This window comes from Nomascus leucogenys, chromosome 25 (genome assembly GCF_006542625.1).
Source record: "Nomascus leucogenys isolate Asia chromosome 25, Asia_NLE_v1, whole genome shotgun sequence".
Classification (NCBI taxonomy): domain Eukaryota; kingdom Metazoa; phylum Chordata; class Mammalia; order Primates; family Hylobatidae; genus Nomascus; species Nomascus leucogenys.
In genome coordinates this window covers 11,904,782-12,048,960 of record NC_044405.1, presented here as the reverse complement: position 1 = coordinate 12,048,960, position 144,179 = coordinate 11,904,782, and the positions used below count along the sequence as shown (strand labels likewise).

The 144,179-nt window shown below is 37.4% G+C and overlaps 1 protein-coding gene and 1 long non-coding RNA gene across 2 annotated transcripts; one reads left to right on the top strand and one right to left on the bottom strand.

Annotated features, from left to right (window-relative positions):
• Positions 1 to 30,897: 30,897 nt before the first annotated feature.
• CYYR1 (cysteine and tyrosine rich 1) lies at positions 30,898 to 131,725 on the top strand. The gene is given in 5 exon segments (XM_030806294.1): positions 30,898 to 31,034; positions 31,036 to 31,310; positions 37,782 to 37,884; positions 118,673 to 118,830; positions 129,296 to 131,725. Coding segments are annotated over 5 exon segments (807 nt in total). The 3' UTR covers positions 129,430 to 131,725.
• LOC105738714 lies at positions 35,000 to 95,364 on the bottom strand. The gene is made up of 3 exons (XR_001114552.2): positions 95,242 to 95,364; positions 52,155 to 53,962; positions 35,000 to 36,193 (listed from the first exon to the last, which is right to left on the bottom strand). It is a non-coding gene; the product is annotated as an uncharacterized LOC105738714 (long non-coding RNA).
• Positions 131,726 to 144,179: the final 12,454 nt, after the last annotated feature.

The window sequence follows — 144,179 nt, the reverse complement described above, 5'->3', positions numbered from 1 at the left end:
ATAAATGGGGCTGGGAAAACTGAATACCTATATACAGAAGAAAGAAAATAGATCTCTATCTCTCACCATATACAAAAATCAAATCAGAATGAAGACTTAAATTTAAGACCTTAAACTATGAAACTACTAAGATAAAACATTGGAGACACTCCAGGACATTGGTCTGGGCAAAGATTTCTTGAATGACACCCCAGAAGCACAGACAACCAAAGCAAAAATTGACAAATGGGATCATATCAAGTTAAAAAGCTTCTGTACAGCAAAGAAAACAATCAACAAAATGAAGAGACAACTCACAGAATGGGAGAAAATACTTGTACACTGTCCATCTGACAAGGGATTAATAACCAGAATATATACAAAGTTAAAAATCTAATAAACCAATTTAAAAATTGTCAAAGGATCTGGATAGACATTTCTCAAAAGAAGACATAGAACTGGCAAACAAATATATGAAAAAAGTGTTCAACATCATTGATTATCAGAGAAATGTAAATCAAAACTACTATAAGATATCATCTCACCCCAGTTAAAATGGCTTTTATCCCAAAGACGGGCAATAACAAATGCTGGCAAAGATGTGGGGAAAAGGGAACCCTCATACACTGTTGATGGGAAAGTAAATTAGTACAATCACTATGGAGGACAATTTGGAGGTTCCTCAGAAAACTAAAAATAGAGTTACTATATGATCCAGCAATCACACTGCTGGTATATACCCAAAATAAATGAGTATATTGAAGAGATATCTGCATTCCATGTTTACTGCAGCATTATTTACAATAGCCAAGGTTTGGGAGCAAGTGTCCATCAACAGATAAATGGATCAAGAAAATGTGGTACATATATGCAATGGAGTACTATTCAGCCATATAAAAAATGAGATCCAATCATTTGCAACAATATAGATGGAACTGGAAGTCATTATGTTAAGGGAAATAAGCCAGGTACAGAAAGAGAAACTGCACATATTCTCACTTATTTGTGGGAGCTAAAAATTAAAACAACTGAATTCGTGGAGATAGAGAGTAGAATGATAGTTACCATAGGCTGGGAAGGATAGTCAGAGAGGGAAGGGATGGTGGAAGTGAGGATCGTTAATGGGTACAAAAACATAGATAGAATGAACAAAATCTAGTATTCGATAGCACAACAGGATGACTACAGTTAACAATAATTTATTGTAATTCTTAAAATAGCAAAAAAGTAATGTAATTGAATTGTTTGTATAACAAATAAAGAATGAACGCTTGAGCTGATGGATATTCCACTTACCCTGATGTGATTATTATGCATTGCATGCCTGTATCAAAATATCTCATGTACCCCATAAATATATACACCTACTAAATACCTACAAAAATTACAAATTAAAAATGTATTTATTAGAAATTAACAAATAGGCCGGGAGTGGTGGCTCACACCTGTAATCCCAGCACTTTGGAAGGCTGAGGCAGGCGGATCAGAAAGTCAGAAGTTCAAGACCAGCCTGGCCAAGATGGTGAAATCCCATCTTTACTAAAAACACAAAAAAATTAGCCAGGTGTGGTGGCGGGCGCCTGTAATCCCAGCTACTCAGGAGGTTGAGGCATAGAATCACTTGAACCCGGGAGGTGGAGGTTGCAGTGAGCCAAGATCGTGCCACTGCACTCCAGCCTGAGCAATAGAGCAAGACTCTATCTCAAAAGAAAAAAGAAAAAAATAATAACAAATAGAAAAAAAGTCCTGAAAGCTATTAAACAGTAAAGGAGTTTTTCTTTTAATGTGGGAGTGGGAAGAAAAATTGTAGATGTTCATACTCAATGCTTTTTCTTTGATCTCACAATTTCACTTTCTTCCTGTACTCTTGTTAAAAAATTGATGTGTAATTTACGTTCTGTAAAATGTACGTACCTTCAACTGTACTGTTTAATGAATTTTGACAAACACATACACCTGTTAACAATACCCAACTTTCAAGCTACATAGAACATTTAACCCAGAAAGTTCATTTGCACCCTTGTCAGGCAGTTCCCCACAATTAACAGAGCTGATCAGTGTAATGATTTCTATCACCATTTTATGATTTATCCATCTTTCTCATGTATCAGTATCTCATTCATTTTATTGCCGAGTGATATCCTATTGTATGCATACATTATTGCCTGTTTATACATTCTATTGTTGAAGTACATTTGAGTTTTTCCATTTTTTTATTCTCCTGCTACTTTGTGTTTAATAATATATTAAGTGTTTTTACTTAAAACCACTTTGTTAATTTCACATCCATCAGACCAGCTCAAATTTAAGTCTAACAGTACTACATTTTAGGAAGATTATAAAGCAACTATAACTCTTATATTCTACTAGATGTAAGGTAAATTTTTATCACTTTAGAAAACGTGGCAATATCTAAGAAAGCTAGAGAGGCATTCTCCACTCTCTAGTAATTCTACCCCTAATTATGTGTTTTAAGAAACTCTCAGATACATGCATAACAACACATATGCAAAAATATTCATAAGTAGCATGTTTATGAAATAGTCAAAACAGCATAAATGTCTTGTAAACAGAAGAATGAATACATTGTGATATAACCTTAAAATGAACACGATATGGCAATGGAATAGCTAAATATGGGCTCCTTGTATCTACTTGGATAATTCTCACAAATATAATATTGAGCAAAGGAAAAAAGCAAATTTAAAAGAATGTTATACTATTTATTCAAACACTTAAAGTAATAAAAACAACAGCACAGGTGTAGACAATGTATCAAGAACGATATAAGAATGAAAATACCAAATAGAGGATAATAGTTACCTCTGCACAAATGGAAGGGGCCTAAGAGATGGGAATTTTCTATTAATTTTCTTTAAATTGGGCTGTGAATACATGAGAGGTTACTGTAACAGCCTTTGTGTCTTGTATTATGACTGAAATATTTTACAATAATCACAAATTTTCTTTTATGGTACTAACCCATTCAGAAGTGAACACATGATTCAACAAATTCCTAAGAGGACCCTTTAGAAAGTATAGTAAGTAAGAAGAGTTTAAGCTAGAATGCTTGGGAGACACAGAAGTAGCTTGTATTAATCAATTCTCATTCTGCTATAAAGAACTCTCCGAGACTGGGTAATTTATAAAAGAAAGAGGTTTAACTGACTCACAGTTCAGCATGCCTGGGGAAGCCTCGGGAAACTCACAATCATGGTGGAAGGTGAAGGGGAAGCAAGTCATCTTCTTCAAGAGGTGGCAGGAAGGAGAAGTACTGAGTGAAGCGGGCAAAGGCCCTTATAAAACCATCAAATCTTGCGAGAACACCCTCACTATCACGAGAACAGCATGGGGGAACCACCCTTGTGATTCAATTACCTCCACCTGGTCTCTCCCTTGACAGGTGGGGATTATGGAGATTATGGGGGTTACAATTCAAGATGAGATGTGCGTGGGGACACAAAGCCTAACCATATCATAGCTGAACTTCCGCATCCTTCATTATGTGAATCAGCATTACCAACAGCTAAATACAATGAGTAAGGGACTGGATAACTATTTACTATTTATACTGACTGGGTAACTATTTTTATGTACCGGGTATACTAAGAGCATGTGGTATGTTTTTAAGACTGGAGCAGTTGCTTTGAAAAGACATTTTGATTTTTTATTATCATTTATGCTATAACATAACACATTTAAATATATCAGAATGTATATTAATGTGTAGATAATTGGGAACAGTGGTATGCTGGTAAATGTTTAACAACCTGCTTGGGGGAGAGGAGGACAATTAAAGCCCTGATTGGTAGCGATGGAAAATTCCAATGGTGTAATTACTCCCGCCATGCTTGATCTATGTTACCAACTTCTCTTTGACAAACGCAAAGTTGGGTGGAGATAAGCACAGTCAGCTGGCATGAGCCAGCACTTCACTGCAGCAGAGCTCAGGTGTCACAGAAGACCTCCCCAAGAGAGTAGAGCTGTCTGGCACTGTGGAAGTCACCCACTGCCCAAGATGATACTGGGATATTCCCAATGCTCAAACGAATGCAAAATGACTCAAAAAATACAATGAAGAAAGTATAAAAGGGCAGAATCTTAATAGAAAAGTTTACTACTTCCCATGTTAACCTAACAGTACAGGTTTGTAACTTTTCTTGGATTTTGTAGGCTAAGCCTTTACGTTTTTGGAAAGCAGATCTATTCCCAGTGAGATGTTCCAAATGCCGTGAAAACTCTAAATTGGTGGTGGTGGTGGTGGTGGTGTATTGTTAGCACAATAAAATGGTAATGTTCTTGATGGAAAGAGGTCAACAAACACAGTTAAAATAGCTCAGCTGACAGCAAAAAATAGAGGAATGTATGGATTTAGTCACATAAGGAGAAGATTACACAGAGGTACAGTTTCTCAGTTCCCAGAAATATCATGGAAAGAGCTAGAGAAACACAGCTGTTCATGCTTCCATCTGTGAAGAGAGAGAATACAACCAGATGCGAGAAGTTTCCCATGCATTTATTTAGAGGTTTTAGGTCTCACACACACACACACACACACACACACACACACACACACCACCCCTTCTTCCCATCACTGAATTTTTGGAAAAATTCAGACTTTTGGAAAGAGTCTACAAGCCCACCTAGTGCATAAATCAAGTGTAAAGCAACCACCTAATGTTTCTCATGGTTCCTGGCAGGCAGGGGTCAATATTCTGGGCTCTTTCCTAAACCCATCCAAGTTTAAGGCCTGCTTGAGTTTTACTCCTGAAGACAGATTCACAAACACTTTGTGGTAAGATTAAAATTTTAAATAACATGGAAAATACTGTGATTAAACCAGAGTTTTTGTCTTGTGTCTCATTACCTTTAGCTCAGCACACCAGCAACCTATAGTCATTAAATGATGGTGTTTAATAGGCAAACTTTTTCTTTAACCTCAGCTGAGACCTAGAAAGAGGATCCCAACTTTCTTTTTTTTTTTTTTTTTTTTTAATGAAACAGGATAAAAGCCTGTACCATGTGGTCTTAGAAGATCCTTTTCCAACCCAATGCCTCAGCACTGAGGACATCCTTGGGAGAAGGAGTGAATGTTGGATTGAGAACTTCAGGGACCATATTCTTACCAAGAATATTACTATGTCAGCTTCTTTGTTAAAGAATTAATATCAGATAAGTTTCCAAAATTTTCACTGGGAGTGTTCTGTAGCTGGCTAATGGTAAATATTGTTACATATATGGCTTTTTGAAAAACTTCCATTATTGCCACAGTGCCATAAAAATAAATTTTGCTGTTCTCACTGTTTAATAATAGATTTTTAATTACTGCTTATTTTTTCCTTGGGATTTGGGGTTTGTTTCATTTTCTGCCTACGTTATGAAGAAATAATATACTTGTGAATTATTTTTTCAAGGATTTATAAACTCATTCAAGAATTTATTTCTTATGTTGGTTCTAGGATCTCCCCAGCTATCAAGGCTATAAGGCATGTTTAATGCAAATAGTAATTCAAAAGAGAGCTGTGTTAGTAATTTTTCTCATTTTTATGCCCTCAACTAAAATGCTTTTTAAAATGTATTGTTTCAAAAGTCTAAACTCTAATTCAAAATACTGTCTTAGGGACATCTGTTTAAGAATGGCAGATTGGACAGATACATTTTCCCATGCTGCCTTCAGAAATCTAACCACAATGACATCAAAGAAATTTTTAAAAAAAGTAAAAGTCAGAATCTCACATAGATAAAGAGAGCAGTAAAGAGACAAGTGCAGACAGGTCAACACAATTTTAGAAGCTGGAGAACAGACAGATGAGTAATAATGGATTTAGCTGGCCAAAGAAAGATGAAAGTTACCTGACTGCCCAGAAAGCAAACCTGCTGGCCCTGCTGAACTGCTAAAAAAGTTAAGGAATTGAACGTGATGGGCAGATTGAGCTCCAAACGTGAAGGATGCTTGAGATTCCCTATAAGAAGCAATTTAATAATCAATCTCTTCCCAACCCAATGCCCCAGTATTGAGCACATCCTTGAGAAGACGAGTAAATGTTGGATTGGGAATAGTGAGAACCATATTCTTACCATAATCTCTCCCACACCCAGACAAGGAGGGAGGGGGAGGAGGGAGAAAAATTTTACTTCCTTTTATACCACCCCATGGTGTAATAATGAAGCACTGAGGTCAGTACTTGGATTTAAACAGGCATCTCTCTCGGGAGGCTTTGGCACATAACTCAAATGAGCACATAATTAAAAAATCATTTTCTATTTAGCTTTGAACTGCATTATGAGGATTTCAGCTTTTTAATTTTTTACACATTTTCTTAATTATGTTTTGCCTTGCATAATATTAAAATTAGTTTTAATTTCCTGTTCACTTTCTGATGGAGAGAACGGGGAGACGCAGTCTAAAAGTGAAATGTGTGCTTACAAACATATCCACAAGGATGGACGTTGGCAAACACATACTTGCCTACAATGTCAATTAACTTAATTTTATACAGGGCCACTAAAATGAGCTAATAAAATCTCAGCCATCTTAAGACCCAATAACAGTCAGTTATGATGCTTGGAATCAAGATGATCATTAAGGGTAATGTTTATTCTAAGTGCATTTACTGAACAAAAGACACATAACTTGAATCCAGAGCAAAATAGTCACAGAAAAACGTAAATGCAAGGAATGACTCATCTAAGCCAGCTTTGTTTCCTAGAATGGTGGCAGAAAGCACGAATATAGTCAGCAATGTATGCAAAATGTGTTATCCCCCATCCTATTATTTGACAGATTAAAATATGCATATCCCTACACATTAATTTTGCACCATTGGTTTGATGTGAATATTTCTTATTAAAAAAAAAATGCAGGTCACAGACTTTTACTGAATTTGCAGTAACAATCACTTGCCCCAGGTGGATTTTCAGCATGTTTTTGTGAATCGCCAGAGTGATTGGTTGTCTGAATTTTCCATGAGCTATTCTCATATTCTCTTTGCTGATTTATAAAACGTACCCTTTCACAAAATGCTTTATCCCAAACCAGCTTATGCCCAGAGAAAAACCACCTCTCTCTTTCTCCCTGCCTCACTTGATTTTATTTATTTATTTATTTTTTTAATTTGAGGGAGTGGTTGGTTACTTCCATTGGTGAGATGTCAACTACCATGAAAATAATTAAAACTACCATGGAAATAGATTGAGTTCCCCATCACACAGAGTTGCAGTGATATTTGACTTCTGTCAAATATCTTCCTTTCAAAGCTAATTCTTTATGTTTAATGTAAATTAATGGAGGAATAGAGTGTTTATAGAGAAAGATGTTATAAAGTTTATTCAGATAAAGTAAATATGCTTTTCTTGACATTTTGATGATCAGCCTATCAATGATTTAGAGATCATCTTTCTTGTTATACTCACAGGTGTTATGACTTTCAGTTAGGGTCGCTATTTACTTATTTGATGACTGTATTTATGTCAGAAACTCTAATGAAGGGATTACTGATAAACTAGGCCAGGTCATTTCATAAATCTCAAACTTGAATCTTACCACTGACCACATAGAAGAAAAAGAGACCCAAAAGACAACAGTGCCAGGGTTCCAGAGGGACGGCCAGTCCAGTCTCAGTGGAGAACAAACACGACTAATTTTACCAAAAGATCTCAAGGAGAAAAGAAAATCAGTTGAGCTGGATGAAGGAGCTCCTCCTCTAGGCATGAATTGATCGTAGTGCATCTCTTTTTGCCACTGGGGATAAGGCACAGAAGACAGAGCCACGACCATCTATGCACCCATTTGTGCACAAGGTCACCTGCCCACTAGCAGAAGTGCCCCTAAGTAAGGTCTCATATTAATAGTCCATCTTCCTTGAGTGAGGAAGAAGCTTCCTCTCCATCCCCACCACTTTCAACTCAAAAAAACCTCTTAACCTCACTCAGGGCTGGCACCCAGCAGAGAACTGTTTATGCCTTTGAGATGAACAGAAATTTGGTCTTCACTAAAAATCTTCTTCCTTTTGCCATTGAGGATACTGACGGTCAAAGAGACTAAGCAACATCCCCAAAGGTACAGCTCTTTTCTACTAGTATAATCTCGTATTAACACACAGGTAGTCATTTCTATGGTACTTTATATCACAACCTAAATATTCCTAAATTGTCCTCTCTTTATGTGGGTTCAAATAAAACCTTGGACTTTGATTATAATAAATGAATCAATGTTTTTAATATTTCATATTTTGATGTCATGAATTACACCTTTATAACAGAGAATCAATCACAGCCAACATGTTCACACCTGGATTGAAACTAAGTATTTTTTATGAATCAATAATTTTCTTTAATTATACCACACCCAGAAAGAAAATGAATGAATGGGCTAATTATTCTTTTTGGTTGCCATTAGCTGGCATTAGGTTTTTGATTTGTCACTATACATTATTAATATACTTTAGGTTTTGCTAATTTGTTCGGCCTTAGAAAATTGTCTTATGATGTTGTTGTGGACCAAATGGTGTCCCCTCCAAAATTTATGTGTTGAAGGCCTAAACCCTCAATGTGATTGTATTTGGAGATAGGGCCTTTAAAAAGTAGTTAAAATTAAAACAGGTCATAGCATGGGATCTGAAATCAATATGACTTGTGTCCTTATAAGAAGAGAAAGAGATGCTGGAGATGTGCACGTGGTGGAAAGGCCATGAGAGGACATAGTGAGAGGGCAGCCATCTGCAAGCCAAGGAGAGAGGCCTCAGGAGAGCCCAACCCAGCCAGCATCTAAATCGTGGACTTCCAGCATCCAGAACTGTGAAAGTAAACACATTTGTGTTATTTAAGCTGCCCAGTCTATGGCATTTGTTTCAGCAGCCCTAGCAGGCTAATACAGATGGCTATTTTCATATATTTGCGACTACCTTCCAAACAAAAATTCTTTGCTCTGAAATTTTACCTTTTGGCAGACAGATGATTCCATATACACTTTATTATAGTGTGGCTAAGAAAATCCAATAAAGGAATATGGAGCTGCAGCAATTGATGAGCTGAAAATGCTTTTTTCTATAGATGACAATGCTTATTATTATTTTGTCTAAATTCCCCAGGATAATAATATTGATTGCATAAAGTTTTAACTGTGGATTTTAAAAACCAAATGTACAATTGAAAATATTTTTATTCTGGTGTCTCAATATAATATGGAAAATGGCATATTAATTACTATTAATAGTTGTAAATATTTCTATATATGTCTAGCTTTCACAGAGTCAGGGAATCATGATTTAAAGGGATGTAAGAGGCCATTGAGTGGTAGAAATAATAACATAGGTGTGTATATCTTTTGCATATATCATTTAATTATTCTTACTATGATGCCAGCAGAGATGATATAAGTGTTGTCATTGCACTGTCAAAGAAATAAAAACTCAGAATGGTAAGATAATATGAGAATCCACTGTTAGTAAGCATTAATCAGGACTATAATCCTAACTTTCTGATGTCTACTCTACTGTTTCCCATTATTGTAACCTGACTATTTTTTTCCACTTTCATTCTAACCAAAACTTACCTAAAAATTGCTTCCTCAAATGTGGTCAAAAATCAACATCCAACTTACCACTTATAATTCCTGGGTTTATTTTTTAATTGATCGCTCTTTCCCTGCCATTCCTCTGGCAGTTTCATCATCCCTCAGAGGTTACAAAGAGTACAATGATTATTTTTTCACTGCATATTTTCAGGGTTAGAGGCAAGAGGTATTTTTTATTGTGAGGCAGGAGGGGAAATGAAGGACTATTGAAGATACTGTTGTGTTCTCTAATCTAAAAGGTAACGTGCCTGTGAATGCCATGACTCTGAGTCCATTTAATAATCTTCCAATTATATCTGTAAGTTTCCCAGGAGCCTTTTTCACATGTGCTGGCCTTCTCATGGAGTTGGTCACTGCTGCTCTGACATAAGATTTACACTCTGCCAGGCTCAGCCTACCTGGACTGGTGCCCATCAATGCTATCATCATCCTAGGCACATCTGCCTATATTTTCAGTCATAGAGCCAAGAAAAGACTGAATATTTTAAGGCCTTACTGGAGATTCAGTGAAATTACAACACAGAGATTAACTATCAACTTCTGCTGTATATAGATGATCTCAGAGTCCCCAGGTTCAGGCCCGTTCTCAAGGTCATACAATCTCTCTAGCCATATGGGATACATGGACTTATAGCCTCTTGATTATAAAATCCATGTCTCATATCATATATGTAAAGACTAGCCTATCTTCAGTAAGAAACATGACAATGCCAGGTCATACCTCAACAGAGTGCCCTGACTATATCATACCCTAGAGTTTAATCTTCACTGCCCCAAGACCTTAAATGGGAAAAAAAATGTCTTCCTTTCACTATACCATGAGCTTTGACTTCTTGTTACAGGATGTTCATTTTTCCTAGTTGATTAGCTGAAGAAATATCTTCTCCCTTAAGGAGGGACCTCACCTTCACAGAGATGTGGCTTTTCCTCTGGCCCCACCAGGACAATCATATCTGAACACAATCATTCTCAACAAAGTCATTTCCCAGCATCTAGGTCATTTCGTCTTAGACAATGCCACTGGTAAGAAATCAAGAATTCCCTAAAATGTTCATACACACATAAAAATGTCCTTCCTTTTATGAGTTCTTTTCAGCATCAATTTAAAACTGTGCCTATATCTCTTTATTAAAGCCCTCTTCATTTGAGATACTCATTCCAGAAAACAGCTGCTTAAGCAAGAATACATGCAATCTCAAAGAATAAATTACAGTATATAAGCAGACTACATTATAAGTATATTCATAAAACAGAAACATGTCTCTCAAAGAAGCAACAAAATCTGTGGAGATACAGCTTTGCCAAAAACTTATGCACGACAGTTAAAATTACCAAAGATACTACATAGCTTCTCAGTTTATAACATCTGCAATCATGTTTACATACTGAAGAAAAGAGCCAAAGAAGAAAAAAGAGTCTAAAATATGGAATAAGAGATACATATAGGGAAAAATATCTTAAGGGGATAATAATTAAGAGATAGAAGAGGTAGAAGTCAAAACACAAGTGTATGGACCAAGCTTGGATCAGAAGAAAAGCTGATCTTGGCTTGGGAGTAGAAACCTGGGAGAAGATTCTACACTAAAACTGAAATCTCTAGTAAGATGTGGGTAATAGGCAGGATAATACATTAATTTTTTTTAAGACAGAGTTTTGCTCTTGTTGCCCAGGCTGGAGTGCAATGGCATGATCTCAACTCACTGCAACCTGTGCCTCCCAGCTTCAAGCTGTTCTCCTGCCTCAGCTTCCCGCATAGCTGGAATTACAGGCACATGCCACCATGCCTAGATAATTTTTTTTATTTTTAGTGGTTATGGGGATTCACCACGTTGGTCAGGCTGGCCTCGAACTCCTGAACCCCGGTGATCCACCCTCCCTGGCCTCCCAAAGTGCTGGGATTATAGGTGTGAGCCACCGCACCCGGCCTAATATATTAAATTTATTTCAGTTTCACAATTAACTTCTAAGTGGTTAGTAAACAAGCCACTTTACATCTATAGATTTGAATTTACTTTATAAGAGAGAAGTATTGCATCCTTGCTTACTTCTCACTTTAGGATACAGAAATATAAAATGTGTGATCATAGATAAATAGAAAATGGCACTCACATTAAGTTACATAATATCTTATTCATAATCAAGATGAGATATATAAGAGAAGATTTATATGTTTACTTGATAAGTATGGAGCAGAGGCATTAATATCAGTGGATAGGAGATGAGTTCTTCCTTATCAGCTTGAACATCTTGTATTGAAGGTAGGTTGATCATTAGTCCTATGATATGAAACATCGATTGTATCAAATGTTATGAATGAGAGGCTATTCATCCACTAAAGCAGAATATCACCACATCTGGAACGTTCATTTGTAAAGGCTGCTGTATCTCAGAATTGGCACGATGGGTTGCACTGGAAAGAGAGTAAGTTTTGAAGTCCTCTGATCTTGCTTAACATTCTGCCTCTACTGTTTATTAGCTATAGGTAGACAAGTCTATAATCCCGTTTAGCAAGATAGTAATACAAGCAGCGCCTCACAAGTCTGCTGTCCTTTCTATCTCTTCTCTTTGTAAGGCAGCACTGGTATGAGTCATTGTAAAAGACATAAGCACAAGGACAATACCAGGTGTGTTAGACCATTTGTGCATTGCTAGAAAGGAATACCTGAGACTGGGTAAATTATAAAGAAAATAGGTTTAGTTGACTCACGGTTTTGCAGGCTGTATAAACATGGCACCAACATCTGCGCAGCTTCTGGGGTGGCCTCAGGGAGCTTTTACTTATGGCCGAAGGTAAAGGGGAAACCAGGGTTCTGGTGAGGGTGGGAGCAATAGAGAGAGTGGAGGTTGCAGGGAGATGCCACACACTTTTAAGCAACCAGATCTTATGAGAATTCACTGACTATGGCAAGGACAGCACCAACGCAATAGTGCTAAGCCATTCATTATTTATGATCATGAAATTCTTCTTGAAACTCTCAGTATCTTCCTGCCATATTTGGAATGAATTTTGAGCTTCTCATCATGGTCTACCAGGACTAACAAGGCTTTAGTGCAATACCACCATCTCATACCACAACTCCCCCTGCTTACATTAGTGCAGTCATGCTTCCAGTCACTGATTCCAGAAAGTCTCTGGTTCAAATTATCCAGAGTCTAAACATGAGGTACTCATGGTGGTCAGGGAGAATTAGGAGTGGAGAAGGAGGGAGAGGAAAAGGGAAGCAACGCAAGTGGCATTTCATGGCAGAGGAGATCTGGAATCTACCCACTTTTATATACCCATTTTAAATCGGTCCTTCTCTTCTCAGCCCCAATTCTTATTGCTGCCTTCCATTTTACCTGGTACCTCCAAGCTCTGAGCATTGCAATTGAAATACCTTTCACAAGTACTCAGGTTAAATTGTCCATTCTTTTTTCTAGGTCAGGTACTATACCTTGACCGACTTTCTAGCTTCCAAAATTCACAGCAATCTCTTGTCAATAGTTTTCTTTTTCTCTGCTATTTCTTTGACCTTATGAATGGATACGTTTTTAATTCTTCATTCTTCTTCAGTGAAGTTCGGGAGAGTAGATATATGTATATGGTCGATCAGCCCAGTTAATAGGAAGTATCCTGTCTTAGATCATTCATGCTGTGATAACAAAATACCTAAGACTATGTAATTTATAAAGAGCAGACATTTATTTTTCGCAGTTCTCAAGGCTGAGAAATCTGACATCAATTTGCCAGGAGGTTCCGTGTCTGGCCAGGGCACTCTGTCTCTTCTTCTAAGATGGCATTTTATTGCTGCATCCCCTGGATAAGACAAACATTGTGTCTTCACGTGGTGGAAGGAATGAAAGAGCAAATAAGCCTAGCTAGCTCTAACTCTTTTTTTTTTTTTTTTTTTTTCGACAGGGTCTCACTGTGTCACCTAGACTAGAGTACAGTGGCAGGATCATGGCTCACTGCAATCTCAAACTCCTGGTCTCAAGTGATACTTACCTCTCAGCTTCCCAAGTAGTTAGGATTATAGGTGCATGCCATCACTAATTTTTTAGCTCGGCTATTTTTTTATTTTTTGCAGAGACAAGGTCTCACTGTGTTGCCCAGGTTGACCTCAAATTCCTGGCCTCAAGCAATCATCCTGCCTTAGCCTCCCAAAGTGCTGGGATTACAGGTGTAAACCACCGTGCTTGGCCTGCCCTAGCTCTCTTAAAAGGCACTAATCCATCCCTGAGAGCAGAGCCCTTATGTCCTAATCAACTTCCAAAGGCCCCACCTCTTAATATTGTTGCCCTCAGGATGCAGTTTTAACATGAATTTTAGAAGGGACCCAAACATTCAACCCATAGCAGATCCCTAGGATTAACTTGATTTCTCCCAACTGTTCTATTATAAATGGAACTTGAGGGCAAATCCTATATGAAATCCTACATCTGATACTATATCATCTGCTTAAGAACAATGATAGTTTAGTCAGTTTAGACAGCATGACACTTTAAAACAGGGTTTCTCAACCTCGGCGCTATTGATGTTTGGGACTGCAAAACTCTTTATTGTGGCGAGCTTTGCTGTGCATTGTAGAATACTCAGCAGCATCCTTGGTCCCTACCTCCTCTTCCCTGCCCAAGTTGTAACAACCAAAACATCCTCAGAGATAGTCAAAAGTGTCCTGGGGAGAAAGTGCCCCTGGTTGAGAACCAATGATCTAGAACTTGAGAGTATCATTACCAGAGTGAGGAGGGGGGCAGGTGGCAAACACAAGAAACGTCTCTATTTTATCTGATCAACAAAAATATAATTTGCAAAACCTTGCAGCAAGACACAGCCTAATACTTTTGACCCTGAATTACTATGTAATCCCAGGAAAAAGATATCATACTCCCAGGACAAGTGGAAAATGGAGTCAGCCAAGGTGGTGCTAAGGAACTCGGTAGTAGAATTCTGCGATCTTCACACAATCTTCATTTCCATTTCCATAACTGTTTACAGCCTCACCAGCTTTGCAGCTCGTGGTATTTTTTTTTCAGTCTACCAATTTTCTGTTTCCTATGTCATCTGCAAATTTGTATTTATTACATATTCTTTTAACAGATATTTCCCACTGAAAGTACATCAGGCACCACTGGAGACACTGCACATAGAGTGCTGTATGTGAGATATACTCTCCTAATTTCATGCTGTTTATATTCATGTGGGAGCAATTGACAGTAAATCATAAACCAATCAGTACAAAAGTTAACTCAGATAGTGATCAGTGCTATATAGACAATGAGAATATATTGTGTTAGAAATGAAGGATGAGGCCAGGTGCAGTGGCTGATGCCTATAATCCCAGCACTTTGGGAGGCCAAGGTGGGTGGGAGTTTGAGACCAGCCTGGCCAACATGGTAAAACCCCGGCGCTACTAAATGTACAAAAATTAGCTCTGCATTGTTGCGGGTGTCTGTAGTCCCAGATACATGGGAGGCTAAGGCGGGAGAATTGCTTGAATCCAGGAGGCGGAGGTTGCAGTGAGCCGAGATCACACCACTGCACTCCAGCCAAAGAAATAAAGGATGGAGGGGAAGAGGCACAGAAGGCAAGATTAGACTAGGAAGTTAGGGAAGACTCACTAAAAAGGAGGCATCTGACTCAAAACCCAAAACACAAGTAGAAGATGTAATTAAAGGTTTCCCATATGAAAATTTAGAAATACAACTCCAGGAAAATGGAACATTCAGTGCTGTGTGTGTGTATACATATATGTGTGTGCCTGTGTATGGATACATATATACATTTAAATTGACCTTTATCTCTACTTCCTTGTTTCTGTTTACCCATCACCGCTCCTCCCTCATTAATTTAGGCCAAAAATGGCTCGGTACAGCTGCATGCTCTCCCCTCTCTCACATGCTGCATTTTCAGCACCCACTGTCACCTGCCTCATTATTTTGTTGTTTCCTAATTTTAATTCTCAACTATTCTAATATGATGGGCCAAGCTTGTCGTTTTGTTCCAAGTAATGCTGTAAACTGCTTGCTAGTCTAAGGATTGACTACTCTGGGATCAGATGCCCTTTCCTAATCTAATTAACAAGGCTACAAGAGAAAAAGGTCATTTGGTACCAAAACATCTGCCTGCAGTTTCCCTTCGGTATGACTGCAGTCAAGTCAATTTTCCTTTAAAGAGCGAGGGTAAGCAAGCTTCCTGATTGACATATCTTGTGAAATCACCAGCTGAATCATCCTTTGCTATGTACTCAAGGTCATCCTGCCCTTCAGCTCCGCTATCATTCATGTTTCATTTTTAATTTATGGTCCAGAGAAATCCCTGGAAGATATCAGAAAAATAGTCTTGGCAGTAGCAGAGGCTAAAAGCAAATAGATAAGTATATGTCTTCTCCACAACAGTGTAGGATTGAAACTAATTTTCTCCAGACACTGAAACGAACAAATGTTTTATATTACTTAGTTCACTTTCCCTGGTGTAAATCATACATTCATTTATTAAAGCAAAAATCACTGCACATTCATAGAAGCCAAACCATGTTTAAAGCTCTCGATAAAACAGCCATGAACAGAATGGATCCAGTCCCTGCCTTTGAAGGCTTACAAAATAGTAGGCACATACAGTGGATATAGGAAATATGTCTCTGAGTAGCCAGCACTTTTTGAGTTTTTGTTTCCTGTGTTTTGCAAATTTTCCATGTCAGGAGGACTGCCACCCTTGTGAAGATTCCAGAAGCTCCACATCTCAGAGTTCCAACTAGAGCTCAGGCATGATTTTGGCTCTTCCTATCCAATGCATTGCTACAATATTAAGTGCAAATGAAAGGGCCATGAAGATGAAAGCACAAAGAGTCTACTTTTTGTAAGCATGGACTGGCATGGCGAAAAGTCATCCAGGCCGAAGAGGGAGCAGCAATAGGCATTCCCATAATGATCTTTGGTACCTAAGATATGGAGTCCTCACTTGAGCAGCCTCATGGCATAATTTAAGTATTACCTAGATTTGTACTGTCCAATATGGTCACTACTAGCCACATGCATCTTAAAATATGGCTTAAATCGGCCAGGCGCGGTGGCTCATGCTTGTAATCCCAGCACTTTGGGAGGCCGAGGTGGGTGGATCACGAGGTCAGGAGATCGAGACCACGGTGAAACCCCGTCTCTACTAAAAATACAAAAAATCAGCCGGGCGTGGTGGCGGGCGCCTGTAGTCCCAGCTACTCGGCGAGGCTGAGGCAGGAGAATGGCGTGAACCCGGGAGGCGGAGCTTGCAGTGAGCTGAGATCGCGCCACTGCACTCCAGCCTGGGTGAAAGAGCAAGACTCCGTCTCAAAAAAAAAAAAAAAAAGGCTTAAATCATGGCTATTTAAAATATGAATAGTGCAACTAATAAACTAAATTTTTCATTTTATTTCATTTTAATTAATTTAAATTTTAATTTAAAAATACTTCAGTTACTGGAAAACTGAAGTAGAATTGAAGCAATTTTGATATGTGAATCTACTTCTTCAACTGTACATTTTTTGAAATGTAAATATAGGTCAGGTATCTTTGATAAACATTTATTGCCCAAGTTGAGATGGGTTGTAAGTGTAAAAAGCACACAGGAGGGCTGGGAGTGGTGGCTCACGCCTGTAATCCCAGCACTTTGGGAGGCTGAGGTGGGCAGATCACGAAGTCAGGAGATTGAGACCATCCTGACTAACATGGTGAAATTCCGTCTCTGCTAAAACTACAAAAAATTAGCTGGGTGTGGTGGCGGGCACCTGTAGTCCCAGCTACTTGGGAGGCTGAGGCAGGAGAATGACGTCAACCCAAGAGGTGGAGCTTGCTGTGAGCCAAGATTGCGCCACTGCACTCCAGCCTGGGCGGCAGAGCGAGACCCCATCTCAATAAAAAACAAAACAACAACAAAAAAACAAACAAAAAACGAACAACAACAACAAAAAAACCCCCACAGGATTTTGAAGACTTTGTGTTAAAAAGCATGTACTATATTTCATCAATAATCATTTATATTAATTATACGTTGAAACTTGTTCCTCATTGGATCAGTAAAAAAAGAAAGAAAAAAATTACATGTTGAAATATTTCAGATTAATCAAGGTAAATACAAGACATTGTTAAATTAACTTCACTTCTTTTATTTTACCCTTCTAACGTGGCTACGAAAAATTTTAAATTACCTATGTGGCTCACATATTTTTATTAGACAGCAATTTTCTAGACTAGTGGTTCTCAAATTCTCATCAGAATTACTTAGAAGGCATGTTAAACCAATATAATGTTTTGATTGAGAATGAGAGAGCATGAGCCAGGAAGTGATCTCTGACAAAAAGTGATAATTAAGGTGAAATCTAAAGGTGAAGATTTGTGGGAGGATTGCTACAGAGAAATGAAATAGCATGTGGCAAGGAAATGATCAGTACTTCTGAAAGGCTGTTGTGGTCAGATTTAGGGGGAAAAGAACTCAGAAAGGCAGAAGGGAACCAAATCATGTGTGACTATTTGGGCCTTGGTAAAAAGTTTGAATTTTATTCAAAGTCTAATGAGAATGTCTGAAAAAGTTTCAGTCAGTGGAGGATTGGAATACATTTTCATTTTTAAGAGATTACACAAGTAATGTCTGGAAAACTATTTGGATATGAGCAAGAATGGAAATTGAGAGATAAGTAAGAAGGCTATTCCAACAGTGAAGGGAGAGCTAAGTAAAATATGCTAAAACAACCTGGTGGAATACTAAGCAGCTATGGCAAATAGCAACTATGGAGTCTTCACAGATATGGGAAATGCTTAGGATACAATATTAACTTTAAAAAGAAGATAAAATTATACAAATATTATGTAAGCTTCAATTATGTGAAGTTATGTATGCATATAAAGTCTAAATAAGAAAGTAACCTACCTCCCTCAAAAAAGAAAAGAAAAATAGTGGTAAGATGGATGATACTTTTCCTTTTGCAAAATTCAAATTAATATAGTATTATTTTACAAACACATAGAGTGGGAGACTTGCTTTAATTAAACAAAGAATGTTTCCCGTTTTTTTCCTCTTTGTATGGTGAAACATTTGTATGATCCAAGAGGACAAAATTGTCATAATATGAATGACATTTATATTTGTTTATTACTACAGAATAAATTTCCATTTTTTAAACAAACAGGGATTCCATTAGTTTTTCCATATCATTCTCTGCACTGCAAGCATAAATAAGATATCATCCACTTGAAGAATTTCCAGTTGTATTAAAATCCATGCATCAGACCTTCAACTGGAAAACAATGATAGTCATCAGGTTTCAAATCTCCACATAGAACCACTCACCAACAAAAGAAACATATTTTTACCTAGTTATAATTCATCTATTTATACGGTATTTATTGTTACGTGCTAATGTATATCCTGCTACCCTACTGAATTATGCATCTAACAACACAGAGATCTAAATGCATAATATGAAACTGCATAAGTATTATTATTGAGGGTAAGTTCCTCTACAATCTGTGAGTAGAAAAAGGCTTTCTGCCCAAAACTTCAAAACCCAGACACCACAAAAAGAAAATTATTACATTTGACCTCTTTAAAATTAAATCTTTTGTATGGCATGAACACCATAAGCAAAAGAAATTGCACCATATACCACTTTAAAAAATCCAACATCCCTAATATACAAAGAAATTTTAAAAATTGAGGGAAAAACACCAAAATCCTAAAGAAAAATGAGCAAAGATTTGAATAAGTAACTCACAAAAAGATTATAACAGTCCTGTGATGTTCAATTTCACTCATAAGAGAAATGCAAGAAAAATCAACTCTTCCATCAAATTGGCAATAAAGAAAAAAACCAAAAGCTCAGCAATACATTATGTAGGCAAAGTTGTAAGGAATACATTATTGCTGGGAATGCAGAATGTCACAGTCCCTCTAGAGCAGGATTTGGCAACATTAAGCAAAATGCATTACCACTTCTGCAAATTTACCCTGAGATATAGCTCCAACAACAAGAAAATACATATTTTCAAGGTTATTAAGGTTATTCATTGCAGCATTATTTGCTATTGCAAATACTGATAAGTAAATATTCAAACATATGAGAAAACAATGGTACACATTTCATGTAATACTATGGAGCAATAATAGATGAATAAGGACAATCTCTGGGAACTGATATGGAATCATCTCCTGGATATATCATTCAGTACACACAAAAAACAAAAATAGTGAAAAAGAACATATACAGTATGCTATCTTCTGTGTAAGAAGGAAAGGGAAATAATGAAATCTATACCAATAACTCTAATTTCAATCCATCACCATGAGGTTCTTCCTTGCTGTTACCCATTCCACAGTCCTATAATACATCTGAAATGATTTCAGAATTGCTTTGCGTATATCACCACAAAAAGCTACTAAAAAATCTACTTATCTTTATTAAAAAAGAAACACATGAGAAAGAAACTAGAAAATCATGACCACCGGTTATGTTAGAGGAATGGGGAGACTGGAATGGAGGCATATGGGAAGGATTAACACTTCCCTGAATATAGCCTTTGGTATTTTTTTTTTTAACTTTTAGAAGCTCTCTAATGTTATACATATTCAAAAAACAAATCAACAATGATGGGAAAAGAAAACAAAGCAAACAATAGCAGCACCAATAGCAGCAACCTAAGTAAAACCAAAAGCAAATGGAAATAAATGAGCCCAAATGCATTTCAAGTGAATTAAAGCTGGCAGGGGTAGGGGAGCACTAACTCAAGTAAGTGGTGAACACAGTAATTGACTATATGCCCTCAGTCTTGGGCAGAGTTGGGGGGGGGTAATTAATTGCAAGCACAACCTAAATTCTTTTTAGTGTTTTTTTTTCTGTATTGTTATTTTATGTTGTGGTATGGACAGAGCAATTCAATTCTGACACTGTTTTAGAGGGATTACAGGAGTGAGTGAAGAAATAGCAAGTGTAAAAAGAGTTACAAATATGAAGTGAGAGAAGTCAAGGAACAGCCCTATGGTGATGATATATATATATAACATAATCTACATATATACATATATATGGTGAGATATATATATATATATCTGAGTGCCCGTGTGTGTGTGTGTGTGTGTGTAAAAACATGCATATATTTCCTAGCTCTTATACTGAAAGAGACAAGATACAAAGGCACTCCAGCAGTAACACGCACTTTGATTTCTTTCTTTTCCCCATTTTTTTATTATTATTATACTTTAAGTTCTAGGGTACTTTGATTTCTAAGACCATTATCCACTAAAAGGAGCCAGAACTCCTCAGAGAAATGACTGATTTCAGGGCTGGAGCAGAGAAGATTCAAAATGAACCTGGGATATCTTTTATGTCAAAAAGTTAAGAAATTACCAAAACACTTGTGGGGTTGTGTCACAAGGACACAATAGCTAGCTTGAAGATGCTCCACTGGCCCAAAATGGGACATTTTAAGATTAATGAATTATAAACTCTTGAAAAAGTAGGAATTCTTAAGTCCATACTCATAATCAATTAATCAATGAGGGAGAGGCATTCTTATTTTGAATGATGAGCAACAATTGGTGAATACAGAGAGGGAAAGCTGGAGTTCAAAACATGATAATTTGCATCCATAACAGTAAAGACTGCTTCAAGCAAAAATTACTAATGTGTGTTAAACCTAAAGGAGGAAAATTTGCTGAAGAGCAGGAGATTTGCATGGCTTAATGTCTCCCTGTAGATTGCATATTGGTAGGAAAGGAAAAATGGGCAAATATAAGTTGGAAGTTTCCAACAGATTAACACACACACTGAAATATTTAGGGGGAAAGAGCTACAGTGTGTGCAACTTACTCCTGAATGATTCAGAAAAGCAGTAATATGTGCACAGATAGAGAAAAAGATCAAATGGCAAAAGAGACAAAATGCTAATAGGTGAAACGGAGTAAAAAATATGTGAGTGCTTTATACCACTCTTTCAAATTTTGTATTTGAGATTTCCAAATAAAAAGTAATAAACAAAATAAAAAAACAGGCTTACACAAATGCCATTGTTTCATTGCCCTCGGAATGAATGCAAATGTCACAACTAATAGGATACATAGAAAAACATTCTAACAGTGAAGCTTCCATCTTGTCCTTTTTCTTTGAATTAGGGACAGATTTTGGAGTGTTTTCCCAGAAGCAAACAAACAAAAAATGATGAAGTAGCTGATTAAAATAATTAAATAAAATAGGACACATCACATACTTAGTAGTAATTGTAGTATATTTCCTGAAAAAATATGAAGTTCTTAAGCTAAAATCTTTAAGAGCATTTATGCCACCAAGATTGATAATGAAAACAAAATTATTTCCCTATAGATAGAGTTTTTCAACAAAACTAATATATCAAAGCACATGGTTTGAATATGAACTGTCTCCCAAATTTCCTTTGAAAAGCTAATATGGCCATATTTAAAAGAAAAAATAGCCACAAACTCAAAGCCATCTTTTATTTTAAGATCATCATCATAAATCCTTGTTAGGCTGAGGACACTGAGAGGATAATTTTAAGAACAATTTTGAGGCCTTAAGAGCAAAACCTTGGTGAAAAGGCAAAGGTGAGAAATAGGGGTATACTAAAGTGGACATGAGATCTAAATAAATAAATAAGTAAAACCTGGATTGAAAAGTTGCTTTTTCCTCTTAGCAGTAGCTAGAGACAAGGGATAATATTCCAAAAGCCAGAATTTTCTAAATCAGTGGTTCTCATTATAGTACTTGGCCAGCAGCATCTGCATCAACTGATAACTTATTAGAAATGCAAATATTTGGTGCCAGCTGAATCAGGGACAGGGTCTGGTCATCTCTATTTTAACACACCCTGCAGGTGATTCTGATGCACACTAAACTTTCAGAATGATACTTCCGACCATAGTGTAACAACAATGGTAATATAGCACATTTTAGGATTGTTAGAATGATTAAGTATATTAACATGTGAAGATGATTTTTCTAAACTGTATTTAAAAAATCATTGTTAATGGTAGATGATTGTTGTGTGACATAGAGTTGTGGGAGAAAAAATGCTAAATCAATAGTTACTTTGTGATTTTATCAAAACCATCTTCAAAGAAACTTTAAAGAAGGTTATTTCAAACGAAAAAAGAGACAGTACATACCAAAATCTCCTGGATGCAGCAAAAGCAGCATTGAGGAACATTTATAGCACTAAATACCTACCTCAAAAAGTCAGAGCGATCTCAAATTAACAATCTAACATCACACCTAGAGGAACTAGAAAAGCAAGAACGAACCAACCCAAAGCTAGCAGAAGAAAAAGAAATAACTAAAATCAGATCAGGACTAAATGAAATTGAGACCCAAAAATCCATACAAAGAATCAATGAAACCAAAAGTTGATTTTTTGAAAGGATAAATAAGATCAATAGACCACTAGCTAAGTTAAAGAAAAGGAGAAGATCCAAATAAGCACAATCAGAAATGACAAAGGTAGCATTCCAACTGATCTCACAGAAATACAAAAGATTCTCGGAGACTATTATGAACAAAAATGGATAAACTTCTGGAAACACACAACCACCCAAGATTGAATTAGGAAGAAATCGAAACCCTGAACAAATCTATATCAAGTTCTGAAATTGAATCAGTAATAAAAAATTTGCCAAACAAACAAACAAAAAACCCCTGGTGTATTAGTCTGTTCTCACACTGCTAATAAAGACATACCCAAGACTGGGTAACTTATAAAAGAAAGAGGTTTAATGGACTCACCCTTCCACCTGGCTGGTGGGGGCGGGAGGGGGGGTGGTCTCACAATCATGGTGGAAGGCAAAGGAGAAGTGGAAGCATGTCTTATGTGGTGGCTGGCAAGAGAGCTTGTGCAGGGGAATCTCCCATTTCTAAAACCATCAGATCTCATGAGACTTACTCACTACCACGAGAATGGTATGAAGAAAACTGCCCCCATGATTCAATTATCTCCACTAGGCCCCACCCACCCTTGACACGTGGGGATTATTACAATTCAAAGTGAGATTTGAGTGGGGAAACAGCCAAACCATATCACCTGGACCAGACGAATTCACAGCCAAATTCTACCAGATGTGGGAAGAAGAGCTGGTACCAATTGTACTGAAACAATTCCAAAAAATCCAGGAGGAGGGACTGCTCCCTAATACATTCTATGAAGCCAACATCACCCTGATACTAAAACCAGGCAAAGACACAATGAAAAAAGAAAACTATAGATCACACTATCTCTGATGAACATAGACACAAGAATCCACAACAAAATACTAGCAAACCACATGGAGCAGCATATCAAAAAGTTAATTCACCACAATCAAGTAGGCTTCATTCCTGGGAAGCAAGGATGGGTCTATGTATGCAAATCAATAAATATGATTCACTGCATAAACAGAATTAAAAACAAAAACCATATGATCAGCTCAACAGGGGTGAAAAAAGCCTTCAATGAAATCCAACATCCCTTTGTGATAAAAACCCTCAACAAACTAGGGATCAAGGGAATATATCTCAAAATAAGAGCCATCTATAACAAACCCATGGCCAATATCACTGAATCGGCAAAAGTTGGAAGCATACCCCTTGAGAACTGGAACAAGGCAAGGATGCCCATTCTCACCATTCTTATCCAACACAGTACTGGAAGTCCTTGCCAGAGCAATCAAGCAAGAGAAAGAAATAAAAGGCATCCAAAGAGAAAAAGAAGTCAAATTATCTCTCTTCACTGATGATATGATTCTATACTTTAAAAAGCCTAAAGACTCCACCAAAAGATTCCTAGAACTAACTGATAAATGACTTCAATAAAGTTTCAAGATACAAAATCAATGTACAAAAATCAGTAGCATTTCTGTACACCAATTAAGTTCAAACTGAGAGCCAAATCAAGAACATAATCCAAATTACCACAGTGACAAAAGGAATAAAATGCCTAGGAATACATCTAACCAAGAAGGTGAAGAATCTCTACAAGGAGAACTGCAAAACATTGCTGAAAGAAATCATAGATGACATGAGCAAATGGGAACACATTCTCTGTTCATGGATTGGAAGACTCAATACCGTTAAAATGACCATTCTGCCCAAAACAGTCTGCAGATTCAATACTATTTCTATCAAACTACCAATGTCATTTTTCACAGAATTAGAAAGAAACTATTGTCAAATTCATATGGAACCAAAAAAGAACCCAAACAGCCAAAATAATTCTAAGCAAAAAGAACAAAGCCAGAGGCCTCACATTACCGAACTTCAAACTATACTATAAGGCTACCAGTAGCCAAAACAGCATGGTACTGGTACAAAGACAGACACATAGACCAATGAAACAGAATAGAGAACCCAGAAATAAAGCTGCATAGCTACAGCCATCTGATCATTGACAAAGTCAACACAAATAGGCAATGGGGAAATGACTCCCTAGTCAATATATAGGGCTGGGATAACTGGCTAGCCATATGCAGAAGACATGAACAGACACTTCTCAAAAGATGACATACAAGCAGCAAACAAGCATATAAAAAATGCTCAACGTCACTAACCATCACAGGAATGCAAGTCAACACCATAATGAGATATCATCTTACACGAGTCAGAAGGGCTATTACTGAAAAATCAAAAAACGACAGATGCTGATGAGACTGCAGAGAAAAAGGAACACTTATACACTGTTGATGGGAATGAAATTAGTTCAGTCCCTGTGGAAAGCAATTTAGAGATTTCTCAAAGGACTTAAAAAATAAGCCAGGTGCGATGGCTCACGCCTGTAATCCCAGCACTTTGGGAGGCCGAGGTGGGCAGATCAACTGAGGTCGGCCTGGCCAACATGGTGAAACCTCATCTCTACTAAAAATACAAAAATTAGCCAGGTGTGGTGATGGGCATCTGTAGTCCCAGCTACTCTGGAGGCTGAGGCAGGAGAATCGCATGAACCTGGGAGGCAGAGGTTGCAGTGAGCCAAGATTGTGCCACCGCACTCCAGCCTGGGCGACAAGAGCAAGACTCCATCTCAAAACAAAACAAAACAAAACAAAAAGACTTAAAACATAACTACCATTGACCCAGCAGTCCCATTACTGGGAATATATCCAAGCCAAAAGAAAATAAATCATTTTACCAAAAGACATATGCATTCATATGTTCATGGCAGCATTATTCACCATAGCAAAGACATGAAATAAATGTAGGTGCCCTTCAGTGGAGGAGTGGGAAAAGAAAATGTGGGACTTATACACCACGGAATACTACACAGCCATAAAAAATTAAAAAACAACAAAATCACGTCCTTTGCAGCAACATGGATGTCTCTGGAGGCCACAATTAAAAGTGAATTAATGCAGGAATAGAAAACCAAACAGCACAGTCTCACTTATAAGTGGGAGCTAAATACTGGGTACTCATGAACATAACGATGGCAACAATGGACTCTGGGGACTTCTAGAAGTGGAGGCAAGGGATGAAAAATATGGGTACTATGTTCACTACTACCTGGGTGATGGGATCACTCATATCCCAAACCTCAGCACCATACAATATACCGATTTAACAAACCTGCAGATGTACCCACTGAATCTAAAATAAAAGTTGAGATCATTTTTTAAAAAGAAAGTTATTTCCTCAAACCATCCCACACTTGATGCTAGGTCTTGCACAGAGGAGGTGCCTCAGTAAAGCATTATTGATGCTAATAAAAACATTGCTGGTGAGAAAGATCATAGGGACGTATTATCTTCTGTTTTTTACATAGTCAAAACCAAGCAAAGCTATTTTGAAACACAGTTTACATTTGATGGGTACGGGTAGAAGCTCTGCTCTGGAAACACATTCTCATGGCACTTAGATGTGTGACCTTGGGCAGAGTTACTTAATCACTCTCAGTCTCAATACTTTTATTCATTCAGATAGAGGTGATAATAATAGTATATATACCTCACTGAGATTTTGAGAGTGTTCATGAATTAACTTAAAGAACTTAGAAATGGACTTGGTACATAATAAGCATTTGATATTCCTTCCACACCTTAAATGCGACACTTAAATCATTTCCCCTTTTCTTCATGGTTTTTCTTCTTGTTTTCTTCTGGGGTTTTTGCATGTTCCTGTATAAGTTCTTTTTTTCCTTGGAATTCACACGTCATCAAATGAAGATGAAGAACAGACACAAGTAGAGCCCTTGCGTGTACATAAAATGCTTTTGTTGTATTTATTAAAAGGTAATTAATTGTAAGACATTATACTAATCTGTTTGATTCTACAGTGAAATAAATTATTGGAAGAGAGAAATGTGGGTCAGGGAACTCAAAAGGGGATTATCATCAAACTTGAACACACTCTGTCACATCATGGCAAAATCTGATATGTGGCCTCTTGCCATGGGATCTAGCCTGCCTCTAACTGACTTGGTAATTTGGCCTTAGTCTTCTTATGTAAGAAACTGGGAAACTGACCTAGACAATCTGTGCAGTCCTGTCCTATTCTAACTTTTTGGTCCTAAATAAAACTATAAGTTAAAACTACTTACTTGTCGTATTTCACCTACAGCTTTTTAATCATCTTCAAGCATTAAAAATTTCAGCATATACATCATTCAGAGGTACTTTTTTTTAAAAAAAGAGATACCCAGAAAGAAAGTGGGGAAAAAGAAAGTTCAATAGAAGATGAAAACATTATCTGCACTTTTCCGCTGTTATCATTTTGTATTCCATTTCTTATTTAACTATACATCTTAAAGATCTTTTCAATAATTTTAAACATAATGTGCATACACCCTAATTTACTTAACTGTTTTACCTCTGTAGTACATGTAAACTATTTTTTAAAATTGTAATAAACATTGTTCTAGATGTCATAGTGGACAGAAATATTAATAAAATCTGATTTAGAAGAGGAATCTTGGATTGCATTCTTTATCTTTCAGTAGGTTAAAAATAGTTTCACTCTCTTCAATTCCAGGGTTGCAAATGAGAAGTCTGACGCCTGTCAGATTCTCTTTTTCAAGCAAACATAAAAATTATATGTGAAAATGTATATGATTTTAAATTTATACTTGTTGAAATTGGTCTCTAAGATATGTACATATTTGTGCTTCTTTTCAAAAAAAATTTCTCAGAAGTAACTCACCATTTTAAATCTGAAAATTCAAATTTTATTACAGCTCAGAATTTTAAAACATTATTTCTTTGATGTTTGCTTTTTCACTTTTTGTTTCTCTGGAAAATATTAGCCTGCACATTATTCCCATTCTTTAGGTTTTTATATTTTTATTCATGGTTTCTATTTCTTTGTGTTTTTTTTTCTCTGTTATATGAAAAATACTCCTTATTTGATCCAGCAATTTTTTTTTCTTTTTTTGAGACAGAGTCTCAGTCTGGAGTGCAGTGGCATGATCTCAGCTCACTGTAACCTCTGCCTCCTGATTCTCCTGCCTCAGCTTCCCGAATAGCTGAGAGCTGAGATTACTGGCGCACACCACCACGTCCAGTTAATTTTTTATATTTTTAGTACAGACGAAGTTTCACCATGTTGGCTAGGCTGCTCTTGAACTCTTAGCCTCAAGTGATACCCACCTCGGCCTCCCAAAGTGCTGGGATTACAGGTGTGATCCACCGCTCCTGGCATGATCTAACAATCTAAGTTGTTTTTTTTTTATGTGACTATTTTATAATTTTTTTCTGTAAATTTTAAAACTTCAAATCACATTTATTTTAATTTCCAGAAACTCTTTTAATTCCTCTGATGTTGTATTCTTAAGGTTTCTCATTCCATACATATTTGTATATACATCTTTTTTTCCTTCAAATCCTTTCTTTTAACTACCACAATTTCTTAAATGGCTTGCCATCTTTCTTTGCCTTTCCATGTCAATTGAGTTTGGTTTCCTGAGCATCAGCATACTTCAAGGTAGCAGCTCTGGAAGGTACACTTGCAGGCAAGCTTGCTTGACCAATCTGTTGAACTGTATGAGAAGTCTTTCTGTTCTCAAAAGTAAGCTGAAAGAGACTACCCTGACCAACACTGCAACTTCCTACGGGCCTCAATGGCAACAGCCAGCCTCTTCCGGATCTGTGTCAACAAGTGCGCGGGAGAAGCCCCTTCTATCACAGCTACCAGCCTCCCATCAAGAATCTGTATTCAGTCTCATCTGCAAAGACAATCATTTTTCTATTCCAAGCAGGCTGGATACCATTCTTCAGCTCTGCAAACACTGACTTCCATCTGTATCTTCTTCCTTCAAGATTCAAAGGGCTTGTATGCCTGGGATTTTCTCTAGGTTCCGACCATTGTCCCAGTTATTTAGAAATTGTGCTTCCCAGTGGAATGTTTTGATCAGGCTACAAGAATGACAAGACCTAGTGAACAAGTTCTTGAACACCCTGGATTAAATGTTTGAATTTTAACCTAAGGGCAACAGCATGCTACTGAGTGAGTGAACATGATTAAATCTGTAGTTTAAGAAGAAATATTCCAGCTTCAGTCTGGCAAACGTCTCTGAAGGCAGGGAGGCTGAATATAATCAAGACTATAAAAGTCTAGATTAGGACAGAAATAGAGGATAACTTAAAATGCATTTGAGTGGTGTTTAGGTGGACAGATTAGGTGAACTTGGTGATAGATTGGCCAGCGAGGATGAGAAAAAAGGCGGAACTGATCAGGATTCTTTAGAACGTGGTGGACGGTTGGGCCTTCACCAACGTGTAAAACACAGTAAAGAGCTTAGCTTATGTTTATTTTGGGGGTGATGTTTCCTCCCACTCTCTTATGCCCTTGCAGCACTGCATTTATAGGAAAAATTCCTGGAAGAGAACTGACTAAATTAAGTACATGTGTATTTGAATTTTCGAACATATAACCACATTGTTTCCCTTAAGAGTTCATTTGGTTTTGTGTTTGGTTGGTTTGATACATGAAAAGTGATGTCTCACTGTCAATTTGATTTCTATATTTATATTTATATTTATTTGTTTTGTATGAAGTGTCTATTAATATCCTCCCTCAGTTATCTCTTGGTTGTTTTTCCTATTGATTTTTTTAAGCTCAGTATAATAATGAGATTAGGACTTTGCATTGCAAATATTTTTGCCAGTTAAATGTTTGCCAACTGGAAGTATTAATTCTTATTTAGTCAAGTTGGTCCACATTTTCTTTTACGGTTTCTGAGTTTTTTATAATGCTTAGAAAAGGCTTCCCTATTCCACAATTATTTGAATGTTATCCTCTTATTCTTTAATCTAATATTTTCATAGTTGTATCTTAAATATGTAATTCATATGGAACTGATTTTGATGTAAAAAGATAAGGCTCCACAGATGGCTATTCATGGCCTCAACACTTCACTGAGTAACTCATCATTTTCCCCTACTACTTTACATTGATACTTTTTTAAACCATAAATTAAATTGCTGTACATACTCATGTCTACTTTTGGGTTACCTTTTCTCTTTCATAGAGCCTATCTATTCCAATGTTAATCTAAACTGTTTTAATTATTGTGATATTATATGTAATATCCCATTCATTATTCCCATTCATTACTCTTGTTTTAAATAGATATTCTTACATATTTATTTTCCACATAAACTTTAGAATCAGATTGGTTTGAAAAAAATCATGTTATTTTTAAAATTGAGATCAATTTTATTTCCAAATGTATATAATAATTTGGGGAATCTTGTTGTCTTTATCCTACTAAATTTTCTTAGTGAAAAAAAGTATCTCTACTTATTCGCATCTTTTTTTTTCCTTCATGCATAACATTGAGAACTTTCTGATTTTTGTTTGCAGGAAAGAAAACTGTTGGTTTTCTAAACAAGAGCTTTATAGTTGATTAACTTTGATTTTCCACGTATACACGTATTTCATTTGCTAATGACAATTTAGCTTTCATTTTTTATAAATCTTTTTCTTTCTCTTGTTTAATTACATAGGCCAGTAACTCCAAAACATTGTCAAAATCATAACGACAGTGTGCACTGTTGTGTTTTTTTTTTCTGAATTTACAGGAAAAAATAATAAACATTTTATCAGCTTTCAGCAGAGATGCCATACACTTTCTGTACTTCCCAATCCTGAGTTTTCTTCACTGTCACTCTTTGTCCAATACCTTCAACCCTGAAAATTCCTTCCCTTTGTTTAAAGATAAAAAGCAAAGTTGTTCATCCATTGCTTAGAAAGGAAAAATTGTAGTGGAGGGCAAGGCTATAAAGGAGCAGGCTGAACTCCATAGCAATCGCCAAAGCAAGGGGTTAGGAAAAGTTTCTTGGTCCCCTAGTCACTCTTTAGAAGGAAGAACCCGGGCTTGGGGAGGAGTCGGGGCCACCCCCCGCCCCCTGCCCGCAGTCGTTGCCACCCGCGGAGATGAATTGTGAGCCTGGGTGGCCAAGGACGCCGGAGTGGCCGCCTTCCCCGCGCCTGAGCGCAGTGGGGCGAGACAAAGAGACCTGGGCCCCCAGCGCAGCCCGTCTCGGGCCACGGACGCCCCAGCTCCGCGGAGTCGCACTCGCTGGCCGGGGACGCGCCCGGCCCGGGCTCCCTTGGAAGGCTCCCTAGGCAATGGCCGGGTCTCTGCTCCACCCCGCTCTCAGGAGCGCTGCTCTGTCCATCTGACCGCCCTCCATCCTCCCCATTCCCTCCGGTTCCGGGCTCTCCCTTCGCTCCAAGCCTCTCTCTGGCGCGCAACCTCAGGCCACCGGCTTGGATGGACGCTCCGAGGCTGCCCGTGCGTCCAGGGGTCTTGCTTCCGAAGTTGGTCCTGCTCTTTGTCTACGCAGGTCAGTGACAGAGGGCGGCGGAGAGGGTCAGAGGCTCGGGGCTGCTCTTGGGTCACGGTCCGGGCTAACGTGGGTTGAGCTGGACGTACCGGGACCTTTGCAGACGCTTCTGCCTTTTCCGCGAGGCGACGGCAGAAACCCGCGCACTTCCACCCGCACGCGGTTTTGTTTTGTTCCTTTTCCTTTAACTTTTACTTTTTGCATTTCTTTTCTTTCCCTTTCCACCTTGGAAATAGCAGTCTCGTGTTTAGGGGATTTGACTCTCTGGATACAGTAAACTATATCCAAATAAACTTATCTGGATAGGCTAGGCAGTGGCCTCTCCATCTTCTGCTTTCCAAATAGTCCTGGTTTTCCCTCTTACGAATAAAAAAACTTAGAGCTTTGTTTTTGTTCTTTGGGAGATTCACAAGTGTGGTAGACTGAGCTATTGGATTGAAGTCAAACACAAGGTTTTTGAGAAGCATGAATTCACCCAGGGTCTAATCTGTGTTCGTTGATTTAGAGAGACACTTGTTTATGAGAGAAGGGCATCTCATTTCCCTTCTAATTATTCGTAGTAAGAACTGCTAATAATTAACGAAGCAAAGTGGGTTTTCTTGTTCTGTGATTAACATGGAGCCCCAAATGGCCTTTCATTGGTTATTCAGGTATAAAGTGTCTTACACATGTGGTCTTTGCATCAGTTCATATTCATAAAACAATGCAAGCTAAAAGCAAAGTTCTTTGTAAAATGTTTTTGTGTCTCTAACGTCCTCTGACAAAAATCGCAGGCTCACCCATGAGCCTCCAATACTAAATGTATATATAGCACTGAAATTTACCTTTGATACTCAAAAAGGTGTTGCAACTGAAACGATGTTCTTCAGTGTTGCACCTGAGTATTAAAAGAATTGATTTTCTCATTCAACCTTGCTAGAAAAGAGTCACCATAACTTCTGTAGACATTTTTAGTCTGCTTATTGAAATGCAAATTAGTGGCTGTCTAGGAGTTACCATTTTAAAAATGTTTTATGGCAGGAAAAATGCTGACTTTCTAATATAAAAATTCATAAAAGTAGGATAAATTCTTCCTATTTAATGAAGAGCATTTTCATTTAATCTGTTTACATTTATTTCTTTTATTAAATTTATGTAAGGTTTTCAGAATTTGAGGGATTAACAGAGTCAATTGCATTAATATTCGTTTTCTGTTGAAAAAATCTCTTTATTAGTTCTTTCGAAGTAATTATGCTTTTCACTTCCTCCGCTCGACAATGTTTAATACTTTCACTCACACTCAACCACTCCATTGAACCACAGTTTTGTTTGTTTGTTTGTTTATTATATTCCCTGCGGTAAACTGAAAGCTTCTGCTTTACACATCTGCCCCCTCCTCCTGTGTCCGCAGTGCTAGGTGCCCAGCTCCTCAGGGCTCAGGAAATCTGCGAAGCTGGCCAGCAGCAAAGGTAGTTAGTTTAGAAAGTTTTCAGTCCATTCATTTCTCTTCTTTGGAATCCCTCTCTCATAAGCTACAAAGTAGTTGTAAGCCAGTGCTAAGTTGACTTATTATCTTTGCTAAGAAGTGTTTAGCTAATAAGCTCTTTGGTGTCAATTCCTGGACTTCTTATTCAGAGGCCTTTTTATGCTTTTCATATTCATTCAACTATTACTTACTGAGTGAGATATGTTGAGCCGTAAGAGGTCCATGTTCTTATCAGTCTTCTCTGGGATCTACGGTATGATCATAAATTACTTTAAGGTATAAAAGCTTGTGTCATAGGAGAGGTAAAATCATGTGCTATAGATGTTCAAAGAAGAAAATCTTCTTGCTGGCTTAAAAGAGTAAGCTTCATGAGGACAATGTCTATTTTGTTCAGCAAAAAGATCAATCAATATTTGCTCAGGAAAACTGAATTAAAGAAGACCTGAAGGAACTAGACCTTTGAAAAACAGAGACGCCCTGAACCCAATGAGACGGAGTGGGATATAGTAGGATATCGTGTGATCAAAGGCAAAAATCAAGATCTGTACGTGCAACAAAGGATATTTCAGTTTGGTTGGAACTAAGAGGTATGGCTGGAAGTAAGGGTTGAGGTTAAGTGCTGGAACACCACAGAAGTCAAAATAGTTCATACTATTAAATGAGTTGCCAGCTTTATGGGACAAAAATCTAAGTAGATGCACTGCTCATAATCTAAATTATTTTCCCCGAAGCAAATGCATTAGATTCACATTTCATTTGGCTAAACAAATAAGAACAAGGTTTCTATACCTGAAGCATCATGTTGTACTATAGAGTTAATTTTGGGAGGAGACCCAGTGAAGTGTTGATGTTATTGTCTGACTCCCACTGCAGGCTACAAAGACAGGATTCTGTCAAGGTTTTACCTTCCGGGCCTCAGCCAGTAACTTCTGTCCCCTCCCTTTCCTTCCTCTCTTATCTTAGCTATAGCTTGCAAGGGCCATTTCTAAGCAAGTGCTTCAAGCCAGATACTGCTTTTCCTGTTCTGCACATTCCTTAAGGTGGGAGGCAGGGTGAGTTGGGAGGCAGGAGTGAGTTGGGGAACCTTCTTCCAGACCACACCTTTCAGCAAAAAGTCATTGAAGAAAGTTTAAGTTGGCTGATTTTCAGGGATACTAACTTGGACATTAGAAGTAATATTATTTATCTTCTGAAGACAAATTGGAATGATCTGTTCTTTCTCCAGTAAGAAAAATCTCCTGTATGGCACAAACACTGATCTTTGTCAAATTATTCTCAAATATCCCAGAGAAAGCAATCAACATAAAAAGGGCTTTGAAGTATGGTTGAAATTTCATTTTGGAGAGGCTGTGATTGTAAATGTATTTGCCATTCTGTTAAATCTCCCCTTTTGGGTAGTTTAATTCTGGGAAATAGACAAGAGCACTGGAAAATGCCATAAAAACAATGACCAGTGTGTAACATGATCCAGATGTTTGCTGCAGGTATAAACCAGCTTCTTGGCTACAAGATTTTGGGCTTGGTTTCCTGTAATGTTGGCTCAAAATATTTTGATAACACCATGTCTTTATAAGAGTAGTCACCGGAATGCAATGGTAGCAATTGAATCTTTGATATTGATGGAGAGTTTCATAAGATGTCACTGTCCTGGACATGGTTCAAAAGGCACCCATGAAGTTACTTACACATTGGTTGTCCTACTCTGGCAGAATAGTGGGGACATTAGCTCTCTCACAATCAGAATGGCTTTTATTTATTTATTTTTTAAATAATTTCAACTTCTTTAATTTTAGACTCAGGGAGTACATGTGCAGATTTGTTACCTGAGTATATTTTGTGATGCTGAGGTTTGAGGTACAATTGATCCCATCACCCAGGTATTGAATATAGTACCCAATAGTTAGTTTTTCAGCCCCTCCCCACTCCCTTTGCTCCCTGCTCTAGAAGTCCCCAGTGTCTATTGTCGCCATCTTTATGTCTGTGAGTACCCAGTGTTTAGCTCCCACTTGTGAGAACATGCGGTATTTGGTTTTCTGTTACTGAATTAATTTGCATAGGACGATGGCCTCCAGCTTCATCCATGTTGCTGCAAAAGGCATGATTTTATTCTTTTTTTCTGGCTGCATAGTATTCCATGGTGTATATGTACCACATTTTCTTTACTGAGTCCACTATTAATGAACACTTAGGATAAATCAGTATCTTTACTATTTTGAATAGTGCTGTGATGAATGTACAAATGCATCTGTCTTTTTGATAGAATGATTTATTTCCCTTTGGATATATACCCCAGTAATGGGATCCCTGAGTCAAATGGTAGTTTTGATTTAAGTTCTTTGAGAAATCTCCAAACTGCTTTCTCCAGTGGTTGAACTAATTTACATTTACATTTCCAATAACAGTGTATAAGTATTCCCTTTTCTCCCCAGGCTCACCAGCATCTGTTGTTTTTTTGACTTTTCAATAATAGCCCTCTATTTTGATTTGCGTTTCTCTGATGATTGGTGACTTATTGAACATTTTTTTGTTGTGTTTGTTGGCTGCTTGTATGTCTTCTTTTGAGAAGTGTCTGGTTCGTGTCCTTTGCCCATTTTTTAATGAGATTATTTGGTTTTTGCTTGTTCAATTATTTAAGTTCCTTATAGATTCTGGATATTAGGCTTTTGTCAGATGCATAGCTTACACATATTTTCTCCCATTCTGTAGATTGTTTACTCAGTTGATAGTTTATTTTGCTGTGCAGAAGCTCTTTAGTTTAATTAAATCTCGCTTGTCAATTGCTTTTGTTGCAATTGCTATTGAGGACTTAGTTATAAATTCCTTCCCAAGGCTAATGTCAGGAATGGTGTTTCCTAGCTTTTCTTCTAGGAGTCTTATAGTTTGAGGTCTTTCATTTAAATCTTTAATCCATTTTCAGTTAATTTTTGTATGTGGTAAAAGATAGGAGTCCAGTTTCATTCTTTTGTGTATGGCTAACTGGTTATCCAGCACCATTTATTGAATAGGGAGTCCTTTCCCCATTGCTTATTTTTGCTGACTTTGTCAAAGATCAGATGGCTGTAGGTGTACATTGAATCGCTTTTAAGAACATGAAGCAAAACATCCACTAAGCCATTCGGATAACTGACCAGTCTAAATATTTGAATAAATTAAACAGCACTAAAAATTAGAGCTATGGAAATTCACCAAGAAAACTATAAAATAAATAGCCTTTAAAAGTCTGCTGTACTCTGCACAAAGCATTTATTGTCAATATATTAGCTTCTCCCTCGTATCTAAATCATTAGATTTTGTTTCTGTTTTCAAATTTTAAAAGTGGACTTAAGTACTTACTGAATCTCACAAAGGTAATTATTTTTCGCTTTCATTCCTTCGTACCACCATCCAGAGGTAAGCCTCAAGGGTCATGTTTGACAATCTATAATGTAAAAATAAAATTGAGGAGAAGAAAATATGAACTTTTCCATTTGTTCCACAAAAGCGATGCATAATTGTTAATGGTGACTGAACTTTGCCACCTTTTAATCACATCTCTTTGTAAAGTATCATCTTAGCAGGGAAGTGATTTAAAAGCAATGTAAAATTTCCTTTCTGGATAAATCAATTACATGGACATGCAGACATAAATATAATATTTTGTACTTTTAATGTTACAGCTTTGGTAGGGAAATAAAAGTTTTATATAATTTATATAATAATTAATATTACCTTCAGGAATTGAGCTGGATATGGATTATTTTGTGACTCTTAAATGTACAACTTAAATTATCAGACTGTACTTAATGTTTTCCTAATCATGTATCTGAAACTTATATATCATCATTACTTATATGACTAACTCAGTGACAACCTTTGCTTGTTAAACATAAATCATTTAGGTGGAATAAAGAATACTTAAAAGCTAGAGTAATTTTTATCCAACATTTTTAGTATAATTTTTCTTGCTGCAAAATATATGGAAAAAATAGTAATTTCTGATCCTTTATTCAGAAAATAACTCTTCCCCCTTCACATAGTACTGTTTTATATCTTACTGATTCTCAATCTGACATTAAGTAAAGTCTTTAATTATTTACAAAATAATTGTCTATGGGGATTTCTTCCTATAACCAATAATCTTTTAATCCAGATGAATTTACAGGATGCAGACTCATTGTGTTACCACACGTATGCAAACAGGTAAAAAAAAGTCACAAAAGGAAAAGCATACAATGCACTATCATGGAAAATATACATCATTTTGGAATTATTCCTTTTTGGTATTATCCATGCCACTAAACCTTCTATTGATTGAGCTCAGTTGAGAATACAAGACTGTAAAGTAAGAAGACTCTTTTTTTTTTTTTTTTTTTTTTTTTTTTTTTTTGAGACAGAGCCTCACTGTGTCACCCAGGCTGGAGTGCAGTGGCATGATCTCGGCTCATTGCAGCCTCTATCTCCTGGGTTCAAGCAATTCTCCTGCCTCAGCCTCCTGAGTAGCTGAGATTACAGGTGTGCACCACCACATCCAGCTACTTTTTGTATTTTTAGTAGACACGGGTTTTTATCATGTTGGCCAGGCTGGTCTCGGACTCCTGACCTCAAGTGATCCACCCGCCTCAGCCTCCCAAAGTGCTGGGATTACATGCATGAGCCATTTTGCTGGCCAAGAAGACTTTATCATTTAAAAATTATTATAAAAACTCTATGGACAAATCCAATGACTGAGTAGTTTAATCGTTCTTTCATTCCTTCCTTCATTATCTCATTCAACTAACCCTGACTAGCAATTATGGTGCTTGGTGTAGAAGATTCAAGAATTGTCTTTGTCTTTACAGCTTAGAGTCTAATGGAGAAGAGAAGCTAATTTAGATCCTTACAAATGTTTTTGAATTCTGAGGGTGAAAATAAAGATTTAAAACCACTAAAGCATGGTCATTGGCTGATTAAGATGTGAAATAGAATAATTTCTCCTGAAACTTTGATTTTGCAACTATAACTGCTCACAAGTGGTTTTTGTTTTGTAGATGATTGCCTTGCTCAGTGTGGCAAAGATTGCAAATCTTACTGCTGTGATGGAACCACGCCCTACTGTTGCTCCTACTACGCTTATATTGGGAATATTCTCTCGTGAGTATTAGTCAAATTTGGCAATATTGATGCTCTTCCTCTTGTCCAGTTGTCCAGTTATGTCTTTTAAAAGTACTAAGTGATAGTTGTGGGCAAGAGATTTCAAGATTGGTTATTGACATGAAATCTTTACTGGAGATATTAACACATCACTATCTAATGGACTATATTGTTTGACAAAATATGCAAAATAATATACAAAATAAATTGCCTTCATTATAAAGGAACTAAAAAGAGTTATTCTTTTATTGTTTTACTTTGTGTACTATAATAATGTTTTAAGTAGACATTTTATTGATAATTTTATAACATCATCAGTGATACGGTTTCATCTGTTTTGTGCAAGTTAAGATTTGTTATTTAATTATAGCCAGTTTATTTTGTCACCATGTATTAATTTAATACATCCAGTAGATGTCAGGAAAAAGAGAGGTTATGAATAAAAAACAGTTGAGACATGAAATGTCAGTTCTCACATAATACACATACAGCAACTTCAGGAAACAAGTTTAGAGCCTAAGACAAGCTAGGTGTGAGTAATGCAAAGTGATAAACAACAAGGCACAAAAACACACATGAAATATATAGATGTAGACTCTGTGAAGCATTTCCTTGGAACAAATTAGAAATTTATTTTAGAGCCGACTCTGGACAAAGGGAAATATAGAAGCTGGACCTGCCTCCAGGGCTGTATGGCTGGAAAAGTGTGCCCTTGTCAGTTCCTCAAGAGAGGAACCCACAACTGAGAAATAAGGGTTGAGAATTGGGAACACAAGAATTTCTTGAGTCAAAATCCCCATGGCTTTCAGAGAGCAGCAACGGTTGTGCCTCTGTCTTCTGTTCTTGTTTTTCAAGTCGGTATCATGATGATTTGGGAAATGTTCTGTTTAACTCATGCCCTACAAAGGCTCAAGTGGAAACGGGAAACATTAGGTGCTAAGTCATACGTGCCCGGCTGTTTTAGGGACATGTCCATTGAGACGGCTTGTTACACATCCTCCATTTCCCGAGAATAGAAAACCTGGCACCACATAAACATTCTAGAGTCAGTATTGAGGCTATTACAGATCATGACTCTGAGAATACAAAATAAAAAATCATACTTTGGGATACTCTTGAACACTATAATAGATGTGAAAGAAATGTCAAGCTATAATAAAAAGCCATGTATGGAATTTAAGCCTTCTTTAAAATGCAAATAAGCTCCAATAAAATGTTTGAATTTTTCTTCATGGATGGTTTGGTAGAAAAGAGATTAAGCCCACTTTTTACATTAGAAAACTGTCAGGATGATTTTTTACAGTAACTTATCAGCTCAAATATAAATATATAATGATGTTTACAGTGGCGTATTACTTCGCAGTATTTAAAGTAACAAAATATATTATTAATAAATTTAAATTTTTTTTTTCTCAAACGGTCTCCACATGCAAGATGCTGCTGTCCCAGGTAGAGGTGTGAGTGTAGATTTGGAGAATGTGAAGTCAAACTGATTCTGTGATCCTTTGGTCATGTGTCTCCTAGCTTGTTTCTTGATTCACTAACTGTATCATGGAGTGTGCTGTGCCCTCTTTCTCACTCCATAGCTACCTCCACCCTGGTAAATACGTATAACTCATAACTACTTATTAATCAGAATATTTTTAAATATTTGAATTTATGGATGTACTTGATATGATTTACATTTGCAATGAAGTTCACATTTTTATGGTACATGTTCTATATCTTTAATTTCACCGCTGGTTAAGTGAAGAATTGGTTGAGTTGATACATGTATCTAGGTTATTAGGACCAGGTACTTGTTATGTTTGGAGGAAAAAATCGTGTTTCAGAAGGGAAAATAAACACAGATGGCATTAAATTTCAGGCAGTTATAACTGAACTTTCTGTTCAAAATAGAAACCACTGAATAAATATCATGCTAAACAATTCTTAGCAAAAGAAAGGTGGCAGTGGTGGGGGGAGACTTTAAAGCGTTTTCCCACTTGATAAAAGAGAATACATTTTCAGGATTTCCAGTTATTGTTTAACATTTGAAAAGAGTTCTTAACTCCACCCAAAGTGGTTTTGTTTTTTTTTAATTGGTGGTCGGGGATGCAGGAGGTAGGAAAAAAATTAATTCCAGAATGCTTACAAGGGTTCCTTCATATACAGGTTGTCACATATTTCTGTTTTGAAATTCATAAATGATGTTTCCTCTTTTTCAAGCATCCAGGCACATTCTTAGTGAAATCATTTTAATTGTTGTAACAGAAAGTTAAACCCTTGTGGTTATTAGAAAAGTAATAAGGAACAAAGCAGTAACACAACGAAATATTAGGTAACTTAAATGAATATTTTTATAATTTGGTTTCTATTTTTGTTTTTAAAATAAAAATGTTTGCTCAGTTTAAAATGAGCTAAAAAGAGAGCAAAATATAATTTGGGCATTTTAGAGTGTTTGTAAATTGGTTGGGTTAGGGCCACTTGACTGTCCTTGCTGGGGTCTTCCCCTAGTAACCCACAGAAATAATCAGTTGCTGTTTAGCCCTTAATTATGCTAACTTCAATTGCCCTTGCTGTTTTGCAAACTAACCATTAAGATTTGTTTATAAAGCAGTCACAGGAGCTAATTTAGTTGAAAAGTCTTATTTTATTCGGTTTGCGCTCCTTTTTTATTTATTTTATTTATTTATTTATTTTTGAGACAGAGTCTCATTCTGTCACCCAGGCTGGAGTGCTGTGGCACAATCTCAGCTCACTGCAGCCTCCGCCTCCTGAGTTTAAGCGATTCTCATGCCCCAACCTCCCAAGTAGCTGAGATTACAGGCAGGCACCACCATGCTTGGCTAATTTTTGTATTTTTAGTAGAGAGTGGTTTTCACCATGTTGTCCAGGCTGGGTTGGACTCCTGGCCTCAAGTGATCTGCCCACCTTGGCTTCCCAAAGTGCTGACAGGCAAGAGCCACTGTGCCCTGCCCTCTCATTTTCTTTTTTTTAGATTCTTTCTGTTCTAAATATAAGTGAATTTTGGCAAATAAATTCAGGTGCCCTGTTTCTTTCTTGCTTCTGTTAGGAATTTTAAGATTTACTTCTGTCTTATGAAAAACTTTAAAATTGAACTTAAAAGATAGCCTGTCTACTTCTGGTCATTATAGTCACAGATACTGGCTTCAGTATAGGAGAATCAGTATTATCCAGAATTTAATAATAATTTTTACAGTATTCAGCAAGTTTAACTCAAATCGATTATTTATAAATGCACATTGAGTGCCTGCTACCATGGCAGTGGTGGCCTAGGTCCTAGGATCCAAAGATGAAAAAATGATGCACTCTGACTTCCAAGACCTCAAAATCTGATAAGAAAAGAGAGCATAGACAAATAATTCTAATTCAAAGAGCTAATCTATGAAGTATTATTGGAGGACTGGAAAGCTAAGTCTGTCCGTGTGTGTGTGTGTGTCCGTGTGTGTGTGTCTGTGTGTGTGTGTGCGTGTGTGTGTGTGTGTCTCTGTGTGTGTGTGTCTGTGTGTCTGTGTGTGTGTGTCTGTGTGTGTGTCTGTGTGTGTGTGTCAGTGTGTGTGTCTGTGTGTGTGTGTGTCTGTGTGTGTGTGTGTCCGTGTGTGTGTGTCTGTGTGTGTGTGTGTCTGTGTGTGTGTCTGTGTGTGTGTGTCCGTGTGTGTGTCCGTGTGTGTGTGTCTGTGTGTGTCTGTGTGTGTGTGTCTGTGTGTGTGTGTGCGTGTGTGTGTGTGTCTAGGAGGAGATGTTTAGGGAACACATCATCAACATGGAATCTGATCAGAGTTTTGAAGGAAAGTAGATATTTACATAAATAGTGAAGAAAGGGACATGCTTTTTAGACAGACTCTTGCATACAAAGTCAAAGATAGAAGAAAGGAAATGATCCAGTCGAGAAAGTCCTTATTGTTCAGTGTGGCTAGAGGGGAACGGGTAACCTTTGAATATAATGTAGGAATAAGTAGGTCAGACAAAAGATAGATCCTTTAATGATGTGCTTGTGTTGGTCATGCCTAGCAAAACTGAAACAAAATAATTCAGTACTTTTCTGGAAATCAGATATCTGATTTTATATAGAACAGACACATTCTTAGGCATCATTGAGACAACAGACAAAGATAAGAAGCCTCCAAATGAAGTTTCTTTTTATTTCTTCCATAAATGAAATATTTGGAATGCAAACTTTGAGATGTTACACTGTTTGAAACCATTTATGACAAACTATGTGACCTTATAATTATTTCTCCATTTAAGAGATTTTTGACCATGAGGGCGACTACCCGAAGATAGAAGCCTCAGAATATTTAAAAATGAGAATTGGGCCAATTCGAGAAATAAACAATTTCCCACCAGATTGATTCTCAAACATTTGATTCAGCAACTCTGCTTCATGGAAGATAGATCTGTGATGAATATGGAAAGGGATGTTTAACTTTTTGCTGCTAATGAAATTTAATTGGCATTCCCCAGAAAGTAGATCCAGTGTAAAAATGTGGTTTACAGAGTCCTCTTTGGAGCTGGTAGAATTTAAGGGAATAGAGGGTGCAATTGAGTGGCTAATTACTGTTATCCAGCAGAACAAGCTAAACACAGAACTGAAGTAAAGTTGAGGAAAATGAAGGTATTCTCTTCTGTAAGAGAATAATTGTACAATACTGAATATGAACAAAATATTGACTAGTTTGGACACAGTGAGCTAGATGACAATATATCGCATTTAACTTCCTAACTCAAAACTAGATTTTGCTTTTCCACTTTGCCATTGTAAAGCACTCATCGGTCTGTGGATTCTTCAGAGCCCCATCTGGCCAACATAAAATCCCCACAGGAAAAAAAACCAAGAGGGGGAACTGATAATGGAGATCCTGGTGAGATTAAATTTCTTTTCTTCTCAGTGAAATGTGAAAGATGTATTACCCGCAGTTTGGCAAAGACAGCTAATAAATATCACAACTGTGATTTGAGAGCCATGCTATGCATGAAAGCAAAACTGAGTTAAAAGATAAAGGTTTCATATTTTCAAATGGCATTTGAGGTCCTATGATCATTAAGTATCTTAGTGTTCTGGATTAATCAGGTAAGGCTATTCAAACACTGACAAAGGTAATGCATTTAAAAAGGCCTTTGGCATTAGTAAAAAAAGCCACTTAAATTAATTAAGTTAAAATAATCTTAGTAATTAGATATGAAAAGACCTCTAGGCAGTACAAACTGAACAAATCAAAGTTTGTGGGAGTCTTATTTTTGTTTTAATAATGACACAGATAAGTAACTAATATGATGTTAAAATAAATATGAACTTGATTTAGAATGTAGCGACAACTTATGTTTGTTACAAGAAGGAAGTCAGTGATTTTCAAATGTATATTTGCATTCTATGAGTTATTGTATTAAAAGAAAATATAAATGTGCGGATAACTAAAACTTTTCTCAGTCCAATTTCTATGCTGTTATAATTGCCTTTGTAAATTAAGCCTAATTGTCAGAAACAGAATTGGTTTTGAGGAAGGAAAAATAAAGTTTCTAGAACATGTTTTCCACAATTTATCTTACAGCTATGTACAGTTTTTAGTGATCTACATCAGGTGCCGGAGGATATAGCCATGAATCAAACACCAGGTTCCTGCCCTTGAGTTGCCTAGAAGCTACTGAGGAGCACAGACACATCAGCAGATGAACTTGCCGCTGGAAGCACAAAATGCAGTGGGATCAGAGACGAGGAGCTTTTATTCCAACTTTAGATTGCTGGAAAGGCCTCTTAAAGCAGGGTAATTCTAAGATCAGTTTTAAAAGGAAAAGCAGTTAAAGTCATCACTCAGAGTTAAAACGCTTAGCAAACTAGGGATAGAGAAGAAAAATGTTTAACCTAATAAATATGTATTTTAAAAACCACCACCCTATCTCAGGCACCATAATCAATGGTATGTTGTTATAATCCTTGCCTTTAAAGGCAAAAATATGACAAACTAGTGCCTTCTACCACTTCTAGTCAGCATTGTACTGGAAGTCCTGGCCAGTGCAATCAGCAAGACACATTTTAAAAAAGGTAATAAAAATTGGAAAGGAAGAAAGTAAATTGCTCTCATTTACAAATGAGATGATTGTCAGTATTTCTCAGACTATAAAAAATAATGGAATTGACCAAAACTGCAGGATATAAGATCAGTGTCCAAAGTGGTTTATTCCTACATACCATCAACAATCAATAAGAAAATGTAATAGATATGTGCATAAATAAATCTAAAATACAATATTTAAAACTATAATGTATCCAATAAGAAATCCAGTAATAATATATGCATTTAGTGAGTATTATAACCATGTAAAAATTACAAGGGATAAAGAGAGACCTAATGAAATTAAGAGACATATCAAATTGTAGATGCAAGTATTGTAAAGATGTCAATATTTGAATATGGCAGTTCTTCCTGAACTATCTGTAAATTCAGTGCAATTCCAATCAAAATCCACAAGAACATTTTATATTGAATTTGAAAGAATGGGCCTAAAATTTATGTGGGACAGTAAAGATCGTGGGAAGAGAGTTATGAAAAAGAATAAGGTCAGAAGATATGCCTTACAGACGTCAAGATTTATTATAAAGTCATAAAAAAAATTGTGTGATATTGGTTCATGGATAAACCAAAAGAATACGGAGCTTAGAAACTGACTGATGTATATATGGAAACTTGATGGATAACAGAAATGGCATTACAAACTAGTGGAGGTGGATAGATTATGTAACAAATGTTGCTAAAATAACTAGCTATCCATATGCATCAACATTAAATGAGATCAATTCATCACTCCACAATAAAAAATCCACTCTTATCAGACTAAATACATAAAAACAAAAAGCGAACAATTACATTTTTTTAATGGGAGGAGAATAGCATTTATGGTATCAGGATAGAAAAAAATGTCTAAAATAAAAGATTAAAAAACACAAAAGAAAAGATTACTAAAAAACACTGAACTGTACACTTTAAAATGGTGTTTTATGGGATGTGAACTATATCTTGATTTTTAAAATTTTTAATATAGAGAGCAACAGAATTCCTAGATAAAAATGTAAGGCAAACCCTCACTTGGAGAAGATATTTGCAAGTCATATGATTCACAGAGGATTAGTATCCACAATGCCTGAATAGGATAATGGGCAATGTGTGTGCACAAAAAAAGGCATAGAGCAGAAAACTGGATGGTCCATAAACAAGTGAAAGATGATCCACCTGGCTAACTAAAGCAGGACAAACCAACTAAAACATTGAAATACCGTCTCATACCCATTGGGCTCGAATACTCCATAAGTCTGATAGTGCCAAGCAATGTGGGCAAAGATAAAAGGGCTCTCACATTGTTGATGGGAGAACAAGAACTGTTCACATAGAGAGCAATCAGACCCCATGTAGTAAAGCTGAAGATAGACATACTTTAGGATTTAGCAGTAACACCTCTTCAAGATACATTCCCTAGGAAATTTCCAAATATGCCCAAGGAGACATTTATACTGTTGGTTGACGTATTATTTAAAAAATGACAAATCATTGGAAGCAACCCACAGCTCCATCAGAAGACCAAGTGGATGGAGTATATTCGTGCAAAGGATACAGCAATTAAAATAACTCAATTCATGTTAACATAACATTAGAGTAAATCTCAAAACGAATAATGCTGTGTGAAGAGCTAACTGAAGAGCAATGTGTGCTACGTGATGCTATTTGCATAAACACATAAAATAATTCCGTGTATTATTTATGAAAACAAACACATGTCGTGAATGTGTAAATATCTGAGGGAGAGAAGAGTACCAGTGAATTTCAGGATTGCCCGGGACTGAGAAGTTTCCAGGGATTCAAGACTTTCAGTGCAGCAATCTGGATGGTCCCTGGCAAACTGAGACACATTGGTCACCCTAGGGAGGAGTGTTGGGAAGTGGCCTTCAGCTCTGACATTTCATTGCTTAATCATGGTGGAGTGCATCTGCAATCACAGCTACACGGGAGGCTGAGGTGGGAGGACTGCCTGAGCCAAGGAATTTGAGACCAGCCTGGACAACATAGCAAGACCCTGTCTCCAAAAATTGTTTTAAATTAAATATCTCAAGAAAGTATAATTATTAACATGTAATAAATCCAGGTAGTGGCATATGGGTGTTTTATATTATCTATGATTCTTATGTGTTTGAAAATTCTTATAATTAAAAAAAGGCAATGGAAACGTTTGATCATAGTTGTAATGGAGTCACTCAGACACCTTTTTAACATGCCGATTCGGATTCGGTAGGTCTGGATGGGGCCTGAAATTCTGCACTTGTAACCAACTCCCAGGCATTACTGCCACTATCTATCTTCCCAGTACACCTGGAAAGTGAAGATTGGTGCTATTTGACAGTGTCTTGTGCTACAGGATGAGGACTGATGGGATATGGATCTAAGGATTGGGGTTAAATGAGAGGAACATGTCTGAATTCATTCTGAAGTTTCTGCTTTGGATAAGAGGCTGGATGGTGTGCTGGGAACTAATGGGGAATATTCAGGAAGGTTCAGAAACGGGAATGAATTCTACTTTTAGTACATTAAACAAGGAAAAGCCTATAGGGTATGAACCAAACTCAGTGAGCTTCAGATGGTGGAATGTTCCATTCTGAAGCCCAGTGGAGAGCATGAAGCATCACATATAGGTCTGGGAGTAAAAAGCCTGGAGATGCTGGGGTTGAAAGGTGTGTGGGAATGAATGAGATATTCTGAAGAGAGGTATAAGAAATAGAACAGCAAGCCAACAACGGAGCCTTAGGGAAATTCAGGAATACACTGAGATTTCTCCCCTCTTTACATTCGGATGCTATTTTAGCCCTCTTAACCTCTATCAAAACTGATCTGTCCTTCACTAATCAACCTGAATACACTCCTTGTGGTGGTGGGGACAATGAATGCCTTTATTTTCTTCTATTTGCTTGTTGCGTTTTATGTTCTATAAAATGTAGGATTTGTGATTTTTCAGTTCATTCTGAATTGAATATGTTACCATAACAAAACACTCTATGTGAGTGTCCATTTTTATTGACTTGGATTGTGCCCAAATCAGATTACCTCATATCTGTTCATATAATCTAGGTTTAGGAGCTGCCTTAATTAGATAGACATCACAGTTGGATATTATAAAAGAAAGCGTGTTTGGTGGCAGCAGGAATTGTTGGAAGAAAGAGAACTACCATTTATTTAATGCGTTCTCTGTCACCGATGTTTAAAACATATAAGTTAATTAACCTTCAGAATAGTCCTTGTGACCTATGTATTATTCCTGTCTGTTCAGATGAGGAGGATGAGGCTCAGAATAAGTCATTTCATATAGCTGCTATATAAAGGGCTGGCATTTAAAATGAGACATACTTGGCCTGTTTCTGCTACTCCTCACTGGCTCTTGAAGATCTGAAGAAGGTTTCAAGATGCCATGAGTGAAAACGATTCATTACTATCCTTATGAAGACCTAAACGCTATATTTTGGAGGGAACGTCTTCTTACCCACTATACCTGGATTTGATTCCCCCCTGTATGCTGCCGTAGCATTACCCCTTCTCTATTTGATAGGTTTGGATTTGTGTCTCTACCCAAATTTCATGTCGAATTGTAATCCTCAGTGTTGTAGGAGGGGTCTGGTGGAAGGTGAATGGATCATGGGCCTGGATTTCTCCCTTGCTGTTCTTGTGATAGTGAGTGAGTCCTCACGAGATCTGGTTGTTTAAAAGTGTGTAGCCCTTCCCCCTTCACTCTCTTTCCTGCTCCGGCCATGTGAGGATGTGCCTGATTCCCCTTCACCATCTGCCATGATTGAAAGTTTTCTGAGGTCTCCCCAGTCATGCTACCTGTACAGCCTATGGAACCACGAGTCAATTAAGCCTCTTTTCTTTAGAAATTACCCAGTCTCAGGTATTTCTTCCTAGCAGTGTGAAGACAGACTAATACACTATCCTGTTACTATTTATCAGTTTATTTATGTTCCTTGATTATCTGTCTGCCCTTCCACATTCCAGACCTAAGAGGATGAGAAGCGAGTCTGCCAACTCACTATCAAAGCCACAGGGCCTAATAGATTGAAGGATCCAGAATAGATTATTTAAACACAGATCAATTCTTCATTTAAACATGAAAAATCTGACATTTTGTGGGTTCTAAACTAATATGCATCATCTGGAAAAATATTTGCTTAGCAAAATCAAACCATCATTTGAATGTGTTATTGGTTTCAAATAATACCTTTTCATGGAATACAGATTAGGTGTCGTTACAGAGTAAAAGGAATGATAGAATCAATTGTCACTTTCTAATCACACTGTTTATGATAAATTATAATCAGATGATAGAGACTAGAATTGACAAGCCGATTTGATTATAATAATTTAATCTCCTGTCATGTTTCTGGGTTGAATGTGCTCTATCAATGAGGCAATATGATCTGCCAGCCTATGACTGTTAAGACAACAGGCTCCTGTGCAACTCACCTTCATAATTTTTGGAGATAAAATGTTTTGTTGATAAAATTGAGGAGGGAAGAATTACACACACCCAGTGATTTTTATTCCATTATATTGGAAGAATTCTGATGGGCAGCTGCAACCCAGAACACAGTGTCTCCCAGCTGTCTCCCAAGTGCAAAATGTTAGGATGTACACACCCATAACTAATGAAAATTCAGAGGGTGATGATAACCTTATAAGGTGTAATAGGAGTCCATCTGAAAGTGCTATGGGTGAAGCCTCAGCTATTTAGCCGATAGTAACTCTGTGACTCAGAAACAAAGAGAATTTTTCATTTCAATATTCATGGTTACAGAAAGAAGAGGAAGAAAAAGACCCTATAGTAATAAAAAAAATTTATGCCTTTGCACAAATCTGGCAAAAATAGAGAAAAACATGACAAATTACTTTAAACATATTTCCGTATAAATTCACACTGTCAAAAACATAAGCAAAACTATATCTATGCTGCATTTTGCAAAAAATAAGAGTTACCTGTGTGGATACATTTTTTTTTTTAACAAACATCAGGCATAATGTAGGATCAGCCTCTGAAGTATTACACATAGAAATATATTAGAATTTAAGTTTATCAAATAAATGCTGAAAACTCTACTTTGAGGTTGCAGTCTCAAGTAATATTCATCCTTATATTAAGTAAATAGACCCTCTTGGCCTTTGCCAAGTAGAATTAAACAGGAAACAATGCTTTGTAATTCTATTCTTGATTAACAGTAGTTTTAGTGATAGGAAGTTGTAGGAGAAAGACCACAAATGTTTGGATTCAGAAAAATCAGGCTTGGGTTCCTGATGCTGTGTGAACTTAGATCTCCTAATATCACCGAGCCTCAGTTTGTTCATGTGTAAACAGGGAATAGTAACTTGCCCCCCTGACATATATATTTATACAAAGAAGCACTTAGAAGGGCTTTACAAATTTTTCCTGTCATTAATGAAAACATTGGGCTTTGAAAACATCTAGGTTTTAAGCTGGGCATGGAAATGCATGCCTGTCATCTCAGCTACTTGGAAGGTTGAGGTGGGAAGATTGCTTGAGTCCAGGAGTTCGAGTCCAGCCTGAGCAACAGAGTGATCAAAAAGAATCATAATAATAATTTTAAAAATAAAATAAATAAAACATGATGGGGAGAAAAATGACTTCTGCAAGGTCATTTGGAAAGTCTGTGACTGAGCTGCAAAGTGTCACTTCTGGTGACAGGCCCTCTCTCTGGCTCTCTGGACTTCATCAACAGGAGAATACCACCTGCCTCTCCCCAGGAGAGCACTCTCGGCCTTGATTGAAATAAATGGTGCCCTTAATCAAATGTGATTGCAGTCTGATAACTGCAAAAGCAGCTAATTAAGTACGGTGTCCTGCTGCCCAGTGGTTGCTGAAGGCATAATACTGCCTGAAAAGTCATGTACATTAGGTACACAAGTCTGCCATGTTACCCTAGGCTGGCTTGTGAATTAGAGGGAGAAACCCACTCAGAAACTAGGAAATCAAATCTCAATAAAAATATATAAACCTGATTTATAGAAAAAATTACATATATAATATCAAAAATCAGTGGGTAATGATTTGCTTTAAAAATGATTCATTAAAGAATTCCAATGGCTCATCTCCACTGATAATATGCCAATAATTAATGCACACAATGGTGTTCTAACTGCCGGCTCTTTTGGCAGAGTGATGCCAGTGCTGTATAGATTGAGTGTTCCTTTGTATGTAACAGTTGAGAATTTTCCTGATCAAGCTCTTTAAAAAATTGTGTTAATCAGCAGTTCTCTCCATTTAAGTCAAGACTTATAAGACTTAAAAGAACAAAAAGCGCAACAACTTGCCTCTGATGATATTGTGCATAACCTACATTTGGAACAATCTCCAGACAGAATGTATTTTCAGTGGAAGCAAATAAATGCCAGATGGCATGCCAAATAAAAAGTCATTGGTCATAGTGAGGATCAGCTGAGGTCTATCAATTCTAAAATGAGTTTCTTTGTATTCAGCCTGTTGGCTTTACACCACCAGCTTAATATACATGTTATATATTTTGTTTAGTGTTTGTGGTAAAATAGCTTTTGTCTCATTATATTTAGTTGAGAGGGTTGGTTCCAGTTCTGAGTAAGATGAAGAAAACAAGCTCCACGCTCTGCCTCCCACTGAGCATAACTATGGAGCGTGGACAGAATGCATGAAGCAGCCACTTCAGGGCTGTGGAAAGTAAATACTAGCAGGTGGATTGGGGAATCAGACAAAATTTGAAATACTGCCCAACTAGCCATAAATTTACCAGTTGTTTCCCTCTGTTACTCGACTCTGGACTAAACACAGCCCAAAACATAGAAATAGGCTTCAGGACATGGACAGAGAGCTGCAGGAGAAGCCCTCTTGTTCTGTCTAAGTAAGCAAGCATAGTGTGGACAGGGTTTAGCATCTGTGCCATCAGAATCCCAGAAGAAAGGAGAAAGAGTATGGGGCTAAAAAATCCCAAGTTTGGTGAAAGAAATAAATTACAGATCTAACAAGCTGAGGAAATTCCAAACTGGATAAACCCAATTAAATTCACACCCAGATACATCATAATCAAATTGGTTAAAAGCTAAAGAAAAAAAATTTGGAAGCAGCCAGAGAAAAATAAAACATTACCTATAGGGGAGCTATGATTTGAATGACTTCATTTTCTCATCAGAAACCTTAGAGGCCAGGGAAGTGGCATATTTTTTAAGTGCCAAAAGAATAGAATTGTCAACCTCTATATCAAGTAAAAAATATTCTCCAAGAATAGAGATAAAATAAAGACATTCTTAAATTAAGAAAAATTAAGAAAATATTAATCCAGCAGACCTGATGTAAAAGTTCTTCAGAAAGAAAGCAAATGATACCAGAGAAAACTTGGAATATCATAAAGGAAAAAGAAGAGTAAAAAATCAAAGTCCTGCCCAACTAGCAGTATTAGTTGGTAAATATGGTAGGCTGTTTTTTGACTCGTGAGTTTGTTAAAATGCAATCGACTATTTAATGTGAAAACATATGATATGTATGATAGCACATTCAAAGGTTTAGATGTAATATTTAACATGACTAGCATAGGAGGGGAAAGGTTAATGGATCAATAAGATTATAAGGTTTCTATATTCCAACTAAAATGATACAAAATTGATTCTAGGTGATGATGAAGAGTTAAGTATATATCCTGTAATCCCTAGAGCATCCACTAAAAAGAACAATAAAAAACTACAGAGTAATATAGTCAAAATCATAGTAGATAAATTAAAATGGATACTAATAAATGTTCTTATAACTGAAAAGAAGGCAGAAAAGAGGAGTCAAAGGAATGAAAAACAGAGGGAACAAACAGAAAGCAAATCATAAAATGATATACCTAAATTCAGACATATCAATAATTACATTAATGGTCTAAACATACCAGTGAAAACAGCAAATGGATTTTGTTTTGAACTTACTCAAATATATATTATTCATTTCAACTCTACTGAAATAGGTAACTTAAGTAAAAGGATGGAAAAAGATATGCCATGCAAATATTAACCAAAAGAAAGGTGGAGTGGCTGACAAAGTACAGTTATACCTTGCAGACATTGTAGGTCCCATTCTGGACTACCAAAATAAGGCACATATGGCAACAAAGCGAGTCACATGAATTTTTTGGTTTCTTGGTACATATAAAAGTTGTTTATACTGTAGTCTATTAAGGGTGCAGTAGTGTTACATCCCAAAAACAATGTACATACCTTAATTTTAAAATAGTTTGTTGCTAAAAATCATCCGAGCCTTCAGCAGGTTGTTGTAATTTTTTGCTGGGAAGAGGGTCTTGCTTTGATGCTAATGGCTGCTGACTGATCAAGGTGGTGGTTGCTGAAAATTGGGGTGGCTGTGGAAATTTTTAAAAATAAGACAACAGTGAAGTCTGCTACATCAGTTGACTCCTCCTTTCATGAAAGATTTCTCTATAGCATGCAACGCTCTTTGGTAGCATTGGACCCACTGTAGAACTTCTTTCAAAATTGGAGTCAATCCTTCTAAACCCGACTGCTGCTTTATCAACTAAGTTTATGTAATATTCTAAATCCTTTGCTGCCATTTCCACAGTGTTCACAGCATTTTCACCAGGAATAGATTCCATCTCACAAAACCACTTTTTTGCAAATCCATAAGAATTAACTCCTGATCTGTTCAAGTTTTATCATGAGACTGAAGCAATTCAGTCACATCTTCAGGCTCCACTTTTAGTTCTAGTTCCCTTGATATTATCACTATACCTGCAGTTACTTCCTCTACCAAAGTCTTGAACCCATCGAAGTCATCCATGAGGGCTGGAATAAATTTCTTTCAAACTTCTATTAATGTTGATAATTTAACCTCCTCCCATTATTCACAAATGTTCTTAATGACATCTAGAATGGTGAATCTTTTCTAGGTTTTCAATTTACTTTGCCCGGCTCCATCACAGGAATAACTATGTGTGGCAGCTATAGCCTTACAAAATTTATTTATCAAATAATAAGACTTGAAAGTCAAAATTATTCTGTGATCCATGGAGTACAGAACGGATGTTGTGTTAGCAGACATGAACACAGCGTTAATCTCCTTGCACACCTCCATCAGAGCTCTTGGGTGACCAGGTCCATTGTCAAAGAGCAGTAATATTTTGAAAAGTATCTTTTTTCCTGAGCAGTAGTTCTCAATAGTAGGCTTCAAATATTCAGTAAATGATATTGTAAACAGACATGCTGCCATAAGGGCTTTGTTGCACATAGGCAGAGTAGATTTAGCACAGTTCTTAAGGCTCCTTAAGTTTTCAGAATGTGCAGTGAGCACTGGCTTCAACTTCAAGTCAGCAGCTGTATTAGTGTCTGACAAGAGAGTCACCCTGTTCTTTGAAGCTTTGAAGCCAGACATTGACTTTTCCCTGTAGCTATGAAAGTCCTAGATGGTGTCTTCTTCCAATAGAACTCTGTTCCATCCACACTGAAAATAGGTTGTTTAATGTAGCCACGTTTATCAATGATCTAAGCTAGCTCTTCTGGAAAACTTGCCACAGCTTCTACATCAGCATTTGCTGCTTCACATTGTATGTTTATTTGTGGAGATGGCTTTTTCCTTAAACCTCATGAACCGACTCTTCTGGCATTTAACTTTCCTTCTGCACTTTCCTTACCTCTCTCAGCCTTCACAAACTTGAAGAGAGTTGAAGCCTTGCTCTGGGTTAGGCTTTGGCTTAAGGGCATGTTGTGGCTGGTTTGATCTTCTATCCAGATCACTTTTGCTTTCTTATCATTCGTGTGTTCACTGGAGCAGCACTTTCAATTTCCTTCAACAACTTTTCCTTTGCTTGCACAACTTGGCCCCCTGGTGCAGGAGTCAGCTTTTGGCTGTCTCAGCTTTCAACTTGCCATCCTCATGAAGCTTAATCATTTCTAGCTTGCGATTTCAAGTGAGAAACATTTTACACTTCCTTTCATTTTAACTCTTAGAGGCCACTGTAGAGTTATTAATTGGCCTAATTTCAATATTTTTGTGTTTCAGGGAAGAGGGAGGCCTGAGGGGAGAGAGAAAGATTGAGAACAGCTGGTCAGTGGAGCAGTGAGAACACACACAACATTTATCAATGAAGTTCACCATTTCTACAGGTGCAGTTTGTGGTGGCCGAAATAGTTAACAATAGTAACATCATCAAAGATCACTGATCACAATTACCATAACAGATATAATGAAAAAGATATAGTGAAAAACAGATATAATGAAAAAGTTTGAAATATTGTGAAAATTACCAAAATGTGACACAGAAACACAAAGTGAGCATATGCTGTTGGAAAAATTGTGCCAATAGACTTGCTTAATGAAGGGCTGCCACAGATCTTCAGTTTATAAATAACATAATATCTGTGAGACTCAATAAAGAAAATACAATAAAATGAGGTACGCCTGTAGTTTCTTGAAACTCACCTGACAAGGGAAAATGAACAATCTGTTTATATACTTACATAGAGGGTAAAATGAAGTTATTTGCATTTTTTCTTATTCTTTTTAAATTTTATTTATGAGGTGTGTCAGTGGATTACAGATAATACCGTGGAAGCTTAGATTTACTTTACTATAATTCTAAATCATTTAAAAGCTTGACAATCCCTGGCATTTCGTACATGTATAAACACCTCAATTCGGATTTGAGATCTTTGAGGATCTGGCCCACACTCTACACTTTTCTGTAGCGCATCAAATACCCATTGCAGCCTTGGTAGAGATATTAATTTAACATACAGCATACAGAATGTGCCCTGTAGGTGACATGACATGAAAGCAAAGACACAGAAATAGAAAATTAAGAAGGTTGATCATTAAATTTTGTGGTGAAAATGACTAAAATAATTCATTTTAAATTAGGTTTATTAAGAGAAATGTACAGTCCGATGAGGTGTGGGAAAGAATCTGGGAAGGAAAAAGAGTGTAATATTAAAATGAACACTCTTTAATCACTGGCAGGCTTCCCAACCATGTTCATACATTTTTAAAAATTCATTAAACTTTTTAAAAGAATGACCCTGTCTCTTTTCTTCTAGTCTAAATATTTATGAGATGGGAGTGCTCACATAGAACTGCAGAACCCCAAAATGTATTGTATTCTGGGTACACGAAAAAAGTAGCACGTGAAAGAAAAGAGCTTATCCTGGAACGATTTATCCTAAGCCAGTAAAACCTGCTCTATTTTTCAGATTATGCCTCTAGGAAGACTAACCCCTATGTGTTTCAATTAGTCAACAGTCTGATTTAAAGATCTGTAAAACTTGTAGTTTCTTTTTTTTTCTTTTACTGCATCATTTGTTTCAAACAACACTTTTAAGCTTATATTTGCACACAAAGAACAAAAACATATTTATCATGTATTTCTGTCTTAAATCACATTCAAACTTTTAAATGTCTTGCAGTTGTAAACACTAGACCTTAATTATGTCTATTCAGTGAAAAGTAGAGATTTCACAGAATTTAAATTTGTTTAAATTAGAGATTCTCAAACTTTATTATGCACTGAAATCACCTAGGAGTACTTTCTAAAAACAACACTTTCCCAGAATCTAATCTAGAAATTCAGATACAGTGGGTAGAAAATCTATGTTATTATTAATTATCCCTCACTAGGAGATTCTGTAACAAATGGCCCTTAGACCACACTGGTCTAAATAACCCATACTGGCTGGGCTGGGTGGCTTATGCCTGTAATCCCAGCACTTTGGGATGCTGAGGTGGGAGGATAGTTTGAGGCTAGAAGTTTTTAAGACCAGCCTGGACAACATAGCAAGACTTCATCTCTATAAAAAATGAGAAAATTAGCCAGATGTGATGACACACGCCTGTAATCTCAACTACTCAGGAGGCTGAGACAGAATTGCTTGAGCCCAGGAGTTCGAGGCTGTAATGGGCCATGCTCATGCCACTGCACTGCATCCTGGGCACAGAGCAAAACCCTGTCCCTTAAAAATAATAATCATTAGACAAATAAATAAACCTTACCAAAAACCATTTCATTGTCTATTCCTATTATCCTATGTAATTATCAATTAAGGGATATAATCAAACCATCATTTCATAAACTGTAACTTCTTCACACTTATATAGACCTACATAAAGGGTTACTTTAAATTACCATGGTAAATCTATTCAGAAGTATTGAAAATAAAATGCTATAAAATTCATTTTTGTTTGATCAAAGTGATTGAATAGCTAACAGAGACCCATGGGTTCTCAGTAAGACCCCAAACAAATTTACAAAACTTTGCCTCTGCCAAAAATAAGTGATAAAATAGTGTAATGTAATAGATGTAAAATAGTGATAACAGTAGAATCTGCCCCATAGGTTGCTACAAGGTTTAAATGAATTAATACTTACGAACCACTTAGAACATCAGCTGGTACTCAGTAATGTTTAGCTATCTTCTATTCTCTAATGTAAGCTTCCATTATTCATACATGATAGGTAAACCAGGGAATGGTATTAGTATAACAGGGACGTTGTATCGGTTGAAATCGAGTTTTCCTTGGCAATGGGAGCCAAAAAAAGAAAAAAAAAAAGTAGAAATAGAATTACAACTTTCAGCAGGAAGGAACAAAACCCGTAACCTGAATGCTGCACTAGGTGCCAAGGAAAAGCTTTTCCTTTGCCCTCTGAAGGTTCGTTGAAAATCATCCGACAAAATCACATTAATAGGTGGCATATAAAATTATTAGTGCTTATGGAAGAGAATCCTAGAGTGGTTGCCCCACCACACATTGGGGTACAGATGGTTATATACCCTTATTTTCAGGGGAAAGGGAGATGGGGAAGTGAGGATGATCTTAGGGGGATAGCAAATTGTTTTTAGGCAAATTAAATGGGCTTGAAGAACACACAATGGCCTGGGACAAAGTCTCTTGGGCCCACAGAACAGACAATGGTTTGTGACAAGTCTGTCCAGGTGTGTTGACAGACTTCAGTCTTTGTTCCTCCCATATGACTTCAGTTAGTGAAAAATCAGGGAGGGGATCATAGGTAATTGTTTTTTTCTTTGGCGAGTCTGGACTTCAGCCAGATGAGGGAACTTCAGGGAACAACTTCATCCTGTGCTTGGAGAGAGACAGGGAATTGAGAGACAGGAGTGGGGAGAAGGTCAGAGTGACCTTGAAGATCCTTCAGTTGAGTATGTCAAAACACCATATTTCAGGCGATCAGTTTCTGAGCCTGAACATTGCACAACCTGCACCCCTCTGTGCTTGATTTTAAGAAAAATAAAAATGAGCCCTTGCACCCTGGCTCCCTAACCAGAAAAATGCACCTTCAACCTTGCTCAGCTCTTGACTCCTGGCAAGTTGCACTTCCTCCGGTGCTCAGGGGCCACTTCCGCCTGCATTGTCTAGATGCTGGGAAGCTGGCATTTCCACTGGGTTGTTTTTGTGCCTTTTAAATGTCCTCTGAAGCAGCGTTGAGCCACAATGAACTTCCTCCCTGAGCTGGGCAAGTTATTTCCTGACGTATCCACTATTGTTGCTGTAGGGCTGTAAGCAGAGTAGAATCTATCCCGACATTAATAAAGCCTTCTCTCTCGGGTTGCTGTATTGCCTGGGCTTGTTCCTTACACCTAAGACGGTGCACTCCCATGGTCGTGCATTTTGCAGCAGTTGCAAAAGTAAGATATTTAAATTATCTCTTTCAAGACTATGATCTCTTTCTACTTCAATTTCCTCTCCCTAGAGGCTTTAAAATGACTTCACCATTTGGGGGTTCCAGTTGGGGGAAGTGGAATTGTGAGTAAATTTAGTCTGCATTTAGTACATAGGTCATAATCACTTCCATGTATACTTAAGTTATTGCTAGCCATTCCAATATAGGAATAGCTCCCAAGCATGATCCACAGCCCACCACACCAACCCATTCAGTATTCTGATGCCTAGGGGCAAAGCAAGGTCAGATGCCAACATGAATGTGTGATCAAAGTGACTCCTACAACTAAGCAAAATAGAAGTGATTAGGTGGTGATGAAGAAACAAAGTTTCAAAATAGGAGTCAGAAGAGAATCTGTGGCACAATTCTTCCAAATACAATATTACAACTCGTATTTGAAAGAAATCTAACAGAAGTTTTCTCAAATTTGCTCACAATTCTAAATATTTACACATTACCACTAACATGCTGTGAGACTAAAATAATTTTTTAAACCAAGAATAGCCAAAAGCCAATTACACTCCATCATGTTAGAGGAAATACTATGTTATCTTTCTCTTCTCTCTTTGGAAAAAGATACCACAAAGTTGTAGTCACATGAAAGGGAGCTCAAAAAATAAAGTTATTTTATTCTTCATTTATTTTGCTTCAGAAATCTCTGATATTCAACCTGGACAGCCAGGTCCATGTCTCACCTAAAAAAACACCATATTTACGTGCTTAATTATCTGTTTAATCTCTCAATTATTGACAAGTGGGTAATGTAAACGATCTTATTTAATTAAGAATAAGCTGTAATCTCAGCACTTTGGGAGGCCGAGGCGGGCGGATCACGAGGTCAGGAGATCGAGACCATCCTGGCTAACACGGTGAAACCCCGTCTCTACTAAAAAAATTAGCCGGGTGTAGTGGCGGGCGCCTGTAGTTCCAGCTACTGGGGAGGCTGAGGTGGGCCTTCTTACAGGAGAATGGCGTGAACCCGGGAGGCAGAGCTTGCAGTGAGCCGAGATTGCGCCACTGCACTCCAGCCTGGGCGACAGAGCAAGACACTGCCTCAAAAAAAAAAAAAAAAAAAAAAAAAAAAAAAAAAAAAAGAATAAGCATCTTATTAACCGGAAGGTAGAAACCATTACACAGTACAACTGTAAGCCTGTACTATCACTCATTAACCTTGCCACCTTGGAATTAAACTTTCAGGTTGCTTATTATTATCTTTCTATGAGAAAAGAAGACGAAGAAGCCTGAAGGATAGGGTGATGTGGATGCTGCTTCCCACTGGATGGTAAGGGATGAACACAGAAGAGGCCCTGAGGAGGTGACATCTGAGTAGAGAACAGAACAAAATGACTAAGTCAGCCACGTGAATATTTAGAACAATTCCATTCTACCAAGTGGGAGGCAAACCCAGAGACTCTAAACAGGCCATGATACATGAGAAAATTGAACCTTAAAAATAAAATAGTTCAAATTAACACAAATATTTTGCATTTGTAATAAAATACATTATATAATTTTAATAAAAAATTAATATGTTTGTCAAATTAGGAATTAAAAAGGGACTGGTATATCTAGTAGAGAAATTTTGTCATTTAATGTGTTCTGAAACATTTAACCTACTCTGAAATGATTTGGGTGTTTAGGTAAATTATCCTTCACATGTCATTTTATACTCAAATAATAATTTATCTTTTTCTTTTTTGTTTTTGTTTTTGTTTTTGTTGAGATAGGGTCTCACTCTGTTGCCCAGGCTGGAGGGCAGTGGGGTAATCACAGTTTCTTTGCCCAGGCTGGTCTGGAACTCCTAGGATCCACCTCAACCTCCCCAAGTGCTGGGATTACAGGCATGAGCCACCGCTCTCGGCCTTTCTTATTATTTAAATATTTAAACCCATATATTCACAATTCAAAAATATAGAGATAGATGTTGTTTTTACTTACAAGATCATCCTTTAGAATTTATTTAAATAATGTTTAATAATTTTAATACAATTATCTCTCCCCTGACATTATCATTGATCCATGTCTCTTCAGGGTCACCAGGATGCATCAGTGTATACCCTTCAAAAGTATCATTAGAGATGGGCCCTGACTGTAGAGTTTATGAAATTTAGTTCTGTAAGTCAAAAGAGATTTATAAACATGGCATTCTTATGGTAGACATTTAGCTAATAAATCCTAAATAAGTTTTGATTTATAAATCCTTTTATTGCCCTTGGGATTCAGGTGACTGATTTATGAGTCAGTATGCTAAAATCTATAATTTGACCAGGCATTAATCTTATTCCACAATTTCTGTTTTAACATATGATTCATAAATCCTGGTCAGGTTCTGTTTGGTTTTCTAAGTGCTCTGCATTTAACGGGAAGTCTCGTAAGTTCATATTTTAGGATTTTGACGACTAAAAGTGATTATTCGTACAGAATTCAGGTAAATAAAAACAGCAGCTGAACAGTTTTCCTGTATTCTGGTGGGTGGATTAGTAGAAGTGACCTTTAAGTTCATTAATGATCTCAAAATGTTTTAGCCTTAAGAACGGTGAAATATCGCAATTAAAATTCTTCTTCACTGTATCTGTCAGACAGTTAGAAATGGTATGTTAGTGACAACAAGTTGTCTTCTAATGTCCAATCTCCCTTACATAATATTGATATAAATTTAATAAAGCACAATAGCTTTCCAGGGTAAGCACTACAATCCCAGCCCTCCTTGCAGCTATGTGTGACCATTTATTTTATTTTATTTATTTATTATTATTATTTTTTTTTGAGATAGAGTCTCACTCTGTAGCCCAGGCTGGAGTGCAGTGCCGTGATTTCGGTTCACTGCAAACTCCGCCTCCCGGGTTCAAGCGATTCTCCTGCCTCAGCCTCTTGAGTAGCTGGGATTACAGACGTCCACAACCACGCCCCCTAATTTTTTTATTTTTTAGTAGAGACGGGGTTTTACCTTGTTGGGCAGGCTGGTCTCGAACTCCAGACCTCAGGTGATCCACCCGCCTCGGCCTCCCAAAGTGCTGGGATTACAGGCATGAGCCACCACGCCCAGCTATATGTGACCATTTAACTAACTTCAGCCAATGGTGCGTGAGCAGAGATGATTGTGTGCAACTTCAGTACGTGCTTTGGCTGGGGTGCCAAAGTAGCACAGGTCCCAGTGCGGAAGGAAAGGAGCACAGGCCCCTGACAAGTGGGTGCCATTCTTTGAGCTGCACTTAAACCTGGACAGAGAGATGAAGGAAAAAACAACCTATAATTTTTTTTTTTGAAAAAGATTTTTTTACTGTCTCTTTCTACATTGAATTGAATATCATAACTTTTTTAAATTTTATTTTAAGTCCTGGGGTACATGTGCAGGTTTGTTACATAGGTAAACATGTGCCATGGTGGTTTGCTGCACCTGTCAACCCATCACTTATATATTAAGCCCAGCATGCATTAGCTATTTTTCCTCCTGCTCTTTCTCGCCGCATCCACCCCGCAGCAGACTCCAGTGTATGCTGTTCCCCTCCCTGTGTCCCAGTGTTCTCGTTGTTCAGCTCCTACTTATAAGTGAGAACATGCAGTGTTTGGTTTTCTGTTCCTGTGTTAGTTAGCTAAGGAATTTTTAAAGACTAACTTGAATCTTTTTACAGCAGACAAATATTCTTTAGCTTTTCAAAAAATTGTGTTGAATATATCATTTAGGCATTGTGCTATAAACATTGTGAAAATGAAGGTAAATGTGAGTCAGTCCTTGCCTTTGTTAAATTTCCTAAATAGTAATTTGCTTCTTAACACCCTAATACATGGAATTGTTATTAATTTTGTTTTCTAGTTGTTTGTTGCTGCAGAGTATGAAAATACAATTGGTGTTAGTGTATTGATCATATATATAACAACATTGATAAATTCACTTTGTGCTTATAGTGATTACTGCATACATTGATTAGGATTTTCTATGTAAAAAAAATCTTATCTGCAAATAGAGTTTTACTTCCTTCTGATCTGTATGCCTTTTAATTCTTTTTGGTTTTTACTTTATGTCCCTGGAAATATTGAATAGAAGTTGTTGGAGTAGATATCTTTGCCTCGTTCTGGAACATAGGAAAAAAACAATTAAGCATGACGCTAATTGTAATGTTTTCCACTGATTCTTTTTATCAGATTGAGGAAATTTATTTCTGTTCCTAATTCGCTGAGAGTTCTGTAATGAATGGAGGTTGAATTTCATCAAACACTTTTTGCATCTGTTGAAATGATCGCATGTTTAGCTCTCTTGTAAGGTGAATTATATTGATAAATTTTCAAAATTTAAACCATGTTTGCATTCCTGGAAAAATATGTCTCTGTCACACACACACACACACACACACACACACACACGCAATCTTTCTCTCTCTCTCTTTCTCTCTCTCTCTCCCGCCCCACCCCTGCCCCCACCTTCTTATGCTGTTTATGTTGCATGGTATACTAGTATATCTTCCCAGCCCTTAAGGGAGTTTCTGTATTCAGAGGCATCTACCTGAATTTTTGTATTCAAAGTACCTTTCCTGTAGACAACAAATAGTTCATGCTTTTTAAGTAATTCTGACAATCTCTGCCTTTTAAAATACTTCATTTCCTATTGATGTGGTGGGATTTAGTCTTTCGGTTTACTGTTATCTTTTCTGTTTGTCCCACTTGCTTTGTGTTTCCTTCATGCTCCTCTCCTGCTACTTTTGAATTAATTGAAATTGCTTTTAGAATTCCATTTTAATTTCTCCTGGCTTTTTAGCTTACCTCTTTATTTTATTATTTCAGTGGTGCTCTAAAGATTGCAATATGTACCCTTAATTTTTCTATTGAAAGTTAAGCACCCCTTCTCATAAAATGTAATAACTTTGCAGTCCTATAGGTCTTTTACCTCCTATAATTTTTTCTGTATTTTCATGTTTATTACATAAGATGCTATGCAAACTATTATTTTTATTTTAAACAATCATAAGTACTTTAAGGAAAATAAAATCTGAATTTTTATCTGATCTCATTTCCCTTTTGCTTGAAGAACTTCTGTTAGCTTTTCTTGTGGGGCAAGTCTACTTGAGAAGAGTTACCACTGTTTCTGTTCATCTGAAATGCCTTTATGTCATCTTTATTTCTGAAAGCTATTTTTGCTTCACATAGAATTTTAGGTTTTCAGTGTGTTGCTTTCATTTGGCACTTTTAAAGATGTCATTACACTGTATTCCGGCCTCATTGTTTCTGCTAAGATGTCAGTGGTGATTTGTATTTTTGTTCTTATATATGTAATCTGTCTTTTTTCTCTGGATGCTTTCAAGATTCTCTTTATCTTTTGTTTTTATCTATCAAATTGTGATATTTTCAAGGTGTCTTTTCTCTATTTATACTACATAAGATACGTGAGGTTTTTGAGTCGGTAAAATGGGGGAAATTGTTAAACATTCTTTCTTCAGATGTTGGGTTTTACCTGTTCCTGCCTCTTACCTCCTTCTAAAACTCCACATGTATTAGATTTTGATATAGTACCACAATCACTGAGATTCTAATTTTTTAAATATTTTTTCTCTCTGCTCTCTAGATTGTATGGTTTTGACTGAGATACCTTCACGTCACTGATTCTTCTTTCATCCTTAACATCTTGTTAAGCCCATACAATTAATTTTCTTTTGTTTCAGATATTTTATTCCTCATTTCTAGAATTTCCATTTGGTTCTTTTTTAAAGTTGCAATCTCTCTGCTGAGATTTTCTGTATATCCATTCATCACAAACATATTTTACCTTATACCCTTGAGCATAGTTATAGTATCTATGTCAAAATCCTTGCTAGCCTGTCCTAACATCTGGTTCATTTCAGGATCAGTTTATTTAATTGCCTTTCCTCTTGACTATGTATGGAATAATTTGGAATTATACCCTGGACACCTGTTTTAAAAAAATACATTGTAGATACTGGATTCTGTTATTTCTCTGAATGTTGATTTTTAGTTGTCTGTTTTATTTGTAATTAATTTAGAAGAACTCAAATCCATTTTTTGTCACTCTTGCAGTGGGTAACTTCTAAAATCTTTGTTTGGTTCTTTTTAGCCTTAGATGGGCTGCTGGGAGTATGCCCCATGTGTGCATAGTGTAGAGGTCATCCTAAGATTTTCCGCAGAGTTTATATGCAAAATGTGATGCTCCACCCTGTATAGTTTCTCCTTTGCATGATTTCCCCTCTCACTTTTCATCTGATTTCATAGTTCTAAACTCTGTCCTCTGGTTTTTAAAAGCAGTACACTGCAAGGGTTTCTGTTCAGGATTTAGCTAAGTAGCTTATTCTGATTGGGGCATGCGGTTAGCCAAAAAGCCTTATCAATGGAACACTTACTCAGTTCCATTTCCTTCTTCCCAGTTTTGATTCACTTCCAATTTATGGTGGCTTTGGGTTTCTCTCCAGGGATTTCAGGGAGTTTTTAAACTTTCTTAAGAGCTTGCAGTTGTGATCTGTGGTAGGGTTATACCAATAAGAGCTATTCCACTTCTACCACTCTATCAAAAAAGAAACTACATATATCCTTTTGAAGAACTCATAGTCTAATGTCTTAAACAAAAATGCTAAAAGCATCTAGAGAGAGTCTGAGGAAAGTTCTTTTAAGAAATGGTTTCCTTAAAACACAAAAAAGAGGCCTTCCTTAAAGTGACATTGCACATCAACCTTGTTTCTCCTCTTACTTTTATATTAAATCAGAGAAAAGGTGATATGCTATTATGAGAGGGAAAAAGATGTGAACCCCAACATATTAAAATGCTTCTTATGAATGCATCAAAGCTTCTGGTTAAATAACATAGGTTGAATGCAAATGTCTATCTGTAGTTCCTCCTGAGTCTTCACAAAGCAATGACAGTAAAGGAACATAGGGGGAAAAAAAAAACCTCAAAAAGAAGATACCAGACAAAAGAAGCAATATTTTTAAATCTGGGAAATAGTTTAACCACTGGGAACTGTTTTAGACTAGAGAACATAGAGATCTAAGTATGTTGAGGCAGAATATCAAAAAGCTAATCATTTCAACACAAAGCTACAGAAATCCTCAGGGATTGGAGACAACTGCTGCTTTAAAGGCAGGTGTGCAAAAATGGGAATGAAAACTGGAGTATGGATTAAATATCTTTAAAATAGGAGTTAGACTTCTCATATTCTCTCTCCAACCCTGATGCATCAAGAGAAAACCTAGGGTCTATTTTTGGAGAGGTTTTATCAGACAGTATTTGAATTTGGAAGACAGCAAATAAATATATTTGAAGTTGGAGTGTGAGTTACTGTGTTGAAATCAGAGGGATTATGGGAAAAGTCTTCCCACTGAAGAGAGATTTGTCCCCTGCTTGGCTCGTGAAAGGCTCACAGCCACACTTACATACTTAAGGTTGGAGATGGGTGAACTGATTTCTACAAAAATCCATTCACCCAGAAGTAAAGATCTACAGCAGGAATTTTTAACTAGCGGGTCTGTGAACTTGAATGAGAACAATAATTCATTTTTATTTTAAACTAACTTCTGAAAGTTAGCATTTCTGGCATCTTTGAATATAGGCAACAAACCATCGTAGTATAATTGGTACCTGCGACTTTGTGACCAATAAAAATCACAGTTGTTTTCGTATCACATTATTCGTTGCCTATATCTCCAAATCGCATTTTCACTCATCATTATTTCAAAATTATACTAGTTATTAGATACAACTCTAAAGTTTATTAGATGGTGCATTAATTAAAAGCACATATGACTATATCACAAATTTAATGGTTTAATAGTTTGATAACCAGATTGTGATATAATTGGTTTCATGCATAGGACATAATTCTAAAACAGGATCCTAGACTTTACCAGGCTGCCATGACACCAAAAAGTTTAAGAACTTCTGAACTAACACAGGTATTTGGATATTTCCCCAATTAAAAATATGATACCACAGTAGCAAACCTACAGTGAGATTCACAAATTTTTTTTTCTTTTTTTTTTTTTTTTTTTTGAGACGGAGTCTTGCTCTGTCGCCCAGGCTGGAGTGCAGTGGCGCAATCTCGGCTCACTGCAAGCTCCGCCTCCCGGGTTCACGCCATTCTCTTGCCTCAGCCTCTCCGAGTAGCTGGAATTACAGGCGCCCACCACCACGCCCGGCTAATTTTTTTTTGTATTTTTTTTAGTAGAGACGGGGTTTCACCATGGTCTCGATCTCCTGACCTCATGATCCGCCAGCCTCGGCCCCCCAAGAGATTCACAAATTAATAAGCCACACTCATGCTTCCAAATGGGGTTTTTCTGAGTCTCACTTTTAAATATATATGACAGCTAAAGACCTGATATTTGATGAAAGCCTCTATTGTGGAAGATAGAGACAGAGCAAAACAAAATAGAATCAAATAAAGAAAAAGAGTGGTAAAAAAGTGGTGGAAAAATAAGCACATGAAAGAAACACCATAATTAACATATTGAGAGAAATAAAAGACTATATTGCATTCATAAAACAAAACCAGTACACTACATACAGAAGAACAAAGAATAAGGAGCTCCTGGAAATTAAGATAGATTCAATTAAAAAATCAACAGATAATTGGAAAATATTATTAAGGGCCCATTACCCTTTTCCTTCTTCCAGAAAGTAGATGAAAAACTCAAAGATTGGAAGTGGAATTTTATCCACTATACCACCTCTTAGTAAATACTTTCCAACTTCCACTTCTGCACACTATGACTTCACTACAATGTCATCACCCACACACATTTACCTGTGCAGTGACAAATTGTTGGAATTAAGAGAAGGTCAGTAACAAGTTAGTTGCAGTCAGAGCACCAGTAATGTGCTCTTGCCATAGACTGCAATACCTGATGAAGGTTCATCTCTGTGGTGATCACTGCTCTTGCTTACTGTCTTAGTCCATTCAGGCTGCTATAATAAAACATAGACTGATTGCTTATAAATAATAGAAATTTTCTTCTTGCAGTTCCCTAAGCTGAGAAGTCCAAGATCAAGGCATGGGCAGATTTGCTCTCTGGGGAGTTTCCTTTTTCTTATAGATGGTGTCTTCTCCTCACATGGTGGAAGAGGGATAAGGCAGTTTTTTTGAGGCCTATTTTATAAGGGTGCTAATCCCATTCTAATCATCTCCCAACAGACCCCACCTCCTGATACCATCAAATGGGTGATTAGGGGTCAACATATGAATTTTAGGGGGACCCAGATATTCGGACTATAGCACTCACCAAATATTTCTAGCTTTCTACTTACCAGCCTGAAACATCAGGCTGGCTCCACCCTGCTGTAGTTGGAGGTTAAGCATTGCCCTTGATTTGCTTTGGCCAGTGAAAGGTGCAACACTTCTAGAGAGAAGTTCTCAGAGCTGGTTAATTATTTGGCATGTGCTCTTCTCTGTAACAGTAAAGCCTCTGCCAGCCAGAATCACTGAGTACCAATAAAGAATGAAAGCTCCCTTTCTGCCTAGCCTAGGTGGACATAAAACTTGAGCAATAGATAAACCTTGATTGGCTCAAGCACTGAGAGCTTGTTAGTATTGCAATAAAAGCCAGAATCTCTACCATCTACCTCCCTCCATCATCCCTTTATGTGTTCTGAGTTGTGAGGCAAAAAAGGATTGTTACACAAAAGAACAGGATAGGTAAAGCAGACTTGGATCCCTTAAGGTCTGAGCTTTGACCTTATGCATGAGTTCACTGGAGTACAGTGGTTTAAGTCAAATCCATACCTGATTTCAGCACCACATAGTCTCTGAGTCCCTGCATAAGCCATGCTTTCTATCTAACCCCTTTCCTATACCTACTCCCATGCTCCTCAGTTAATTAACCTAAGCTCATCAATCACAACTCTCCTCCAACATCATAACCTAGGAAAACTCTGAACTCACACACCAGATAAGATTCCTTACCCTATGCCCCTGCACTTAATGCTTTTCCATCACAGAACATACCAGTATTTACAATTACACATTCTTGGCCCTTTTGTTTGCCTGGAATTTCCATGAGTGCAGGATCTCTATCTGGGCCTGGCACACAGTAGGTGCTCAGTAAATGTTTATTGAATCAGTGAACAGACAAATTTAGCATCCAGAAAGCTGAGAATAAGTCTAAAGAGTATAGAAATGATGTCGCTTGGTGGGGGAGAATGCAGAAGATCAAGGAACAGATGAAAACAGACCTGGTTAAAGGACTGTGATGCAGTGGTGCCCAGGTAACATCAAGAGGCATAGATATTTCCAATCCGGTGTCTCAGGGCTGCTAGTGTTATAAAAATAGTGAATAAAAATCAAAGGGAAAAAGTTATCATTTTCTTTCTACCTAAGTCTTGAATTTTAAAAGCAAAGCTTCGGGCCCTTTATAATCACATTAGAATGACTCTTGTTATGCTTTCCTGAAATGAAAACCTCTGAAGAATGGAGGAAATGGTGTTTAAAATGTACTCAGGTAACTTTCTTAGACCTTCCAGAAAAAGTCTGAAGTTCCTGCCTTACCTGATTTCGAAATGTTATACTTTGGCATCACCTCCCTTTGATATACCATTTCTTAAATCACACAGACTATAAACATACCCATTTATTAAAAGCATAATAAAGCATCTCATGGAAAAGCAGGGCTTAATGCCTGTGTAGCTTTCAACAGTAAGTTATGTCTACCCTCTTGATATGGTTTTGCTCTGTGTCTCCACCAAATATCATGTCAAATTGTAATCCCCATGTGTCAGGGAAGGGGCCTGGTGGGAGATGATTGAATCATGGGGGTGGACTTTGCCCTTCCTTTTCTCATGGTAGAGTTCTCATGAGATCTGGTTGTTTGCAAGTGCGTAGCAACTCCCCCCATCACTGTCTCTCTCCTGCCACCATGTGAAGACATGCTTGCTTCCCCTTCACCTTCCACCATGGTTGTAAGCGTCTCGAAGCCTCCCAGCCATGCTTCTTGTACAGCCTGCTGAACTGTGAGTCAATTAAACTTCTTCTCTTTATAAACTACCCAGTCTTAGGTTGTTCTGTATATCAGTGTGAAAACAGACTAATACACCTCTTTCTCATGCTTCTCTGGCAACTTAGAGTGTAAGTGGCAAAGGAAACATACAAACTCACTGAGTTTCACTGCATAAGTAAGTTACAAACGTCTTCCCATGGAGGTGGCTCAGAATTCACTCCACTCTTGAGCCTGATAGAAAAACTGGAGTAGATCTTAGAGGATGGAGATCTGAGAGTGGCCACCGACTCACTGTGGCAGCACAGGTATGGAAAAGAGCTCTCAGAATGCAGAGATTGCATACAAAACAAGTAAAATTGGAGAGAGCCCCTAGTTTTTAGAGGGTGCTGTAATATCTGGTTTAGACTTCATTGACTTAACCCCATAGCTATTAGGCTAGGTATTAATAAAAATATCACAAGCCTTCCTTGCTCCATTCAAATGAATAGAAGGAGCAAAACTTTATTAGTACTGTTGTTTATAATAGCAAAATTATTCTGAGCTGAGCCTCTTCCATTCATTCCTTCTTTTATAACTTTCCCTCTCCCCCTTTTTACCCAGATTCATCAATGAGCCCTCTTAAAGCAGCCTCCTCTTTTATCCAGTGGAGACACTTCCTTTGTGCCAGGTTGTCTCTGTACCACCCTGTTCTAGCAGTTATATCAAGAGATAAATTTCCTCTTATTTAATTTTTTTAAATAATTTCAACTTTCATTTTAGATTCAGGGGTACATATGCAGGTTTGTTACATGGGTATATTGTATGATGCTGATGTTTGGGATACAATGGATCCTACCACCTGGGTGGTGAGCATAGTACCTAATAGTTAGTTTTTCAACATTTGCTCCCTTCCCCCAAACACCCCCACAGTAGTCCCCAGTGTATATTCTTGCCAAGAGATGAATTTCCAATGACCTGTGGGAAATAAAAATGAATGAATAAGTTAAGTAAATAAATAAATAATAAAATAAGAATTCCAGGTAGAATACGTTTGTATCATAGGTATTCGGTAAAATGGGAATAGTTAGATTTACTTTGCAAATTCAAAGAGTAAAATTAATTACATAAGATCGTACATGCAACTATTACAGTACCTGTCTATATCTGTCAATCCCAGCGGGAAACAAATAGCATACTCAGACAGGAAATTGAAGAGAGTTTAACAAATGCATCTTTTATAACAGTGCAGGCAGGATTAAGGAAATCAAGAAAATATGGTGCAATATTCTGGGTTATTAACAACAGAGATCCTTTGCCATTTCTAAGCCTGAAAGGGAGGGAACAGTTACCAAAATGCAGAGACAGTAGGTATATGAAAAGGATGTCCATGAGAGTCATGGCCGTCTAAAGTGCAAGGTGGTTAAGTGGCAACAATACTGAGAAGGAGCCAAAGGATCAAAGGTTTTATTCTCCCTTTCCTCTCAGTCTCCAGTCTCCTGCGCCAGGCTTTCATTGGGCAAATTCAAACAGAAGACAAAGGAGAAGTTGGTCTCTTGATACAGTCACCATGCATCAGCCTCCCTGATGACTGAGCAAGATGGAGCAAGGTAGAGAGTGGATCAGGAGGGGCAAGAAAAGATTCAGCACATTAACACATAATAGAGATGCAATTGAGAGGCCACTGCCTCTGAAGCTGAGTCTGGAGAAGTTGAGAAAGCAGTAATTTATTAATTACCTCACTCATTTAACAGTAATCCTTGATTAAGCCCTTATTACGCAAATAAAATACTAGTTTCTGAAGATATAACAAAATAAGACATCATTTCTGTCCTCAAAGTGTTGTAATTGAGAAACTGGACAGGTAAACAAACAAATGCAAATATATCATAGCAGTATTAGTGAAATATTGACAAATACTTTTGCGAGGCCATTATTAGATTCTAGTTGACAAATGGCTTAAACTGATTTGAATTAACTGCTAACATGGTACCAGAAATAATGGTGAGTGGGCCGGGCGCGGTGGCTCACGCTTGTAATCCCAGCACTTTGGGAGGCCGAGGCGGGCGGATCACGAGGTCAGGAGATCGAGACCACGGTGCAACCTCGTCTCTACTAAAAATACAAAAAATTAGCCGGGCGTGGTGGCGGGCGCCTGTAGTCCCAGCTACTCGGAGATGCTGAGGCAGGAGAATGGCGTGAACCCGGGAGGCGGAGCTTGCAGTGAGCCGAGATCGCGCCATTGCACTCCAACCTGGGTGACACAGCGAGACTCCTCAAAAAAAAAAAAAAAAAAAAAAAAAAAAGGTGAGTGACATACTATGTGTGCTTGGTGCTCTGTTTCTGTGGTGCAGTTAAACTCGAATGCTGAATTTTATGTCATTCGAATTAATCTTAGGTACACCTGCGTCCTCAATTCCTAACAAAAGCTTCTAGGTCTTCTGCCATGAAAGAATAAATGGCTTTGGTGGGTTTTTATGTAAATTTGTGTTTGCTAACATTCACTTTTACAATCTTTTCACTCTCAGACAAACATCAAGCATTGCACATAAAATACATACACATGCACACCACCAACAGCAGCAATAACAACAGCAATAGCAACAACCTAATCGTGATGGTTAATTTTATGTGTCAACTTGACTGGGCTAAGGGATACTCACATAGCTGGTAAACATTATTTCTGGGTGTGACTGTGAGGGTGTTTCTGAAAGAGATTAGTATTTGAATTCGTAGACTGGGGAAAGATCACCCTCACCAATGTGAGTGGGCATCATCCAATCAATTGATAGCGCAGCTAGAACAAAAAGACAGAGGAGGGGTGAATTTGCTTTATCTGAGCTGGGACATTCATCTTCTCCTGCCCTTGGACTTCAGTGTTCTTTGTTCTCAGATCTTTGAGCTCCAGAACTTATACCAGCAGACCCCTGGTTCTCAGGCCCTCAGACTCAGACTGTATTAAGTCACCAGCTTTCTTGGTTCTGCAGCTTGCAAATGACATATCGTGACTCCTCGTAATTATCAGTCCTCATAATTCCATAGGCCAATTCCTATAATAGTAAATATATATAAATATTTATAAGTATTTATAAATATACTATGAATATAATATACATGTATAAATTAGTAAAGAGTAAAAATATGTATTTACTACAGTAAATATTTCTTATAATAAATAAATATATTTACCATTATGGGAATTGGCTCATGAGATTCTGGGTTGAGTATCCCTCATCCAAAATGCTTGGGACCAGAAGTATTTCAGACTTAAGAATTTTTTGGATTTTGGAATATTTGCACATATATAATAAGATACCTTGGGTATAGAACCCAAGTCTAAACACAAAATTTGTTTATGTTTTATACATACCTTATAAACATAACATAAAGATAATTTTATATGATATTTTTTAATAATTTTGTGCATGAAACAAAGTCTGTGTACATTGAACCATCAAAAAGCAAAGGTGTCACTATCTTAGCCACCCATATGGAAAATCTGTGGTTGTTTGGCATCACCATCATTTCTGACTCTGAATTTATGTGCCACCAATAAACAAGCATTTTCTTATACTTATTCGTACATAAGTACTTAGTTGAAAATATGGAAAACAATTAATATAGTGAAAAATTAACATGTTCAGAGTAGCTAAGCAGCACAGTAACAGAATACCCGTATCAGCTGTTAAACAACAGCAGGAACAAACAATGGCAGGCTTTCCATTTCCACCTACTATGCTGTGTTTTAGTTAAAAGGTTTCTATACACTGTATTTTATTTTTTTAGATGAGAAGAAATGTCAGAAGCAGTTGAGGGACCAGGAAATGGGTCCTCTAGGGATAAGAGCATTCTGCTGGATGGCTTTTTAAAATGTTTCCTCCAGAGTCATCTGCCTCTTTAACAATAGCTTTTGTCTTAGAAGCCTCTCACTGATTTTATAAACTGACATGATTTCCTGTCCTGTTACAAATGCATGCTGCTTTAATCCTTCAATAAGCCCATGACACATTTTCATCATGTTGTCTATAGGCACTTTTTCTGCAGTGTTGACATCATCTTCATTGTTACTATTTTCATGATCACCTTGATTCAGAACCATTTCAGCCATCATCAGTGAGTGAACTAGAGCCTCGTTACTGACATTAAAAATGTCTTCGATATTCACCTCTTCCAGCTTACTAACGAACTCTGAAGATATATTTTTTGCGTATGTAAGGAAATCAGACATTCTTTTTTTCTCACTTTACATAATCCTTCAAATTACAGAATCCTTCAAAGTCACCACCTTGTTCATCATCACCAGTGAACTTAGTTGCAGGCCAGAGGTTGTGTCAAGCATGCACAACTGTGTCTTTAATCAGTATGTTTCAAGCACTGGCAACAGTATGTACGGCATTCTTCATGCTAAACTTTTTTCAAACCTTAAAGGTTTGAAAACTTTCCACATTCACACCTCTGTTTACTGCTGGCTAGCATGCTGTTCAAGAAAATGTTTTTATATTTACTCTTCATCGATCTAAGGATACCCTGGTCACATGACTGAGTTAATAAAGTCATTGTCATAGCCTGTTCTCACACTGCTATAAAGAACTACCTGAGACTGGGTAATTGATGAAGAAAAGAGGTTTCATTGACTAAAGAGTTCCACAGGCTGTAGAGGAAGAGTTCCACAGCTGGGGAGGCCTCAGGAAACTTCCAGTCATAGTGGAAAGTGAAGGAAAAGCAAGCACGACTTCCCATGTTGGAGCAGGAGAGAGAAAGTGAAGGGAAAAATGCTGCACACTTTTAAACAACCAGATCTCGTGAGAACTCTGTCATGGTAACAGCAAAGAGGAAGTCCAGTGATTCAATCGCCTCCCACCAGAATTCTTCTTCAATATGTGGGGATTATAGTTTGACGTGAGATTTGGGTGGGGACACAGAGCCAAACCATATCAGTCATATTTAGGGGAAAGTACATGACATAGACATTATTTTTATGGGAATTTCAGCTGCAGGATGAGAAGAACGGCTGTCAAGGAATAACACAATCTTGCAATAGTCATCCAATCCAGCTTCCCTGTGGTGAGCACGAGCCACTGATGCAAAATGTTTATGAAACCAATCAGACAAGATGTCCCTGGTGATCCATGTCTTTTTATTAACGTAATAATGGACTGGTTAAAAAAATTACTCCTTGAAAATAAGGAGGATGCAAGCTTTTGACTATTACAGCAAGTTTACACTTATGCCTGCCTGCTGCATGAGCACATCTCAGCACAGTTATTCTCTCTTTGGCATTCTAAATTCCTGTAGGAGCTGTCTGATTGGCTGTAGTCAGTGTCTTTCTGGGCCACTAACACTAAAACAGTCACGTTGCATCATCATTATAGACTTGTCCTAGTGTCACATTCTTATCAGTGATGACCTTGGCAAACCTGTCAATGAATTTCTCTGATAGACTGGATAAAGAAAATTGGCACATATACACCATGGAATACTATGTGGCCATAAAAAAGGATGAGTTCATGTCCTTTGCAGGCACATGGATGACGCTGGAAACCATCATTCTCAGCAAAATAACACAAGAACAGAAAACCAAACACCGCATGTTCTCACTCCTAAGTGGGAGTTGAACAATGAGAACACATGGGCACAGGGAGGGGAACATCACACACCAGGGCCTGTCGATGGATTGGAGCATAGGGGAGGGATAGCATTAAGAGAAATACCTAATTTAGATGACAGGTTGATGGGCGCAGCAAACCACCATGGCACGTGTATACATATGTAACAAACCTGCACGTTCTGCACATATATCCCAGAACTTAAAGTACAATCAAAAAAATTAGAATTAATATTTAAAAATGCCCAATAAACTCACATTTTAAGGCTAAATTTAAAACAAAATCCTAACAATTAAAAGAAAAACTATAACTGGATGCAACATTTGCAGAAAATGCTGCAGACAAAAATGATTTTATATTATACTGACAACTTTCTCTTTAAGTTTAGGATTACTTTAAAATCAAAAAGTATATATTTATGAATAAAAAATAATTTTATTATGGGCAAAACAATCATTCAGGCTGCTGGAGCAGATTGAATTCTGTAAGTAGTTTCTCAACTCAGTTGGCTTTCAGAACATACAAATACAAGCAAAATTGGCTGGCAAAACTAAGCTTCACAGTAATATCCAAAGTCATATAGCTTAGGTTTGCCCTAGTCTCTGATAGAAGAATGGTTTATTTATTTACTATAGTTGTAGAGTTGTTTACCAACACTTACGTATGTCAACATATGTCAGTATTTCTGTTAATATATATTAATGTTTCAACACATTTCATCATTGTCACTAGAAAAGATGGATGGGTAGCCATAACATAAAGTTTTCAAGAAAGGAGCTTTTGAGGATAAACTATTCAACGTTACCAAAGGTCTAAGGGCTAACTCTGTAACCTCTCTGAATACACAGCTCTGCCCCTCAATCATTCCAGCAAACAGCTAAGTGCTTAATAAGATAAAATCCAATAGCATTGAACCACAGTGACCTGTGTCAAAAATAGCACCATGTACATCTGATAATTTTTAATTAAATGAAATAGAGACTGATGATATCGTTCTTGGCTGTTGCAAACCACGCTCCCCTGTGTTTTCAGGATCTGCATTTATATGCGCTATGTTACTGGTTCAGCTAGCCTTCAAGTCTGCAAGAGGGCCGCTATTCCCAAACCATGCTAATGAGTGCTGCTGGATCCAGCAAAAGCACACTCTGTACAGATTTAATCCATTTTAGGCAAAGCTAAGAGTTATCATTTGTAGTTGAAATTTACATAAAATTGTGGTTACCTGTTTCCTTCATGAATTACTTTATAAATGCATTGCATGGCATTTATTGAATGAGTGAGTGCTTCCAATATATATTAATATGTGACTGTTTATAAAAGGTAATTTATAGCCAGTTTATCAGAAATGCAATTATTTCATAAAGCTCTGTATATCATTCTAAAAAAGATGCAAAAGAAACATATGTAAGATTATCTAATGTGATAAACATAGAATGGACTTTGAGCTAGACATGCTTCTATTCAAATTGCCACCTCTAAATGCCACTTACTGAGTGACCTTAGGCAAGTTACTAACTTCCTCTGACCCTCACTTTCATTATATGTTAGGAAACAGTGGTAATACACATCTACTGGATGGTTGTGACTAATAAGTACTATATATAAAGTATCAGTGTAAGAGCCATCACAAGGAAGAACTGAGTAATTATTTTAATCTCACCTGTGGCCCTTTGTTTGCTTCTAATAATGGACTGTGTTTGCATGAAGCATACTAAACCAACAAAATTTTGTAGCGTTAGCCCACCTGGTCCAGAGAAATCTTTGTTGAAAAGGCTTAAAAGAGATCGTTTTGAATGTCCCCCCATCTCTTACATGTTTTCTTCTCTGATGGCCACATATAATCAGTAATTAAGCTCCCGTAACCTTAGGTCAAATTGATTTCTGATCAAGAAGTTGCTCCTCTTTAAATATATAAATAATCGTACCATCCAATAGATTGAACTGAGTCTTACGCTTTCCTTTTTCCCTCATTTTAAGTGCTTTACAAAGTTGCTGTGTTAGTTCATTCTTTTATTTCTGTAAAGACTTGAGGCAGGGTAATTTATGAAGGAAAGAAATTTATTTTGGCTCATAGTTCTACAGGCTGTACAGGAAGCATAGCACTGGCACCTGGTTCTGATGAGGGCCTCGGGAAGCTTCCACTCATGGCAAAAGGCAAATGAGGAGCAGGCACATCACATGGTGAGAGAAGGGGCAAAAGAGAGAGAGCAGGAAGGAGCCAGTCTCCCTTAAACAACCAGCTCTTGCTTGAACTACCAGAGCAAGAACTCCCTCCTTACCATGAGAATGGCACCAAGCCATTCCTGAGGGACCTGCTCCATGACCCAAACACCTCTCACCAGGCCCACCTCCAACACTAAGGATCACATTTCAACACGAGATTTGGAGGGGACACATATCCAAATCATATCAGTTACATTAACAAATTTCTAGAAAATAGTATTTAATAGGAATTTCTAAAAGAAATCAAACCTTTAAAAGGTAAACCTTTTGAACTAAAAGAAGATATTTAGCTATTAACAAAAATGATGTTATTTTTGGAATACAATGAATATTTTTATTTCTATTCTGTCAAAATCATTTTTCTGTAGTGATATTTGCTTCTTTTTGATTGTGGACCAAGATTTCTACCAGGATGTCTCTGGATTTTTACTCGTTTTAAGTGTTGCTGAATTTTTTTCCTTTACCCTTTATTTATAGAATTTCTATAGTTTATTTTTGAAATTTCTATATGACACTTTTATGAAACAGTTCATTCCTTTGTCTTTTTTAAAAAGGTAATGATGCCGTAGCCTTCATTATCTCTGACTTTGCAGAATATTATATTTCTAGAAAATCAACAGGTGCACACACCCTCAAATCACTGGACTATTATTTGAACAAAATATTCTCGCGGGACCTATAAAAGATTCTGATACCTCAAACCTGAGTTTAGCTTTGAATTTGGCAGCAGTACTCTTTATACAACAGCAGTGTTCTGGAGGAGCTGAGCTTTCTTTATATATGATTCATCTGGCCATATTCAGGCGAAATAAAAGAAATGTACAAAAGTAGCAATGAAACGGAGTATATTCATGCCAACATAGGCCATTTTTACTGGATGATAAAAACACATCTTTTCAATAATAATTGTCCATATAATGAAAGATTTCTAAATTCAGGAAAAATATAAAAAGCTGCCTATTCTGCATTTTTTTTTTTGGTTGGCTTTCTAAACTTTGAGGTTTGTACAGCATTCAATAAGTAAAATTAAAAGTGATTTGACTTTATTTGGTTATGTAAGTTGGGTTATATTTTACATAATTAAAAGGTATCAATTTTACACAACTTCATGCCTTTAAAAAAGAGTTCATAATACTTGAGAAATTACACCTGGTTAATTCCAAATTCCAAACCCTAGTTTATTGATGAGACTACTTATTTTGGTAATATTTTGGCCTGGGGAGAAAGCAAGAGGGAAACTAGCAGTGTTTCTGGCCTTTGCTGTAGCTCTAATTTGTTCCAAATGTCCAAATGCCTTTATATGTGTTTCTCGTGCAGAATAGAGTTACGTGGGATAGCCCAGCATCCCCTGACTTCTGATCACTCATGTTGTGAACACACTTGCATATTGGGAAGAAAAAAAGGTCCAGATCCTTTTCACCTTTGGGGTCAACTTTATTTTCTAATTCATTATAAGTGCTTAACATAGCTTGTGCCTGCTCTGAGTCAGGTGTTGAGAATTAACAAGACCATAGTGTTTGGAGGACACATCATGTGCTCCAAAGTGGGGTTCTTGAATGTTTAAATGCTTTCCCCTTCCTTATTTCCTTTGACACCTAAAACCCTGAAGTCACAGCAGAAATTATTATACAACTTAAAAAAGCTTTTACCCAAAAGTTAAAGAGGTAAAGAGGCTTACACAGTGTTCACAAAGTCACTTAGCTAATACCTGGTTGACCTGAGATTGGAACTTGAATTTTCTGAATATTATAGCAGGATACCAAGGTGGAAGAAAGATGTGTTCCTGGAATCCTTGTTCAGCATTAGAATTCATTCATTATTTCTTTTGAAACAGTTAATTATTTTAAATACTTTTGAAATTGTCATATTTATAAAATAATTCAAATGGTTGTCATAATCTTAACATGGAATAGCTTCTATTTTACAAGTAAGAGGTTTAAAATGGAACTTTTGTAAAATGGTTAATTTTTTTCAACTTTTTTGTTGTTGTTGTTGGGGGGCCAGAATTTTGCTCTGTCACCCAGGCTGGAGTGCAGTGGCACAATCTCAGCTCACTGCAAACTCCACCTCCCAGTTTCAAGCGAATCTCCTGCCTCAGCCTCCCGAGTAGCTGGGATTATAGGCCCTTTTTTGTATTTTTAGTAGAGACGGGATTTCACCATGTTGGCCAGGCTGGTTTCGAACTCCTGACCTCAAGTGGTCCACCCACCTTTGCCTCCCAAAGTGCTGGGATTACAGGCGTGAGCCACCGCTCCCGGCCTTTTTTAACTTTTAAGTTCAGAGGTACATGTTTAGGTTTGTTACATAAGTCAACTTGCATCATGGGGGTTTGTTGTACAGATTATTTCCTCATCCATGTATTAAGCTTAGTACCCATTAGTTATTTTTCCTGACCTCTCCCACACCCTCCACCCTCCAAAAGGCCCCAGTGTCCATTGTTCCTGTCTTTGTGTCCATGTGTTCTCATCGTTTAGCTTCCATTTATAACTGAGAACATGCGGTATTTGGTTTATTGTTCCTTGCTAGTTTGCTAACGATAATGGCTTCTGGCTCAATCCATGCCAGTAAATTAGGAACTGCCTGTAACTAACTTTCAGCAAGCTAAAAAATAACAATAATAAATAGCAAAAATTCTTCATTCAATGGGAACCATCCATAAAGTTAGCACAGTAAAATGATTCACATGTAGGCAATGACTATAGGGATTTGGGGGGCCAGATAGCCCAGCATAGCTTTAATAAGTGGATCCTTTCAGAAAACAGATAAACTTCCATTTAACGTAGTGCTATAAATTTACTTATTAAATATCCTGAACACACATAAGAATAACATCTTTTTAGTTATAAAGTTACAGGGATCAAAAATAAGATAAATATCTCCATGGGCCAAAAACAGGAATAGAAATCTAAAGGTGTTTGTGCTGAAGCCTCTGGGGAAGGAAGGCGGCAGGGGCAGCAGGAACTAAATTCCAAAGTCCTCGGCTCAAGGCGGGAGGCCCTCGTGGTTGGGGGCTGGAACCACACTCACTGCTTGGACCTTTGAGCTATTATGGGGCTGAGGTCAGCTCACCAATGTATGCAAGAGGATGAAATGACTGCAATAAAATAATACAATAGAGCCATTGAAAATTAGTTCAAAATAATATTTTTTAATATTCTTAAAGACATAAAGAAACTCATTGAAAAAAATTTGAAAGAGCAATGAAGAAAAATAGGCAGAAATGAAAAAAAGTGTAGGATAAAAAGGAAGAGAAGAAGGAGGAGGAAAAGGAATTAGAAAGACTAAAAGTAAAAAAAAAACGTGGCACTGAAATCTTTTTAATTGCCTAGAATTAGATCTGTAGAGAGATTTAATGAATTGGAAGATGGTACTGAGGATTTCATGTAGGGCATCAGAAAGGGGATGACAGAGGGAATGTTCTATGACTCCCATTCCAGTAATCAATTTATCGCCTCTTAGCTCCAAATTCACCCTTCAATACATGCTCTGTGAGAACAGATGGATTCCTTTCAGCATTTCTCTTATAAAGTGAGCATGACGTTGACATTTCTCAGTCAAGGGCACTGGAAATAAGGCTGTAGAGGAGAATATTACGAACATCATCTTTACCTGTAGTCATTTATTTTCTTAAAAAAACAAAATATGTGGAGCAAAGTGACAAAATGCTCATGGCAGTTTATTCTTGATAATGGGTACATGGTTATTTGCTAAGTGATCTTTTATATGTGTACACAAAAATGTTAAATTAACAAAATTTTTTAAAAAGTCAATTACAGAGAGAGAGAAAGGCAGGACATTACTAAGCGGTTGGCTTGCAGGTTGATGACCAAGCATGTTCAGCTTCCAGGCATCTGAATCCAACAAAACTGCCCAAAGCAAGGCTAAGCCTTTATTTCTCTACCACAAGGTAATTTGTTTTTAAATGTCTTGTACAGTTTGTTGCCGAGGAAAGAGAATTAGGATTTCAGATGTACAGGCCAAATATATTTTCCTGCTTTCCACAACATCAACTTTGATTGGAGTGGCCAAAACATTCAATGTAAGCAATTTAATCCAACAGTGTTTGAAATTGTTGGATTAAATTCAAGAGTAGCAAATTTGGATAGCCTAGTTGATTTAAGATGAGAGTAAGCACTTTTTAATGATATAGAATTGCATTTAATGTCAGAGCAAACATATATTTTGAGAAATAAAATAGTTAAGGAATAAGAAATACAAATATGTAAATACACATACCTACATGGTTCGAGCTGTAATACCAACATGCAAAACAACCCCCAGCATATGAAATGTTTAAATGTAGCAAGTATAGGCCACCCTTAACCTACAAATGAAATACATACACATATGAATATATTTGTCTTAATGGTAAACCTGGACCTTAGAACATATTTTTCTGATGGAAATTATGTAATCTCTGGTGGCCAGGATGCTAACTGTCTCACAAAAGCTCATTCATTGAGCCACAAATTTATCAAAACTCTGAATTTTTACTTTGTTCTTATGGGGAAATAGTCCCAGTTCCAGTTGGTGGAATTGGGCCATATGCCCATCTACTCTAATCTTCCCTACTTTTGATCATTACTCCGGAGGGGAGTAATGCCTATTGTTTGTGGCTCAGAAAATGTATTGAAGGCAAGATGGTGTGATGAGTTTGGGCAGCCTATCTTAGGTTGAGTGGTCACAAAGGCTTCTCTGAGAAGGTGACATTTGATCTAGAGCCTGAAAAGGTCCCAGAAATGAAGGAGAAGAGTATTTCAGGCCAAAGATTTAGGACAGGAAAGAATTTGAGGTGGTCCAATAACAGGAAGAACACTGGAGTGGCTGGAGCATCACAACTGAGTGAAGAGTGGTAGAAAATGAGATAGTAGGCAGAAAGAAGTTGACATAGGTCAGATGACACAGAGTCCGGCAGACCGCAATGCAGAGGTTGGATGTGACTCCTAAGCATAGCAGAAAGCCATGGGAGTTTTAAATAAGGGAATGGAATGATCTGATTTGTATTTTATTTTAAAAGGTCACTTGCTGCCATGTGGTGAACAGATTGTGAGGGTTAAGAAAAGAAGCAGAGACACAACTTTGGAATTATCTCAGGGGAGCAAGAGAGAGAGAAAGGGGGCATTTCCTCAGATAATAGCACAGGCATAAAGACAAATGAGTAGATTCAGAATATGTTTTGGAGGTAGCATCAACAGTAATTGCTGACAGATTAGAAGGACAAAGCTAGACAAAGAAAAATAGGATAACTTCTAGAAAAGAGGCCAAAACTATATTATGTTATTAATTCAAAAAATTGCCCTTTTTTTGGCAGCTTCCTATTATACTTTCAATCTGTCCTCATCTCGTTCGCCACAGTTAAACTTCGAAAATAATTCAGATTATATCTTTCCTCTATCTTACCATTTTCAATATTTCCTTATCACCTAACATGCACAAGATCCTTTGCCTCCTGACGAAGTCCAGACTTCCCTTCAGCCAAGCCTTCCTCAAAGCCTGGGCTCCCACCAAGCTGAACACTCACACTTTCATGCCTATTGTTGGTTGTGCTCAGAACACTCTTGATTTCTTCCTGTGTCTGGAAAAACGTATTCACCTTTCCAGTCTTAATAACCTCTGGCAGAATTCAATTATCCTGAGAACAAAACTGCCCTTGAATTCATTTCCTTCGTTGGGTTTTTTCACTGTATATGATCATTGGCTGTGACTCCAACTCTCCGGATAGACTGTAGATTTTCAAGGGCAGGAACTTGGTGTTTTATCTTTGTGGCATCATCATATCCTCCAGTGTAGAGTGAGTGCTCATAAATGTGGTTGAAATAAATTAAGGTTTATCCTACTATGGAACATTATAATTGGTCAAATAAAGTATTTTCTCTGGAAATTTAAGATGTGAAAGCAAAAAGTCCATTTTGATCAAAACAGAACTAAATTTTGCAAGCAAACTGTCCATACTTTGGGAGAGCATTCTCCCTAAATATAAATAACCCTTAAAAATACCATCTTTGCATATTTCTATGTCAGTGTTTTTTTAAAGTTTTTTAAAAAATTTTTTGAGGGGAAGTGCCATTACAGATGCCTTTGAAGTTCTGATAAAAGCTACTGGATCGTTTAACAGATTCACAACTTTGTGAATAATTTTAGGGACTTTCAAGTCCACTTAAACCCATTTATGGAGTAGATCAAGACTAGGTCAAGGTACCTTTTGTAAGCTTCTAAAAAATATATGGTAAATCTTCTCTACCGTGGGAATATTGTCCATATTGCCAATTTTCATTAACCTCCTAGTGGAAGTGTCTGATACTGTGGTTGGTTGAAATGTGCTTAAAAATAAAGGTGAAATCTTTGTTCAAGAAGGCACATAGTTTTGACAGAATACCACATGCAACAACACAACATCAATGTAAAACTGTTGGTGACTTTTCACTTCAGATAGAATTCATTTGTAAGGTGATGACAGAGTCAACTTTTCAATCCATACCACCACAGGTCCTTTCTTGAAGGACAGAAAATCTACAAGGAGACAGTACGGCTCCAAAACAAAGAGAAAAACATTGAAAATACTACCTTTGACTGATGAAGAGGTGCACTGAATTTTCTTTATAAAACATCAGCAAATATTTTATCTGTCTTTTCATATTTTCTTCTTTGATATATAATTGTCCTGCCTCTATCTAGAGGCCCTGTCATGAGTAACCTATGGGTGGGTGGACTGGAATGTACAGCATGTATCCATGACCCAAATGAAACAATGTTTTGCTGACCATTCTCTTTGGAATGAGATATACTCAAGAGTTCAATAGAGGTAGCAGTGCATCATGAATTCTTTAAAAGAAAGAAATGGAAATATCATTCCTTAGTCAAGATCAGTACAAGATAAAGTAGGTCATTATTTGCTATTACTGATTGATGTTAATTTGAATGTTCCTTTTGGATAAATTAGTCCTGATGTTTCTTATGGGAATTTGTTAACTGAATTTGATGTCCATTCAGTGTACCACCTATTTACAAAATGTAAGAACTAAGAAAATACCTGAGCATATCTCTAGGTGAAAACTGATTGGCAGTGCTATTTAATTTAACCAGATGTCTTTCGTATACATATAAAGCAATATCAGTCTGGGCTGGTTAGCATGATGGGTTAATTGATGGGGAAACCAAGGATGCTGATTTAATCTCTTAAAACTGTTTCACCTGGATTACTGCAATTGCCTCTTAATTCATCTCCCTACTTTAAAATTTAAAAATTCTCTTTAAAAATTTTTAAATTTTATTTTATTTTAAGTTCCAAGATACATGTGCAGGATGTGCAGGTTTGTTTCATAGGTAAACAGGTAAACATGTGCCATGGTGGTTTGCTGAACCTATCAACCCATTACCTAGGTAGTAAGCCCAGCATGCATTAGCTATTTATCCTGATGCTCTCCCTCCCTCCACACCCCCTGACGGGCCCCAGTGTGTGTTGTTCCCCTCCTTGTGTTCACGTGTTCTCATTGTTCAGTTCCCACTTACAAGTGAGAACGCACAGTGTTTGGTTTTCTGTTTCTGCATCAGTTTGCTGAGGATAATGGCTTCCAGCTCTATCCATGTCCCTGCAAAAGACATGATCTCATATTTTTGTTGGCTGCATAAAGCTCAACATCACTGATCATCAGAGAAATACAAATCAAAACCACAAGGAGATACCATCTCATGCCAGTCAGAATGGCAATTATTAAAAAATCAGGAAACAATAGATGCTGGCGAGGCTATGGAGAAACAGGAAAGTTTTTACACTGTTGGTGGGAATGTAAATTAATTCAACCATTGTGGAAGATAGTATGGTGATTCCTCAAGGATCTAGAACCAGAAATACCATCTCACCCAGCAATCCTGTTACTGGGTATATACCCAAAGGAACATAAATCATTCTACTATAAAGACACATGCACACATATGTTTACTGCAGCACTATTTACAATAGCAAAGACACGGAACCAACCCAAATGCCCATCAGTGATAGGCTGGATAAAGAAAATGTGGTACATATACACCGTGGAATACTATGCAGCCATAAATAGGAATGAGATCATGTTCTTTGCAGGGACACGGGTGAAGCTGGAAGCCATCATCATCAGGAAACTAACACAGGAACAGAAAACCAAACAACACATGTTCTCATTTATAAGTAGGAGTTGAACATTGAAAACTCATGGACACGGAGAGGGGAACAACACATACCAGGGCCTGTTGTGGGGTGAGGTCTTGGGAGAACTAACAGAGTACAAACTCATTACTGCGAGTACCAAGGCATTCATGAACCATCTTCCCCCACAACCAAAACACCTCCCATTAGGCTCCACCTCCAACACTGGGGATCAAATTTCAACATGAGATTTGGAGGGGGATCAAACCAAATTAGAGCAATAATTTTCTCTCTTCTGCAGACCCTAGGATTACATCTAAACATAAGCAAGAGTAATTTCTGGAGCCCCCACCCAACGTCTGGGACTCAGCTCAGGTCATCCTCTCTATAGCAGTTTCTTTCTTACTTTGGGCATGGTTTCTTTTTTATTATTATACTTTAAGTTTTAGGGTACATGTGCACAACGTGCAGGTTTGTTACATATGTATACATGTGCCATGTTGGTGTGCTGCACCCATTAACTCGTCATTTACATTAGGTATATCTCCTAATGCTGTCCCTCCCCCCTCCCCCCACCCCACAACAGTCCCCGGTGTGTGATGTTCCCCTTCCTGTGTCCAGGTGTTCTCATTGTTCAATTCCCACCTATGAGTGAGAACATGCGGTGTTTGGTATTTTTGTCCTTGCGATAGTTTGCTGAGCATGCATGGTTTTTCCCTCTTTGGACTTTTGCCCCAGTCGCCCTTTTAGAGCCCTGATCATTCTAAGACCAAGCCTCTGTCCTCTCCTTGCTAAACTGCACAGCTCCCACTTTATCTAAAGCCTTTTCTTACTGGCTGTGCTGCCCTGGAACTTGGTCTGGTCAATAGGTTTTTGCTACTAATGAACCTCACTGATAGTTAGGGTTTGACTCGTCTCCACAGTATTGCCTACTTCTGGATTGGGTCCTGGGCTTGTGTCTTTCAAAACCCTTGCTTTTTATGGAACTAAGCCACCTCTCCCCACAGCAGCTTTATGGGAGCACTAACTTGGATCTTTTGCCACACCACTGGAATTTTCCCCTGGACCCTGCAACCAAGGAAGTGACTGTGTGTGTATTGAGGGTTGGCATGGCTCCTAGTCCTAGTCTCAGCCTCCAGGGATCTGTGCCAGGCCTGCCCATGTCTGCAGCATTCTTAGAGGTACAAAGATGACCAAGCCCAGTTCTTAGACTTAAGGATCATATAATATAGTAGGCAATATGAAATGAGTGCAAGACTAAGGATCGTGCAAGGCAGAATATGGTAAGTGTGTTAGGGAAGTACAAAGCACCCTGTGAATTCACAGAAGCAAGATTTCAATCACATTGTTGAACTGCCATAGTGAAAGCAACATTTGAGCTAGGCTTTCAGTGATAGATACCAACAGACAGATAAATGAAAAGACATGGCTAGGACAGGGAAGCAACATGAACAAAGACACAGAGGTAGTTAAATGACACAAAGGGAAGAATAAGTAGTGGGTGGGGGAGCTGGAGAGAATCTGGTCTGCATCCAGATTGTGAAAAAGGTTAAACGCCTGGCTAGGAGAAAAGCACTTACTTTGATGACTATTTGAGAGCAGGGCTATAGTATACAGCCACACAGGTTATGCACGGCCAACTCCAGGGGTCCCATTCATATGCATTAGGGGTTGGTCAACCTTTTCTGTTTTATCTAGCCTGGTAGTAAATATTTTAGGCTTTGCAGGCCACGTGGTCTATGTTGCAACTACTCAACTCTGCCTTTGGAGCTCAGAAAAAGTTATAGACAATACATAAACACATGAATTTGGATGTGTCCCAATAAAATTTTATTTATAGACACTGAAATTTGAATTTCACAAAATGTTACTCTTTTCATTTTTTAAGCCACTTAAGAATGTAAAAACATACTGTTCTTAGCTAACAGGTTATACAGAAACAGGCAGCAGACCAGATCTGGCCCCCAGGATGTAGTGTGCTGACACCTGGTAAAGACTCAGTGTGGGCTGGGCACGGTGGCTCACGCCTGTAATCCCAGCACTTTGGGAGGCCAAGGCAGGTGGATCACTTGAGATCAGGAGTTCAAGATCAGCCAGGCCAACATAGTGGAATCCCATTTCTACTAAAAGTACAAAAAAAATTAGCCAGGCATGGTGGCATGCGCCTGTAAGCCCAGCTACTTGGGAGGCTGAGGCAGGAGAATCGCTTGGACCCTGGAGATGGAGGTTGCAGTGAGCCAAGATCGCACCATTGCACTCCATCCAGCCTGAGTGACACAGCGAGACTCTGTCTCAAAAAATAAATAAATAAATAAATAAATAAATAGGGACTGAATGTGAATGATACTCCTAAGTTGTAAGACACATGGACCATGGTGGAAATCCATTGATGGTGTTTATTAAAGACCAGCATGATGCAGTTTTGTCTGTGTAAGAAATAGACGAGAGGAAAAAGAGATGTGAAAAGGGAATCCCATTCTGATGGTACTGCCGTAGTTCAAGCAGAGTGTGTGTGTGTGTGTATGTGTGATACTGTTGACGTATTTCTGAACTGCCACGTAGAAAGTGACATTTGAGCTAGGCTTTCTATTTGAATACAGCTATTTTTCTAGACTTTTTCTTCCAAATTGTCTACACAATGTACCATCACCTTGGCACCGTGACCAGCTCTCTGCATGTCTTTTATAAAAGTGAATGGCAGAAGTGTCTTAAAAGAATAAAAGGAGAAAGGCAATCATTCTCAAAGTTATAATCTTTGGGGGTAAAGGGGAAGAAACTCAAACCCTCGAGTGGGGGCAGTAGTATAAATTTTCAGCAAAATAAAACAAAGAAGCCTTCACTTTGCAATAACTTGCTCCTCTTTTATCACAACATCATATAAAACATCTTATAAAATTCATTGTGCTTTCTGTTGCCCTCCATTTTAAAAGCCAGCACTTGGGAATGTTTCAGAAAATCGATTCAGTGAACTTCTGTTGTACAAAGCTTTATCTCATTGTTGATATGCTGTCTGCATTCCAGCATGTGACTATGGGTATCTATTTGTGTCTGGCCTTATTGGATCCATCTTCTTTTGTTCATCACAGTAGAACTATGTGAGCCAATGACCAGGCAGGAAAATTCCATGACAAGATTCAATTAGAAAATTATCATCTGGATTTTTATGTGTTTGTTACCCAAGTACTAACTGGTTTATCATCTTTAATACTTTAGTCTCGCCGAGTCTACTATTTTTAAATGAACTGTAAAGATGTTACTAATATTTAGTATGTGTGTATAATACAGATACCAGCGGCAAGAAACATCTTCCAATCTAAAATAATGGGTGAAGTGTCTACTGAGGCAAATATCTGCTTACTATATGAAATACTTATCTATCACATATGGATACACACAAAGGGTAAGCTTTCTCACCGATAATAAATGGCATGCTACAATAATGTCAGTTAGCACAAAATTCCCCACAGGGATAATGTGTTCATTTGGCAGGGAATTGAAACAGATAATTTGGATTCCTTCTACTCTGATGTTGTAAAGGTCTGCTGAGGAATTCTAGAAGACCCAAATCACTAGTAAAATAATAGAGAAATCCACAGAAATCCACATATTTGGGTATTTTGTATTAAATATATTTAAAAGATTAGTTATTTATAATACTTCTTTGAATAGATAACACTGACAAATAGGATATCATTATTAATGTTAATATTTTACCATCCTCAACAAACTTGAAGTGACTAACAAAATTATTGTATATAAATTCAATATCTTTTTGAAGTCTGACAACAAATGTACTCAGTACTCAAATCTATAAAATCTAATATTATCATCAAAAGATTTTAATATATCCTTAAATACATTCTAATGAGACTTTTCAAATAGCTGATATTTTGTCAGTATCATACCTTGTGCTAAATACACATGAATCCTTGGAACAATAGACTACGTTGCACAATAGCCAATGTCCTCCAGCAACAGAACAGAAGATACCACACAAGCTGCCAGTATTGGATTCATTCACTGTTGAATGAATTTTGCTTTCAGTAATCTTAAGTGTTTGTTATATATCTGAATTTCCTTGGCATTTTCTTCATGCTCCATACATAGAAAATAAGCCAGTACATAAACAGCTCCCTCCTTCACTGGCTAGGTATCACAGCTGTTAAGCCAGCAGGTCTGGAAATGATACCATTCTCTGTGGCTCTAACAATGAGATAACTTTATAAATATTGATGTAAAATAGGAATATAATTCATTTTATCTTATCCGGGCAGGTTTTCTATGCTCCATACTGCATTATTCATGTACTGGCATTTGAACGGTTGCCTACATTTGGAAATTCTGTTTATAAACTTTTATATTTGGGACTTACAAACCCTTCTGATATAAGCAGGATAAGTATTTTCCCCAATTTCATGAGTTTGAAAATAGAGTTCCAGAGTGGATACCTAAACTGAAGCCATGTGAATAGTGATTGGTTCAATGAGATCTTACATCCAGCCCTGCTGAATCCTGTTCTGGGCTCCCTACATTGCATCACACTGCATCTTAAGAAGATTATTCCAGAGTTGGTTGCTGTGTAAACCTAAGGAGTGCTCACCAATAGCCAGGTCTCCTCTCCTTCCGGAGCACTTAGAAGATCATACTTCCCAGTCAGCCCTAACCCCCAGTTGGGAGGGATCATGGTACTAGCTCTGACCAATAGGCTATGAGCAGGAATGAGGTATGTCATTTCTGGAAGGAGTTGGATAAAAACCTTCGTGAGATCCTCAGTAGCAAACATGGAAGCCATAGATTGAGATGGTGGAGCTATAGGATGCAAAATCCTGGATCACTGAGTCACTGCATAGAGGAGAGCTACCCTGGAGAGTCATCTGACTTAAGCAGGCTTTGATTGAGGAAGAAATAAACTTTTTCAGTAAAGCCACTGAGATCTGAGGGTCAGTTGTCACTGCAGCATAAGCTCAGCTTATTCTAATAAAACTCATCCACATCCTTTCTACAGCTGCTATCAGCATTATACCATTATTATCTCCTAATATATCATCTCCAGTTAAGATGTTAAAGGAAGTGCAAAAACTGATCTTTGGTGCTGTGGAGAAAATAAAATAGTAAAAAGGGATAGGAAGTTATTAAGGTTTAGGTGCCACAATTTTAAATCAGTGATCAAGAAAGAACTCACATAAAGTGTAACATTTGACCAATGACTCAACACCATACAGATATCTGCAAGAAATACCTTCTAGGAAAAAGGGAATTGTCGAGCATTTGATGTTTTAGGAGCAGCAAAGAGGTCAGTATAGCTGAATACAGTGACTGAGAGGAAGGAGTGTAAAGAGCAATGAGGTTAGAGAGACAAGGAGAACAAGGCATATCATGGAGGGGTTTGTAGGCTATTGTAAGGACTTTGCCTTTTACTCTGAGTGAAATCAGAAGCCTTTGAGTGTGATGCAGTGTAGCAATATGGTTTGATTTCTATTTTTAGAGGACTGTTTTCTAAAAGCAGATTTATGGCATTGAACAGTTATTTACAATGGAGAGTGTTACAATATAATGTGGATTCGATCATGTGTTATTTTGATGAATGGGCTAATCCTCACTAAACCAATGCTGGTGGTCTTAGTTCACAATGCACATTATATTGATGATAATCAGGCTTCTTTCTAAGTTTCTAATACCTTAAGCTGCAATCCTCTGATTTGAAACACTTGCCATAAAGTTTCAAATAGATCCTTGCAAGGATCTCTATTCTCCAGAATCTCCATAGTAAATCATCAAAAATAGTTGGATATAATTTCATAGCATTTGAAACCATCACTTGGAGTGTCCTAAGTGATGATAGAATGAATGCATTGATCTTACAAACTATCTACTTTGTCATTTCCACCTCAGTACCCAAAAGACAGCATCTCCAAAAAGTAAAATCATTCTTCATTCCTAACTACCTATTCCAGAACTTGTGCCCATCGTATTCCTTTACTTCATTCAGAAAGCCCCCATTACCACAATAGCTTAAGTCAGAAACCACAAAGATTGGTAACCATTTCTACAAGTTTTTTTCTTTTACCTACCCCCTCAAATTCAGCTTTCCCACAATCCAACCCAACCTCAAATCTAGTCTTTATTCCGTTTCATGTGAATTGCTAGAACAAACCCCACAGGTCTCTCTGGCCTTCTGGTTGTGTCACTCCTCTTTCCGCAAGAATGTGCTAAACTCTTTGGGCTTAAAGACTCCTCATGATCCAGTTCCTGCCTGTATTTTTAGCAACAACTTTTGCCACTTATGGAATTGTAATATTTGCCGCAGACACACAAAGCTGCTTGTTGTTTTCCAAGCATCCTAAGCTATTTCACACATCTGTGACTTTGCAAATGCCGTGCCTTCTCATGGGATATTTTCTTGCCTTCTCTAACTGGCAACTTTCTCTTGCTTTCAGCCTCTGTTTATATGTTGTGTCATTTATAGTCTTCCTTGACCTCACCTTCAGGATCCCTCATAGGTAACTTTATTTCAAAGGTGACTATGAGCTTACATTTGTCATCTCCACAAGACAACTCTCTGTATGTCACATCCCCAAAACAAAGGCACATACATAATAGTTGTTCATATGTGTTGAATGAGTTAATAACTCTAAATACCATTCTGGCTCCAATGCCCGGTATTATCATAATTGGGAGGATGTCATATCTGTATCTCAACACCCATCCTGTGATGCCCAATGGGTAGAAAATGGCATTTATTGTCATTTCCTTCATGAGGGAAAATGTAATTTCTTTCAGCAGTTTGTTGGGTAACTTGAAAATCAAACAGTATTTTAATATCGAACTTGTTCTTACTTGAGGGGGCTGCCTGTTTTTTGGCATTTTATCACCCCAGATTGATTTATGTTTGTAATTCTTCTTTGGCTCACAGCCATTGCTATTAAATAATTGCCCTGTTTCTTAATGCTGACCTCATCAGATGCTATGACTATAAAGGAGAAACCCATTGAGAAAAATCAGCCCCTGGTTTGTTGGTTCTTCTGGAAATCTGAATGTTTAAATTTGTGTAACGATAGATTGCATTAAAGAGAGCATATTCTAAAATTAATAATAGAATAATGAGAAATGTGAAGACATCTAATGTTTTAAAGGGATTACATTTCAGCAATGCAACATTGTTTAGTGTTTATATTTGGCTCTTTTTTCCTTACTACAGTATAGCATATGTTCTGAGATGGGACATTGCTGTTTTTGCCTCATCAACTTGAAACCTCTCTCTAGTCAGCATAAGGCATGTTTTGTTGAATACTGCAATAATATGCTGTTGTAACTGGTGGCTGAGTCATCTGTTTTTACAGGATTGGTACCGTAAGGAGCTGAGACATATGTCTCATGTGTCAAAATTGAGTGTGAATTTCAAAGTCGAAAATAAAATGAACCCTTGAGCATACTCAAGTGCAAATCACAGCAACCTGTGGGCTGAGGGCTTTCATAGCTACTATTTGATTTTTTCGAAGTTGCATTATTACACTGTTGGTATTTTCATGCAGTGAGTGGCAAAATACAAGCTCAAAGCTTATAAGTACTGCTGTGAAAAGGATGATATTATGGATTTTTCTACTTTCTCTGTGATCAGCTTTTAAAACCCAGGATCCTGTGTTTCTGGTCACTAAGGGCTTCTTTACTTGTAGAGTTACCAGTGGTCAAGTGGCCAAATGAGGGGTCAGGGTCATTTTAGCAAGTGGGCACCCACCTAGATTGGCTAGGGACCTTAGCCATGAGAGGTCCATGCATCTTTTCTACCTGTTTCTCTTTCCTACAATGAAAGAATTCACAGCATGGGCACCTGGGTCAGGTATCCAGGGTAAGATTAAGAGCACAGGAGATGCTGATGATGGAAACACATGGAGATCTTCTTCATACCAAAAACACTGAGTTCACTCTGCTGTTGCATCATGATTTGACACTGAAACTAGAACCAGAAAACCATCTTCAGGAAAGTTGAGTTTGAGAGTGTAACTGCCCCTAGAGTTCACCTCCATGTCTACTTAAAGCTCCTCTGTCTCCTTACTTAGCCTCGGCCCAGGATGCCTTGTAAAACACAATACAACGACAGTCAAAAATAATAGTATTTATGGAGTTCATGAATCTGAAAGTGCAGTGAAACCTTATTAACATAATAGTTAAGAAAAAGCCCCCTAAATGTCAGAAGAATGTCACAATGCAGATAAATTAAGCAGGGGCATTTCAATGAGAGCATGACTGTAGGCTAAAGGCATGATGACCTAGAATTAAAGTAAAATTAATGGGTGAGAATTAAAGTCTAGCTAGGGAAGAGAAAGAGGACTTCAAATTTCTCAAGGGCCCCTTTTCTAGATTAAGAGGGAAATCAGAACCTTCCTATCATCAACCGAAGAGTGATTACCTTTGGGAAACGGGTGGTTGATTGACTGTACTGGGCACAAGGGGCCTATTGAGATGATGGATGCATGCTATATGTTGGTGTGGTCATGGTTCCATGGGCATATACATAAAATCATAAAATTCATCATGCAGCATATTTAATATGTATATATTGTACTGGTGTGAATTATATCTCAATAAAGGATTAACAAAGCAGAGAAAGGGTAAAAGTGGGGCAGTACCTTGATTTTATGTATCTCCCAAGACTAAATAGTTCCTTAACGCATCGTTATCTCAATTTCTTCTCTCGCGCTTACAAAAAGCATTAAGAACCTTTTTTTATATATATATTAACCTAGTTTCTCCAAAATGTCCTCTTTCTATGGTGTTATGTAAACAATAACTTCCTTTCATTTTGTTAAACAGCAGCTCATAATTAGCTAGGTGGCTTTGCCACTGCCCTCATAAACTCAGCTTCCAACTTTATGATTATATTGGCTTAATTTAACTTGATGATAATGATAAGGGTAACAGCTAATGTGCACTAAGCATTTAATGTTCCAGGCACTCTGGTTATATACACACACTCATTTAATTCTCTTAATAACCTTTAGGTACAATAAATACATATATTTTTCTTACACAAAAATATTGAAGCTTAGCAAGGTTGAGCAGCCAATGCACAGTCACATTGTGAAATGTGGCAGAAATTTGGGTCTGTCTGTTATCAAAGCTCAATCTTAAGCTCTCTGGAATGCACCACCTTCCAGCAGCCTCCAAATGCTCTTGTAGAAGCACATCTTTCTTTGCAACTTGGGCTTTTATTGCTTTTTACTTTTTACATGCTTGGGGATAACAATTTTTGGAGGGAATATCAAAATAATTTACCTTACTTTGGTCACCATGAGGCATCATATGAAAAACAAAGTGTACTTAATAGCATCAAAACTATGAAGTTTAGCAAAGAGGGGCCATGTTTTCTTTCAGATTTCATCTCTGAGCTATGTTTTAATTCATATAAATTTTCTAGTTCACAGAACTTTTTCCTTTCAGCATAAACATTTTAAAAATATTTTAACCATCTTTCAAAAATGCAAAATATAGCCTGAATATGTTCCTAACTTCTTAAACAGAGCACAGCTTCTACCATGTATTAATTTGTACTCGGGGACATGGATGGAACTGGAGATCATTATGTTCAGTGAAATAAGCCAGGCACAGAAAGACAAACATTGCATGTTCTCACTTTTTGTGGGATCTAAAAATCAAATCAACTGAACTCATGGACATAGAGAGTGGAAGGGTGGTTACCAGAGGCTGGGAAGGGTAGTCAGGGAATCGGATGCAGGTGAGGATGGTTAAAGGGTACAAAACAATAGAAAGAATGAATAAGACCTACTATTTGATAGCACAATATGGTGACTATAGTCGATAATAACTTAATTGTACATTTTAAAAAAACTTAAAGAATGTAATTGGATTATTTGTAACTGAAAAGATAAATGCTTGAGGGGATGGATGCTTTATTCTTAATGATGTACTTATTTCACACTGCATGCCTGTATCAAAACACCTCATGTACTCCATAAATATATACACCTACTATGTACTCACAAAAAATTTTAAAATAATTTTTTTAAATAATAATAATTTCAGCCTGGCCAATATGGTTAAACCCCATCTCTACTAAAGATACAAAAAATTAGCCAGGCGTGGTGGCACGTGCCTGTAATCCCAGCTACTCAGGAGGCTGAGGCAGGAGAATCGCTTGAACCCGGGAGGCAGAGGTTGCAGTGAGCCAAGATGGCACCATTGCACTCCAGCCTGGGTGACAGGACGAGACTCTGTCTCAAAAATAAATAGATCACAAAGAGTAAAATAAAATAATAATAATTTGTACTTGGTGTCTGTTACTGGTGACAAATTCTACCATCATATTGTGAGATACTTGGACATTGTTAAGATATGCTGCATTCTTAAACCCTCTCCAGAATGCCTCAAGTTGATATGGAATTCTTTTGGCTGCATCATGTCTCCTTTCATCCACTTTTCCAGTATCCTTATGCCATTTATTGAATTTCTGCTTCAAAATTCCTTTGGGCTACAGAGAACGATAATACACAATAGAGTTCAAAATATAAGTAAAGCCTTTTTGAATAGTTTTTAAAATCTGAATAAATAATTAATAGGAGGACCTGAGAGCATCTTCCATGAAGAAAATGCAGATTTTATTTTTTGTCCCATCTCTCTTTTGTATGGATTTGTACAATTCAAATTTCTCAAAGGTATTTTTCCTCTTTGCATCCTATACTTGAGCTGTTATGATTATCTGAATAAATAATATCCAGGTAAGTGTTTTATTGTGACTTAAAAATGTTACTTACTGAGGAGCAAATTGATGATTTCTGCCAGCTCTTCATTAGATGTCTTAAATCTTTAAGAGGCCACAGCAGTGGATGTTCTTCAAGAGTGGTCTCCAGGCAACAGAGTTTCCAGGCAGATACTCTGTGGACACAAAAGTGAACAGAAATGAGATGGTAAATTTGGAATAGGGAAGAATTTCACTTACATACGAATATTATAGTGTGTTGAAGAGAGGATTTCAAAGGAACATTTTCATTCTATAATTAATTTATTAAATATGGGATTTTTATTTATTCAAGATTTGTTTCATAATACTTTAATTTTTTACCAAGAAAATATAATACTCAGTACTATACTCTTTAAATAGAGTTTTTATTTAATTTTGATCATATACCTCAAGTTACTATTTTCTTTTTTTTAAGAATGAAACAAGTGACTAAAGAAGGCAAGATTTAAACATTTGCAAGTATGTCCCCCACTCAGGAACAGGTTCCAAATTATCTCACTAATGTCCTACATAAATGAAGTCTCTCCAAGTACTTTTAGTGGTGTTAACATTATTCTACCAAAATTAGAATTATTGTCATAGAGACTGATTGTTTTGTGGACTACAGCACAGCTCTAAAATTGAGCCTTGTTTAAAAAAGAAATGATAACATTAAGGCCACCATCTACTTGCATTTTCCTTGTCCCACCTAGCTCCAAAATCAAGTATAAAACAGAGACTTTTGACTACAGCAAATACACTCAGACCACATATATAGGGCAGAATGTAAACACTTTGGCAAAAATAAATTAGCTCATGTGAATAATAAATGAAAAGAAAAATTTCATCACAGAACTATTCATCTATGAGAGCAGACTACCACCTGTTTCACATATGGTATGAAAGATAAGAGATCTTTAAAAAAGTCTCTTCTCCAACATTAGCTATAGCTCCCTGGCATATTACAACATATAGACAAACAATAGAAAACAGAAAATATTTGTGGAGCTAAACATATTATATAGTGAGACTTATGGACACTTGCTTATATATACAACAAATCGGAGTCCTCCAGAAGAAATAGACACTGTCATATCTTGCCCTTGTGTGTGTCAAGACCAAGATAAATTGTAAAAGCCAAAATAATTTATTATTTACTTGCTGGAGAGTTGATAGCCTGAAATAATTTGTGTACAGGAAGGAAACAACTACCTTAATTTTCTTTAAATTTATTTCACTTCATAAGTGACTTATGCTTCTCTTACTGCTTTGTAAATGTAACTAACCAAAGTAATTATTAGTTACTCTTCCTGTCAAATTTGCTATGCATTTTTGCCCGTCCCGGACTGTCCTCCTAAGCAAGCAACATTCACATATCCATTTCATCTCCTTTGCAAGATCAAAAAAAAAAAAAGCAGTTCTCAATTCTATACATAGCAAATAAATTCTGCCCATGCTGCCTTTTGCATTGGGGAGCAGAGTATCTTTGATCTGTTTGGCTTGACTGAACTTCTGAACATCTTTGTCTTTAGTTCTTTGCCTTCCTACATAGACTGTTCTAAATTTCCAAGACATACTGCTTGATTTCATCAGATTTAGGGTGCATAAATCAGTGCTTTATTTTTAAAATTTAGAATGAAATATTTTAGGATGTAAAAATGATTTCACTACTAATGTCCTGGATGGACAGATTTTTTTTTACTGCTTTTATTTTTCTACTCAGATATTATACGTATATCTTTTTACCCTAAGGCATCGAGGCACTAGGGCAAGCAAGCCAAGATCCTTTGGTGTATGTGTTTATCCACATTCATTAAGATATCCTTATCCTTTGACACTTTTAATAATACTCATCACCTCTCTTTCTCTCATGGTGTGTTCTTCATCGTCAGTACACTTTGCAGGCTGTCATTAATTCTTACAGCACTTCAGAGAGGTAGATAAGTGGGTATGACTGGTCAGGTTTTCATTCAGTCTAACTGTGGGAATCCTTCCATCGAGATAACATGAAATGAAATTGGGACCCATTATCTCCACTGTACAGATGACGAAAATGAGACCAAAAGATTAAGTGGTGAACCAAGGGGGAAAAGAAGGTCCTTGTGAACAGAGTAGAAAAGTCTTTTCAATTCCAGTTTTCAATTCTGAGTCTTTTTTGTTTACCATGTTACAGACCTCTCTTGGCTAGGGAAAACAAATGGAATGTGAATGTGATGCTTTAGAAATTTCTGTATAAAACCTGTAAGAATTAGAAGTGGTAACATTAACCAAATACATTGCACAACATGATTTGTCTACCTTAAGTTTAGCACTAGAGAACTAGGGAAGCATCTATTCAGAACAGGCCTTTGCCATCTTACTGATTATATTTTATTTATTTATTTAGACGAAGTCTCGCTCTGTCACCAGGCTGGAGTGCAGTGGCGCAATCTTGGCTCACGGCAACCTCCAACTCCCTGGTTCAAGCAATTCTCCTGCTTCAGCCTCCCGAGTAGCTAGGATTACAGGCATGTGCCACCACGCCCAGCTAATTTTTGTATTTTTAGTAGAGATGGGGTTTCACCATGTTGGCCAGGATGGTCTGAATCTCCTGACTTCATGATCTGCCCGCCTTGGCCTCCCAAAGTGCTGGGATTACAAGCGTAAGCCGCTGCGCCCGGCCTTACTGATTTTATTCTAAGGAAACAAGTCACTCACTAGGATTTCCTGGATGAAATGTCCATCCTTTTCTTTGAAAATCTAAATGGTACATGGTACAAGTATGATGCTTAATAGATAAGCAAAACACAACTCTGTCCCACTACTGTTTTACAGGAAACTTTCTACTCTGATGGCTGAAAGTTTGGCACATTTATGACTTTCCTGCTTACTCTTACTCCTCAAGTCTTCTATGTCTCAAAAACTCTAATTCATAAATTTTAAATGTCTAATCTAAGATGTCAGTAAACATCTTAGACTTCATGCAAGGCTTATCCCCATCTTCCATCTGAGGCCAGCAGTCAGTGGGTCACCTGCCTTTGGGGAGAGGGGTGTGGCCAATTGCTCTCTCTTCCCACTCATTTCCCACCCAGAAGTCCTCCCCACCCCCAGTGCAGGCCCACCAGTGTGAGAGCTGTGGTTGGGGAGAGAGAAAAAGAGGAAAGTTCCTGTTCAGCTCCTGATAAGTACTGTCCTAAGCCACCGGGCCTCTCTAATAGCAGCCTCCAGTACTTAGACACAGCCTCTCCCCTGCTGGCCTGGAAGCCTTGCTGGTATCTGCTACAAGTGTCTGCTGTCCCTTCCTCCTTGCACCACTTCCTGGCCTTCCATCATCCGCCCCACAAAGACTCAGACTCTCCTATTGTAGCCCATTGCCCTTCCAGGTGGTACTCTCAGGACCTAGAAGAGCTCCAGGCTGACCCTCTTTCCTATGTGGCCCACATCTGATGCATGGATAGTTTAATTTCTTGCCTGTTATGGACTGAATGTTTGTGCCACCGTAAAATTCATATATTGCAGCCCTAATCCCCAACATGATGGCATTAGGATTGTGGGGCCTTTAACAGAGAATTAGGTTTGGATGAGGTTAGGAGGGTGGATCCTCCACCATGATGGGATTAGGATCCTTATGAAAAGAGGAAGAACCACCAAAGCTGCTTCTCTCTGCCATGTGAAGACACGGCAAGATGGTGGCCAGAAAGTAGGTCCTCACTGAGAATCGAATTCGCCAGCACCTTGATCTTGGACTTCCCAGCCTCCAGAACTATGAGAAATAAATTTCTATTGTTTGAATAAATTTCTATTGTTTGAATAAATAAATAAAATGAGAAATAAATTTCTATTGTTTCTATTGTTTGAATCACCTAGCTTGTGGTATTTGTCATAGCAGCCCAAGGTAACTAAGACATTGCCCTATTTTGGGTGGGGTATAAATTTCCCCAATCAAGCCCTTTCCAGTTCTCTCCCTGCACTACCATAGACCCCTTCTCTGAACAAAAAAAAAAGTGTTCTGTTGATTGCTCCTCCCTTTCCCTTTCCAGTTTTCCTTTCCACTGCTCAAAAATGTAATCCTCCTCCAGCCAGTCTGATCCACTCACTGATCTTCTGGCATTTCATGTGCAATCAGACCCAGCAGCCTTTCACAAACATAACCTCCTGCTTATCTGTCCAACCTCATTTCCAGCTTCTCACTCACAGATATTGGTAGGTCCTGCACTACTGGACTTGTACAGTGACCCAAATGCACCAGGTTTTCTCCTTTTCTTCTGCCTGTTTTGCTTTTGCCTTGCTGTATGAGTTACCTGTGGCTGCCATAACAAATTAACAAAAAATTTTAACTTAAAACAACAGAAATTTGTTCTCTTGACGTTCTGGGGACCAGAAGTCTGAAAACAGGGTGTCAGCAGAGCCATACTCCCTCTGGAATCCCTAGAGGAAAAACCTTCCTTACCTCTCCCAGTTTCTGGTGCTGTCAACATTCCTCAGCTCATGCTGAAATCTCTGCCTCTACAGTCACATGGCCTATTTTTCTGTCTGTCACATCTCCCTTGTGTGTCTCTTATAAAAATGCTCATCATTGTATTTAGGGCTGACCCAGGTAATCCAGTATGAACCCTACACCTCAAGATCCTCAATGTAATTAAACCTGCAAGGACCCTTTCCAAATACTGTTCTGGGAATTAGAACATGGACATATCTTTTTGGGGACCATTCCTTTCCTCACATCAGTTACCATAGCAGCCTCCCAATTAGTGTCCCTGTCTCCATTCTTGACTTTTATTACCTATTTTTCATTCTACGAATATCATTTTGAAACACAGATGATATGGTTTGGTTGTGTCCCCAACCAAATCTCATCTTGAACTGTAGTTCCCATAATCCCCATGTGTTGTGGGAGGGACCCAGTGCGAGGTAATCAAATTTTGGGGGCAGTTACTCGCATGCTGTTCTCGTGGTCATGAGTGAATTCTCATGAGATCTGAGGGTTTTATAAGGGGCTTTTCCCCCTTTGCTCAGCACTTCTCTCTCCTGCCGCCATGTGAAGAAGAACGTGTTTGCTTCCCCTTCCCCATGATTGTAAGTTTCCTGAGGCCTCCCCAGTCACGTGGCAGTGTGAATCAACTAAACCCCTTTGCTTTATAAATTACCCCGTCTTGGGTATGTCCGTATAGCAACATGAGAATAGACTAATACAACAGCTCTACTCTTGCCACTGTTATTCTTATGTTCCAGTTTTCATGTTAGCATGGCTCATAAGGCCCTTCACAAGCTAGACTTAATTCTCCAAGCACATTCACAACCATTAGTCAAACACCCTCCTACCATCAAAACTGAATGCAGACTTGCTGTATTGAACTTTTCTCTCTTAAAACAGGCCTGTGCTCTTTTGCCTTCCTACTGGTTGTTTCCTCTCCTTGAATACTCTTTCTCTTCTTCCTTGACTAACTGATCTTTCAAATCTCATTTTAATTACTTCTTCCTTAACATCTTTACAACTTGGACATGATTCTATACGAAAGACAAGGTCATTTTTAAAAAGCAAATCAGCTAGCAAGAATGCTATGAGAAGCATGCCAACAAAGAAAAATGGCTATAGGGCCTTCAAATAAGTTGTTATTTTTGTTGTCTGTCTTTCTCCCTGAGACAGGCCAAATATGATACCTTCTAGATCACTGTTGTATCCACAGCTCCTAGAAAAACACTGACTAGGTACTTCATCTGTAGTAAGTGAATATATGAAGAGATGTGTTCCTTACTCTTTTTCAAGAACTTAGCAAATGTAAAAGGTAGAAATATTGGAAAGCTGACATCAAATTTAGCTGCTTGAAATTTCAAACCAAATAAAAACATATGACACAAATGAAATACGTCACCCGAATAAGACACACAGTTCAAACTTTAATTCAATAGAGGGCATAAGATCAATATTTACACATACTGATCTTACAATAGGAGTCTGCTGAAGGGAAATGGTCACTTGTCTCTCAATGTAGAAAAGAATGTGCATTCTGTAGGCATTTTGCTACATAACAGAGGGGCTTTGATTCTAAATTGATTGGTTCCCCAAAAATTAATTATTAGTTTTACATTATTAGGATATCATTGTACGAGGCAGTGTGTATGACTCCTTCTAAGGTGGGTCATATGGATATAAGTCATACTTCACTGAGTCCATGGTACTTTAATAACTTGAATTTCAAATAGTAAAAGAGCAAATTATATTTCTTAGCCGCATGTAGTACTGGAACTTCCCTTAGGGAACCATATAAGAAGCAAACTATCTCCTAGAAGCAGAAGGGAAAAATATAAGTCAAGATTTATGGAATAGGGCTGAAGGCTGTATAACCATTTTTCTTTGTAGGCATTCTTCTCATAGCACTCTTGCTAGCTGATTTGCTTTTTAAAAATGACCTTGTCTTTCTTATAGAATGAAATCCAAATTCTTGTTAAAGGGCTTATTTTATGTTCTATGACATGAATGATACAAGATTGATGAAACAATCTTTGAAATCATGGACTGGTGAATTGATTGGCATAATCTAAAACTGTTTCTATGAAATAAGTTATTGATGTTGTTCCCTGGAATTTTTATGATCTGGATTTCCTGCTAAGGGTACATTAGTAGGAAAGGGCCCCTTATCGAGTTAAATCTGATCAAATATGAGGATGTTTTAAGGACCAAAGTTACTAAGAAAGTTGACTCTGATTCCAAGTAAAGAAAATTTTAAAACTTTGGCACAAGCGCAACTTAGTGTAGCAAAGTTGTGTGTTGTTTGGTAACCTTTTTAAATTGTTAAAACTAAATAATAAGTTACTGTTCAATAAATATCTTTCATTACCAGCAGATATTTTCAAGTTTGTCATCCTACTAGATGTTAATGGTCCAAAAACAAAGAAAATTTTTGAGTAAAAGTTATAAATGACTAAATGAAATTAATGTATACCTTTCCATTAAGATTCACTCACATCTGGTGGGAAACTGATCTTCCTTGCTGAACGTGGGTTAGATCAGCAATAGGATATTGCATAAATATTCTATAAATATTGGATGAATATCAATAAATATTCCATTTATCTGGGTCTACACAAATTTGGAAATTTCTAGCTTGCTAGAGTATTTTCCCCATTTGGGATGCACTGACCTGTCTATTTTCATATAATCAAACATATCTTTCAATGGCTATATATGAGCAGAAAAGATTGCTAGCAATTGTTCAGTGTCTCTATTTCTGTAACATCTTATTAATGTTTACTAGTTTTGTATATTTACCAGAAAAAAATGATTCTATGTTAAATATTCATTTTGTACATCCATGATTTCTTCCCATATTTTAAATGCGTTTAGCAGACTGAGAAGAAAATAATAGTAATATTCATTAACAGTATTTATTTCATATAATCTCTGTTGATGGAAGTACTTTGACTTAAAGTCACTACCCCTTTTTTTCTTGAGAGATTGATGCTAAAATATTCTTCCTTTCCAGTTCCATATATCTGAATCTAGCTGATATTTCTTTCCTTTGGGCTCTGTCCTAGGCTTCCTAAACCAATTTCTATTGAGACAAAGCTCTTAAGCAGCTTCAGACCCCTTTGTAAAAATATTTGCCTCTACCAATCAACTCAGGGATTCCCAATCTAGCTACGTATTAGCACTATTAGGGTAACTTTAAAAATATAACAATATCTTGATCTCATCTCCAGAGATTCTGATTTAATTGATTTGACTTAAGGCCCAAACATCAGCATTTTTGTGATTTAATTGAAACCTAACTTGAAGCCAGAGTTGAGGATCACAGCCTTCATTCCAAGACACAATGGGTTTGGCCCTCAAATTCTTTACCAAATCCGGTGCCCTGTTCTGCCCATTCAGCTAAATAACTGGGGAAGCCTAACAGCCACACCCAAGTCCTTGGAAGTTTCATCTGCCTTCTAATGTGGTTATTTCCAGGGATTCACCGCAGTAGTGCTTCCATTTTGTTTCCTGAGTTTAAACCCCTTTGATATCCCATTTTGATAAGATTCTGGAATCCATATCCTCTTCTTTTAATCGTGAAGTTGATTATGCTGCTGAAACAAATAAACCCTGAAATCTCTGTGGCTTAGCCCAATACACTTTCATTTCTTGATCACGTCAACAGTTCACCCGTGTGGCTCTCTCTCAATTAATGGCTGTGTGACTCCGCCTCCTTCCATATTGTGGGCTGGCTCTCCCAGGGTCCTTTGCTCCCAGTCACGCAGACCTGCTCCGGGAGCACAAGGGTGAAGTGGAAGCAGGTCTTTGTGCAGCTGGAGTCTAATTGGATCACACAATGCCCAATTAGACAACGCTCCAATGCAGTTGGAGGTGACAGGAAGTAAACGTGACTTTACTGAAGTGACAGGAAGTAAACATCACTTCCTTTAAGTCTGTGGGAAAAGTTAGTTACGTGGCCCTTCTGAGATTCGGGAGAAGCTGGGAAGCGTAGAGCCTCGCACAGATGTTTGGCAAGCCCTAAGTGTTGTAAGCTTGCTGCTAGCATTCACTTGATTTAGATGGATCTGTGGATCCAAAGATTATTACCCCTTTAATTGCTGTCACTGTTAGATCTACCTGTCTCTGCCCAATCTGCATTAATGTGATCAGAAGAATCTCTATCTGAAGTGATAACTCAGGCTGTAATCCTGTTTATTCCGCCTGTCCACATAGGCAATATACGTTATGTGAATAACTGCAGGTTGCCTAATTCTCCAAGTCTACACAGCTTATACTGACTAACTTTCTGCTCGTCTGGTAGAAAAACAGTCATTTCTCAGGCTGTTCCTCTTTCCTTTTGCCTCTCCTGGTACATGAAACAGAATTCAGTTTCTCTGACTTCTGGGACACAGAAAAGAAACAAAATTGTGGTGTAAGAACCATCACTCCGATGGCTCAACCCTGGCGTAAATCTTCTCTCTGGTAAGTTCCCTGTAACACGTTACTCTTACACGAGTAAGTAGCACCCTGGCCTATGGGAATTTCAAAGAATACAGTTAAACATTCAAACACATTATAGTAACTGCTTCTAAAAATACATCTGATTTTTAAATCTTTTTTTCTCCTTTTAAAATTGACAAATGGTAATTACATATATTTATGGGGCACAATGTGATGTCCCAGTTCGTGTATACATGCATAAAATATTCTGAAACTGTTACTTTTTTAAGGGGAAAAAAAAATCACAGAAGATACCTTCCACACCAACTACTGCGTCTTGGTGTAGCCATCTTTTGCCAAGGTTTTTGAGACAAAAGTATATCTTTCCAAATTAGAAATAAGTAATTAAAATTTAGCTAGATAATATGAATGAGTACATGCAGTTATAATTACTTATATATTTAATATTACCTTGATAATTATTACATCTCCACAGACTTGAGATTGTTGTTTATCTTGACAATACATAAGAATTCTTGAAAGAAGATATTCTCTTTCTCCCCCCTCAGAAGTAGAGGCGATGTTGGGGGTGATAATTGTGTGAATAAATGTAGGTTAATTACAGCTAGTCAATATTCATAGAATTTTGTTCTTGTTGGACTGTAATTAATTATCACACCGAAATTTAACTCACTTCTAATCTTTTTTCAATGTTCATTAGGCTGAGATTTCCATTTCTGCTTTGCTTTTCTTTCTTGACCTGCAGCAACTGTATTATTAAAGTAGAATTTCTGCTAATTAGTTGTGGTACTAGGGAGCTAGAGGGAACCTCGGGCATTGTCTGATCCAATTAGATTCCAACTGCACAAAGACCTGTATGGAAAGATCAGACTGCGGAAGCAATCTAAGAATAACTTAAAGATTATTATTTTAATTTATGTTTAACAGAAGTTTAAGAACATTAGTTTCAGAGAAGGACAGTTAAGAGTCCATTGATAATACAAGTAACGCAAACTTCATATCTATGCATGCTCATTATGCTGAAAGTTTAATGCAGTATTAAAGAGTAGATAGGCATTTTACAAACACGATCATCTTTGGAAAACAAAGGTCGTTAAAGTCAGACCAGTAAGCAACAACAGAAAGCAAAGTATCTCCTGCACTCTTTGTGATAACCTTTCCGGGCCTGATCCATCCCTTCTTTCCTACAAGGTGTCAGAAACTTCCCTTTCCAGAGGTCACTCCTTTGGGAGCAGTAAGAGATCTAGTAGACCAAATTTACCTTAAAATTTCACACACATTCAGGGTATTATTCCACAATGGAATAAACTTCCTCCAGACTTAGTTACTTTTAAATATTAGGAGTGTCTAATAGCTTTGGGTGACTTGGAATAGGATAGAGTTATAATAGTCCTTTAGGAGTTTGAACTTGGTAACTTTAAGACACAACTAACTTTACCTTCAGTGTTTTTCCTGAATTCTTTTCTCCCCACCTTCTTTCCTGTCCCACTGCCATTGCCAGGTTAAGTCTTTTACCATCTTTTGTCCAGATATTTACAACAGTCTTTTAATTAGAATGCCTGGATACAGTCTGGTACCCATCAAATCCACTCTCCATGTTACCCTTAAACTTATCCATGTTTAAACCATTTCACTTGTTTCCCATGAACTCCAATAGAAAGTTCAAGTTCTTTACAGTATTATTAAAGACGTTCCTTGTCTAGAAGACCCCACCCAAACCTCTGCTTATTCTACAGCCTTACCTCTCTGTTTTTCATTCCAGCAACTGTCGACTTTTCATGGTCCCTTAAGCACATCATGATATATTACATTCCTATGGCATTTCTGTGTTCTTTTGATCTGAAATGTGCTTCTGCTCTAATCCCGTCAACCCTTTAGGATTCAGAAAGGGTTAACTCCCTCAGTTACCCTTTCACACACACATACACACAACCTCTCTCTCACACAACCAATCTCTACTCACACACACTCTCACACATGCTAACATATTTGATAGATGCCGTCCTCTCTGCTTTCATAGAACCTAGTTTGCACTTCCCCATTTGCATTTAATCCTATGCGTTGTAATTACATGCATATGCATGTGTCTTTCCCAGTCTTAGTCTTCCTTAAATTTCCAACATCATATGTAGGCTAGAGATATTAAAAATTGTTTCATGCTGCATATTATTATTATTATTCTCTTCGACCTTGAGATATTTTTTGAAATATGATCTGCCAGAACAGATGGCCACTAGAACTCTTCATAGCCTCACTCCTGCAAACTTGCCCAAAGTTACGTTTCTGACTTTGTGGTACCACTTATATGTTTAGACGAAAGATAAATGGAACTGAGATTTGGGGGCATCTGTCTCTGTCATTCATTCTTTATAATTCTAGCTCACATCTGTAGGTTCAGACTTGAACCTAGAATTCAAATAATGCCAACCATACAAAGTTGCAGTGTGTGTGAATGTCTGTGTCATTGTTTGCCAATTCCCCTTCCTCTGCTACTAAACTGAGCACCTCTATTTCCCTCATGTCTTTCTCAGTGGTTACAAATGGCAGGTCTAGGGACAGTTATCTAATTAAAGCTAGGCCAATTACAGTATCTCTGGCCTTGGCCATGTGAAGTGATACAAAGGTAGGTCCCCAACTCTAGCTAGGTCAATCACGTTCCTTCTCTGGGATTGTATATACTGGAATAAGATGAGATTGAGATCTAATGGATAGACATAAAACTCAGAAACTATTTGGAGCTGTGTATTAGCAGCATCTATAGTGAAAGAGAATGATATTGATGCTATGATGAAAATAGTTTGCTTGTGAATTTTAATGAGCACAAAGCTAGACCCTAAGAGGAAGCCAAAGTATGACAGCTCCAATCAATCACATCAGGCTGACACAGGTAAGGTTGTGAGCAAGACATTTCAGGAGGTGTGACTGGCCAGGAGCTGTTGAGTCTGGGCAGCCTCAGGCTTGTGAGAGTTGTGTGCAGATAATAAATGTCAGAACCAGGCAAATCACTGACAGCCCTAGAACAGGAATCTCCCCAGCAGACAGTGACCAGTCACAGGCTTGTCTCAGCAGAGAATGGGAACTTGCAAGGGCCCAGGCGAAGGATCACAGTGGCCTGGGTGGGCAGGCCAGCTTGTAGTGTGTAGACAAAAGCAATCAGTAGAGCCACAGGAGAAGACACTGGGTTAGGCATGTGGACTCATTGCCCGGGGTCTACTTGCCATCAAAGTTTATTACCTCCTTCAGCAGTTACTTTGGAAAGGTTTACAATCTCCAATATCAACATGAGTTTTATTAGAATCTTTAAATATTTAATCCTTATTAAATCTTTAAATATCCAGCTGCCCCCGAAAAGCAGATGCTGTTCTGCCACGTCATTGACTGTGTGAGCCTCCATATTTATTTGAAACTCTCCATCTTCGAGTCAACGGAAAGGAAAGAGTATTAGCTCTGAATTTTCATATCTCATTCAATCTTTTAAGTCTTATATGCTCTCAGGACTTAAATCTCAACAAATGGACTTTCAATAGAAATCCTTGTAGTCACCATTAAAAGACTAGTTTGTGACTTTTTATTTCCACTCAAAGCATGGCAAAAAGGTACAGAAAGAAAAAGAAGAAAGTCCTGTCTAAAGTAATCACCATAAGCAAGTTAAGATAATTAGCTCAGTGGGAAGTTTCAGCAAAGGTTACTTCAAAAGGGTGAACCATGCCAATGCATTATAAATGAGAGTATTGTATCTGGAAGTAATTGAAGATTTTTTAGGTTTGGAATGAGAAAAGCAGGAAAGCCTGTGTGCAGTGGCTGTATCTATTTGACTCTAGTTTATAATTCCATGTTTCATATTTTTCTTTTCAACACACTTTGATAGACTGTATTATGTGGCAGAATGCAATCACCCATAGGGAAAGCATTCTACACTCTTGCCTTTCACTCACTCCCCCGTTGGATCAGTCATCAGGTCTTAGAGCTTAAATTTCGCAGACATTCCAGGAATTCTTTTCTCCTCTCTTTCTCTACTTCCCAAGTAGAATTTTTTCATCTTGACATGCCTAGTGCTTAGCAGAGTGTCTGGCACGAAGAAGACACTCCATAGCATTTGTTGAGTGGATGAGAAAATGAGAGCAAGGCAGGCCATTGCAATCTACTCAGCTCTGTGGTGGAAATTAGGACTGCCAAGCTCCAGTTTGAACTCTACCACAAAACCAGCTGGAAGAACTTTAGCAACTATTTTATTTTAGGTACTCACATATTTGGTTTTCTTACCTTCGAAACATGTGAGCTGTGGTCAATGTCCCAAAAGTACTCTCTGGTTCAAAAATGTTACATGTAACCAAGAAATAGCATTAAGAAATTATTACTACTCTCTTTAGTGTATTATATTTATACTTTAAAAAGAAAACCAATTCTCTTTTGCTGAGTATGATCAAATTATTTCATTGTTGTCTTGTCATAGTCTTCTATGCCTGGAGATAGTTGACCTTCAAAATCTCTGTTTACTATCTAGTACATGGCTCTACAATCTTTAAAGTCAAGTATTATGTATCATTCAACTTTGTATCATAGTACCCAGAATAGTGCTAGCACGTAGTGATGCTCAATATATATTTCTTTTTTTCTTGTTATTTTTTGAGACAGAGACTCACTCTGTCACCCAGGTTGGAGTGCAGTGAGGCTATCTTGACTCTCTGCAACCTCTGCCTCCCAGGTTTAAGCGATTCTCGTGCCTCATCCTACCAAGTAGATGAGACTACAGGTGTGTGTCACACACTGGCTAATTTTTGAATTTTTTGTAGAGGCAGGGTTTCACCATGTGGCCTGGCTTGTGTTGAACTCCTGGCTCAAGGGATCAGCACTCCTCAGCCTCCCAAAGTGCTGGAGTTACAGGTGTGAGCCACTGCCCCAACCGCTCAATATATATTTAATGAGTGAAGTCGTGAATGTTGCTATCTAGTGGTAGTCATTTAGAATTGTAGGCAAAATGACTGAGGGATAAATCAAACATCTAAGGTGTTTTGTTTTTCAAAAACGAGTTTGTTTCTCCCTCCTGTAAAGGGAACAGGAGTTGATATAGCATCTCCATGTTGTTATTAGTGATACAATTGTACCTGTTTCAGTACTACTGAGTCAATACTGCTTTTCCAAATATTGGTGTTAAATAAACAGTTAAATGAATCACTTTCATGTACATAGCATTAAAATGTTCTAGAAACTTCTTTAACTATGATTTACTGCATTTAGATTTTGACATATAGTATGCCGTGTTGTGCAATCTCAAAGCTGTACTGACAACTAACCAAATAATGACATTTGGTACCCACACAGTTAAATATATATCTTATATTATATATGTTATATATACATAAAACAATATGTATGTGCATGTGTATAAACCTTATAGAAAACTGAAAAATCGTGTTTGATTTTTTTAATATGACCATTTTTGAATCATATGTATTTGACTCATTAAATCTATATTGGCACAAAATCAGGTAGGAATTTGGCACTTGTTCAGATAATTCAGTCAGTGCAAATAAGTGCTAACCAGGCAGTTCTTAAAGGGTACTTTTTGTTCATCAAAGCATTTACCATTGAACTCTAGTGATAAAGTGTTATTCTGTAGATCACCCTACAATCTACAACATATTCAAGAGCACTTTTTGTTCTCATTTTGTATACTACTTTGACTTCGAAGTAATGTATAGATTTCTTGAAGATCTCTCACTGAGCCACAAAATTTAATTCTACATAAGATATGAGGAACAATCCCAATTAATGAAATTGGACGCAGTCACTTGCTTTCCTGGTTCTGATATGCTTTTTTAGAACTTTTCTACAGGATCCCAGAGTACCTATATGTTCCTTAAAACTGCCATTTCCACATGAAATATTTGTTTTTGTTTAAACTGTATAACAATTTTGGCAAAGGAATTGTATTAGGTAAGATTAGGTTGGGTAGCATATCACATACACATACATTCACACTCAAACTAGAATAACAGAGACTTTAATAATTTTTTTTAAACTAGTTTGTTTCTGGTGCAAAGGAAATGGGAGTTGATACAGCATCTCCATGTTGTTATTAAGGATACAAACTCCATCAAACTCATACCTCTTCCATCCCTAGGATATGGCTCTTGTTTTCATGGTCCACCTTGGAGACTAGAGCTCAGCCATTACACTCCTATTTCATAAAGCTGAAAGGAAGGTAAGACAGAAAATGGGAGAAAAATCCCATTCCAGCCGTCTTTTAAGGAGATTTCCTGAGAATTGACACAAAATATTTTATTACAACTTATTTTCCAAAACTCAACATGTAAAAAAAAAAAAAAAAAAAAACCACTAGCTTTAAGGCTACCTGGAAGATGTAGTATTGGCCAGGCATGGTGGCTCATGCCTGTAATCCCAGCACTTTGGGAGGCCGAGGCAGGCAGATTGCTTTACCTCAGGAGTTGGAGACCAGCCTGGCAACATAGCGAAATCTTGTCTCTACAAAAATTACAAAATTAGCTGGTAATGGTGACGTGTGCCCATAGTGCCAGCTACTAGGGAGGCTGAGGTGGGAGAATCACTTGAGCCCAGAGGTTGAGACTTCAGTGAGCCACTGCACTCCAGCCTGGGTGACGCAGTTAGACCTTGTCTGGAAGGAAGGAAGGAAGGAAGGAAGGAAGGAAGGAAGGAAGGAAGGAGAAGATGTAGTCTTTATTTTAGTCAACCCTCAGACTTCTTTTATCAAGGAAAATGTAGAAAATGAATATTTGGTTACACGATTGTCTCTGTCATGGGGCTTGAGTCAATAAATCACGTAAATTTATTCATTTAAAGAGATATTTGTTTCTAGTTTTATTATCATGAGGCTAACAGAAAAAAGTTATCTATAAAGCCCCAAGAAAGAGGATATGTTGAGTGAAGTTATTAAGGGGAGTCACCAGAATGAAAGAAAAAAGCAAAATAAACATTTTTGGCATATTTGGATTTTACAGATTTTTTTTTTTTGCAAGTAAGGTAGACTTACTGGAAAAATTACATGGATTGGTCTTCCTACACTCCTAAGCATTTTACACTTGAAGTAGTTACAATATTTAATAACAATTTAACTATTTGATATTATAGTCTTCTTATCTGATACACGTATACATAGATGTACATGTAGCCAGACTCATAGAGATAAAAATAGAAATGGAAATAGTTCTGAGATTCTACGATTAATATAAGTAAATACTGTTAATATTGAAAATGATACTCCATTGAGTTTGTTTTTCTAGTATTTTCTGTAATTATTTATTTAAGCAACAGAGAAGAAAATGCATTATTTTTAAGTTAAGCAAGTCAAAATGTTACTAAAATTGCCAATGATTTATAATAAAATATTGTATTCAAGGGTATTACAATATTTTAATGAATTGGCCGAAAGAATGAATTATTGAGGAAGTAGGATGATCTGATATAGAATTTTGCCAAGATTTATTCTCCTGTATGTAGTCGACTTTCAGCCCTGTAGTCGGAATAGGATTTTTATCATTGCTTAATTCATCTCATGTGTATCATCATAAATAAATACGTCTACTAAATATTACCTTCTTTAACAAAAGATAAAAATGCTTTAGCTTCACTTATAATTTTTTTTATTTTAATAAGAAATAAACCTATTTTAAGTTTATTCTTTTGAAGCTATGGTTACTTTTTCCAGAAAACTCTCTCTTCTGATACTTTTACCTTTGACCTATTTCAAAGGTAAAGGTATTTTATTTCAAACTCTTATTTCCATATGGAAGTTTAGCCTAACAAAAATATTCTAGAATTTTTCCCACTTTTTATATAGGTATAAAATATCTGTGTGGTATCAAATATAGATATCAAATATCTGCATGGCCTTTTTAATTTTTCTACTTTATTGGGACTACTGTTACTAAATTATTACATAGAATATTCATAAGCCCTTTGATTTACAGTTTTATAAAATGCATTTGTAAATTGGGTCATATCCAAGAAGAAGATAAATATTACCCTGGTGTACTTTTCATGTCTGCTATTTTCCTTAAATATTATTTAATATTAATAGTAAAACCACATCAAGATAACTAGTAAGCTGCTGTATAGCAGTGCTAAGCCTAAAAGTGTTACTGTGACATGGCAACATTATCAGAATCTTTTTTTACTCATGAAAAGTGATTTATGGAATAAAATATATTATCTCAAAGCTTTGTTATAAAAGACAGTTTCATATTATTTCAGCCACCATAGACACATTTAATATCTTGATTATAAAATCTCATTTTGCAAAAAAAGAAAACAAATTAGCTAAATTAGAACCTAGAAACAGTCCTGCACAGGCCAACTGATTTCTGACAAAGGTGCAAAAGCAATGCGATGGGGGAATGAGGACTGCTTTTAATAAATGGTACTGAAGTAGTTGGCTATCCACAGGCAAAATAATCTATTAATAATGAACCTCAACCTAAATCTAATACCTCGTACAGAAATTAAACAAAAATAGATCGCAGGTTTAAATATCAAATGTAAAACAGTCTTTTAGAAAGAAACATAGGAGAAAGTCTTCAGGACCTAAGGCTTAGTGAAAAGTTCCTACATATGACCCCAAAGCACAATCCATAAAAGAAAAAAAATGATAGATTGGACTGTATTTAAAAACTTTTGTTCTGTGAACGACCCTGTTGAGAAGATGAAAAGATGTGCTACCGACCAGTAAAAATATTCGCAAACTACGTATTTTGTAAAGGACTCAAATAATTCTCAAAAACTCAACAGTAAAATAACCAAGCAATCCAATTAGAATATGGGCAAAAGACTTGGGTAGACATTTCATTGAAGAAGATGAATGGCAAATAAGCTTTCGAAAAGATGTTCAACCTTGCTAGCCATTACGGGAATGCAAATTAAGACCATGATAAAATACCACTACACTTAATGCTTTATCTGTTAAAACAGCTAAAAGATAAATTATAAAACTAGATACTGGCAAGGATGCAGAGAGGATCTCTCATACTTTGCTGGTAGGAATGTAAATAACTTGGAAGTTTCTTTAAAACTCAAACATACATTTATCATACGTCCCAGTAATTGCACTTCTGGGCATTTATTGCAGAGAAATGAATACTTATGTCCACACAAAAATCTGTACATGATTGTTTATAGCAACTTTATTTGTCAAACCAAAATGCCCTACAATAAATAATGGATAAACAAACTGTTATAGCCATATCATGGACTACTACTCATCTAGGAATGAACTACTGATACATGCAGAAACTGGAATGGATTCCAAAGGCATTACGCTGAGGGAAAAAAGACTATCTCCAAAATTCACATGCTTGTATGATTCCATTTGTATAATCTTCTTGAAATGACTAAATTACAGAAATGGAGAACAGATTGCTGATGCCCCGGGTTATTGATGGCAGAGAGAAGGCATGTTGGATATGACCATAAAGCAAAGTAATAGCAAAAGGGAAATATTTTGTGATGATGGAATAGTTTTGTACCTTGCTTGCTGTAGTGGTTATATGACTCTGTGCATGTGTTAAAATGACATAGAACTATACATACACCTTATAGTAATATCAATTTCCTGCTTTTCATGTTGTGCCATTGTTACTTAAGATGTAACCATTTGGGGAAACTGGGTGAAGGGTACATGAGCGCTCTGTGTACTCTTTTTACACTTCCTGTGAATTTATAATTATTTTAAAATAAAAGTTTAAAAGGAGAGAGGAAAATGTGCAAACCTTGCAAAGCGTTGTTTAAAAAAATATACATTCCCTGAAATTTTTTCAAGGTTTTAATGATGCCAGATTTTTCAAATTAATAGCTTCTCACTTTCCAACAGTTGACTGAGCCAATTATTTATATGCAGGAAAGTTCCTATTTGTTTATTGTTTCTTTTTATTAATTACAAAGTAAATAATGCTGTAAATTTTATACTTGCCATGTCTTAAATAACTAATTTACGATTGCTAATGGATATCAAAGGATCGAGGGCACCAACTTCATGATTTAATCAAAAAAACTAATTTAATACATTAGTTGCAACCTCATTATTGACCTCAAGAGCAGGCACTTTTGCTGGAGCTGCCAACAAGGAAACAAAATGTGACTAATTTTCTACTTTCCTCTATTTAAGAAAAGAATTAATGAATATAAATATGTCCCAATTTGATATCTTAACAGCTTCCATAACACATAGTTTGGAAACTCTATGCCTGACTAACTGGGCCATTGATTATTTCTGGAACATAAATTAAGTCCTCCAGTTTAATCTTATTTGGACCTGAAACTTACAATAAAGGAAGTTTCCAGATTACTTTTAATTTTCTTACTTCAAATTATCTCCTTTCATAGATCTTTTTTTCTTGAAAAGATTTATTTATTAAACTACTGGACTCTGCTATTATTTAATTACTAATAGCAACACATCCAAATATGTCTCACATTCTGCCATCTTAATAACAAAGTTAAAATGCCTATAGAAGTATTTTAAAGGAGTTTATTGATATTCTTAATAGCATTCTATTTTTGTATGTGAGTGGGGGAAAAGTGTTAGACAGAAAATTTCCTCTGGAAAGTATAAGCACAGCTTCACAATCCCTCATGTGCACTTTCACTTTTCAGAGTTTTCTGAGGATTTCAGAATTGCAGACAAAGGTCAGTTGGTGGCCAGACTTGACCTGAACAAACCTCGGGCTTTTATCTAGTCCCCATGTAATCTAACAGCGTTAATATTCCCACCTTCACTGTAGGAATATAAATGTTCTCAACATGCTGCCCTAGCTGCCCCTGGGAATATTTCACAATGCATAGTGTATGTATTTTCTTTACAAAATCGGAAAATTTCTGACTATGAGACAGATCTGGCCCCAGTGGTTTGGGGTAAGAAATTATGGCCAGTCCCCAGAAAAGTACAGGATAGATGTTCACGTACCACTGAGAATAAGGACCTGTTTACCCAACAGATAAGTCCAGGAGCACAAGACTCATGACAAGAAATTTGGGAGGAGAGTCAAATGAGCACCAAACTGACCTTCACTTTATAAACGAGGAAACTGCGGCACAGAGAGGTTGAGCAACATGCCCAAGGTTACCCAGCTATAGTTGGTACCTAGGTGATCTGCCTTCAGAGATCATGCTTTTACACCACAAAGAATGGTTTGTGAAGACTTAAACCCGTAAGCCTCCAGAGGGAAACCCAAAAGACAGCAGGCAAAGCGGAGCCAGAGACTGGGTCTCTGAGATGAAAGCGTAAGGATTTCATGAAAGTTCATATCCTTATGAGTACAGCTCCAAGCTCCGGGATATTGGCAGTGAGGCTGATGCTCCCCAAGTATGAAATTGGAGAATCCTTTCATGGAGAAAAATGAACAGCCCCAAGGAAAAGATCTATGGGGACTGATCTCAGTTTGTCCTGTTCTTTGGAGTTCACCTGTCAAATTCTGGCTTGCAAACTAAACTTCCAAGTAGCTACTTCAAGCTTTTTTTTTTTTTTAATAGGAGAGAATTCAAGGATCACCAGACATTTGAAGAAAACATCAAACATGAATGAGATCAAAATGAACAATCAATAAAAAAGAACCTAGACAGGACGAGGAAATACAAACAGTAGAGAAAGTATCAAAGAATATATCATTGGTGCTTTCAAAGATTAAGAGACTGCATCAATGGAAGAAACAGACACTGAAAACAGGGAGGGGAGTGCAATAGAGGATGAGATAAAGCACCAGAAAATTAAAAATAAGATAACTGTAAATTAAAGTTTAGTACAACTTTGGAAGATAAAGTCAATGAAATTCTCCAGACAGTAGTTTTTTAAAAAGGATTTTAAAAAAGAATTAGAGAATCGATCCAGAAAGTTCAAAAGCTTATTTCAGAATGGGTTTCCAGAAAGAAGAACACAGAAAATAGTGAAGAAAAAATTAACATTGTATGGAAAAGTTTCAACAACTGAAGGACATGAGCCTCCGAACATAAAGAATCAAAAGGACCTGGCAAAATATATATATTTTAAACCCAGGCACATTACGAAATTTTAGAATACCAGGAGTAAAAAGAAAATGCTAAGAACTTCCAGAAAGAAAGAAAAGGAAAAAACGGTATCACACAAAGAAAAGTAATTATAATGCCATGGGAATTCTTTACAGCAGCTCCAAATTCTAGAAGACAATGAGCAATGCCCTCATATTTCTCAGAAATAATGTCTTTCAGTTTAGAATTTCATACATAGAGGAATTATCAGTCACGTGAGAGTGAAGGATTAAGTCATTTTCAGGCATTCAAAGACTTGAAAAATCTACTTTCCTTTGAATGCATTTTTAAGAAGCCATTCAGCAACATGCTTCAACAAACAACGCAGTTCACCAAGAATTAGCAAGAATTGGGTCCAGAAACTAAATGTGAGGATCACCAAACAGGGCTCAAGGGGAACAGTTCCAGGTTCAGAACAACCAGTAGTCTTAGTTGCTGTAAGAAGGAAATCATCAGGGGAGCAGAACAGAACTGATAAGCTATTTTACTATGTTTGAGTATGAAAAAGCTACTGATAATGTGGGAAAGATTTCTAGGAATTTTTGCGAGGAGCAGATATCAATATGTGTATGGAAAAATAAAAATTTGTGGAAATTGTTTAAAAATAATAAGTTGTAAAATAAATGCGATAATAATTTGTAAAAGGTAACTATGGTACATTGCTTGGCTCAGCAGATAGCAAAGTTATGGCAATGTAAATACTGAAGACTGATTTAACCAAGGATAAAGCTTGTCTGAAAGATCTACATTCCCAAATACTATAAGAGGAGCCAATAAATAATGTGTAAAAACAAAAAATATAAAATAATGTAATCATAATATTGAGAAATAAGAGAAAGGGCATTAGAAAAAATAACTGAAAGGGTTGAAGTGGTTGCTTTTGGTGAATATGAAAATGAGAAACTGAATATTTTTATTCTTCACATTTACAAGATCATCACTATAGATAATAAAAAACTTGATACATAGAAATACAGTTTTACCTCATGGCAATTATTCTGTTATTACTGGTAGTATCCTGTTAATACTTGCTTTTCCATTCAATACTAATTACTATCAATACTAATTACTAGTATTCAATACTAGTAAGTATTGAAAATACTAATTAATTGAATTAGCATTCAATTAATACTAATTGATTGAATTAGCATTCAATTAATACTAATTGATTGAATTAGCATTCAATTAATACTAATTGATTGAATTAGTATTCAATTAATACTAATTCATTCCCAGAGGAAAATAAAGCATTCTACCATAAAGACACATGCATGCAAATGTTCACTGCAGCACTGTTCACAATAGAAAAGACATGGAATCAACCTAAATGCCCATCAGTGGCAGACTGGATGAAGCAAATGTAGTACATATACACCATGGAATATTATGCAGCCATAAAAATGAACAAGATCATGTCTTTTGCAGGCACATGGATGGCGCTGGAAGCTAACACTAATTAACTGGATGAATACGAATTACTATCAATAGTAATAGTATTACTATTAAGTTAACCATGTATCATAAACATTTCACTTCAATCCATGTGGATCTCTTGACCCTTTTTAATCAATGTGTAAGATTCATTTTCTGATGAATTTTTTTCTGTCAGTCCTCTTTTTACGGACATTAGGATGTTTCTCTTATTTTGCTATTAGCCACAACACTGTGATGAACATCCTTGTTATAGTATTTATGCTCATGTGCTACATTTCCTTAGGGAGTATTGCTAAAAATGATGCTTCTTGGTCAAAATTTATATTTTCATAAAGATTTCCCCATTGCTTTTCAAAATACGGAAAAATGTAGTTACCTACAAATTATATTCCACACACACAATCATAATGTTGACTCTTTTATGCTATTTGGCTTTTTTTCTATTTATGGTTTTGTTGCATGAGCTAAAACTTTCTGGAGGAAAGAAACCATTAACATTAGTAGAAATCGAAGTTTTATTTACGTTCTTCCTGAATTTAATGGGATACTTGTTTGTCATAACTGTTCTCTGGGTAGTTTAAAAATCTGAAGTTTGGTTTGGTTTTCTTTTATTCAGAAACAAATATTCTTGTTCTATGAAGAGTGTTAATCAGGAATGAGTGTTAAATTTCACTTAATATTCTGACATCTACTAAGTTGTTTTCATTAAACACATACATGCTATGCCCAATAGATAAATTCTTTGCTGTTTAGATACACAGCAGAATGGTTTTTTAAATTATTACTTTGGAGAGCATATCTAGATAATTGTGCTTTGTATCAAAACATGAATTTTAAGAACCAGAATCTGAATGATGAATTGGTCAACGGTGCTAGAAGAGGATTTTTATAACTTTTTCATATCTATTGAAATACAGACTATTTGCTTTATCAATTCAGGGAACTTATGGTTTTTTTTAAAAAAAAAAAGAAAAGAAAAACACACACACATTATCCTTAAGAACATTTGTAAGAAAACACTTGTCCTATAATCATGGAGCTCTACTAGAAAGACTAAAGAATGCTTACAAGTCTTTTGAGTAAACTTACTTGTTTTTCCTTTTAGGGGCACTGCAATTGCGGGCATTGTTTTTGGAATAGTATTTATCATGGGGGTCATTGCTGGGATTGCCATATGCATCTGCATGTGCATGAAGAACCACAGGGCAACCCGCGTGGGCATCCTCAGGACAACTCACATCAACACCGTCTCCTCCTATCCTGGTGAGCAAAACTGTTGACTGTCAAAGGCTCAGATTTGTTAGTTAACCTTCTGCTCCTCACAGAGAGAAGGAAACATTCTAGATGGTCACTGAAACCACCTCCAATTTCATAGAGTATTTCTAGGTACATGTAGATTGAAGTTCTAGCTGAATCAAGATTACTTAAATCCAAGTAATACAATCCCTTTCTTTTTGTGAAGGTATTCATATTTTTAATGTCTGTTTCATTGACTACAATTGCCAGTCAGGCAGAATTAAGATAAATAAGCAATTCACACCCACTGTGTCTACCTGCCAGTGAGTACTGACAAGTAATTATAAAGTATAATGTATGTCTCAATAAACTGGCATCTGATCCAATAGATATATATGTCTTGAGAAAAAGCATTCAAGAAAATTTTCATATATCTTCATTAGGTCGAGAGAACAGCTTTAGACACAATATTAAAATTCTCAACAGGCCAGGCACAGTGGCTCACGCCTGTAATCCCGGCACTTTTGTAGGCCAAGGTGGGTGGATAACTTGAGGGCAAGGGTTCATAACTAGCCTGGCCAACTTGGAGAACTCAGTCTCTACTAAAAATACAAAAGAAAAAAAAATTTTTCAACAAAGAGCAAGGGTAATATATTAATAATTTAACAAATATTTATTGAGAATATGCTAGAAGTTCCACATATAAAAATATATTGAGTACATGTGGCTTCATAAACAAAATACTGCATTTTGCATTAGAGGATTTCAAGAATGCTTTCTAAGTCAATCTGTGCATGTACAATTTGACATATAAAAGGCAGGCAAGTTCTAAATTTAACACACCCTTAGGAAGTTAATTTGCCATCTACACTCATGTCTTTTCTTTCTCTGTCTCTACAGGAAAAGAACAGGGTACTTTCTACATGCAACTGTGCTTTGTATTTGTATTAATTCCCTGTTCTGTCCTTCCTCTGTCAATCTTTTTTTTTTTCCTCTATCATCTTCAACTTGAGGGAGCAAATTTCAGATCAATATGGGTATGATAATTCCTCTTGTTCCTCCTTGGTCAGTTCTTCTTCTATAATATTTTCATACTGGAGTACCTGAAGGCTCAGTCTTGTCTTTTCTTCCATATTGTATCTACACTTACTTCTTTGCTTGTATTAAGAGTATTACAACCTCAGAGTAGTAAGTGCCATTCATATGCTAATGCCTCCCATGTATCTCCAGTCCAAACCAATTCATTTTATCCCAGTGCCTGTTGAACATCTCCACTTGAGTGTCTCATAAATATCCCAAATTTGACATGTCTAAACTTGGATTTCTGATCCAAGTTTTGGATTTCTCCCAAGACCCCTCTCCACTCACAGCCTTTACCATTTCTCTTGATGGCATCTCTATCCTAGTTGCTCAGGCCAGAAACCATGCACTCTACCAGGAAAACTTCTTGGCTCTACCTTCAAAATATATACAGTATTTGGACTACTTCTCACAGTGAGAAGTAGATATTGTTACTCCCCCAGTGGGAGAACTTCATCAGCTCTCACTTCCTTTACTCTAATAACATCCTGGCTGGTCTCCCAGCATCCACCCTTTGCCCCCTGGGGTCTATTCTCAACCCAGTAGCCAGAGTGAACCTTTTAAAGTAGATGTCAGATCGTATTACTCCTGCGCTCGAAATCTTCCAGTGGTTCCCCATTTCCCACAGAGAAGGCACTAAAGCATGTAGTTCTTCATTTTATCCAAAGTAAAAGGCAGATTCTTCACTGAGGCCTTCAAGGTACTGCATAAATTGGCTGCTCTTTTTATTTCCCAGGGCTCCTTTTTTTCTACTCTCTCCCTGGCCACTCTGCCTCCAGTCACATTTTTTCCCTTGCTGTTCCATGAACTCACAAGGCCACATTTCCACCATAGGGCTTTGCCTAGAATACTGACTCCCTCACTTCATTTAAGTCTTTAATCAAAGGTCACCTCCTGAATGAAGTCTGCCCTGATCACCCTATTTAAGAGTGTAGTGTGTCCCTTCTGACAGCATCCCAATTCTCTTTGTGCTGCTCTGCTTTTTATCCAGAGTGCTTTTAATCTTCTAAGGTATCGTATAGTTTAGCTAATCATTATGTTGATTGTTTATTGTTCATCTCCTCTTCCTAGAATATGAACTCCATGAGGCAGAGATCTTGGTCTATTTTGTTCAACACTCTATTCCAAGCATGTAAGACCAGGCCTGGTACATAATGGGCACTCAGCTGAATGAATGATGAACACAACTCATGAAAAGACCTGAATTAATCATATATCAATACCCTAGGGAATTGACTTTAAGTTTCACCGTGGAATGTACTCACTACAAAAGTAACATGCAATTTCAAATATTCCCAACTTGCAAGAATATTGGTCTGTAAAGATGTTGGAATATAAGGGAAAACATAGATGGAATTATTTTTATTATTATTTATACCTCTCAATTTTTTTCCCTTGGTCAAACCATAACCCAAGAGAAAAACAGAAGAAAGTCAAGCAAAGACATTAATTGTAGAGAAGGCATGAAGAATTGCTTTGCAGATAACGTTCTAGATACTCATTAGCTTGATCAAAAAAGTTTAATTGAAAGTAATGTTTAAATATTTTTATAAAATGTTCAATATTTTATTTTACCCTTCTGTAAATTCGAACTTTGAATAAAGTGAGAAGATACTAAATGTCACGATAGTAACGTAAGGTCACATGTTTTCTTGGGTTTGAAATTTCAGTTAGCAGATGGAAACATGTTTTTAAAACTTGATAGTAGCATCATTTATACTTTCAGGTCACAGGAATGCGTTGCATTTTTATTAAATGCATTGTTCTCAGAACTGAATAATGGAAGAAACATAATGAACCTCATGCTGAAAACATTTTTACTGCAAACAAGACTCTGTCTTTGAAAACATAATGTGCATGATTACTTCTCATTTCCTTCTCAAAGTCGCTAATTAAGATTTTACTTAAAGGTTCAGGAAACAACACATAATGGTATTGAATACTTTCCAAAATCTTTCATCTATGGAAACACAAAATGCTTTTACCCACACTAATTAATTAACCCTATGATAATTGAGATAACAACCCAGCTTATTGTATAGTCCTACAGCCCACAGATCAGATAAATGCAGAGAGCATAATTTGGCAGAGGTGAAAGTGTACAGTGGGGAGCCCTAGAGTGAACATTATTACTCTACACGAGGTGAAAACAGTGTCATTCAGCTGTCACACCTGACCCTATGTTGGACAGTGACCTTCCAAAAGTTTTTCATTTTTGCCATATTGGGTAGAATGAACAGACGTCCTCTTTGAATCAGAGGATTCAAACATGAACTGAGAAAACCTTCTTTGATGTCATATTAACTGTGGTTAGAGAATTAATGCTACAGACAAAATTTATGGGTATGATGAAGTAGAGCCAGCAAGTACAAAATTTTGCTATAAAATGGGTAGAGAAAACTGAGATGGACATGAAGTCAAGAGGTGTTGTTTTTGTTGTTGTTGTTGTTGTTGTTTTTCTTATTGAGAAATCCAGATGGTAGTGCCTTGTATTTTGCTAGTACACTGATGGTAAACATAAAGGGGGAAACTGATGAATACAGAAGATAGAAGGGATTGTTGGAAATCAGTGTCCTTAAGTCTGAGGAAGAAAGAAATTCGGTACACAAGTATAGGGGCTAGCCTTTGATGGGATCAGAGACAATTCATTATGTACAGCACGATCAGAGACAATTTATGTACAGCACATGTAAGGCAATAAGTACATAAACACAGTTTCAGTGAGTTGTAGACTTGGTGGTCAAAGGATGTTCTCTTTTGCTCGTGCCAATTTTCTCAGTGAAATAAGAAGCAAGTCTTCTGCTGAGAGTGAAGAAAACTGAGGAGGTATTTGAGGTTAAGAAAAAAAAGCATGAAACGGGAATCTCAGAAAATGAAGAGTGTGAAATGTCTAAAGAAATGTATAGCTTCTGAGCAAGGCCAAAGGCCACAACACTTATGAAAATGGTCATTTACTCAAAGTGAAATCATTCAGCATGATTGTGCATTTTTCTCTAGTCACATTAAGCTCCTAGATATTGATCCAGGATAACCAAAGTGTTGGGTTTAATAAGGGTTGGGGTTCTGCCAGGCAATGGAGAAAGAGATAAGAACATTGACAATAGGTGCAAAAGAGTAATTTTAGTGATGGCCCATAAATCAATGCTGAATAACAAAGGACACCATGACAGGAAAGAGGTGACATCAGTTTGAATTCCTTTAAAACTACCATTAGTAAATTGGAAATCCAGGTGAGGTCCAAGATGCAGTGGAATGAGTATTCTAGAAAGATACTAAAGGGTGGTGGTCACATTTATAATTAAGATTTACAAAATAGCACTATTATTGCCAACAACAAGGGTGAAGAGACTTTTGAAGGAAAAATAGTCAAGGGACTTGAGAGGCAGGGTTAGGTGGATGTTGAAATCACAAGAATGATAAGAGAAGTTGTGGAGGAAAGAGAGACCATGGGCCAGATGTTAAGTCTTCAGTGAATGAAAGTTTGGGATAGGGCAGACCACAGATATTGATAACAAGAAGGAGTAGAAGGTAGTATAAGATCACCCCAGCTACTACTGAGGCTAAGGCAAGAAGATCTCAAGTTTGATCCTCGCTTGGGCAAAATAGCAAGGCACCTACTCCGTAAAAAAATAAAAATAAAAAAAAAGGCATGGGATATGCTTCTTTTTTCATGGCATATGTGCTAGAAAAGAACACATGGTAGGCTGGGCATGGTGGCTCACGCCTGTAATCCCAGCACTTTGGAAGGCCAAGGTGGGAGGATCATGAGGTCAGAAGTTCGAGACCAGCCTGACCAACATGTTGAAACCCCGTCTCTACTAAAAATACAAAAATTAGCCGGGCATGGTGGCGGGTGCCTGTAGGCCTGTAGTCCCAGCTACTCGAGAGGCTGAGGCAGGAGAATCACTTGCACCGGGGAGGTGGAGGTTGCAGTGAGCCAAGATCGCACCATTGCACTCCAGCCTGGGCAACAGAGCAAGACTCCATCTCAAAACAAACAAACAAACAAACAAACAAAACCAACATGGCATAAAAGGTTTTAAAGGGTAAGAATAGGTAATAGCTTGAAAAGTGGCTATGAAGATTATGAGCAGTCTGAGCACCTCCTGGCCCTATAGGTGGTAGGATGTGGAAGAAAAAGAATAGCTGTGCTTTGGTAGTGCTGCTGGGGAAGCCATCCTCTCCTGGAAAATCAGATTTTAATTAGAGTAAAAAGGTGATGTGAATGTTCCTTTCCACTTCCTGAGTTAACCGTCTCATGCATTCTTCTTTCATCTCAAAACTCAAAAATCCCCTCAGCCTTCTCTTTCTCAGCAGGTGATTTCTCAACAGATCTCATTTCTCGAGAAAACAGACAGGGTCAGAAGAGAACTTTCATTCTGAAAGCAGGAGTTGCATGGTGGAGGCAGGGAAAGAGGGTGAGGTGACAGACTGTGTTCCACTGAGCACAGTGAAGGGGGTGGGGAACTTTGGGAAAATTAAAAAATTGATGTGCAAAGCCTTCCAGAATTAAAGGTCTATAATAACGAAACCTGTCTTTCTCATGGTGACAGAGGGATGTGAGGCTTGATGGAATTTGTCTTGATGCTATGTGAGTGGAAGGGGAACAATAGGTTATACTATATCTTTGCCTGTTAGGCCATTGTAGAGGATAAATGGGCAGTATTGAGTTTATGTGGCTGGGGATGGGGATAATGGAGGTCTTGCCAGGAGCTTTGTGGGCCTTTATTTAAACCCTCTGTTCTGGGTGGGGTTAACGAAAATTGTGAGTAGTGGGGTTTGGGGGAGAGTAGATGAGAAGGTTTGCAATAAGAAATTGTCTTTAAATATAAAGCATGAGATTCATCAGTTCTACCAGCTATCAAAACTATTTAAAATCAGTAATAATTAAATTGAGCTGTGTCTGCTACAAAAAGATATACCTTGGTCATTGGAATAGAACAGGTATATTAGAATTTTATATACTGTAAAGGAGACATAGCAAAAGGATATAAAAATTGAGGATTATTTAATAAGCCACACTTAGATAATTTGGCCTAACCAAAATTTAAAACTTAGAAAAACTAAACTTTGATGCAAAAATATACCAAATAAAATAACAGATGTAGAGAAGCATTAAATATATATATTTACATGGGTAAACTCAGAAATAGGATACTTATGTATCAACTATCTGAAAAAGAAGACTAATTTTTAAACTTGGAAATAACACAGAAGAGATTTTTCAAATGAATAACTATATATTTTGTTGTGCATAGGTTTTAAACTTCAGAATGTCAGTAAGGTAAAAATTATATAATAAACCACTTTGACAAAGAGTTTTTATTAAAAGATATATAATTTTGTGTACTTTTTTATATCTTACTTATATCTTCACTGAAATTAAGATCCTCATTTAGAAACTATCACCAGTCCAGAACAACAACAAAAAATTCACTCAATATGAATAACAAACAGTGGACAAGATGTAAAGCGGGTCAAACCTAGCTATTGTCAAAGAAATGATCAAGTAAAATAAAGACCTAAATTTTTCACTTAATTTACTAAAATATTAAATGATAATGTACTTGTATACCCTTAGAAGATGAAATAATTCTTTTTGAAAGTAGTTTTATAATGTGTTCTAAGCAATAAAAGGTATGTGTTATTTAAGCCAGCTAATTAATTCCTGGAATTTTATTCTAAAAAAACAAAATAATTAAAAAGTCTATGTGTAAGAAGATATTCATCACTACATTAATTATAATAAAAAATTAACCTCAAAATAGTGAATGGTGGGTGGAATAACCACTAAGGCAGCCATTAATAAAGCTTATGAAGAATATGCAGCAGAAAGAAAAGACTTGCATTGTAATACAAAGTGAAAAAGTATAGGCCATCCTCTGTGACTGCAAGGATGCAACTACACACGAGTGATCAAGAGACAGTATATAAACATATTATTTGTTAAATTGGGTTGACAAAATTATGGATGATTTTCTTCTGTTTCCAAATTTTCTGAAATAATTGTGAAGAGTTTGGGTAACACCACGCATCTTCCCATCACATTAGCTTTAGAAATATTGGCCGGAGTGGGTAGAAAACTTTACATTTCTTCTCTGAATTTCATGGCATTGCTAAATGTTTTAATATTGTAGACAGCTATATCAGACATTGAGGATAAATGGCCTATTTACCCTACTTAAACAGGAGATTAGAATATTGGTTATGAAAGGATTTCAAAGGCACATATCTCCAGCTGCATACATACAACTTTTAAGTATGATTTGACCTGTAAAAAAAGAACAAAACCGCTTAGGATTAATCAGGAATTCTAAAATGGACACTTTGAAAAGTTTATTTCCAGTGAAACTTTATTATGTGCAAGAAAGAAAGATAATACAGCCCACAATTATACAAATATTATTTCAAATGTCTTCCAGTGGCTGGTATTATAAAAGATGTGCCATGTTTATATCTTGATGGGTAGTCCTCAAAACACCACTCTTTAACATTGCATCAGAACTTTGCCAAAATTCAAAGGTTATATGAATGAAAGACCACTGTCATATCTTAGATTTTCATGTTCAACATGCAGCTGCGTAAGCCCTAGGGATTCTTGCTGAAATGTCCTTCAGCAGTTTTTATGCAGATGGCAGAATATAAACGCTTTGTTACAGACGCATAAACACATGCCGTGGCTTCATGACAGAGAATGATGTAGAGTCAATCTGCAGAATCAGCTGGTGTATGCTCCTCAAGTGGGAGGCAGGGAAAAGCTTTGGCAGAAAAACAACATAGAACCACATGCTTGTAAGAAACAGTTCAATGGTTTTCCTGCTGCAACTTCCTATTTTCCATGGAGTCTGCAGTCTTTCATTCTTGGCTTGGATGAAGTTTATTATAAATCTCTTTGTCTCAGTGTTCCTAGATATAATGAAGTCAAGGAGTGGGTATAATGCAGAGGGAATGTGTATTTAGACTCCACAGGACTTACTCCATTTTGTTGCAGGAAACAGAGCTTGGAGTAGCCCAGCCTCCAAGGGTCTGAGGGAGCACTGGGGAAACTGTATGTATGCATCCTCGCTGATTTATTTACAGAGCTGTGTTCTCGGCTGAACGCCCTCAGCCTGCCCAGCCCACTAGAGACTTGCAAGACTTTTGCTCCGCAAAGGAGTGCTCAGGGGACATCCCACTCAGTTCTGTGGCTCTGTCTTCCTCTTCTCTTCAGTGGCTCAATTCTGCTTCCTCACATCCTCCAAGTACAGGGCAATCAGTGAGTGGTTCAAATCATCAAGCTCTTGGTAAAGATAGGCAAACTAAAAAGATCCAGAAGAAAATTGTATTAGTCCATTCTCACACGGCTATAAAGACATACCTGAGTCTGGGTAATTTATGGAGAAAAGAGGTTTAACTGACTCACAGTACCACTGGCTGTACAGGAAGCATGGCTGGCGAGTCCGCAGGAAATTTACAATCATGGCGGAAGGTGAAGGGGAAGCAACCACATCTTCACGTGGCCAGCAGAAGAGAGAAAGAAGGGGGAAGTGCTACACACTTTGAAACAACCAGATCTTACAAAAACTATCATGAGAAAAGCAAGGGGGAAATCCACCCCCATGATCCAATCACCTCCCACCAACTCCTTCCCCCAACATTGGGAATTACAATTTGACATTACATTTGGGTGGGGACACAGAGCCAAACCATATCAAAAACAGTTTTTGTCTGCATATCGGTGGAAGCCCTATTATGTCTATGTCTGTTTATCAGAACACTGTCAAATTCTTATTGGAAAGAGTACAAATTAAGGTTTGTTTGCAAAAGCAATTTCAGTTTTTGCAATTACTTTAATGGCAAAAACTGCAATTACTTTTGCATCAACCTAATAGAAGACATTTAGAAAAGTTTGTTGAAATGTTGTCTGTTCCTTTCTGCCATTCTAGTATTAAAAGCATGCCCACTTATTTGCATTGTGATGACACTGGTCTTGTGATTTGAGTTACATTCACAGTAGGCAATTAAGGCATGTCAGTTTCCAAGCAGAATCAGGATCCTGATGATGATTGAGCTACTGGCAATTCATCAGATTTGTTGCTGAGGGAGTTGCTCAGATGTTGCAAAATGATTCGGTTCTTGGAAACATGGATAAATTTCAGCTCAAGGAGTACTTCACTTTCAACACTAGAGAAAGGAACTGAAACCACTACAAAATAGACGGTTATGTACAGTCATCATAAAGTGTATTAAAAGGTAGAACAGAGGATACTAGAGGCTGGGAAGGGCAGGAAAAAGGGATGGATAGGGAGAAATTTATTAAAGGATATAAAATTACAGCTAGATAGGAGGAATAAGTTCCAGTGTTCTATACCACTGGATGACTCTAGTCAACAATAATATATAGTTTCAAATGGGTAGAAGGAGGATACTAAATGTTCCCAGCATAAAGAAATGATAAATGTTTGAGATGATGGGTATGCCAGTTACCCTGATCTGATTATTATACATTATGCATATCGAAACATCACTATGTACCCCATGAATATGTACAATTATTATTTGTCAATTCAAAAAAATAAAATAATTTAAAATTTAAAAACTTTTTTAAAACACTGACATATGGTACAGTAACAAAATGAAGAAAATTTTTCAAATAAGATTCAGAAAATTAAATTTTTCATCTTCATTTCCTAACCTATTTGTCCTCCTTTTTTGTCTTCTCCTTCATATTTCTGTAATAGTTCTACCCCCCTCCAATTATAAGAGTCCTGTACTGGGTACCCAATACCTCAACCCCTTCTTTCACTTTCTCCTCTTTCTCCACACACCCAGTCATCACCTAAAGACTTGGTTGCTCAAGGACTGTTAGGATGTTTTCCCCTCACTGTCATGAGTCCCTTATCATCCCTGATATATGCCATTACATTGTTGCAGCTTTTCTTTTATCTACTTCTGCCTCTGTTGACTGCTGAGAGTGATCTTCTCAAAGCATATTCACTGCCATGTTCAAAGAATCCCTGATAACTACATGTTATACATTCTACATTGCATTCAGAGCCCACCATGGTGATACAACCAGACTCATTGTCTTTTCCCATTCTCTCTTTCATGTACTTTTTGCTTGAGCTGAAGGGCTCTCCTGCTTCAGTGCTTTTGATCAGCCTGAATTGTCCCTCAGCTTCTCTTTCTGCCCCTTCAGCATCATATTTTCAAGAAACTTTCTCTAAACAACCAATTCTTAACACTTTTACCCACGATACCACATTTTAGAGCACTTACCCTTTCATACATATGTGGTCTTGGCCTAATACAACTAAGATTTTTGCAGCCACAATTTATGTCCCTTCCCAAATTATCTAGCCCAGTGGCTTCAACACAGTAGAAATGCAAATATTTGCTAACTCCTTGATGTTCTCTTCCCCTTCTTTTTCAGCAGGACCACCACCCTACGGTTACGACCACGAGATGGAGTACTGTGCAGACTTGCCTCCTCCATACTCCCCCACCCCACAGGGTTCAGCACAGCATTCTCCACCTCCTCCTTATCCTGGAAACCCAAGGAAATAATCTATCTCGTAGAACAGAACATGTGCCAATGGGTGATCTTGCCTGGAATAAAATGCCTCTACTCAGAAACAGGCAGGAAAGAATTGCTCCAAGGAATACTTTTTGGGGTCAGATAATGTGGCAGGTGGAATATCCCTGCTAGGAGATACAGGCTTTCTACCGTGCTCAAAGCTGACCCCATCTGGAGTATTAATGTTTGGTTCTATGGAACCACATTTTAAGAGATCTGCTGATCCACCTAAGCACATTCAGAGAAGAGTAATGTAATTGACAAAATATCTGATAATCATGTTGTTTAAGGGCTAGGTGAAGAAAGTTTCAGTATTGATCCTGGAAAAAGAGAAGATCTAAGTAGGATGGGAGAATGATTTGGCCCACACAAGGAAGCAACTTTATTCTATATAGCTTTAAAAGTCAGAACTAGGATTGTTCATTCTTTCATTCATCAATAAATGTATTCTGAGTGCCTAAGAGTTTACTATGTACCTAGCACTGTTTGAGGTCCTGATGGAAGTTACAGGATGGGTACTCTGGTTTTAGTACAAGAAAGAGCAATGACTAGATGGCTTTGTGAAGCTCTTGCTAGAGACACACTCCAGAAGGGATGTTTTGTATAACAAAATCAAATAGTAGATGGGTCCATTGGGCCTCAGAAGTTCTGCTCGTATTTTAGGTGGGTGTGAAGTGAATTTCTATGTGTCCAGGAGTGAATACAACAGAAAGAGTTGGATCTTATTTATTTAATTAGGGAGTTAAAACAAGACCAAAAAGACTCAACAGCCGCTTGAAGCCAAGAACTCTTCAATGCCAGCTACTGCCACCTAAAAATCATCTGGCTTTATAGTGGATCAGAATAAAGGTTATTCCAACTGTGGGGAGAAAAAAAATTGTATCAAGTTCCACAGGTAGCAGACACTTCACTTCCGAGTAAAAGATGAGAAATAAAATATTCCCACAGGATTTTAGGTCAGGGAGCAAAAATCTCAGAACTTGACCATGAAGATACACAACAGGCTTGCAAAAATACAGTGGGAAATGAAGTTCAGATTCCCTTCTGTGGAATTCCTTAAAACTATTATTTTTTTCTCCTTTGTAAAATTTTGATAATCTATTCTCTTAAAAAGGTTAATGACACAATTAAGATACTGACATCAAATTGTTGCCTTTTACCAAAATGCAAATTTTATGAAGTGCCTACCTTTATATGTATAAGCATTTAATAAATAATTCTAATGTGCCATATTTTGCTGTGAGTGACCTTAACATTTATATTTTTATATGAATTGTTTCATGTATTTATAAAAATTGTATATTGAACATTGGAAATAGATGATTAGATTTTTGTGTCATTTTACAATTAAATCTAAAATGTTTAATCCAATATCATCAAAACTCAGTGAAATCCCAAAACAGTGCCAAGAATTTTGCTGAACGAAACAATCAAACGAAGCATTTTAAGGTTTAAGTTATAGTACCTGTATTTGCAGATAAGAAGCTTACTATATCATTATTATAAGTAGCATATAGTACTTTCAAATACCTATATTAGAAAGATATTCATCTGACTGAAATATAACCTACCTGCCAGTAAGTTCCAAAGGCTGAATCTGTTTTGAATGACTTCCTTGATTTTTAAGCACTGATGATTTTCTTATATATGAGGATGCAAAGCATTCAAGAGTTTCAGCCTGTTCTGGTGAGGGGCTCCCTGACTTTACATAAAGTTTTCAGCACAATTTTAATAGTACATATGCTTTAATTTATTTTTCTTCTGCATGTGGTCAGACCCAATTACACTGCCGCTATGACTCTCAAAGTGCCGGGGTTTCTGTGATGAGTCTGAGAATGCTGAATACAAATATACCTTATATTCTTTAAGGAAAATAGAAAGGAAAGATCAGCAGAAATAGGGTTTTATCATCTTTACCATCAATAAACATTTATTGCATACCTCCTATGTTCTGCAAATTTTCCCCAAATAGAAGTCAGTTCAATCCACAACATCTCTTCTTTGAGTTGTTTATGGCCTCCCTTAAGGCATTTTACAAACCCATAAGCCTACAATAGATGAGTATTTTTACTATTTGTATTAAGTGTCATAATAGCATACATGTGCACATTACCAGTATAGACTGCTGGAGTTCACTGATTGTTTCCATAGATGATGCTTCTTGGGGAAAAATAGTATAGGATGTGAAAGCTTTGAATTATGGTTATTTAAAAACTAACATTTGCTGTGGCCAAAGTGTTTGCAATAAGCAATAAAATGAAAGAACCTATTGTAACACAGATTATATTTTCATTGTCTGTGTCCATTTTTTTTCACCCTCTATTTCTGCTGACTTTGCCTCATTCTTCTGTACAGGAAACACAGGGCTGGAGCCAGACAGACTTTATTTTGAATCCTGTCTCCTGCCTGTGTGATTTGAAGCAGGCTACTTCATCTCTGAGATTCGACTTTCTGCTCTGGAAAATGTAAATAATATTATCAGTCTCATCGCGTTCTGCAAAAACTGGATGAATATATACAAAATTCTAAGTACAGTGCCTGGCACAGAGAAAATGTCCGATAAATATTAGCCCAAAATAAATTAACAAAACAACAATATAATGAGAACAACCTCTAGAACTGTATTATCCAACACAGCAATCATCAGCTACATATGGTCATTTAAGTTTAAATTAATTGAAATGAAATTAAATGAAAAATTTACCTCATCTGTCTCACTAACCCCATTGCAAATGCTGCATAGCCTCATGTGGCTAGGGGCTACCTACGTTATTGGGTAGTGCTGCTCTAGAGAAATCTATGCAAAAACGCAGTGAGATAGCAGGAAGTCATTGAAAAAGAGACCACTCCAATCACCTCCTCCAGGAGAAACTATGGACTTAGTCAGCTAATTGTGATGTCTTTCACTTATGTGTGTGGAGAGTCCATTCCCATGGAAGCAAGGCAATAACTTGCATGAGAACCATGAGCAGCGAGAGGCTTATCTGGCCTCTCCAGAGCCATGGGCAGGAAAGCTGTTGCAAGAGCTGAAGGGCTGATGATAGGAGAGAGACCTTAGACCTGATGTTAGAGCTGGTGAAACAGAGCCACAGCCTGTTCTCAGAGTCTAATCAATTCTGCAGCTGCCTACCCAGCTTCAGAAGCCACTACAGGAGCATGCAGGGCTACCTACATCTTCCTAAGGTGCGGGGCTGTAGGCTACCCTTCTGTTTTTTCATAATCTTGATCCCACCACCAAATGAAGGCAGCACTCATCATACATCCACTCTACTTCCAACTTGTCCTTGTTTAACCGAACTCATTTTGCCAACTTTTGGTTGTAGGTGAGGTAGGGACTGGGACACATAAGACTATATATTAAGCTCATCAAATAGTGGAGCTCTGGGTACTATTGTTTTAATTTTTCACTTAATTAAAACAACCTAACACCAGAATGCCAAAGTCATATGGTCACCTTGTTAATCACCACAGAGGCATCCAAGGACTACCATATTCTCAATCAAAACCTATCTGAAATGCATAGTTTTTATTCTCTGATTTGGGGCCCAAGCTGCATGGGATATGGCTGAACTTGTGCAAGAGCAAAACTCTTCAGTGCAACTGTACTGTGTAGTGTTGGTTCAGTTTAAACAGTGTCAGGACCTCCAGAAAAGGAAAGTGACATGATTAATTATAAAACAACCCACCAGTGATTCTGATTTCCAGCCTACTTAACCCCACTCAGGCCTCTAACACCCCTCTAATGCAAGGGACAGAACCAAGGCTTCAGGGTAAGGGAGACTTTGTTTCCCCTCTCATCTCTGTCATCTTCTAACTACATGTACGGAGCCAAATAACAACATTTCCGTAACCTCAGCTTCATTCAAAATAGATGAATAACACCATCCTTGCCACGTGTTTGCAATGATTATAAACAGTATATGTAGAACATCTGTTACAAAGATCCTACCTGAGTTGGTGAGTCTCATAGATGCAACTGAATATACATATTCTCTTTCCTTTCTGCTCCACACCCAAGCCTTACCACTTCTATAAACAGGTGCATTCATTATCCATTGCTGTGTAACAAATCAACTCAAAACTTAGTGGCTTGAAACATGTATTATCTCAGTTTCTATGGATCAGGAATCTGAGGGTGGCTTAGCTGGGTCTTCTGGCTCAGGGACTGTCACAGGCTGCTGTCATCTCAATGTACAACTAAGAAAGTATCTGATTCCAAGCTCACTCCCATGCATGGTCATTGATGAGATTCAGTCCCTCCAAGGCTTTTGTGCCAGAGACTTCATTTTCTCACTAGCTATTGGCCAGAAACCATCCTCAATTCCTTGGCATATGGGCCTCTCCATAGGACAACTTTAAATGTGTCACCTTGCTCCCCCAGAGCAAGCAAGAAGAGCCATGGAGTAGAAGAGAGTGCTAGGAAGACAGAAGTCACAGACTTATGAAATCTAATATTGGAAGTGACATCCCATCACATTTGCCATAATCTCTTCTTTAGAATCAGGACACTAAGTTCATCTCACATAAAAGAGGAGGGAATTACACAAGGACACGGAAACCAAGAGGCAGAGAGCTTTGAGGGCCATCTTAGTAGTCGGTGTACCATAGCAAAGATATTTTATCTTATTCTCCTTAAGTTGATTATTTAGTGTTTAGGCAATGTAGAAAATAATACCTTCCCTCTAACAAGAAAGTACCAACTCAACAGCTGAAAGAATCCCAAGCCATGCTTGGCTGTCATCAAATTGCTTTTATTGAACCAATAGGAGCAGAATGGAGCTGGCAGCATTCAAGGACCACATTAACTAGATAAGTGCTACATTCCTAAGAAATATTGAAAAGATACACACAAGGCTTGTGTTTCTCATGAACTTCATTTATGAGCTGCACTAAAGCCCATCGTATTAGGCAGGGAATGAAGTACAGCACATACCACATACCTTTATGGACGAGTCTTAAAATAGTCCCAGTTCTAACCTTTGTTTCAACTCTGTCCCAAGATATTTAATCTTCATCAAGAAAATAATTCCAAGACAAGTTCCCAGATGAGTGTTCAGCGGATCAAGTTGTTACCTAAGCTAATCCTGAATGCCTTCCCTAAAAATAAACATCCAATCCAAGGAAATGTTTGGAACTGTGGGAACATGTGTTAGGAATATTTGCCTTCTCTGGAAGCATGAAGGAGAAATTGTTTTTTAAAAAATTTAGACTTTGATTTCTGTTTCTTCTCTGCTCCCTTTTTTCTTTTTTCTTTTCTTTTTTTTTTTTTCTTTACAGAGTTTTGCTCTTGTTGGCCAGGCTGGAGTGCAATGCCACGATCTCAGCTCACTGCAACCTCCTCCTCCCAGGTTCAAGCAATTCTCCTGCCCCGGGCTCCCGAGTAGCTGAGATTACAGGCACGAGCCACCACACCCAGCTAATTTTTGTATTTTTAGTAGAGACGGGGTTTCACCATCTTGGCCAGACTGGTCTCAAACTCCTGACCCTCAGGTGATCCAACTGCTTCGGCCTCCCAGAGTGCTGGGATTACAGACATGAGTCACCATGCCCAGCCTCTGTTCTCCTTTTTCTAACCCCGTCATGAATAGCTTTTGAGTGTGTATCACCTGTCATTTCTTTTTTAGTTGTTGTTTGTTTTTTCTTTAGAGACAGGGTCAGGCTAGAGTGCAGGGAAATGTCGTGGCTCACTGCAGCCTCAACTCCTGGGCTCAAATGATCCTCTCACCTCAGTCTCCCCAGTAGCTGGGAATACAGGTGCGTGCCATGAAACCTGGCTAATTTGTTCATTTTTTTGTAAAGACAGGGTCTTGCTATGTTGCTCAGACTGATCTCGAACTCCTGGCCTCAAGCAATCCCCCTGCCTTGGCCTCCCAAAGTGCTGAAATTACAGGTGTAAGCCACCATGCCTGAACCATACCTGCCATTTCTAAGCGTGAGGAAGAAGCAAGGGAATCATTTTCTGAATCTCGTTTGGTCATGGCTCATCAATGAATAAGATATCTTGCATTGTTTCCATGGCCTGCAAGATGAATAATTTTCTCTGGCTAAAATCCAAAGAGATCCGAGCGATCTGATTCCCCATTTTTGTACCTTATCAGTTAATGTCTTGATTACCACACATTTTGCATATGATCTTCCCTATTGACTAGAAAGGAACTTGAAAGCCATCCAAAGGGATAAAGCATTCAGAGTTCAACTCCTGCCTTACCTGTGAAAATGCATTTGGAGACCACCCTGCGCATCCCTTGCCACCACCTGAACACACAGTGCTAATTCCCTTACCTCCTTGCCTGAGGATAGATAAACACTCGCTTATGCTGTGGAAACCCTCCTCATCTTTCCAGATCTAGGTAAAGAGCTGATACCCAGAGAAGAAGACCCTGGCAAGTTTTCCCATCAGAATTAATCATTTCCCACCTCCAGCCATTTTGGTACCTAATCTAATACCCCTCTTGTAGCCTTGTAATAGATTTGTGTAAATGTCTGTCTCCTCCATTAGATTCTAAGCTCTTTGAGAGCCAAGACTGTCCCTTGGATATTTGTAGTCCTCAGGGAGCACCTACCTGATATTTGGGACATGGTAAAAATGATTGAATATATTAAGTAAGTAACTAATATTTGACATGATGGAATATTAAAAGAACTTCAAGAATTAGAGTGAGTTTATAGTGAGTAACATATTCTAAGTGTAGTCCACAATCTAAAGTATGAGTCAGACAACTGAACAAAGGCTGTAGCTTCATAGTTTTTAATTGACGTACATGTCAATCCATATAGAGTTAAATCGTGCCTTTAAGTGCAGTATTAACACGTGCCCCTTCGTGAGAGGAATGTGCTCATCTTGAATGACTCACTTAGTGGGAACAAGACAATGTGCCACTTTGGGAGAGGCACTTTTATAATTCTTAAAATTAAGCTGCTCGTTTCTCACATAAAAAGAATACCAACTAAATATCAGAAAATAATTGCTTCATGAATTGTATTTCCATAGAATAGATTCTAATGTAATTTAGACTTCAGAAGTAATGTCCAAAGGATACACTAAAAGTATTTTACTAAAATAAGATGCCATAGTTTTCACATTACCATTTGTCCAGGGTATGTTGAAAAACTACTGAATATTCTGAAAAGAAACAAAAACACTAAAATTGGCTGAAAATGGGTTATAAAACTGCAACCAGCTTTTGTGCTATTGTTATTTAGTATGTATGGAGAGACATGGTGCATTTATCCACGTTCTTAGAAGCAGTAATACCACTGTAAAAACATTGATTCTCAATGGAATCATCCCCAGAAATGTGTTACCTTAAATAATAATAACAGTAAGTGTGTGTGTGTGTGTGTGTGTGCACCAAGCACTGTTCTAAGCAATTTACATTTAATTTACATTTAATCTTCTCAAACCCATGGCATACGTATTATTATTATCCCCGTTTTACAGTTCTGGATACTGTAAATGTGTCAATTCATAATCTTTAGGCAAATTCTAGTGATAGGTATTGTGCTTTTATTATATTAAAACAATTATGTTCCCCTCTGAAAACTGGGACATTTTTATGGGAACATAATCCTAACTCTTTCTTCCCCTAGGATAAACCTTGCCTAAGAGACTTCTTAGTCTCTCATGCAAAGAAACTCTTGGTAGAGCCACTCCCTGAGCTCAGTCCTTTAAATGCTGAGAGTGAGCAGTTAAGCTCAACCTGGGCTCCTGCCTTCTGTATTACATGCAGAATACAATGATTTCAATGACTAACCCTTTTCTCCTAGTACAGCATAAGTAGCCTTAAAGTAGTACTTACATGAAACTACTGTTTTGCCAAACTCAAATGAATTAATAGAATAATTATATTGAACAATTTAGATGAACTCATTTAATTTTTATGTGAATTGACCATCATATTGGTACAAGTTCTTTACAATATGTCAGCAGAAATAAAAATGAGGACCACATGTCACTTCATTATATAATGATTTTTTGAGCAAATATCTGGCATGACATAAGACATCTAAAAGTGTTGGATGAACAAAATGTCGAATAGAAATAAAAGGTAAGATGACCATTGACATTAAACCTTTTTTGTACTGTGTACACATCCCCCTTGCCTTTGCAAATCCACTCTCCACACCCTCCCCTCTATTTCTGCCCAGGAGTCTACACTGCTTGGACTGCATCAAGGACTTCCCTTGACAGTTGTGCTTCTAGTTGAATTTGGCCAATGGGGAGGCCATTCAGGAGAGCAGAAAGAAAAAGGAGAGTGAGGATGGAATACTTTCTTGAAGTATTTATCTGGATGGTGCCTCTCAAACAAAAGTCCAATTCCCATGGGATGCCTTCTCCAAACAGCTATATTTCTTAGCTTCTGTCCTTCCCCTTTTAGACCTAGGACTGTCAAACCTTCCCTATTGCTGCTAGTCATGGAGTACTGCACTACCGCCTGTAGTTTCCCTTCACTCTATCCACACATTTCATGAACTCTCTTCAAATTACTCAATATGGGTGGCCATCTACTTCTTACCAAGGCCCTGGTTGAGACACTTTCATTCTTTTAAAAATATCGGAGTCAACTAATATATAAAATAGACCAGCATCTCTTCTCAACTGTTCTGTGTTTGCATTATGTATTTATTTGAGAAAGCAAGCAGGAGACCTGGGTTCTAGTCTCAACTCTACCACTAACCAGCTTTCAGATGATGAAGACTTCTGCAAGTCCACTGTCTTCTTAAGAACAAAATGGCTAGGTGCAGTAGCTCACACCTGTAATCCCAACACTTTGGGAAGCTGAGGCAAGAGGGTTGCTTGAGGCCATGAGTTCAAGACTAGTCCGGGCAACATAGTGGAATGCTACCTCCACACACACACAAAGTTTTTAATTAGTCAGGCATGGTGGTGTGAACCTGTAGTCCTAGCTACTCTGGAGACTGAGGCAGCAGGATTATTTAAGCTCAGGAGTTGGAGGCTGCAGTGAGTTATGATTGCACCCAGCCTGGGTGACAGAGAAAGACTGTCTTTTATAAAAAAAATAAAAAAAGAAGACATTTATGCGGCCAATAAACATATGAAAAAAAGCTCATCATCACTGGTCATTGAAGAAATGCAAATCAAAACCACAATGAGATACCATCTCACGCCAGTTAGAATGGCAATCATTAAAAAGTCGGGAAACAACAGATGCTCCTACTGTTGATGGGAGTATAAATTAGTTCAACCATTGTGGAAGACAGTGTGGTGATTCCTCAAGGATCTACAACCAGAAATACCATTTGACCCAGCAAGCCCATTACTGGGTATAAACCCAAAGGATTATAAATCATTCTACTCTAAAGACACATGCACACATATGTTTATTGCAGCACTATTGACAATAGCAAAGACTTGGAACCAACCCAAATGCCCATCAATGATAGACTGGATAGAGAAAATGTGGCACACCATGGAATACTATGCAGCCATAAAAAAGGATGAGTTCATGTCCTTTGCAGAGACATGGATGAAGCTGGAAACCATCATTCTTAGCAAACTAACACAGGAACAGAAAACCAAACACCACATATTCTCACTCATAAGTGGGGGTTGCACAATAAGAATGAGAACACATGGACACGGGGAGGGGAACATCACACACTGGGGCCTGTCGGGGGGTGGGGGGTTAGGGGAGGGATAGCATTAGGAGAAACACCTAATGTAGATGACGGGTTGATGGGTGCAGCAAACCACCATGGCACATATATACCTATGTAACAAACCTGCACGTTCTGCACATGTATCCCAGAACTTAAAGTATAATAAAAAATTAAAATTAAAAAAAGAATAAAATGCGCATAGCAGCAGTCAAGAATGAACAAACCAATAAAAAAAGAATCACATAGACTCTTAGAGACAGCATAGGAATATTTTTGTGTAACACTTAAAAGTGAGAAAACAGACACAGAAGAGATGAGAGATTTGTTCAAAATTACTGCTGATGGGACAGCTTGTTGGTAGCAATCCTTGGATACAGACTCCAGTTGCTTGACACTTCTTTCCACTCTCCTGCTTATTATTTTTTAATTTAACAAACACATAGCACTTAATATGTATCAAGCACTATTTTAAGCTCTTCACAAATGTTACCTCATACAATTATAATGTTATCTGCATTTAACAGGTGAAAAAACTGATTTTTAGAGCGGTTAAGTACCTTCTCCAAGGTCACACATCTAACCATGGCACGTGAAATTGGGCAGGGAGACCACAGCATACTTGCTGTTATCCACAGCACTGTGCCAGTTCTCTACACAATTGTTGGTTCAGGTTAGTGTTGACATGCTCTTTCCAAACTCAGGGACTTTGCACATTATGATTCCTATCTGGAACATAGCTGACTCTTTCTCATTCCACAGGTCTTACTTTTTTTTATTTTTCTTTTTAGAGACACAGTCTCACTCTGTTGCCTAAGCTGGAGTGCAGTGGTGCAATAATGACTTACTGCAGCTTCCAACTCTTCGGCTCAAGCAATCCTTTCGCCTCAGCCTCTGGAGTAGCTAGGACAATAGGTGCTCACCACCACGGCTGGCTAATTTTTTATTTATTTTTTGTAGAGATGGGAGCTCACAGTGTTTCCCAGGCTGGTCTCCAACTCCAGGCCCCAAGCGATACTCCTGCCCAGGCCTTCCGAAGTGCTAGGACTACAGACAAGAGCCACTATGTAGGCCAGGTCACATGTTAAATACCAAACCATAAAATAAGCCTTCTCGGACAACCTGATCTGAGCAGGTCTCCAACAACACCTTATTCATTTTTCTGCGTCAACACTCCCTATACGCTGCCTTCATAGCACTTGTCCCAAGATGTAGTTAAATAAATGGGTTTACTTCTTTCTGCTCTGTGCCCTTCCTCCACTAGACTATAAACTCCCAAGAACAGGGGTAAGTCTGCTCAATGCATGACTCTATACCTAGCACCCGGAGTAGGCACTGAATAAGAAGTATATGTTGAATCAATTATCAAATGTGTTTTATAGAGCTATAATCTACAGTGTAGAATGTAGTTGCACAAATACTCTAATAACGGCAAAGTTGGATATAAGTCCAAAGTTCTTAAATTCAAAGTGATTATAAGAGGCAGCTCTCCTCCTCCCCTTCTATCCCTTTTCTATGCTGGCTTTTTAAACGGGTATGATTCACAAGGAGTAATGATACCATTGCTGCCACCCCAGGCCAAGGGGTTTTTGAAACAGTGTAGAAGGACCCCAGGTGATGCAATGTCTAGGGAGATGCTACTGGTATTTAGTGCACCACAATAGACAATTGCATTAAAAAAGAATTGTCCTGCCCTAAATTTTTCTCAAGATTTGACTTCCTCAGTTACCTCACTCTCAACCCCAAAGAAAAAAATAACCTATAATTACAGAGGTACCATTACTTCTAAGATATTTTGAATATTTAATGACGCTAACATGCCATTAGCAATGAATCGCTTAGTTGACTGTGCTGATCTGAAGAGCAGCTGGGTTTAAAGAAATGTTCTACTTCCATTCTCTTCTTCAAACTTTAGAGACTGGTGTTTCAATAGCAAGAATATCTCAAGTTGTACTTTGGCTTCTCTTGCCACGGTTCTGTTTTGACAGTTCTGTTTCACCCAAGTAATGGCCTTGTGTCCGTGGCTCCCAGGGATGGATGCAAATATCCATTGTTCAAGTCAAGATATATTTTTACCTGACAGCAACCTGCATTCTGTTCAGAGAAAAGATGCTCTTTATTGTTGGTAAAGAGGTTGAGCTATAACTTGTGGATGCACAAGTTGTTGGAGTATGAATAATTGATACTAGACATAAGTCCTTTTTATGGTCTCCATTCATTAGGGGGAAAATCCAATCAGGCAGCACTGTGTTCATGTCACTGGGTTTGAAGTATGTCTTTGGAAATTAAGACATTGGCTTTTGATTTGTGCTAAGCATGGATTTAAATGAGTTAGGCCCCTGTACCTGTAAGATAGCATTAACATTAAAATATTAAAGGCAAGATTTCTACTTAAGAATGAAACAGAAAATTACTAACATGAGTCAATTGATACCACGACATCTCAAAGCCCAAGTTTAAAAATAAAATAAGATTGGTAGATTTCATAGGAAGATGATAACTTCTTCCCGCAAGTTATCAAAAAGTAAGCTTGGTATATTTGTGAACACCCTTTTTAGAATCACTTTCATTCATTTCATTCATTCATGCAGGCATTTATTCAATCAACACATCTTTACTGGGAACTTATTGTATCAGACACTAAATGCTGGGGGTATAGTAATGAAGAAAATTGGCATGATCCTTTAACTCGTAGAGAATACAGTAATCTCTACATACTGTACATGAAAAAGTCACTACGAAATTAATTCATCAAATTCAATTGTAGGAAGTGCTGTGAAGACACATTAGTACAAGATGCAACCTTAGAGGTCATTAAGTGTGACCCTGTGATCTCAAAGGTGAGAATACTGAAATGTGGGAAGTGAAAAGTCTTAGCTGAATGTACACAGAGAATACAGCAGGCCCATGGGTCACACTAGTCAACATAGATGAAGTAGATGGGATCTTCTATAGATATCAAGCTGACGAAACCATTAAAAGGAAAAATTCATTTGCACATTTGCTTTGGCTAAAGTCAGGCTCATAGATAATGTCATCTAAAGATTTTTCCTTAAGAATATGTATCTTCAAAGTCTGAGAATCTGAGAGGCTTTCATTTCCTGTTTTAATGTGACCAATAATGATTGTTTTCATTTCATTTTGTTTATTAAAACTATTAGTTATACATCTATCCTTTACTCACTTGTCTATTGGTTAGTTGGTTGGACGTAGCAAGGCTCAACAATTTCACAGTCGTAAAAGCCCTGTATAAAGACATAGATCATCAATTCAGTAAACAAGGAGATGAGTTGTGCTATCTAGGCCTAACTTTGTTAATATTCCTTCGTTCATTCAACAAATACTGACTGAGCACGTTACTATGTGTCAGCCGTGGTCCTAGAAGCTGGAGATTTTTCAGGGAACAAAAAAACTCCCTACAGTTTCATTCTAATGGAGAAGAAGAAAACATAAACAAATAAATAGTGCATCAATTGTGAAAAAGCTCTGAGAGAAAAAAGCAAGCTCAAAAGAAAGAGAATAACAGGATTGGGAAACAAAAAGCCTGGGTTTTTGATAGGATGATCAAGGAACTCTTGATACAGTGCCATTTAAGCAGAGAACTTAAAGAAGTAAGGGAATGAGACTTGCCAGTATCTAGGGCAAAGGTATACCGGGAAGAGGAAACAGCAAAAGCTAATCCTCTGAGGCAGGGGAATACTCAGCCTATTTGAGGAAGAGCAATGAGGCCATTGTGGCTGAAGCATCATGAGTGAAAGGGAGAGAAGATGAAGATAAGGTCACGTAAGTATCAGAACACAGGTCATGTAAAGCCTTGTAAGCCATGGTAAGGATTTTGGATTTTATTCTGAATGAATCGGGAAGTCAGTGGAAGATACTGAGGCAAAGAGTGATATATACATATAGATATATAGTACATGCTTATAGATGCTCATCAACTTATGATACTATCTACATCCAGATAAACCCACAGTAAGTTGAAAATATTGTTAAGTTTAAATGCAGGGCTTATAACCTAGATGACAGGTTGATGGGTGCAGCAGACCACCATGGCACATGTATACCCGTGTAACAAACTCGCACGTGCATCCCAGAACTTAAAATAAAAATTAAAAACAGGAAAATGCATTTAATACACCTAACCTACCAAATCTCATAGCTTAGCCTAGCCTACCTTAAACATATTATATTATATTTTATTATATTATATTATATATGTGTGTATACATATATATATGCAGAGTTACTATAATGTGTGTTTGTTTCAAATGACAAAATTGTGTAAGATAAATTCCTTTGCTGCAATGTATAATACTTGTATTAATATATTGCTCTTAAGATTCCAAAATGCTCTGATTTCTATAACTGCATTTTTATCCTCCTGTTACAGATGCTTGATGGTGGCACATGAGAGAGAGAGGTGTGAAACAAAGATACAGGATTAAGGCAAATTTGCAAATACACAGCCTGATACCATTTCAAATTAGGTCATGGTTATCCGTCCCACCACAGCATACATTAACAACCCAGCAGAGTGCTTTCTCTAGCACATCTCTAATAGATACGTGTAGATGATAAACACAAAAGAAAATCTTGGAAATCGGGTCACTGCCATGGATCTTGAAGGAGTTGGAGGTGTAGCTGGGTTGTTGAGTAGCAGCTGGGGGTGGCTGCTAGAGAGGTGGTACTGGAATAAAATTGGGAGTAATTCAAAATAGGGTGTTTTGGTACCCTGGAGATATTTTTTTACCTCAAAATGTCTCCTTGTGCCTGGAGAATGCTGGCAAAACTCTAACCAGCCCTTCTTAGCCTATCCACCAGAATTACACCCAGAAATAAAACTTCCCAGCACAAGATTAGGTCTCAAAAATTTATTTTCATTTTAAAAAGTCCTTGGGTCTTCCCTTTGGAATTTTCTACTAGCCATTTGCTGGACTGGAGAATTGGGTTATTTGTATGATTCTGTCTACACTTCTGGATGCTTATGACCCATATGATACTACACAAAGATTCACTGCTGTTTTCATTCATTTTATAGAGAGTGGATAGGGACAAGAAGCATTGTGTCAGATAACATAAAAGTGAGGGCTGAGAAGGCCGTGGTTTTTACAACTGTTCTTAT